Raw genomic sequence first — 144,179 nt, forward strand, 5'->3', positions numbered from 1 at the left:
ATTTAAAGTTCCTCTCCACTCAAAAATGTGATTATTGTTACTGTCCTGTGCAAAGTGATCTATGTATGTATGTATGATGTATCATTTGACACTAGAAGGAGGTTTTAAAGGCCCCACATCGTGCTCATTGTCAGGTTCATACTTGTATTTTGTGTTTCTACTAGAACATGTTTACATGCTGTAATGTTCAAAAAACACTTTATATTCCTCATACTGTCTGTCTGAATATACCTGTATTTACCCTCTGTCTGAAAGGCTCCGTTTTAGTGCATTTCAACGGAATTTCAACGGAATTACGTTGCTAGGCAACAGTTTGGGTCCATGTTTACTTCCTGTCAGCTGATGTCATTCACATACACTGCAACAGGAAATAAACTGGTACACATTTAGAATGTTTACGTTTAAAACCATGTAATGATCTATATATTGTATATTTGTGACATCACAAATGGACAGAAATCCTGACGGCTTGTTTCAAACGCACAATTTCTGAATACGGGCTGTGTGTGTATTTCTCCGTATATTGAGTGTTTTGATAGTTTAACAGTATTTATAAAGCACTTAAACCTGCTTTATAACATAAAAGACATGAAAATCTCATGTTTTACAATATGGGACCTTTAACCAAGTACATTTTTACTTGTACTTTACTTGAGTATTTCCATTTCCTGCTAACTTCTACTACATCTCAGAAAGAAATATTGTACTTTTTACTACATTTATTTGACACTTAAGCTACTAGTTACTTTTGACATAAAAAACATGTTGCTTTTGTGATACGATGCAGCAATGTACGACTAATCTACCCAGTAGTATATAAAATAACTCCAAATTGAAGAACTACAACATTAAAATGTGTGTTAAAGACCAAAACAGAATAATATAATATATAAAAGGATCCGTTCTGCATAATGAGTACTTTTATACTTTAAGTACATTTTGCTGATAATACTTCTGTACTTTTACTTAAGTAACATTCTGAATTCAGGACTTTTACTTGTAATGGAGTATTTCTAGACTTAAGTAAAAGGTCTTCCTCCACCACTGAGTGGGTTGTGGAAACTTCAAACCTCTAGAAATTGACTTAAGAAACATCTCGTCTCCAAAAGTTCAATAAATATTTAACTATTTAAATATTTGCATATTCAATTCTGGATTTTTTTTTCAATGAGTGAAAATTAATATATGTAATTTTAAGGAGTTTTTATGTGGAAAAAACATCAGAAACAAATTATAAGTTAGTATTCACAGTATTTTTATACGTCATAAAACATGTCTGGAGGGGATTTTAAATATATATGGGTCCACCAATGTAGACCGTAAACTCGCTCCATGTTCCTAAAACCCCCAAAAATTCCAAGAAAAAATAGTAAATCTATGTTAGCTATGTTGGTATGTCCACAGAAATAATGGTGAATTTGATCATCAGCGAGGCAGAGAGGTTTTTATGCCCTCTTCTCTCTGAGCCAGTTTGGAACAGATGAGACTGTAAAGCATACAGGTTTGAAATGTGAATTAATGAAGTCAGGGGTCGGTATGTCTGTAAATATTTTAGTAAATTCGCTTGGCTACAAAGCCCCTTCTTTTCCCGTTTGTCTCAGGACGAGGCTAAAAGGCCAGATAAGTCATTACCAGGAATATTGGGCACGCGAAACAAACACCCCCTTTTTTCAGGTTTCAGCCTCATTATTGTGAAAAGCATAAAGCAGCGGCCGTGATTGAGCCTGACATCGGCTGTAAACTCATCAGCTCACGTGGGCCTCTAAGTGGCTTGATTGCCGGGGAATGGTTGGATGGCAGGGTTTTTTTTTCCCTCACCAAAACAGTGATTAGCACCCTGTTACAGTTATTGGGCTAGATTAGTGACTCTGGCGCCAGAGATTATAGTGCAACCCTTCTGGCTTCACAAGTCAACTGGAGAAGATAGTGAGAGCTGCTGGCTGGTTTCACCGTTTATAATCACTGTGTGTGTGTGTGTGTGTGTGTGTGTGTGTGTGTGTGTGTGTACTGTTAAAGCAGCTGCTGCCGAGAAGGACATGCTTCTCACTTTTCATGGATAACACAAAGTAGATATCAACCTAAGGAGGTGTTTGGGTGTCCTGAATCTGTCTCTCCAGCTGCAGGGTTGAAGCTTGAGCTGTGCTGCAGTGACATCTAACGGTGATAGTTGAGAGTTACAGCTACAAGTTTATGAGGGGAGCTTAGTTTTAGATAGATAGATAGATAGATAGACAGATAGATAGATAGATAGATAGATAGATAGATAGATAGATAGATAGACAGACAGACAGACAGACAGATAGATAGACAGACAGACAGACAGACAGACAGACAGACAGACAGACAGACAGATAGATAGATAGATAGACAGACAGATAGATAGATAGATAGATAGATAGATAGATAGATAGATAGATAGTAACTTTATTGATCCCGAGGGAAATTCGAGTTTCCAGCATCACAGTTCCATAGTGCAAGCATATTAGTAAAAACAGCACAAGTAAGTAATACAGAGTATAAAAAAATATACCAGATATAAAAATAACAGGAGATGAAGAAACTGTTAAAAATGAATATAGTGCAGGGTAACAACTGAGATACGGGACTATTCAAAATGTGAATATAATGCAGAAAGTGATATAGTGCTGGATAATAAAATATAGGAGATATAGATATTAAGAAATGTCAAATATGGAAGAATATGATGAATAAAGCTGTACATTATTTGTAGAATACAGTAAAACCAGTCTATAACGGTGCAGAGTAGAGCTGTTTGTAGTGTGCAGAATTAAAAAGTAGCTCAGTCTATTAAAGTGCACTGTGTGCATTAACTGTTCTGCAGTATTTATTTGATATATTGCATTTATATGCTGCATAGGACAATTTGTTTTCTCTACCAGAATTTGGACACAATGCATAAATAATTGGTGGACCAGGACTGTTTTCTACCACATTAAATACATGTTTTTCTTTATGCTTCTTATTCAGTGGTGACTGCATGAAACAAATTCAAGTGAAAGAAGAAAGAAACTGGACAGTAGATCAACCAGTTTCAAAGAAGAAAAGTGGACATGGGTAAGTAAATACCTTTCTTACTATTTTGGATAAGTGAACTTCAGGGTGAAGCAGAGACAACAACAGCAGAGAGGAGCAGATCAGAGGAAATGCCAACGTTGACTGAAGTTGTCAGCTGGAGAAAGAGCAGCTGTGGTGTCGCGGCGGGGCCAGATGCTCAGATGATCTGATTAAGGACGTGTTCTCAATCACGTAGCTCTCACAGTTCACACACACACACACACACACACACACACACAGACAGATTTTTATCTGTTTACATGAGTGTTCCATGTTGTGGAAACTTTAGTTTGACTTAGTTTGCATTCATGATGTTGAGTGAGATATCACTCTCTACACACATACTTAAAGCTGAAGTAGGCGAGATTTGAGCAAATATGATTCAGTTAAGTTATTTTTATAAAACAGTCGCTATATTGTGACAGTAGTACATGAAACAGTGTACTCCGGTGCTCCTAACGGCATCTGCAAGATTTCACAGACCGGAGGAAAACAAGCAGTCAGAGCTGATCTGAGGTCTGCTGTCCAGCTGCCGTCTATGAGAGCCGGCTGTCAATCACTCATACTTTTGGCAAACCCTTATGGCAAACTGCAGTGTGGTTAAGGTTAGTGTAACCTTTATTATGGAGAGTACTGTTTATGAAACACCTCAGGTTGGACTTCCTTCCTGTTAGCAAATACAAGGTGCTGAGCTTTTATTGTGAAGGGAAAGAGGAAGTGTAATGTGTATAACGTGATGCTACTGTGACTATAAGGGGAGTCTGAAGATGGGAACGAGTAAAGACGCCAGCAAGTTCAAGCCTCCGTCTCATCGTGTCCTTATTTCACATAATAAATAAGTATAAACGCACATTAAACACCGCTCGGTTACATTAGGAAAAGGTCGTGGTTATGACAAATAAATTATGGTTGAGGTGTGGTTAGAGAGAGGCAACTACACCACTTGGTTGTGGTTAGGGAAAAAATGGTCTTTACAGTTGATAAAGAGGCACGTGTTAACCACCCTGACCTTTAAACCTCGCTGTCTGTTTTGCTAGATATATCGCACGCCACTTCCTGCATTGGCCTTGAGCGTTAGAAAGCATAGTCGGGTGCAGATTTGTCCATTATGCATGTAATTAGGGACACTGTGCTGCAGGTAGAAGCAGAAATGTGAGAGACAGATATGTCAAAACCTGCATGAAACCACTAGAGGTCAATTAGAAAATATGACTTGTGAATATGAGATAACAATACATCTCATAGTAATGTGGGATAACTGTACCATCCAGTTTTTGTTATGATACTGTTAGTGCATACCACATATAGACTGGTTGTGGTGATATAGGTCCATTCTCTACAGCTCCCTGTCCCTCAGTGACTTATTAGCGAAGCTCTGATTTATCTTCCTCAGTATGACACGAGCAGCTTATATTTTTCAGTCGTGCACTTTCTTGCATAATGTGATGTGGGATCACTGGAGGGGGCTCAGACTGCTGCTGCTACCATCACCGCCACCTCCTGCTCCTCCTCCCCCCGTCTCCTCCAAGCACTCCCAACGCAGTCAATTACCGAGATGGATCCGTGATTGATCTGGTTTCAGGTGTACAAAAGCCCCCTGTTCAATAATGACAAATGTCCTCGGCAATCCTCACTTGATTTTTTTTTTTTCAGGCAGTCTGTCTGTGAGACTCGCTAAGAACACATGTAATCCCTCAAGTCTCTGGCTTATTGATTACAAAAGGGCAGATACATTTCAACAAAGGACCACAATCAATAACCACAGCAGTGCACGGACAATATAAAAGTCTTTAATCATAAATAACTGCATCAGATGATCATGGATGACTTTCACAGAGTTTGTTTTTTTCTCCTCATGTCGGCATCATTGATGATGAATTAGGAGGATTTGACTGAAGTGCGTCGACATTTATGACAAGCAGGTAATTTGTGCACAAATGATGAAGAGTACTTGTGAAGTGAAAGACACACAGAACATGTGAGAGAGAGAAAGAGAGAGAAAATAGCCTGTAAAGTATGATGTTCACCGAATAAACCCGATCACCTCAGTCATTATCATCATAATATCATACAGTCGTCAGCATAAAGAGACACTGGTGGGTTTTAATGACCGCTCCAGGTCTGTTCCAGTGTGTGAACATGTAAATAACTGAAACACTTCACAGCTGCTTCGACCTCAAGTGGTTTCTGTATTTTTCAGCATTAACGTGCCACAAAACCTGAAGGATCTTATATTTCCAAATATAGTAAAAAAGAAAATATATATAGTTTGACATTTTGGAGAAATATTTTCTTTCTTGCTGAGAGTTAGATGAGACGATTGATACCACTCTCATGTCTGTCCAGGCCGGTTGCACCAAAAAATGCTGTGAATGACACGATAGTGCGCAAGGCAAAAGCGTGCAATAAGAACGCTTGCTTTTGTCGTGCCATTTGTACGCCATGTAGTCTGTACTATCCGCAGTGTTTTTTAGTGACGTTTGTGACGTGTTTTCCGTACTTATGTTACGTTGTTTCTAGGGATGCATAGATACCACTTTTTTTCAGACCGAGTACGAGTACAAGTACTTACATTTGGGTACTCGCCGATACCGAGTACCGATACGAGTACTTCTCTGTGCCAAAAGACCCTCGTTAACAGCCAGCTGGAGGGTGTAAGTGACACACGACAGGCTGAGGAGTCCCGCATACGAGGCGGCCGCAGCTTTACAGTGCTCCCCGCCTGGACCTTGCCGCACCTTGACGGGCTTCCCTGCTCCTTTAAGGTGGATCGATTGGTATACATCTGATGATATAGGCTACATCTTCTCATACATCTGTGGAGAAAACAACTTTTCTGTACAAAAATGTGCTCCCTCGTTTCCAGTGTTTGCACTAAGCTACATTAACCGGCTGCTGGCGGTAACCTCATATTTAGCGTACAGGGTCGTGTCTAGAAGGGAGCCCACAAACCACAAAATCTGATCTGAGATCTGATGCCTAACCTTAACCATTTAAGGTCAATATCTAACCTTAACCAATCGATGTCAATGCCTAACCTTAACCATTCAAGGTCAACGCCTAACCTTAACCATTTAAGGTCAATGCCTAACCTCAACCATTCGAGGTCAATGCCTAACCTTGACCATTCGAGATCAATGCCTAACCTTAACCATTCAAGGTCAATGCCTAACCTCAACCATTCGAGGTCAATGCCTAACCTTAACCATTTAAGGTCAATGTCTAACCTTAACCAATCGAGGTCAATGCCTCACCTTAACCATTCGAGGTCAATGCCTAACCTTAACCATTCGAGGTCAACGCCTAACCTTAACCATTCGAGGTCAATGCCTAACCTTAACCATTCGAGGTCAATGCCTAACCATAACCATTCGAGGTCAATGCCTAACCTTAATAACCAATCGAGGTCAATGCCTAACCATAACCATTCGAGGTCAATGTCTAACCTTAACCAATCGAGGTCAATGTCTAACCTTAACCAATCGAGGTCAATGCCTAACCTTAACCATTCGAGGTCAATTCCTAACCTTAACCATTCGAGGTCAATGCCTAACCTTAACCATTCGAGGTCGATGCCTAACCTTAACCATTCGAGATCAATGCCTAACCTTAACTATTCAAGGTCAATGCCTAACCTTAACCATTCAAAGTCAATGCCTAACCTTAATCATTCGAGGTCAATGCCTAACTTTAACCATTCGAGGTCAACGGCTAACCTTAACCATTCAAGGTCAATGCCTAACCTTAACCATTCAAAGTCAATGCCTAACCTTAATCATTCGAGGTCAATGCCTAACTTTAACCATTCGAGGTCAACGGCTAACCTTAACCATTCAAGGTCAATGCCTAACTTTAACCATTCAAGGTCAATGCCTAACCTTAACCATTCGAGGTCAATGCCTAACCTTAACCATTTGAGGTCAATGCCTAACCTTAACCATTCGAGGTCAATGTCTAACCTTAACCATTCAAGGTCAATGCCTAACCTTAACCATTCAAGGTCAATGCCTAACCTTAACAATTTGAGGTCAATGTCTAACCTTAACCATTCAAGGTCAATGCCTAACCTTAACTATTCGAGGTCAATGCCTAACCTTAAACAACCTTATCCCGCTCCCTTCTAGCCACTACCAGCGTACATTGGTATCAATTTTTTCATCTAACTCTTGGTAAGAAAGCAAATAAACATATTTCCCCCCAAATGTCTAACTACACCTTCACAACGTATGTTACTTCTCTAAGCACACCAGCAAACCTCTATAACATTCAAACAACGTGCTGTGCTGCACAGCATTTTACATCTATACCACAATGTGCCACGACGGCATTTTAAACGTCGAGAGGGCTTCGCTTCAGAGTGTGTTATTCATCCACATTCTGCCCCCCACCCCCTTTGTCCCCCTTTGTTAGACTAATTGAATAGGTCAAAGGCAATGACATCCATCATATACAGGAGGAACAACCATAAAGGGCAAAGAGGGGCTGATAAAAGAGGGAGAGACAGGCGGCACGACACGCTGTAAAAGCCAAAGGCCTCTGGTTGGGGACAGACGCAGGGAAACTGAGGGAGGAAATGTAGACATCGAGGAAAAGGGACACCAAAAATATCTTCCTAAATCAAATCGGTGCTGTGGTCACACTGCAGCTCTTTTTATATTACGCTGTAAACTACACAGTACATAAAACAGCTCTTTGTATCTGCAGTATATTCTGCCTCTACCACCGGCGAACAGTGTAAACGCTGCGACAATGCGAGCTGACAAATGGCTCGCAATTAAAAGACACTACATGAAATCCCTTGGTATCGATGTGGCTGATAACCGGCGACACGGCTCGGCAGCTAGTGGGCGTCATTCTGGAGAAAACAGACACGAACAGTAAACAGTGAGCTTGTGTTCAGGCATGGTGAAATGAGTCCCTATTTTTTTATGCGACCGGTCAGTCGAGGCAGTCGAGGCTACACACACACACACACATAGGCGTATAAAGCGTTTTGTGTAATGCGGAAAGAACATCTCTTGAATCTCAAGTGTTTAAAGTTGGCCTATTTCCACCCTCCTCTAGGGTCCATGGTGAGTGGAGGATGTTGTACATTCATTAGAAGAGAGAGCCGTCAAGAGCCTGGCTGACGAATGACCTTGGCCCCTAATGCCCGCCCAGCTGTAATGTGTGTGTGTTTTTTATGGGGACACTGTGCTGGTGATATTCTATATTTTTCTTATTGTCAACAAATCCCATAAGAAAAAAGTAAAAATAAAAATGTATTATTCTAACAAATATATAGCCATAAAATAACCAAATCCAGAGCTTTTTCCTCTTAAATGTTGTTTAAAAACAATTAAAAACATTGTATTGGGTGACATGTTCCTTCATTATGATGAACATGAGCATTATAGATTCTTTTTAGTCCCACGTGCACTGTCCTGCTGCTGTAAATACTCACTAGAGCACCGAATGTGTGTTAATCCGCAGCTAAAAATAGTCCCTCAAAAATGCAATTGTTTAAGTAACATTTTCTAAAAAAAAAAACTACAGTGCCCAGGTGTTTTAGGAAATTACTGAGTCTTATAAACAACTATATATTTAATCTGTTTTTACCTGGATTTACGTCTTCAGTGGGAACAAATGGGGATAACACTTCATTTTACAGCTCTGCAAATGTCATGGTAATTAGGTGATAATTAGCAAGTAACCTATTTCAAATTTTCTTTGGAATTACTGCCAAATTAACCCAATATTTACCTAAAGATTTATGGAAAATTACTTTACTATAAACATTGTTTAATAATTATATGCTAAAATAGCATGTAATCGGCTGTGCGCTGCTCTTCATCGCAGGGGGAAAACTAATAGAAGACTCTTCTGATTACTATTGTGTGACTTATTGTCTACACAAATGTAACCTGGTAGCTACTGTCATGATTCAGGGAGTTTTTTAAGAAATTTGAAAGAAGATATTTGCAAAAAATGTAATGTATTATTATTATTATTATTATTATTATGATTATTATGATTATTATGATTATTATGATTATTATTTCTCATCATATGCAATATTGCTTCCTTTTCTGTTTTTTTTTAATCTTACTTTACCTTTTTTATTTTACTTATCTTATTTACTCATTTTACTAAATGTATCTTACTTAATTGTTATTCTATATTAGGCACTAATGCTAGAAATAGTACTTTTAATTTTATACACTTGAATTTGTTGTAATTTTGAGCAATCTCTGGCACAGGAATTTCCTTCGAGATTGATAAAGTTCTATGTTATCTTATCTTATCTTATTATTAAATGTATTAAATCAATTATCAGTTACTGGGAAATAGTGCAATATAATTATTAAACAATGTTTATAATAAAGTAATTTTTTATACATTTTGAGGTAAATATTGGGGTAATTTGGCAGTAATTCCAAAGAAATTATAGGTTACTTGCTAATTATCATTTAATTACCATGAAATTTGCGGACCTGTAAAGTGAAGTGTTACCCAGATGGGCTTGAGGCTGAGTACCACAGACAAGATCGACAAGTCGGAAAGTATTGAGCGCTGGACTAAAACTTTGTTGAGCTTGAAGATTCATTCGTGACCTTTGAAGTAGCAAACAAACAAAATAGCTGCTGTTATGTGAAGAAAAATGTCATACTCGACAACTCCATCAACTACTGAAAGAAACACAAGATTGGTCGTTTTTCGTCTTTTCATGGGATTTGTTGACAATAAGAAGAATGCAGCATAGCGCCGGCTTTATCCTTCAAGGATTACTGTACATACAGGAGAACAACATTCACAATTAAGTGTGAAACATAATAGTATAAAATAGATTAATCAGTTACAAAGCAAACATCAATAAACTGTAAGAAAAACGAGGGGACGATGAAACAAAATCACCACCTCTGCCTCTCTTTAAATGTTTCACAATTTTTTGCAACTGAACATAATTTAATGATTTAATGTTTTTTTTGTTCTCTTTTGCTGTTACACATTAGATCACATTTTATGATGTGAGATAAGAACAAACTGTGTGACACAATTCTGCTTCTGAGAAAGATTGTAAGAGCTGTGTGAATTACCCAGAAGTACTACAATCAGAGCTCTTCAGGGGGAAAAAAAACAACATGCTGCAGAGAGAGCATGAGATATATATATACAGAGAGAGAGAAAGAGAGAGAGAGAGAGAGAGAGAGAGAGAGATCCTCTTAGTATCATGAGTCATATGCTCTCTACATAATCAGTCAGGGGCACAAGTTAAGTGACGACACCACCTGGTTGACGCAACCAAGACATTCGGTGACGCTGATTAATGCACTCTTTAAGGTGTCGTCATTAGCATTTAGACAGACCATTCAAATCAGTGTCATCTTCAGACTTTTCTTCTGTTGCAGCAGGTCCCTGATAGAAATCAATTATTTTTCAAAAACGCGTTGATGCTCTGTGACGCACTAACAGGAATGTGTAACTCCTGTGTCTCTCTAACTCTCTGTCTCTGCCACACAATGAATCATTGATGGCTTCTTAGAGAAATAACTGAGCAGTGATTATTATTGCAGAGGGCTATTGGGAAGGTTAGTTAGTTAGTAGGCTGGGTCCCCTGTGTAGCCGTCTCCTCCTGAGAACGAAAGAGAACGTTCCAGGGCCGTGACCGAGAAGCCAAGATGGCTGTCACAATGCCCGTCGCCGCCGCCCACAGCCAGTCCCAGGGCGGGCGCTTGTCCGCTCCGATGCCCATCTTTTTTTTTTTTGCAAAGTGAAGGGTGATGATGAATAGCGTATGCAGACCTCTGCTGTGCGTCCCTGCATTACTGTGCCACCCATGACTCCGTGAGGCAGCGTCCTCAGATCCCCGGCAAGCTGTCCACATCCTTAGTGTCGAAGCCTGAGACTTATTCAGTGTGTGGTGAGCCAGAATAGGAGCACTTGCATGCTCTCTGCTTGTAATGTGAGTGTCTCTAGGTGAATGAATATGCAGGATCCTGCCGAAACAAAGAACAGGGTCATTGGCTTCATTTTTAAGAGACGAAATACAGAAGAGCATTTTTTTTTTAAAAGTACCTGTGTTGTGTTCCCTTCAGGAGCTGCTAGTCTGCAAGAAGAAGGGGGGGAGAAACAATCAGTGCCCAGATATTTATAGGACAATAATTTGACAATTCTTTTTGTTCTTGTGTTTCTGTATTTCAATGTCAAGCCTGTGCTCAAAAGACACCCACGCACTCTACTAAGCAGTTTGAACTGGGAGACCTCAGTGGGAAAAAAAAAAAGAGACGGTACTTGTTGTGCCAGAGGACATGAAAACGAATCAATTCATTATCATGTTTAACCTCGATGAGGACAAACATGAGAGGAGACAACACACAAGAGGGAAGCCTTCAGGACTGCAGAATGCAACAGCAAGGTTTACAGTTTGTTTACATACTGGTCAGATGACAATGTCAATGTCATGTTTTATAATGGTTCCATAACTCTGTCAGAGAGAGGCACTTATATAAATGGTGGTCAATTAAGTCAATAACACTGTACACCGTATTGGCAACATGTCCTCATCCCAACTCGTCACATACTGATGCTCTGTCAGACCCCTTGCTGTCACTTTACAGTCACAGTAAACACGTGATTAACGTGGTGAATTCAAACAAAAACACTTGCTTAGGTTTGCCAACTGTTTGTGGGGCCCATCCACCTCTCCACCTACCCGCCCTGGTTGTGTATTTTCGCTCTTTAAACTACAAGTAGATTTAGGTTGAGTACCTTCGGGTTATTTTGCGCTGCACTTTTTAAGCAGTAGCTTTAATTTGAGTGTTTTATTATTGGTTATTGCCATATTTATTTAGTTGTGTACTTACCTCCTGCTTTCTTTTTATCATATTTTTTGTTAATAAATTGTATGATTAATTTTCACACAATCTTGTTGCCAGTACTCTCATTCCCGGGTTTACACATTTATTGTGTTACTCCCTCCAGCCCCTGGACCTTAAACGGAGGGGAACGTAACAAATGGGGGCTCGTCCGGGATATGAACTCGGGACATCTTGCAACACAGCACGGCACGTAACACTCCCAAAGCACTTTCTCTGAACGTTTGATATTGCCACGGATGGGTTTACATTGTAGTTAATGGAAAACCCAGTACTTCTCATACACAGGCTAAAAGGGGCGTTGGCATCACACGCCGAGGGGCGTGATAAAACGTTGGTGTTTTATGCCCTGGGAATGAGAACGGCTGGTATTAGAATGAGAGAACAAACTGTTGTGGATATCAGTAACATGCATCACTTGAGAATAACCCTGATAGTAACAGAGAGGCGCATGTTAAAAATCCTTTATTGTACTTCGCCATTGTCAAAATAAATGCTGTGGACTATATTTATCTTCCCAGCTGCGTACCCAAACTGTAATAGTAAGGGGAATGCTTCTCATTAAGATTCAGGAAAAGTAAAGGTCAAATTAAACCAAAAATGCTGTAGGTAGACAGGCACATGGTTTCATGGGGTGGTGGCTCAGCCACTGGGGAATATTTCTCTCTGAGCTGCTTCACTACAAGAAGCTCCTCAATTTTTACAGAATATGAAAGGTACAGTACAGTGTTACAGATGTTTACCTTTACATGTGGACTTGGACTGACTGGCAGCCACGGTGGTCAGGTCTGCTGGAAGACCGACATATACGCCACCATAGTTCCTGAGAGGAGAGACGAGAGGAAGGCAGCGATTAAAAGATATTGTGGTGTTTCTCAGTTCAGTACAGTTTCTCCTTTCAGTGAAGCATTAGCTCTTTATCGACCATGAAACTCGTGAGCGTTTACAATATGGGAAGTTCAAGTGGTTCGGCGTGAGAACACCGCTGCTAATCAACGGCAAAATGAACGTTATTGTCAGCGTCTAGAAGCCATGGATGTATTAAAAGAACTGGATGCCTCGTTTATTCCTATGAGAGTTGCTCAGTGGCGCATGAAGCCTAAATGGCTCGACTCGGTCTGGGTCTCATTCACATGAACGGAGGAAGGGAAATAACTTATGTACCGAAAAATGTATTTCCACGGTATTCACCATTTCTGACGACTTCAGCAAACGCAAGAACTCAGAAACGCTCAGAAACTTTCCGCTTACGAGGTCGTGAATACGACAAGAGTGGGGGCGGCGTTCATATGGACTCTTCTCGTGAACACGGTAAACACGACCCCATTTGAAGGCTAGGAAATAGTTGCTGGTTTAAATGTGATCTGTGATAGTGGAAGTTTTTGGCTGTTATAGCGATGGACAGAGCAAAGGGCCCTAGGCTACCTACCTACCGTACCAACGCCAGACACCCCAGCACCTATTACATAATTACATTAAGATGCTTGGTATGCAGATACAATTTAATTTGATAAAACTGAAAGTTAAAATAAAACTCAGCCATTATTTATCTTATTATATCAAAATGTCCTCTTTTAAAAAGGCCTATTAATATTCACATTCCATAATATATAAACTATAAAAGAAAGGAACAGCATTTTGCAATTAAACACTGCACTGAAGATGAAAATAATTTGGAGAAAATTAACAAAAATACCTTCTTTTCTCATCGTCTGGCGAGGGTTCTTCTGTCCTGATTGAGAGATGAAGCACAGGTCAGGTCAGCTCTTATTGGAGCACAGAGGACGAACAAACTCAACAACAAACACACTGATGGGAAGCATTAAGAACTGGACTGTGGAAGTGCTTTTGCCAGCATACCAACATTCGAAGTATGCTGCATCATTAGCTCTGAACAACTGATGATCAGACTGAATTGGCAATTTTTGTTTGAGGTCTGGAACCAGGCTGCTGAACAACCAATTTCCTCTGTTTTTAAGAGTTTTTGTTGTTGTTTATTTGTTTTTTTAAAGGGCTGACGTGAAGCTGCATCGCCTAATACACTGTGTGTTACTTTTCAAGCAGTGCGAGCAAAATAACGACATTGATTTCTCTTTTGGGGGTTTGTATTATTATTCCCTTTGTGTTCACGTACCGGTAATCTCTTGTTTGTGTTATTTTATTTAACCTTTATTTAAAGCTGAAGTAGGCGAGATTGGAGCAAATGTGATTAAATAAAGTTGTTTTTTATAAAACGGTCGCTATATCGTGACAATAGTACATGAAACAGGTAACCTGAAAAAATCATGTTCCTCTGTGTCCTTCGGTGCTCCTAACAGCATCTGTAAAATTTCACAGACCGGAGGAAAACAAGCAGTAAGAGCTGATCTGAGGTCTGCTGTCCAGCTGCCGTCTATGAGAGCCGGTTGTCAATCACTGGTGAACTCCAACCAAACGGTCAAACTAGGCAGCGCTGATCAAATATGAATCAATATTCTGTTACGTTAATGCCTATTTCTCTCCTCAGATGTTCTCAGAATCATCTTGTAGTGCACGGTTTAGCTGGAAAATTAGAAAGTTTGTGACGCCGCCGCCATTGTGAAATCTGGTGAAGGGACGCCAAATTCCAGTCACATGACCGGAGCACAGCCAATGGAAACGCTCTCTCAATGAAATGACCTGTAATTGGTCAAAGTCTCCCGTCACGGGCTCGATGTTCTAAAGCCTGAAAACAGAGCCATGAGGAGGAGCAGAAGTCTAGTTTTCTCTCAGAACTAGGGATGCACCGATACCACTTTTTTTCAGACCGAGTACAAGTACGAGTACGAGTACTTCTCTGTGCCAAAAGACCCTCGTTAACAGCCAGCTGGAGGGTGGGAGGGACTACCACAGGCTGGGTAGTCCCACATACGAGGCGGTGCGCTGCGACCGGCTCTAGGTCAGCTTGGAAAGGTTCCGGGCGAAGGTTGCTCGCGGCCGCAGCTTTACAGCGCTCCCAACCCGGACCTCGCCGCACCGTGACGGAGCTCCCTGCTCCCGGTGTGACTGTCGACCGGGGAAAACTGTCTTCAGTGCGCCCACACCCGACCCATCCTGAAACACATACCAAGGAGTCTAATGCACGGTACGAGTCAGAGGGTGCAAGCAAAACCCTGTGGAAAGTGAGGGCCGGCGCGTGCCTGTTGAGGTGGGATCCGGCCCGGCGGGGTCGGGCGCACCATCGGGCCATCGGGCCATCGCGCCCGCACCTTCGGGGAGGTGGAGCGTGAGCGCATGCCATAGGACCTGAAAGATGGTGACGAGAGGTTAACCTCACACTGCCGTAAAGTGGTATCGGTGCCGTTGTATCGGAGCCATTTTGCGAGTGCGATACTGGTATCGGTGCATCCCTACTCAGAGCACTTGAATTACAACATGCTGAAAGGTTATTATGGAATTTTTGCCCAATGATGCCAAAAACATTTTGCCTACTGCGGCTTTAAGCAGGCGAGTCATTAAGAAGAGATTCCTGTTGTGTCATAGAGTCCCAGTGAGCTGTGATTAGCTTCAGTGAGTCGGTGGTGTGCTGCTGTCAGCTCTCATGGGTCCTGTGCTGGCTGCTCAGATGGTTATCAAGGAGCACACACACACACACACACACACACACACACCCATACAGAGAGAGAGAGACATATATGTGCACTACGTACACACACACACACACATACTCACTGATTCCAGGAAATGCTTTGGAAATGCTGCCCCTCCCAAAGCTTTGATAGACGCTAACTGTTGACGGCAAAGGACAACCTGTCCTCCTCCTCCTCATGACACTGAATTTTCTAAAGCCTGAAGAAACTCTTTTTTTTTCTTACCAAGAGAGTGGTTAAACAACAAGAGCCGGTAGGGAACTGCTTTCACGGTCAAGTATCTTTTCATTTCTTTTATTGCCAATCTCTCTCTCTTTTTTTTTTTTTTCACAGCGAAGGCTGTGTTATTCAGTTCTGGTATTTTTTGTGTTTTGTTAAGCAGAGATGACGTTTTTACTGCATTTATCAGACTTGAAGTCTTCATTCTGCCAGCGTACAGTATCTAAACAACACACATTCAAGCTCTCACACAAATATAATTTATTTCCAAAATCAGATTTGTATTGCTCGTTATAAAGAAAAGAACTAAATCATTCAATATCACACATAAAGCAAAATACATAAAATTAAAGCAATGCTTTTAAGATGTTTGCATACACTGTGCCCCCTCTGAGTTTTTGTCAACTGTCTATCTTCAATATACCAACAATATTTAGTCACCGCAGACATCACAAACATTTATATCTCGCAATATATTGTAATAATAATTATACACAATCTTGCAGCAAAATCTCTCCACTTCTCCAAAGAGCTGAAATAATATTACAATATAAACATTAAATGGTATTCTCAATTATATTTATGTTTAAAATGGATCTGAATTAAGATATTAAAGCTTTTCCATCTATGTTAAAATGCAAAAGCCAGTGCACAATTATAAAATGCAAAAAAACAAAAACAAAAAGTGTTGAGTGGCCAACCTTTGTTTTAAAGGTCCCATATCGTGCTCATTTTCAGGTTCATACTTGTATTTTGTGTTTCTACTAGAACATGTTTACATGCTGTAATGTTCAAACAACACATTATTTTTCTCATACTGTCTGTCTGAATATACCTGTATTCATGCTCTGTCTGAAACGCTCCGTATTAGTGCATTTCAACAGAATTGCGTTGCTAGGCAACAGTTTGGGTCCATGTTTACTTCCTGTCAGCTGATGTCATTCACATACACTGCAACAGGAAATAAACTGGGACACATTTAGAATGTTTACGTTTAAAACCGTGTAATGGTCTAAATATTGTATATTTGTGACATCACAAATGGACAGAAATCCTAACGGCTTGTTTCAAACGCGCAATTTCTGTGTATTTCTCCATATATTGAGCGTTTTTGATAGTTTAACAGTATTTATAAAGTACTTAAACCTGCTTTATAATGTAAAAGACCTGAAAATCTCACTTTTTACAATATGGGACCTTTGAAAAATCCTCAAAGGCCCAATCCTCATTTAGTTTACTTATTGTACTATATAAATTATATCTAAATGCATATACATAATAAGGACTTTGTCCTACCGATAAAAAAACATGTTTTTTATTGCTGTGTATAACCAGCAATGATGGTTTAAGTATGGGCACTGAAATACTTATTAATCAGTGTGAACGTGAAAAGACGTTTCCAGCTCTGTGTTTTGAATTTTTATTTTGGATCATAGATTGTTTTGTTTTTTCCCAATGTTTTAATTGAATGCTTTTAGTTTCACTTTAACTGTAAAATACTTTTAGCTTCACATGTATTATTGTATTGGCCTACTTGTATAACATCAGTGTAATGTCAGCGTACCACACATACTTTGCCACAGCGTATACTTCATGAATACTGCAGTACGTGGGTAGATAAACGAAGCTCTTTTATTAAGTGATCTGAATGTACAAAGGCCACGGATGATGAGCTTCATAAATAATTTAAGAAGTTAGAAAATGACTGAAGTACTTACACATCTTTGGAGACTTCTGCTGGCCCTGAAAACAGATACAGAAAAGATCCGATTGAATTCATCTTCATTATGAGAAGTATTAAAGAGTTACCTCACTAATGAAGGCCATCATTCAACAGCCTGAGATGTGAACCATTATGCATAAACAAAGACGACTAACAGCTTCCTTTGTATATATATATATATATATATATATATATATATATAATATATCACACGTATCTAACAGCTCCCTGCTCTCTATTTCAGAACATGTCACTTAAACTGCTCAGAGTGACAACAGTGAAGGTGCGGTCCCTCATCTATAGGAGAGCTCTCCATGAGACCACCTCCCTAGACCTCCTCCTGGTCCTAATCAGGGCAGCAGAGACGGGGACGTGTGGACAATCTACAGCAGACCGCCTGTATTTTTTTCAGGCTGAATGTAACTCATCCAAAAAAATGATCGTATAGTTTGTGTTTTTTCATGTACCTGATGTAGCAAATACTGAATTCACTTACAGGCTTGCAAACTTAAAGGGATTGTTTGTAAGAATCAGAAATTGCTTGTTAACAGCGACACCTGTGGCCGTTAGGTCAACAAAAGTCAGCGTCCTGTTGCTCCCGTTTGTGCTCGCTCTACATAGACATGAACGAGCATCGCTCAACACAGTGAGGAGACACACGTCAGCTAAAAGCACAATATCACTCTATATTTCAGCTGCTTGGCAGTAATGTTAGCTGACCAGACCAAGGTCTCTCCATGAATCAATGCTGATCCTAGTGTTGGCTTTTCCTGCTTCAGCCTCCCGACCGCGGCCGGAGGGAACGGGGGAGACAACGGAGTTTTGGTCGGAGACGATAACGTTTCTCTCTGCGGAGCCCCGTCACTTCACAAGACACGGGAAACCTCTGTTGGTCTGGAGGAGCTGCAGCAGTTATTTCTGCACAAACGTCCACTGAACATTCACTAGATATTCTCAGAGCTAAACTAACTCTTCTGCAGTGTGGAGTGTGCGCGCATGCACGTGAGAGGTGGAGCGAAAGAGCATGAACGAGCGTGGTGTGTGAGTGAAGGCAGGCAGAGGAGCAGAGTACAGCAGAGACTCCGGTCCTGGAGACCAAAGCCACGGTCTCCCCCGCGTCCTCCGACCGCGGCCAACACTGTTTAACAGACGGGCTTCACTAGATACAACCAAGAGGTTTTGGTGTTTCCGTGTAGTTTGTGTTGGAGTCTGAGTCTGAAGGGTAGCCACACGCGAGCGCGCATGGGACACCGACCCGCATTGATTTATACGTGTAAGAAGTAACAAACAGTCCCTTTAGCCAAAGAGTTTTTGTTGCCTAAACTTAACCACACACAGGATTCAAGATGCAAACCCTTTTCTGCGATATCAAAGTTCAGCTTTATATCCCTCCATAATCCACCCTGACAAACTCTATACAACTTCTGTGCAGTATAATAACGTAGTCAGTGAACACACTGACAACTGGATGGGCCAAATTAAGATGCACACCCTGCTGTAGTGACTTGGATGCAGTATTTACACAGTATGTGTAGATTTAAATGTGGGAAATGAGTAAGTACATTAACACAAGCACTCAAATCTACTTTTACCTTTCTTTATAATATTTCAGAGGGAAATATTTTAAATTTTTCTGCACAACATTTATGTTATTTTGCATATTAGATTGCATACAATACAATACAGGGCTACAGTTTAAACCAGTGGGGTCACAATATAGTTTCTGCGGGATGCCAGATAGTGGTGAAGACAAAAATAAATAAAAGAACATATGAAAAATAAATTAACATTTTTAGACCCGGGGAGATGTTTTTTAGATTTTAGTAGATTTTATTGAGTGTTTGTGAGAGTCAAAGTGTGTGTGCGCATGAATTTCTGACGGGGGATTTCCCGCGGGTCAAAAGGGTCAAGGGGCATGGGGGGCGGGGGGGGGAGTCCCGGAACGCATCAAACATTCACAGAGCCTGGAGCACATTGGACAACGCCTATAAGTGCTGTTCAAACCAAACAAAACTCAAAAAGGTTGAGAACCACATACACATCAGTCTGATACTGAAGTTGTTTTTTTTTTAGGTAAAAGATTGACCTGTTTTACCTGAGGAAGACCATATGTGGTCCAAAGGTGTCATGTTTATAGGATAAAAGAAGAACTGGAAATTAAATAACACACTCTAAGAAAAGTCCGTAAAAATACGAGCCAATGTACCGCGTTAATATGAAGGCATTTTCTGTATCGGAGTTTTTCCTGTATTTTTAAATACGCATTGCATTGTGGGAACAAGAACCTCGGCTAGCGCGAAAGTTGGAAGCGGCAGAGACCATCACACACGGCACAGTTTAGATTTGGAGAAACCTTTCTCACACTTCTGTGGTAAAAAAATCAACAATTAATGTCTAACCAAAATGATTTATGTTACGTACTTATAACGTTAGCTCAGTATCGTTTTAGTTGGAAAGCTGTTTTGTTGTTTAGTTCAGTTGTTGTCTACCGTTAACATTACCAGATACGCCAGGAATATTATATTATATAATAAAAGTTTGGTATTGTAATTTACGTTTTACCAATGCTTATATTTTAGACTTCAGTGGACGTCAGGTAGAGTTAGCCCCAGTTTTAGCCTCTGATAGGTAACGTACAAATGCTAGCGTTAGCGTCTGTTCTCCCTCCAGAATGTAAAGGTGGGGCCTGCTATTTGGCTCGATACGAAGGATATACTGTAAATCTACAGAAATTTTCCGTTTTAGGATTAACAGAAGTGTCCGTGAATAGTGCAGTAAATCAACAGAAATTGACGAAAATGTCCGTAAACTTAACGGAAAATGTACTGGTCATTTTCTGCCAGGACATTATCTGTGCAGTGTATAGGTATTTTCTTCTTCTTCTTTTTTATGCAGATTATGGTTATCCATAATACTTCATTTTAATCCAAATATTATTTATTTATATACTATTTAATGTTTATTTCATACCATGAACCGATTCTATATGCCACTGCATCCATAGTTTGCAATGCCCATCCCTAGATTGGCCTTTAAAACTCAACATACTTCAGTGTAATAGTTTAGAGGTTACTGACATTTTTAGTCAATTTCAGTGCTTAAGTTTGCGTTACATCCACAATAGTGGTTTTTAGTATATAGGCAGCTTGTCTCTGCTGGGTAACAGTTGTAAACTGATATAAAATACATTTTATTCCACCCGTTTGTGCTCGTCCCAGCGCTGCTTGACTCTTTTTATGGTCCAACAACAGCTCGTTCTTTGGCTGAACCACCACATGCGGTCCACTAAACTTGATTTGAATCAAAATGAGATCACAGTGCATTCAGTTGGAGGATAATGTAACATCCTGCTTCAACGTACAGTATCACGTCATTGAAAACAGTGAAACAAAAGCCTAATTTCTGCCCTTCAATTGGGTATTCATGCCATTCTCCGTTCCATTAAGGTAGAAATGTACCTTGAAAAAAGAACACTGCATGAATACAATGTAAGAGCAGGAAACTGGAGAATCTACATTACACAATAAAGACAGCGAATTTCATTCTTGTAAAAAGGAATAGAGTGCTCTTTTTCACGGTAAATGTTTGAGTCTGCTGACATGACACAGGGGCCCATTCAGTAGCCGGACAAAAGCTCATTCATACCCGCAAGGGTGCACATCTGGGTGCATAAGTCGAGGGATGAGCAGTGTGAAGTATAAAGCGCATTGAGGCGGTCATTTGAGCTTGAAATTGAAAGATTCTTATATATTTAGCATTGCTATGAATAAACATGTATTAAATGGTTTAGTTGTAAGCACATATAAGAACAAGTATAATTTAATTATACTATAATTTCTCCCATGAAGACATATTATATATTATCACAACAGTTTTTTTAACTGTATTATCATTAAATCTGTTTATACTAGGGGTGTAAAAAATATTGAGTATCCTGATATTATGTTTTTGTGATACTGTATTGATTCTTAAAAACACACACAGTGACTGGGATAAATGCAAATGCAGACCCTTTTGTTCTGATCGCATAAAAAAGTAAACTTTTTGTTATGCATATGGAAGTGTGTTCTTTATACTATGACAGTTTTCTCTAAAAAAAAATTTAAAAATCACAATATATTGCCTTTCTTATCGCAATATATCGCAATTTCAGGCTGTCAAAGTTAACGCGATGATAACGCGTTAATGCAAATTAGTTTTAACGCCACTAATTTCTTTAACGCATTAACGCAATCGATCTTTCAGAGGTTGTAGAAGGCTGTTTCAATGCTAAAGTGAAGATATATGAAACTCAAAAAACCTAATGAATCCATCGGTACCAACCATGTCATACTAGCTTGTCGCAAAGGAGGTTAAGTAACACTCCAAACTTACGCTAAATTTTGGCGAGGAAAAACTGGCATGGCCATTTTCAAAGGGCTCCCTTAACCTCTGACCTCCAGATCAGTGAATGTAAATGGGTTCTATGGGTACCCACGAGTCTCCCCTTTACAGACATGCCCACTTTATGATAATCACATGCAGTTTGGGGCAAGTCATAGTCAAGTCAGCACACTGACACACTGACAGCTGTTGTTGCCTGTTGGGCTGCAGTTTGCTATGTTATGATTTGAGCATATTGTTTTATGCTAAATGCAGTACCTGTGAGGGTTTCTGGATCAATATCTGTCATTGTTTTGTGTTGTTAATTGATTTACAATAATACAAATAACATATATTTGCATAAAGCAGCATATTTGCCCACTCCCATGTTGATAAGAGTATTAAATACTTGACAAATCTCCCTTTAATATACATTTTGAGCAGATAAAAAAAATGTGTGATAACCCTTGTATCATGATACATATCATATCGCCAGATTCTTGCCAATACAAAGCCCAAGTTTAAACATCAGCCTGCACTTATGGGTGCCCATAGGAGGAGTTAATAGACATTTATGTCTGCTTACATCTACATTATGACGTGTTATAATAAGCCATTATTAAATGTGTATATACTGCATATAGAGGATAATAAGGAGGGCTAAAAATACTGTTACCACATAAACATTTAAAAACACAAGTGTGTAGTGACACAATTATACATCCTGGGTTAAAATAATATCATATAGGAGCAGTGGGGTGCTTCTATTTTAATTCTACAGTGACTCTGGCCTGGTGTCAGCTGGCGTGGACAAACAAGTGCGACCATTAGTCGACATTTGTCAAAGTGACAGGCTGTCACGCGTCCTTGACATTGTGCTGAACACTGACCTCTAAGAAGGAGCGGAAAAAAATGGACAAGACCTGCTGCACAGGGATGAAACCAGCTGCTGGTTTTCACAGACGCGCTCACAACAAACTGTTGTTTTACAGACATTGTAACCTCAAAGTAGATCAAATTTAAAGACAACACTGGGTCTTCCCAGTGGCTGTCTGTGGCTCTGTTAACACGCCTGGCAAGCACTGATTAGATACCTGCAAGCACACACACATTTACACAAGCACACACACACACCATACTGCCTTAATGGGCAGCGGTGGTGGTGAGGTAATCCTGCAGATACTTCAATCTAATTAGTAACCTCAATTGTTGGGTATAATTTAAAATTAGGTATTGTATCAGGATAAAACTAACTGAGATGTGTGTGTGTGTGTGTGTGTGTGTGTGTGTGTGTGTGTGTGTGTGTGTTATCTGAGGACAGCCACAAATAAATATCTGTTGGAGTGTTAGTATAACCACGAGATGCAGTGTTTTCACCGCTCCGATGTGTCCTCCGGGGCTTTATGAATGAAACATGCTCATTGATCAAAGGCGGGTGAATGTCACTGCTTGTTTTTCATACTCAATATCCACTGAAACCAGAACAAACACCAACACAAGAGAAAGAAAAACAACAACTGTGAGCTTTTGTGTCAATGTAGAAGTCAAAGTGGTTCATTCCTGAGGCTACTATACTCTCTAGTCTTACATTAGGACATGGGAGACCCTTCATGATCGACCCACCACCCATAGCTTTAGGAGACCACTGCATGCATACACACACTACTGAGTCGGACAAACTGATGAACACTGGGGGGGTAAAACAAATCATTTCTACTGTCATTTTGAGACACAAACATGCATGATATACAGCTAGGCTGTCTATTTATTTATGAATGAAATGCACACACACACATCGGAGGACACACACTGAATGCAAGGGTAACCCCGACTCACTTCATTTACATTCAAAACACCATCTCTCCCTTGGTGCAGATACAGTGACAGCGCTCCCTCATATTCTCATTCATTATCACACACACACACACACACACACACACACACACACACACACACACACACACACACGCACACACACACACTCACACACACACACGCACACATACATATATATTCCTTAAAAACACTCACCCCCTCCTGAGGTGTTGGTGGCTGAGGAATTGCCACAACCCATTTTGCATCGATGCAGCCACCGTCCAAGCAGAGTGGAGACGCTTAAAAAAGAAGAAGATGATGAAGAAGAAGAAGAAGAAGAAGGGCAACCCAGAAGACGTTGGGAGAGGAAGAAGGTCAAAGAAAGAAATGTCTCTCCCACTGTAACGCAGGGATCTCCTTTTGGTTGTGTGTGTGTGTCCCTCCCTTCTCCTCAGTCTCGCGCCTATATCCTCTCTGCAAAGCAACGGGGAGCTGAGAGTGAAGTGAAAGCATGGAAAGAGAGGCTTTTATACACATACACACACACACACACACACACACACACACACTAGGAGAGAAGACGAGAGAGAGAGAAAGAGAGAGGGGGGAGAGAGGGGAGAGAAGGATGCTGTGCCCTCACATGATTTGCTCTTTTCCTCCACCCTGACATGGTTGCCCGGGAAACCAGGGGAAAGGAGGCGGAGGATGAGGTGACACTCAACCAATAGCGAGCTTCCTTTTCATATATATATCTATATATATATAGATATATATATAAAGGTGGGGAGAAAAAAATGAAATACATTTAAGGGGCATCAATATATCAGTGCGTGTTCGTGTTTGTAAAATCCTCAAATAGTCTTTGTGCGCTGAAACAAAGAGGACCTTTATTCATGCTACACACACACACACACTTGTTTGAGCTCTTGACAGTCACTGAGTGAGAAGTTGAAAAGCCTTGTAATGAAACCACGAGGGGTCACGCGTAGGTCAGTGTAAAGACCCCAATAAACCCCGGTTCAATCTCTTCCTCTTCCTCTGTCACGCCATCGTACGCTGTGACGAGATTAGGGCGAGTCATATGAGGAGAGTTTAGATGGCAGGATGACATTCAGACAGTGGTGTAATCTTATGATGTTGTTTTTTGATTTTAAAATTCTTATGAGAAGTTTTCAGTGATACATGGTCCGTCTCTGACAAAACCTCCAAGCAAGTATCTGAATTTCCCCGTCCTTTCCCCTTGCTGTTTACTAATAAATGAAATCATGTTCTGTAGCTAAAATCCTGGAACGACTCGTATACCGACACGTTCTCACTCACAACTCGTCACGCTACTGACGATCGGTCACGACCCCTTTGCATCACTTTTTAACACAACCCTTACGCGTCATTCAACGTGCAGGGTAGTCTGATAGCCTTCAACACGTGGTTAATGTGAATTCAAACAAAACTACTTGGTCAACTTTAGGAAACGATCATGGTTATATGTTTGTTACATAACTTACGAAAGTACATTATGTACATGACGTAAGTATGTTACTTATCTACGTATCTTAAAATAAGTCCACGTTGACTTTTTGTTTATAGGTGAAAGTCCTGTGTTTGTTTGATCCATCCATCTACCACAACCTCCTCCCTACACAGACGATCTCGCTCTCGTCGTCACCTGACTTCCTCCTTTACTCCCGTCATAATAGAGCGCTCCAGGGATGGCGTGTTTTTATAGGCCAACCAGGAAGTTAGCATCGCCCTGGTTCCCTCCACAAAAAGTCGATGGAATATTTCCATTGGGTTTTGGGATTATTGCAGAAAATAAACTCTGGGGCAAACAAACATTTATGATACTTACACGTTTTGTTCAGCAAGATGATCTCCACAAATGAAGCGCAAATGCAATGAGCAGAAGTAAGCTAACGTTAGGTTATAAACGAACTTCACCACGGTTACATGACTTCACATCACCACCAGACGGCAGACTAGTGTTCGGCGTGATGGCGTTTAATAGTATCATTTAGCCACTTGCTAGCAACCGCCCTTTTTAAGATATGTAAAAGCTTCAAAATTCACGAGTGGGACATTTCGGATCCTGGCCTATTTCATGTCGTAGAACAAAACGTTAAAATCTATTAAGCTTGTGTTGGCCACCAGAGGCAGCCCTACACATGCAAAACTGACGCTAGAGGGCATTGTTTGACACGTAGGCCCTGTTGTATAAATTAAATTAAATAAATTGTGAAATCTGATCTGCAAAAACTTGCAAAACTCTCACGAGACACGCTGCCCAACGACCTCAATACTCAATACATGTCAACCCACAGTTGATTAGAATTTGTTTCGGTGCAGTGCTCATTAAAAACAGACAAAAGCACATACATATAAAAAAAACATAGTGTACATAGGAGACAACCACATACATTTATACAATCATTCAAACCTATAAAATCCTAAAATGCTAAAATACTGTGAAGAGCCTTGTGCTATTGCAATTTCCCCTAAAGTGTCTAGTGCAAAGCATTCCTAAAGTGCGTGTTAGCTGGAGCTTAATTACCTCCTGCAAAGAGCCTGTGCATTAGAGTTTAGGTGCCTAATAGCATCAGGGTACGTGCTGTTCCTGAGGCGGGATGTCCTACACCTCAGACTCTTCCATCTCGGCAAACGGCAAATTGATGTCTTCACATTTAGGATAAGTTTTTGTAATATGTCAACTACTTTTTCAGATTCAGATTCAGATTATTTGAAGTTTCTAAAGACATTTATGGACTCTATAGGATGAATCCTACTGACTTTTGAGACTTTTTTGTAGCACCACTATGAGATTCACATTTGTTTTTTTTTGTAAAATGTCTAAACTGTTAGATGGACTGCAGTGAAATTTGAAACTACACATTCACTTTTCATTTGGTGCCATCATCAGGTCAAATTTTTAGTTTGTTTTTACTTTGGTTTATGACTAAATACCTGCAAAACTAATGACATTACCCCCAGCAGCAGCTGTATAGCAGCTTTTCTACAAAGTGCACAATAATTGACTTGTAATGTCGTGTACTTGTAAGATGTCGGCCTATGCTGTCCCACTCACATGAGCTTTTGCACTCTAACAATTCTTCTCCACTTTCTCGTGAAGGTGTGTTTCCTCTGTCAGCTGAATCACTGCTTTGTTAAATCCAGGTTAGTTCCACTGACATCAAGCATCTCTTTTTATAGGCCAGACTTATAGCCGAGCCAGCAAACAAAGCCACGACTGAATTGCCTTATCTAATTTAGAGCCATGAACTTAGCCAATTAAACAACACAAGTCCACTGGGGAGGAAGGAATGTGCTCCTGCTCCGGCTGCCTGGGAGCTTGATGAGGAGGCGCTGCTTGTCACGGCTTGCCTACATTATCAAGACACAACACAAACAAGACGCGCCCGTCTTAACACAACAATTAGATTATTATTGAAACCTAAAATGTCTTGGATAAAGTCAAATAACTGAGACGATTTCAATGTTACATCTTTTAAGTGACATTATGCTGAGATAATAAAGTTATCTCCCTAACAACGAGGTTTTATTGCAGGTCCTCAAAATAGATTAGATTGCCTTGGAAACAGGTGAAGTTACTATAGTTCAGTTCATTGTACACTTGTTTTAAGTAAAAGCTCTTAAAACTTCATATCAGATTAAAGGTTGCGTTAGGATGGAGGCCCCAAACAACTTGAATTTAACTCTTTAATAGAAGTTATGAGGTGATATATAAGTTTACCCAACAAATAGCTGCTGTTCTGGGGTAAAATATACTCTATGTGACTTCAACCATTCTGATACTGGCAAAAAATATTGGTCAAAAATATGACACAACATACTTCTCGTCTAATCCTTGTTTAACTCCAGTGTTATCAACATGTCATCACTATTACAGTTAAACTCCCAATACACTTATTGACTCTATTATATTTTGTTTTAGGTGTCAGCCCTGAAAAAGGTTGCTCTTTTTCAAGGAAAATCCACCCTGAAACATACTTATTTGAAAATATGACCCCCATTTTTAATCCATTTATGAAAATAACTAATTTCCAAAGTTAGAAGATAACTTTACAGTATGTCAACAGACTGTTTTACTTAAAGGCCCCATATTGTAAAAAGTGAGATTTTCAGGTCTTTTATATTATAAAGCAGGTTTAAGTGATATATAAATTCTGTTTATCTATCAAAACGCTCAATATACGGAGAAATACACACAGCCTGTATTCAGAAATTGCACGTTTGAAACATGCCGTTTGGATTTCTGTCCATTTGTGATGTCACAAATATACAATATTTAGACCATTACACGGTTTTAAACGTAAACATTCTAAATGTGTCCCAGTTTATTTCCTGTTGCAGTGTATGTCAATAACATCAGCTGACAGGAAGTAAACATGGGCCCAAACTGTTGCCTAGCAACGCAATTCCATTGCAATTCCGTTGAAATGCACTAAAACGGAGCATTTCAGACAGAGGGTAAATACAGGTATATTCAGGCAGACAGTACGAGGGAAATAAAGTTTTTTTTTTAACATTACAGCATGTAAACATGTTCTAGCACAAACATGAAATACAAGTATGAACCTGAAAATTAGCATAATATGGGACCTTTAAAGAACACAGTCCGTTAGAATTGTCTGACATTTGGAGCACACAACAGCTCAATTTATCATCCAGGATGTGATCAGTCAAGGAAGGTATTTATTTTTTTTTCCCGGATGTGTGCAGCCTCTGTAAGAAGTATGAAGCCATTAGAGAGCCAGTAGCTCCGACAATATTCAGTGCATCACATGCTCTGCTTATAATTAGACAAAACAAGACGAGAGCTGGATGATGACTAACTCCAGGACTTAGTAAATAGATGTGATTTTAAAAGGCTTATAGTACTTCTCGGATATGTATTATATACTGCACGTGGACAGAAATAAATAAAACTACAAAACAAGCATCACATAAGCACAGTATCATATAATTATTGCACAGAGTGATCAGCATGTTATTGCACATATTCGTAACAGTAGATTTACAGTATTTACATTGCAAAAGTGACACAAAAGTGACCAGCGTGTTATTGCACATTTACATGTGCAACTTTTACATAACATTTATAAAGTAGAACTTTTAATTGCAATGGAGTATATTTACTGTTCAACCTTTGGTCAACCTCATATTCTTGATATGTGGTATCTTTTGACCTTGAAATAATATTGTATTGTCATAAAGGGATGAATATCTTATTTTGAAATTAAACTGCAGTTCTACATAATGTCCACATGGGGTCACTGTTGATACTGAAATGATAAACGACCTAGTTTACATCTACTTTAATATAATGCAGCCGCTTACTGCTCATCACAAGCTTTGCTATAAAACAAATCATCAGAAAATAATTTAATTAAATATAAAACCGTACAAATATCTAGTTCATACCATGTTTATTTTTGTTTGTAGCTTATTTTGTATATTGGAAGAATTTCAATTTTTTTATTCTTATTTTATTCTAACGTTTTTAGCTATTCTTTTGTTATTATACTGTTTACTTGCACCAACAAAACCAAAGCAAATTCCTAGTGTATACCTGATACACCTGGCAATAAACACCATTCTGATTCTGATTCTGATTCTGATTTAAAGTGTGTATGCAGCTGTTTTACTATAGTCGCTCTGCTCTCAACAGCTGCTGTGGATGATGACGTCACACTAGCCCCGCCTCCAGCTTCTACGTGTTCCATCTCACCCGCGCAAAGGCCTCTGGGAAACAGAGTCTAAATAATTCAAGCTCCCATTCCTCCTCTTCTTCCTCCTCTTCTCTTCTTCCACCGCTAACAAGATGCCGGCCGTTCACCACAAACTGCTCCTGGAGGACGCCCTGCAGGACAGTCCTCAGGTAGGCCTGTGTTTGGGGGTTTTAATCACATTTAAAGACACAAACTGTCACTAAAATAAGACGTTAGGAGCTCTGAAGTTAGCTTACTAGCAACACAAAACAATATCCTGTTGTTGTTGTAGTCTTAAATTAACACATTGTGATGTGAATGTAGTCATCAGACAGGAGTGGCTGCACCTTCAGGCTATAAACAAAGCTCTAGTTTATACTGCTAATCATAATTATCTGCGTTTATGAGTCTGTGTGTTGTGTTTGTTGTGTCACAGCTGGGCTCCTCCCTCCTCATATACTGCTGCACTGAGCTAGCTGTGATCACTGTGGAAGATGTCTCCACCATAGCTCAACTACAAGCACTCTCATGCAATCTTTATGTTCCAATGTCGTATGAAGTTAGATTTTGGGGGCTTAGACCCGGTCCTGGAGCCGAACTGGGCCTGATTCACATAATGTGGGAGGGTGTTTCCATTATCGGACTTGCAACAGGGCAGCAGCAGCAGTGGGGAGCTGTCAGTAGTGAATACCATATGTTGTTTGATGCTTATAGGTCTGGAGTGCAGCAGTATGATAGTTAGGCCTCATGCATGGATATCAGTGATGGAGAAGTAGAATATAGTCTTTGCTATCATGCATGCACATCTATAATGCAGCCTGTATGTATTAGTCAATAGCTTTGCAACAGGGCAGCAACAGTGGGAAGCTGTCAGCAGTTAATACCATATGTTGTTTGATGCTTATAGGGCTGAGATGCAGCAGTATGAAAGTTAGGCCTCATGCACGGATATGGAGTGATGGAGAAGAATGCATGCACATCTATAATGCAGCCTGTATTTACTTCTGTCTGTTGCATCACTCTTTCCCCCCCAAACAGGGCTAGATAGATAGATAGATAGATAGATAGATGGATAGATGGATAGATATTAACTTTATTGATCCCTAGGGAAATTAAAGTTTCCAGCATCACAGTTCCATAGTGCAAAACATGTTAGTAAAAAGGCAGTAAAAAAGTTAGTAGTGCAAAGTACAAAGTACAAAAAAAATATACCAGATATAAAAATACAAGGAGATGAAAAAAACTGTTAAAACTGAATATAGTGCAGGGTAACAGCTGTGATACAGGACTATTAAAAAAAGTGAATATAGTGCAGAAGAGACTGTTAAAAATGAGTATAATGCATTATTGCATAGTGCTTATTATTACTGCTGACCTCTTTGATGGTTCTGCTTTAAGTGCACCCCATGCTGGAGGGTTATTTCTCTCTTTTACTGCTTCAAAATGCAGTTTCACATAACAAGAAATATGTCTTGCTACAGTGAAATGCAAACACAACCAAGGTTGACAATATTCCAGATGATTTCTTTTTTGGTGTGAAATGGCTCTCAATCCTACTGTGGCAGGCGAAAGTCAACTGGAGTGAAGTGTAAACAGACTTTAAGCTGATGGGTGTGTTCCTCTTCTGCTGTATCTGCCCTGCCTGCCTGCCTTGTTGTTTGATGCTTATAGGTCTGGAGTGCAGCAGTATGAAAGTTAGGCCTCATGCATGGATATCAGCAATGAAGAAGTAGAATACAGTCTTTGCTATCATGCATGAACATCTATAATGCAGCCTGTATTTACTGCTGTTGTCTGTTGCATCACTCTTTCCCCCCCCAAACAGGGCTAGCCACATCACTGTGGAAGATGTCTCGACCATAGCTCAACCACAAGCACTCTCCTGCAATCTATTTTATGTTCCAATGTCGTATGAAGTTAGATTTCTGGGCTCAGACCCAGTCCTGGAGCCGAACTGGGCCTGGTTCACATGATGTGGGAGGGGTTTCCATTATCGGACTATCTGGATGCTGGAATTGCAGTCAATAGCTTTGCAACAGGGCAGCAGCAGCAGTGGGAAGCTGTCAGTAGTGAATACCATATGTTGTTTGATGCTTATAGGTCTGGAGTGCAGCAGTATGAAAGTTAGGCCTCATGCATGGATATCAGTGATGGAGAAGTAGAATACAGTCTTTGCTATCATGCATGCACATCTATTGCAGCATGTATTTACTGCTGTTGTCTGTTGCATCACTCTTTCCCCCCCAAATAGGGCTGACCTCTTTGATGGTTGTGCTTTAAGTGCACCCCATGCTGGAGGGTTATTTCTCCCTTTCTACTGCTTCATAATGCAGTTTCACCTAACAAGAAATATGTCTTGCTACAGTGAAATGTAAACACAACCGAGGTTGACAATATTCCATATTCTGGTGTGAAATGGCTCTCAATCCTACTGTGTGGCGAAAGTCAACTGGAGTGAAGTGTAAACAGACTTTTTAAGCCGATGGGTGTGTGCCTCTTCTGCCGTATCTGCCCTGCCTGCCTTGCTGCACCTGTTTATGGAAATAAAACTACACCCAGACAGGATTTTACCATGTTTGCATAGCCAGCCTGTAGTAAAATCATAATGCCTTTTAGTTTCACTTGAAAGCTCTACTTTCATAATGTGCCTCTGCGTTCTGCAGATACTCTCATTTCTTTCACTCAGTATGTCCTCTTTTCTTTCTTCTTTATAACCAACAAACCTCAGATTGTGTTTGTTTTTTAACTTAGGTACTATAGTATATACATGTAGTGTACAAAAAGGAACATTTGACACAATTACAATATGCCCAGCTCCACCTGAATTGTCGTGATGTAATAAATACACCCATTTGATTATCAATTATGGTTAAAACATAAACTCATTTGAATAATGAGTTGTTGGCCCAAGACTAATACACACCTCAGTATGATTTAGTGATGCAACTAACAGTTATTTTCATTTTTGATTAATCTGCTGATTATTTTTTCCTGATTATTCAGTTAAAGCTGAAGTAGGCAAGATTGGAGCAAATCTGATTTAAAAAAAAGTTATTCTTATAAAACGGTCGCTATATCGTGACAGTAGTACATGAAACAGATAACCTGAAAAAAATCATGTTCCGCGGTGTCCTCCGGTGCTCCTAACGGCATCTGCAAGATTTCACAGACCGGAGGAAAACAAGCAGTCAGAGCTGATCTGAGGTCTGCTGTCCAGCTGCCGTTAATGAGAGCCGGCTGTCAATCACTCACAAACTCTGACCAAATGGTCAAACTAGGCAGCGCTGATCAAATATGAATCAATATTCTGTTACGTTAATGCCTATTTCTGTAAAAGACCTGAAAATCTTTTAACAATATGGGACCTTTAAACAGTAGGAATGATTCCAGCAAGTACAACCTGTTTCAGTGTTCATTGGGGCACCTGACTATTGTTATAAAGTAAGACAGACTGGTCGTCCTGTTGTCATATTCATCAAATGAACGTTTTGTTTCACAGACTCGCTCCTTGCTCAGTGTGTTTGAGGAAGATGCTGGGATGCTTACAGACTACACCAACCAGCTGCTACAATCGATGCAGCGTGTGTTCGGAGCCCAGGTACTAAAAACAAAACTCAAACAGATGCACATACGCAGCACACTCTGTTCCCTTTAGTAGTGTGTGGCTCTGTTAATCAGCCACACGTGTTCTGTTCAAACACAATAAAATGTGGAGGCTTTTTTTTCTTGACATCTGAACAGGATTCATAACTTTATTTGCCTGGTTTGAAGATGATTTGGGGTTAAACATTTGCATTATGGAACTACAGTAGAGCAGTGATTTGGTTTGAACTGAAGAGAAGATGGTGCTTTTGAATAGAGCAGGGGTTAGCAACATGCGGCTCCGGAGCCACATGAGGCTCTTTAGCCCCTCTCCAGTGGCTCCCTTTGGATTTATAAAAATGGAAATGAATAACAATATTTTTATTTATCATTGTTGTAGGTATATGGTACGACGGAGTATTAGGGCCACATTGAGGAAAAAAAATAAATCTGTGATTTCGAGAATAAAGTCATAATACCACGAGAAAAAGGTCATAAGTTTACGAGAAAAAAGTTGTAATATTATGAAAATAAAGTCATAGGTTTACGAGAAGAAAAATCTCAATATTATGAGAATAAAGTCATAATATTATAAAGTAGTAATTTTACGTGTTATTTTCTTTTTTTCTCATAAAGTTATGTCTTTATTCTCGTAATATTACAACTTTTTTTTCTCGTTAAGGTAGGACTTTATTCTCCAAATATTATTACTTTTTTTCTCGTTAAGTTATGACTTTATTCTCATAATATTATGACTTTATTCTGGAAATCTCTGATTTTTCCCCCCCCTCAATGTGGCCAAAATAATGCATTCACTGCAGTAGACTTATATACTATATACTTAGACTATAAACTGTGTTACCTTCATCACAATGATCACATGTTTTGCGGCTCCAGACAGATTATTATTATTTATTTTTTTTTGCCTAATATGGCTCTTTTGTTAGTAAAGGTTGCTGACCCCAGGGATAGACAAATACCAAAGTAGGATATTATATGTGCAACCTCAAAAATGCAAACTGATGAATGAAACATTATGTACTGAAGTCTCTTGTAAGAAGAGCAGAGAAACCTTCAGTTTTGCAGCTCAAGTCGTGTTACATTGTGCCTTACTGTAAAACCATTTTTCTGTACAATTTAGTCAGTAAAGTGTGATGTGCAGTGAGTAGTGTGAAACTCTTCTCGTGCTGTCAGGGTGTAGATAGTTTTGACTTTGCTGTTCTTTGTTCTCTGTAGAAGATGATGCCAAATTGAGCAACGTGCACAATAAATGCTTCATGTTTCTCCCTGAAAACATACACAGCTTATGTAACGTGACGTCAGACCTTTTCTGAACCAATAATTCTTCACCGGTTGAGTTGGCATTTATATAACCCATCACCTTGTGCTTTTTTCAAAGGAATAACAGTTTTTATGTGAACCCTGATTCACCTGTTGTCCATTTATTTTCCTTTTATTCCTTTAAGGGTTAAAAAGAGAATGACAAAATGTAGAAGCTACACGGACAAATCCTGAGTAAGCCAGTCTGTTAATTTGCTTTTTTTCTCCTCTATCTGTCTCCTACAGAGTGAGATGGGATTGGCCACAGAGCAGCTCTCAAAGCAACTTCTGGATTATGAGAAGAAAGTAAGTGTATGGGTAGCTTTTATTGTTTCAGGATTTTCCTACTGCAGCTTCTCTGAACATTTTTCTCTGACTGGCCAGCCACCATAGTCCAGATATGATATCAGTTGTTACCATTTTCTCAAAGCAATTAGCTTAACAAGCAGCAGTGAGTAGTGCGTCAAGTGTTTTGTGGCCTTTTTTTGCAAACTCGTATTACCATAGCTATCGTGGGTGAAATAATTAAAGTAACTCTGCTAATGTGCTACAAAACAAACAAAGAGAGACACATCTATTAGTTAGGGCTGGGCGATATGGCCAAAATCTTCTGTCCCGTTATAGGTCTTTTCATATCTTCATAATGATATATGTATAGCGTGTTTTCTGGTAATTCAATAAATAAATATGAAATAATCACATGGTATAAAGCCTATTTATGTATACTCCTTTTTGAATAATTAAATACTGGACAAATGAAAATTATTTTCTCATTTAATTAAGAACTTTAGTACAAAATTAACACAACAGTTTTAAGTGAAATTATAGAGAAAAATTAATGAAATATGAATATTTCCAGCTATACACTGACTATGTTTACATGCATGCACACAAATACAGAGTAATCAGATTAAGACAGTATTTTGATTTAACTACTTGGATAGTCCCATTAGCAGAATTCTTGGGTGTAGGCACGCAGGAGTTGAACAAGACAGCTGATTGAATGGAGAAAATCCTGCACACTGCTGTTGGAAGACACTACTCACAACTTGGGTTCCAAGTGGACCTTTTACACGTTATTCCCCACCATTATTCTGCAGAGAGAATCTTGTCCTGAGCTGTATTGTATTCTGGGGTAATGGAGTTTAAAGGTTGGAGAAGCTTGTGACTGGAAGGTTGCCAGTTGGAGTCTTGTTTGTTAATCGCATTGGACATGTAAAGTGTGAAGTGAAAACAAAACCGCAATCTTCAAACGATATTCCCTCAAAAAATGTTCACATCAGATTTTCATTTGAACTTTCTTTACATGTGTGAGTTTGCATTGTGTCTGCTTGCCACACCTCGTCTAAGCAGGGGTGTCTTAATGAAATCTCTGTGCATGGAATAACCTTGAAGTAGACAGGCCTCTCTGTTGGGAATCTATCATGGGGTCTTGTTTTATGCAGCCAACAACAACTTAGTTGCTGAAGTCAGTGGATGTTGGGTGGTAAAAAAATGCAATGACCTGTAATGGATGCACTGTTAGCTCCTTTAATCAAGGCTTAAAACTCAGCATCCCAGCATGGAGTTTATTAGCATCTTTGGCCTTATTCCATGAAAGGGATGTGCCAGAAATCCTGGCAGAAAAGGCTATTTTTTTTAGTACAGGCTAGATCTATGCTACATGATGCAGTTTCATGGTTTAAACTCGTTCCCCCTCCCTTCTTCTTCTTCTTCTTCTTCTTCTTCCGTCAAGAATTTTGCCCTTGGAAAAGGTGATGAAGAGGTAATCACTACGCTGCAGAACTTTGCCAAAACTGTAGTGGAGGTGAGTTGCAGTTTAGTTGTTTTGTGTGTGTGTGTGTGTGCACTCACGGCAGAAGCGAGGGGATGATAAACTACTGCACGGTCATTCATTGGTTCTTTATCATGTTACAAAGGAAATTGCACCTGCGCTCCCCGAGCACGCTGCTGAAAATGACCTCAATGAAATGACCTGAGTATTCTCCTCGCTGTAAGACCAGTACTGATTCTATGCCGACGCTAAGAGGGGAAACGGTGAGGTGGATGTGATTACTATCGCCCCGGATGGATGGCTGGAGGGAGGCAGCGTGGGTGAATGGATGGATGGATGAAGGAGGGGTGTGAAGGTATATAGACAAAACAGATGGGCTTCTCTCTGTCAGACATGGCGGGGGTCCACAAGCCTGCCCAGTCAGCACTCAACAGGATTTAGACCACATCAGTCCACACACGCATATGCTCAGAGGACGCAGGTTGATTGTTTGCTTGACCTTTACCTCATGATTTACAGAGGGGGAACTCATTTCACAATGAGAATTAGGCCTAATGCTGCACCTAATCCTGTGAACTTTAGCACCTGCTAAATCGCTCAGATTAACCTGTATGTCATCTTGTTAGCTGCTGGAGTGTGTTGATAAGCAGAGAGAATTATAGCAGGATTTGCTTGTGTGTGTGTGTGTGTGTGTGTGTGTGTGCGATATGTGTGCCCTGTTTTCCCAATATCAGAGTAAACAGAAGGTTTTATTACGCTCTTCAAGAAATGTACTGTTCCCCCCCCAATATGGGATTTTTTATGATGTAGCAGAGGCATTGTCTGCAGTTATGCACCCATTTCACTGAAAATGTTACTTTCCAGCTTGCTGCAAGAATAATGAACAGCAAATGTCACTGTACTGTACGTATAAAAATAAATTGAAATCCCTTCAAGATGTTTGGCGAGGGGTACATCTTCCGTTTGTGTCCTTGTGCAGTGCTTGATTATTTTTGTATAATCTGTTTTGTGTGGTTCAGCTGAACTCGCTCCACTCTGAGCTCGCCAACCAGATGGCCGACAGCATGGTTTTCCCCTTGATCCAGTTCCGAGAGAAAGACCTTACAGGTAGGGACGCACGCACGCACGCACGCACGCACGCACGCACACGCACACACACACACACGCACACACACACACACACACTGAAAATGTATCAGAATACTATCAGAAAGTATTTTATGCCTTTATTACCAAGATAATAGTCGAAACATGACACAAAATGAGGAGAGGGAATGACAAAGGACCCCAGCGACACTCAAACTGGGGATGTTGTGGTTCATGGTCAACGCCTTAACCCCTATAGGTCACTGGATCTAAATCTGTCCCCTATAATAGTGAGATGCGACAGAGAATAAGTTAATGAAGTAGGCGAGATTGGAGCAAAAATAATTAAATAAAGTTATTTTTATAAAACGGTAGCTATATCGTGACAGTAATACATGAAACAGGTAACCTGAAAAAAATCATGTTCCTCTGTGTCCTCCGGTGCTCCTAAGGGCATCTGCAAGATTTCACAGACCGGAGGAAAACAAGCAGTAAGAGCTGATCTGAGGTCTGCTGTCCAGCTGCCGTCTATGAGAGCCGGATGTCAATCACTCGCAAACTCCGACCAAACGGTCAAACTAGGCAGCGCTGATCAAATATGAATCAATATTCTGTTACGTTAATGTCTATTTCTCTCTTCAGATGTTCTCAGAATCATCTTGTAGTGCACGGTTTAGCTGTTAAATGAGAAAGTTTGTGACGCCGCCGCTATTGTGAAATCTGTTGAAGGAATGCCAAGTTCTGGTCACATGACCGGAGCTCCGCCAATAGGAACACTCTCTCTCTCTGATATGACCTGTGATTGGTCAAAGTCTCCCGTCACGGGCTAGATGTTCTAAAGCCTGAAAACAGAGCCATGAGGAGGAGCAGAAGTCTAGTTTTCTCTCAGAACACTTGAATTACAATATGCTGAAAGGTTATTATGGGATTTTTGCCCAATGATGCCAAAAATATACTGACTACTGCAGGTTTAAATATGCTTAACTCGAGAGGCCGCTATGTGGGGATACTAAAATGTGAAAAAAGTCCCCTGAGTGCAGGAAAACAACAATAAGGAATGGGAATCGTGGAACATTCTGGGTTGCGCCGCCATTTCTGGAGGGTAGCGTACGGAACTACGGTAGACTGTCATTATCTGTCACCGGCCTATTCATTTGTCATCTGTCAATCGTTCATTATCAGAAATGTATAAAGTATGTGCACATGTGACAGAGGCAAAATTGAGCCAATAGTTATCTAACTAGCATGCTAACATGCGCGAACATGCTGACACAGGTGGCTGCCCGTCTGTCAATACGGCACGGAGAAGCTGTGATTACAACACACACAGAGAGAGAGAGCGACTTCATTCTCTACTCAGGTAGACATTACTGCTCTATATCTTTAAATATACAAAAGTTGTTTGATGCTATATTAACGCTCACAATATCGCTGGCAAAATAATAAGATTTAAGGAATGGTCCTCCAGGAGGAAATGGCTAACTGGTAACTGCTAGCTTTCAGAGGAGAAGCTGTTTTGCTTCCTGTGTGTGTCATTCGGATTCGGATGCAACTGGCCAGGAAGAAGATCTCAGGATCTCAGGATGTCAAGCATCTTTCTGAGAGGATTACCAAACATTAAAGTAGCAGGACAATGCAGTAAAATTGGGCTAAACATAACTGTGTTACCCAAATTGACTGGACATACAAACGGCGAATTGAGCAGTATAACAACTAGTTGAGGAGCGGGCAGTCAGATTATCACCTCTGTTAAACTGTGTAAGGAAATGTGAGATAGCGCATTAAGATAAAATAAGATATTCCTTTATTAGAAATGTACAGTGTACAGCAGCAAAGGGGATAGTGCAGAAAACAAGATGCATCAGCTAACACAGTAAAAAAAGAAGTGAAACAAAATATGAAATGAAATGAAATATGAATAGAAGGAAGTATAAAAATAGGAGCAGTATATACAGAATTGACAATAAACAGACTATTAACACAATTGCACAAGTGGAAAAATGATATTGCACAGTGAGAATGAAATGAAATTCCACCTGAAAATATTGCACAGTATGAATTACACCTGAGTAGTAATGATATTGCACAGTCAGTATACAGTTTAGTGCAGTTATTGTCAGTTTGTGGTGTGTAAGTGGTCTACTGGGATTACAGTATGTTAGAATATCTAAAATAGATCCACATCTTTAAAACAAAAATTGCTTTAAGGAGATAACTCAAGCTGTGGTTGACAAAATTGTTGTACAATTTATATTTTAGAAATGTTGATGATTAGTGCAACTTCTTTACACAGATGCAAAACCAGAAAATTACACAATATTATTCTAATCTAATTTGACAAAACGTACTATACGTTGTATGTTTCAGAGATAAGCACACTGAAGGAAATATTTGGCATCGCCACTGATGGTAAGTAGAAAACCTAATATATATTTAAGAAAACAATTATAGTTTGCAGTAACTATCTGATCCTCATGTCTTTTCTCTCTCTTCTCCTGCAGAGCATGAAGCAGCGATGGTCAAATACAGCCGATTGCCCAAGAAGAAGGAGAATGAGAAGGTAAGAGTGACTGCGAGGTGCTTCTCATTGATCTCAAGCTGTAAAAGGCCTTACAGGGCAGTAATACTCACTCTGGTAATGCAGTGGGAGTGTTTTATTAGCATTTGAAATACAAATAGACAGAATTGAGTCTTCCTCTTCTGCCAGACTGCACTATTTTAGTAAGACTATAACAACACCATGCACTATAATGGCTGCAAAGATAAGATTCTTCTGGTATTTGCTTCCATTGAATGTGTCGACATGTCTTCTTGGACAAGATAATACGACTGTGTTGTTTATTTGTACGTGTGTGAGAGTAGGACAAGTGTTTGCATATGTGTGTGAGTGTGCAGAGCTTGATAGTGACTTTATGCTGGACATGTTTCTAAATACATATTTGCATATTTAACCCTCTCCTGTCTGGACAGCTGAAGTCAGACTTGGTGAAGGAGGTGGCCTACACCAGAAGGAAGCAGCACCAGGCCTCACTGCAGTATTACTGCGCCCTGAACGCCCTGCAATATCGCAAGAGGGTGGCTATGCTCGAACCTATGCTAGGCTACACACAGGCACAGGTACTGAGCAGCTGTTGACCACATTATCATATCAGTATTCAAAAATGAGAAGCAGTTTCCTCATTGGAACTGATTTAGTTTACAAAGGACAGTTGTTAGTGAGCACTGTGTCCATGCAATTTAGATTACTGGAGGGGGAAAAAACATTTTATCCTTGTAACCAAAGGCCTAACCCTGGGTTCACATAGTTCGCAGAAGCGCTGCAATCTTCAGCGATAGTTTCGACATCTGGTCTATTATCTCTGTGTGCCGTGAGTGAATCTGGCAAGAAAACACACTGAGAATCCACTATAAACAATGTAAATTATATATTATATGTGATATAAATGATCTGATTCTGGTAAAATGATAAAATATACATCCCAGGAACGCTTTTAACCCCCCCTCCCCCCCTCTCTCCCTGCTGTTCTCCCGGAGTTTTGATTCCTCCGATTTACGGTTACAGTCCCTTTTAATCAAGAAAAACAGGGCAGATTAATCGATAATGAAAATAATTGATAGTTGCAGCTCCACATGTCTAACCAAGTGATTCTCTATATACAGATAGCTTTATTTATCCCCGAAGGGCAATTCAGTTTCTGCAGTCCACCAAGACATCTACACATTCATACTGCACAATCGTCAATGACAGAGGGAACACAGTAGGTGGCATATGGGGAGGTGCAAGATCAATAAAAGTACAAGAATAAAAATATTTGAAATAAAAACAATAAATACAAGAACATCTGTTTCTAGAAGTTTCTATTGCATTAAAAGTACAACTCTTTAAAATAGATGAAATACAAGATGAATTGCTCATTATTATCTCTGATCCCTCAGATCTTCTTCTTCAAGAAAGGCATTGAGCTGGTGTCAAAGAAGATGGACAACTTTCTCTCCTCCGTGTCCAACATGACTCAAAGGTAAATACTATCTCATAAACATTCATTTTCATGTGTGCAGTAAATGGGATGAACCATAGCTTTAGTATATAAAGCAGTGATTCCCAAAGACTGGGTGGGGACCCACAGGTGGGTCACAGGAGATTTTATTAGGGTCGCCAAATAAATTTGCAGAATTTCTTCTTCTGTCTGACATTTTTCAGACTTTTTTTTTTTTTTTACATTTTTCAGACTTTTTTTCAGACATTTTTTCAGTGATTTTTCAGAACTTGTTTTTTTTTCAGAATTTGTTTTCTTCAGACTTTTTTTACAGACTTTATTTCTTCCGACATTTTTCAGACTTTTTTTCCCCGACATTTTTCTCACTTTTTTTTCCAAGGACATTTTTTTTCAGACATTATTTCTTCCAACATTTTTCAGACTTTTTTTTTTTTTACATTTTTCAGACATTTTTTCAGTCATTTTTCAGATTTGTTTTCTTCAGACTTTTTTTTTCAGACTTTTTTTTCAGACTTTATTTCTTCCGACATTTTTTAGACTTTTTTCAGATTTTTTTTTTTTTTCACTTTTTCATTACTTTTTTTGGATATTTTTCAAACTTTTCTTTTCAGACATTTTTCTGACTTTTTTTTCCCAACATTTTTTTTCAGACTTTATTTCCTCCGACATTTTTCAGACTTTTTTTTTTTTTTACATTTTTCAGAATTTCTTTTCTGCAGACTTTTTTTTTTTTTTTACATTTTTCAGAATTTTTTTTCTGCAGACTTTATTTCTTCCGACATTTTTCAGACTTTTTTTTCCAGACTTTTTTCAGATTTCTTTTTTTTTTACTTTTTTATTACTTTTTTTCTGATATTTTTCAAACTTTATTACTTCAGACATTTTTCTGACTTTTTTCTCGACATTTTTCTGACTTTTTTTTCTGACATTTTCTTTCAGACTTTATTTCTTCCGACATTTTTCAGACCTTTTTTTCCAGACTTTTTTCAAACTTTTTATATAACATTTATATCTGCAGTACACCATTGAGCCACATGAGGGAGCCTGAATGTTCGTATTGTTCTGATAATTGTAGCCTTCTTCTAACATTGAATCCAATATGAAAGGCTAGCGTACATTCTGCTTGCTTAACTGATGAGAGGAAGAAAAACTAGAGGCTGTTAACGCCGCCTAATTGCATTTATTTGGTTTCATTTATAAAGTATTTAACATATGTTTATGTTTTCAATAACAGTAACACATGCATGAAACTAATTTGTTATTTATCGATCGTATATATCGTCGAAATAGCTGGTTTAGTAATTCAAGATAATATAAGGTGATGCGGAAATGGCAGTAAAAATGGTCAGGAATGTTCATTTACGCACACATCCCCAGGAAATATGTTTGAGAAACACTGATATATAGTACTGTGGTTTGTTGTGTATGAACCTAAACAGAAATAGTTTTACTTTGATGTTCATTCTCCCGGTTCATTCCAGCCTTTTCCGGCAATGCAACTGTGATTTTACAGAATAATACTTAACAATAATAATTTAAAGCATCCATATCTGAAAATCCTGCATTTTAATGCTCAATTTTGTAGCAAAAAATACATTTCTGAATATTACTTTTATATGGATATTGCCTGTATTAAAACTTTTTTTCCTGTGTAGTATCCAGGCCCAGCTGGACACGGAGGCGGAGGCCATGCGTGCGGCCCAGAGGGAGCTTCTGTCTGTGGAGGACACTGTCTATATGCCAGATAAGGACATTGAGCCTGTCAATCGCACGCTTATCCAGAAGGCTGGCTACCTCAACATTAGGAAGTAAGATTAATTGCACTCATTAAGCCCCTATCTTAAATCTAAGGACGTTTCCTATTAACGTGGCGTTCCTTGCTTGTCGATATGTTAAAGGCTGTCTAGGGGGGGGGGGGGAAACAGCTGAGGAACACTCTTTGAATCTGACCTCATTTACAATATGTGACAATTCAATAATTTGCTAAGTCTGGCGCAATAGATGGTGCAATCAGTATACGGCGGTTACAATAAATTGTGAATCTCTAAATAACCAAACACAACAGAATATAGATTTTTGCTTGTCTTGCTAAAGGTGTTGAGAATGAACGCAGTAAACAACACGTCTGTCACAGCAGACAAGGTGGGTCAGTTAACATGTTGACAGTGTGCGCTGTCAGCTTATTGCAGAGTGGATGTATGAGAAGGGAAACTTCCTTAATGGCTTCGGGGGGCAGAACTGCAGCGTAGCCCTGCAATGTGATTTAGTAGAAATGTCAGAGCTGTCAAACTCTCGCTCACATGCATCCAAAGTCTTTGACAAATGTCTGTGACACCAGCGAAAAGGTTTCCACAGAATGCCATTCTGTTTAATGACACACACACCGCCAGCAGCCTCAAATGCTTGTCAAAATGCTGTGAGTCCAGGGAACATTTTGCTATTTCGAATGGTTTCCTCAACATTAAAGGTCCCATACTGTAAAAAGTGAGATTTTCATGGCTTTTATATTCTAAAGCAGGTTTTAAGTGCTATATAAATACTGTGAAAGTATTGAAACGCTCAATCCACAGAGACATGCACTCGTTACAAGTATTCAGAAACTGTGCCTTTTAAAACAAGCTGTCAGGATTTCTGTCCATTTGTGATGTCACAAATCTTTAGACATTACACAGTTTTAAACATTATAAATGTGTCCCAGTTTGTTACCCGTTGCAGTTTATGTGAATGACATCCGTTGACAGGAAGGAAACATGGACCCAAGCTGTTGCCTAGCAACGCAATTCCGTTGAAATCCACTAAAACGGAGTGTTTCAGACAGAGAGTAAATACAGGTATACTCAGACAGACAGTATGAGGAGAATAAAGTTCTTTTATTTTTAACATAACAGCATGTAAACATTCTAGTACAAGGGGTCAGCAAACTTTACTACCTTTACTATTTTTAAAAATCCACAGGGAGCCACTGGAGAGGAGCTGAAGAGCTGCATGTGGCTCCGGAGCCGCAGGTTGCAGACCCCTGCTTTAGTAGAAACATGAAATACAAGTATGAACCCTGAAATTGAGCACAATATGGGACCTTTAAGGGTCTGAGTCACCCATTCACTGACATTAATCAAAGGAAATTTAACTAGGAATATTTTTCAAACAGAATGAGAGGAACAACAAGACGAGCAATTGAAATGAGTCATACACGTGACGCCTTGTTGTGAAACTGAGTGAGTCAGAGTTAGATCACTTTTAGTTTAGTTTTTTTTTATTTATAAGCACAGAAACTAATAGCCAAAGCAAATTCAAAACCAAAACAAAACAGCTGTTCAAGGATAGGACAGAAACAAAGGGAGGCTGAAACAGATTATTTCCAAAGAGCACTTTGAAATCCAATGACGAATTTAAAAAAAGGGATTGACGTGAAACAGAATTTACGTTGTTATGGAAATGCCAGACTTGAAAAATGAAAATATCTGTCTGTTTCTAAGGGTGCTTTCACATCTAACCTGTTTGGTTTAGTTAAAACGAACTCTGTCTGCCCAGTTAGTCCGGTTTGTTTGGGCTGCTGTGAAAGCTGTCAATAGAACCATGGTGTGGACCAAACAGAGAAAAAACAGGATTTTATAATAGCAGATATGTGATTTTAGCATGATTTCACAAGCTTAATTACTAATAAATCCATCTGCTGAATGTGAAATCTGTTCAGGAAGCGATCTGTGTAAGGACATGTATATTTATGTCCTGTTAAAACTGCTGCGCTGCTTTCATCAACTCCATTATTAAGTGTGACAGCGATCCTACAGTACGCCGATCATTTGTGTGATCTCTGCGTTCGCACCAGTCATCTGGGAGTGTTAAGTTCTGCCTAAACTTCTGTCAGTCACCGGGATTTGATTTTCCCCACGTGGGTCCTCCTGATGATGCAGGATGACAATTGCCAAAACTGTCCAATCAACGTGTTTCCTGTCAGTCTGTATAACTTCCTGTTTACTCCTCCGGTTCGTTTGTAAAAAAAGTCAGTGTGAACAGGAACCGTCCAGAACTAAAATGCAACAATGCATGATTTTTTCCCCTTGATCTGGACCAAATGAAACCGAACTACAGGTGTTAAAGCACTCTAAGTCTTTAAATAGAAACACCACTCTATAGAAATATAAGAAGAGCAAACTGTTTTGATTTAAAAGGACTAATGCTAACATCGTAATGACCTGCAGCAGAGGGTTTCAGTGTACGAATAAAAATAATCAGTTTTTTTTAAAATATAAAACGCCTCCTTGAAGAAAGAAACAAATGAATTCAGAAAACATTTCAACAACCATGGTATCATTTATGATGGACAAGATGTGGCAATTTCATCTCAGTTCACAATCCGGTTAATAAATGTACAGTTTTTTCCTTTTCTTTTTTTTTTTTTACATTTTAAATATCTATTCTAATTAACTGTATACTTGTTTATTTTATTTAAAATTGTTTAAAATATTTATTTTATTATTATTTATTTTAAATAATTAATATTTATTTTTATTATAAAAAAACTTGGGAGGAGGACATAAAAGATACTTGTTGCATTTCTTCATTTTGAACTCATTCGTAAGCCAGATGAGAGCCAGGAATGTTCCATCACATCCAGCCTTAAATCCTTTTAATACATTCTTACTCTCGTCACTTATTAAACTTTCTATGATGCCACCATTAGGTTTTTCAAAATCTCCTCTTTTAGTGCTGTCCTTTATTCACTCTTTCTGCCCCTTCTCCTCTGTGCTCCAGTAAAACAGGCCTAGTGACCACAGCCTGGGACCGACTGTACTTCTTCACCCAGGGAGGGAACCTCATGTGCCAGCCGCGCGGGGCGGTGGCGGGCGGCATGGTGCTCGACCTGGACAACAGCTCCGTCATGGCCGTGGAGTGTGAGGACAGACGCTACTGTTTTCAGATAACCTCCCCCTCAGGCAAAACGTGTGTACACTATTCTATCCAACAATGAGAGTAACGCACAAACATGTATGAGATTTTAAATGCATTTTATTTAATTCTCTCTATTGTCATTAATGCCTCCAGGTCAATGATTCTACAAGCTGAGAGCAAAAGAGAATATGAAGAAGTAAGTGTGAAGGGTTTGTTCAAACAGCTGTGTTTTATCGTTTGATGTCTTCATCCCAAAGACATCTGCTGGTGGAAGTATGAGTCATATATAACAGTGGAGGAGCTGTCGAGACTTATTTGTGTGGTTTTCATGTTTGGTTTTTGGTGCTTTGACACATCTGACTGGCCTGTCACAGCTGCTATCAGTCAAGTGATTTCAGGCGGCTCGCGTCTGAGCTAGAACAAGTCCTAATGTGGATCTCTGTGTTTCTTTCTCAGTGGATTTGTACTGTGAACAACATCTCCAGACAGATCTACCTGACTGACAACCCAGAGGTAACGCACACTCCCACACAGCTTCATACCACACACACACACACACACACACACACACACACACACACACACACACACACACACACACACACACACTGCAAGTTAAAGAGACACCAACTAAACCAAATATCTAAGAATCAGACTAATGCCAGTATCAGACTACACAATATTTTTGACGGTTACGATGGTCACTATTAGGGATGTCACCGAGAACCAACTTCGCTACCAAGTCGATGCCAAAATTTAAAAAAAGTGACGGTACTCTTTTTCTACAGTACCGAAGGTACCATACGATGCCTTTAATGGTCATAAGTAGGGATGTGACAGTGAGGACACACTACACGAGATAAAACGACAGATTGTCGTACACGACACTCATTTATTGTTCCCGATCCCCAACGACGGCTGTGTCTGGCTATAATCGGGCTGAACCGGGCATTAGACAACATTTAATTGTTCTTGGTAGTTAAACCATCACCCAAGTTGTTCTGATTTGATCAGGCAGTGAGACATCTATTTGGTGTTTTACAACTTCTTTCTAAAATAGATTTATTTCTAACATGTAACAAATAATAAGAAAACTAGGGCTGTCAGAGTTAATGCGACAATAACCTGTTAACGCAGCATGGTGATGATCTGAAATCTTTGTACATAATTTGTGCAGTCTTTAATCAGTGACACATAATACGGGGAACTTATTCTCTGTTAAAGAGACATAAAATGTTTAATGGCGTTGTTCCAGTGCTGTCTCGTTGACTCATCCTTTTCTCTGAAGTGTCTCACAGCTGTTGTTGCCTTAACTGCTTTTCAATCCCAGAATCTTACATGTTAGCAGGAGATTTGTCTCTATGAAAATGTTTATTCTTCAGAGACAAACAGACTATCGCTGTGTCGGAAATCACTCTTTCACTTATTTATTTCCCCCTACATGATAATCACTTGGTAGTAGAGTGAGTCATAATGAGAGATTTCAGGAAATCATCATGCTGTGTTACCACAGACGGGTGTAGTGTTGGAAATCTACATGGAATCCAGACAAAAGCTGGGAAGCATTTAAGGTGCATCAAGCAGCAAATAGAGAATGATTTCAGATGCAGCTTGTTTAGTTGTTTTGAGAAAAATGCCAATGTGGAAAATTTAGTTTGTGCAAAACACCATGCACTCCTCCTCATTTGTATACAAACAAATATCTAGTTAGTTAGGTGTGTAATGATTCATCTACTACATCGATGTATCGATTTCTATTCCTACGATCCAACTACATCGATAGGTACTCAGCAAGTTGTCCTTCACGGGAGACGTATATCGACATCAAATCGATTTGAAACGCACAAATTGATTACTATAAGCAAAATATTTAAACAGCGTTTGTACAGGAATGATTAGTATTAGCTTTTTGATCTCTGTATTATTGCTCTACTGTTTATATTGAAAATGAGGACAGAAGCAGCAGGTTAAACCACTGTTCATTTAACTTGAATAGAAGTTGGTTTATTATATGTTTTGTGTTAAATATTGCTCTGCCTTGTATCTTGAGAACTGAATCAGCGGGTCCTGAAGTTGCACTTTTTTGTTGTTTTCTAATAAAAGCTGTACGTATTTGCCATTAATCGTTGTTTACTTGTTTATATCCATAATTAACTTATCCCTGAATCGTATCGTATCGCTCTAGATGAGCCATATATCGTCCTTGAATGGTATCGGAACCATTGAAATCGTATCGTATCGTTGTAAAAACGTATCGTGACACCCCTACTAGTTAGTGATCTGTATTCTGTTGTCACGTCATTGTCTCATATCTTCTCTTTGTGACTCAGTGTTTATTGTTTTATTAAAAACATAGAATCAAATAGCCTTTTTGTTGTTGCCACTAATTGGATTAAACCAAGAAGAGAGGAAACTTGCAGTCCAATGATTCCTTGTTTTAACATTTAACATCCTCTATCATGTAGGACAGTTTTTGTTTTGAAATTTAAAGAATGTTTTATAAATCAACTATTGTTTTTCATCAATTTCACAATTAATTTGACGTTTACATAAATGAGTGTATCCAGTGACTACTTTGTCAGTTTTGTTTATCCATAAGTCATAGTATAGTATTTCATAACAATGGCATAAAAAAGTCATAGCGTGCCGTGATGGCTGGTGAATAGATCCTCCTCATGATACACAGAGCAACGACGTGTAATGTAGAGAATTGGTGAGAGATAAGAGGAAAGGTAAAACTTTGTGATGTTTTAGATATTTTAGTCATATTTTACACTCTATTCTCCACTGTTGTTGGTTTTATAAATGACTCACCTGCTGATACAGAGATGCTGCATTGTCTCCGTTTCTTGTTGTTAGGCTGTGGCCATCCGACTGAACCAGACCGCCATCCAGGCAGTCACCCCCATCACCAGCTTTGAGAAGAGACCAGAGGGCTCCCCCAACCCGGACAGGTCAGGCATGCTGCTTGTCATAACACTACATACTGCATCCTCTCCTGAGGTTATTAATTACATGATTTTATAGTGGTAAGTCTTGTGAAAACTGAGGACTAAGCTGCACCGTCCTTTTCATTTGTATGTGATGTGCTTTTTGCATTGTTTTGGTTTTGGCTCATGCTAGTTTTTCTTTCTTACCAAAAGCACAAGAGCAAATGATAAAGGAGTAGATTAAACAGTGTGTTATGTCTGCTCCAACGTAATGTGTGATGCACATGTGGGCATGTCCGGCTAACGAGCTTATTACCCAGCATACACATCATGGTCAATACAACATTACTGCGAAGGTCCATGAACATTTCAGACTGGAGTATTTTGTGGGGTTAAAGATTACAGTAACATTTCTAGATAGCACATCAACTGTGTGTCTAGCTGTGTAGTTTTTGCCTGGGTTGCCTAGTTTAGGTAACGCTAGCTATCAAGTGATACCGATACCAGTATCGGGTAACAGGTCCGATACTGTGCTCATGTACTCGTACTCGCAAAACGGCACCGGTACAACGGCACCGATACCACTTTACGGCAGCGTGACCTTAACCTCTCGTCACCATCTTTCGGGTCCTATCGCACACACTCACGCTCCACCTCCCCGACGGTGCGGACGAGACGGGCCGCTGGTGTGCCTGACCCAGCGACACGACACGGTTGGGGCGCGCTAAGGACAGTCCGCCCCGTTGACACTTTGGCCACGGCCCCGGGAAGCATCTTCACCCCGAGCCTTTCCGAGCCGACCTAGAGCCGGTCGCGCCGCACCGCCTTGTATGCGGGACTCCGCAGCCTGCCGTGTGTCGCTCACACCCTCCAGCTGGCTGTTAATGAGGGTCTTTTGGCACAGAGAAGTACTCGTATCGGTACTCGGTAGAGAGTGGTATCAATAGTCATATCGTGGTATCGGAGCATCCCTAGTTTACTCCTTATAACTCATCTTCATTCTGTCTGTCTCGTTCCTGCAGAGCGAAGCCAGGAGGAGTACATGTTACCAGTGGTGGTTCCCAGAAGACGGGGGCTGCTCCGGAACCAGAAGACCTGATAGCCCCTGGGACACCCATTCAGTTTGACATCATGCTGCCGGCCTCTGAGTTTCAGGATCAGAACAGGGCCGGAGGGAGGTGAGGGAACAACTGCATGTACATGTTTATCAGAGACAGGCAGGAACGACTAGTACTGGTGGGTGAGGATGACGCTGCTAATTTCCTGGAAGTTGGACTCATAGTGGTTATTATATAATTTCCAGGAATCTGGATGCTTCTTAATGGCTCAATGCAGGGGTTTAATTTTTTTTTTTTTCTGTTGTGTGTGTGTGTGTGTGTGTGTGTGTGTGTGTGTGTGTGTGTTCCCTTCCTGGCAGACGCACAAATCCATTTGGAGAAACGGATGATGACTGTTCAACAGAAAGTGACGGTAACCATTTTCCTTCCTCCTTCTAAATGCAACTTAATGGTCCTCTTCCTTTCTGTCGAGCGCTGGTTGAGCTCAGCTTAACCTCACTGTGTGTGTACCTGGAGTTTACTCTCCTACATGAGTGTTCTTGTGCTTCTTTTGTTGACTTGAGTGTTTTTGCTGCTGACGTATTTGCGTTTGTATGTGGGTGATTTTGTTTGTATGTTTCTGCAGACTCCCTCCTGCAGCAAGTATTCGCCGTGCGCTTCCAGGGCTCAATGGCGGTGCGCTGTGGCAACAATCAGGAGGTGATCTATGAGGCCATGAGGCAGGTGCTGGCTGCCCGAGCCATCCACAACATCTTCAGGACCACCGAGTCCCACCTCATGGTCACCAGCAGTAGCCTCAGGTAGAATTATCACATGTTTATGAACTGTTTAAGGAATACCACCTCTGAGGACAGACAGTCAACTGATTGGACATCAGCATGTGGAGATGGTGATGATCTCCCAGTAATATAGATAGAAAATATTTCCTTACACCCCTAACGCCTCGTCATTACTAGCGGGCGCCACTGGAAATGTTGATGTGCTGTATATCACAAGAGAAGACCTTGGAGCAAGAACATTCTGAAGCCGAAACAAATATCTATAGTTATTACAACTCTTTTGTACGCCGCTTGCATTGTCCAACAAAACATGCGATGTCAAGCTGTTGCGTAACCAAAGATTGAATTTAAACATTTGTAAGAAGGTTCGTCTTGTGTAAGCATTGTTCAAGTGGAAGACTGTAGGAAACAAAACAGAAACAGACAAGTCAAGGCTGTAGCACTGCAGTGTTTTCATGTTCTTGTAAGTCTCTATTTTATGTCCACAATAGGTTGATTGACCCTCAGACTCAAGTTACAAGAATAAGCGTAAGTATGAAAAAAGATTCCGTCAGTATTCATCTTTTTCTCTTTTTTTTTATTACAACTCCTACCACATTTTAAAATATTTGTATTCTCTCCCTGTCACTTCTCTCAACACTTCTCATTTCTCAGTTTCAGCTCGGAGAAGTGTGTCAGTTTGCAGCCCACCAAGAGAACGGCAGGCTGATGGGGTTCGTGGTTGAGGGCAGAGACTGGAGTGACGGAGATGAGGAGGGAGATCCCACGTTTAGCGCCTTCGTCTTTGAGAGCAACACCGAGGGAGAAAAGGTTGATGCACCAAACACTGACATTTTTTTTTAAAGGAGGGGAAACATGTACTTAACATAACTGATGAACAAATATATATCAGCGAGTTTTGAAAAGTATTAAAAGTTGATAAAACAATTTAGCAACAATTAAGGCCCTTAAAAAGTCTTAAATGCCAATTTCCAAGCATACAATTTTGTAGTTTGTAGTGGAGTCTACACTTAACGCCTTCCGACACACATAATAACATAATAAACTACACAGAATCCTTCTACGCACCTAAGCAATGATTAAATCATGTAAACTTTAGCATACAATCTATTTTTACTTTTTTCATGTTTACGACATACTATACTGTGACTTTTTTTCGACATACTATGACTTTTTTTATTTTTTCGACACACTATACTATGACCTTTTGTTATGAAAAAAAGTCATTGTATCATGGAATATATATATCTTTCGCATCTTCAGCTGGTATAGTATGTCGAAAAAAGTAATAGTATAGTATGTCGAAAAAAGTCATAATATAGTATTTCGAAAGATTTTATTAAAAAAATTCATAGTATAGTATGTTGAAAAATGTAGTGGAAAAAAAAGTCATAGTATAGTATGTCGTAAAATTTCGTGAAAAAAGGTCATAGTATAGAATGTTGAAAAATGTCATGAAAAAAGTCATAGTATAGCATGTCGAAAAAAATCATAGAATAGACTGTCGGAATATTTCGTGAAAAAAATCATATTATAATATATCAAAAGAATTAAAAAAAAAGTCATAGTATAGTATGTCAAAAAAAATCATAGCATAGTATGTCGGAAAAAATCATGGTATAATATGTCGAAAAACTTTGTGAAAAAAGTCATAGTAAAGTATGTAAAAAAAATCAAAGTATAGTACGTCGGAAAATTTTCATGAAAAAAAGTCATAGTATATTACGTCAAAAAAAATTTAAAAATTCATAGTATAGTACGTCTAAAAATTTCGTGAAAAAATCATAGTATAGTATGTCGAAAAATGTTGTGAAAAAAATCATAGTATAGTATGTCGAAAAAATTCTTGAAAAACAGTCATAGTATAGTATTTCGAAAGATTTCATTAAAAAAAATTCATAGTATAGTATGTTGAAAAATGTAGTGGAAAAAAAGTCATAGTATAGTACGTCTAAAATTTTCGTGAAAAAAAGTCAGTATAGTATGTCAGAACATTTTTTGAAAAAAAAGTCAGTATAGTTTGTCGAAAAAAATCATAGTATAGTATTTCGAAAGATTTCATTAAAAAAATTCATAGTATTGTATGTTGAAAAATGTAGTGAAAAAATAGTCATAGTATAGTATGTCGAAAAGTCATGATATAGTATGTCGGAATTAAATATTTTTTAGTAAGTCAAAAAAATTTCATAGTATAGTATGTGGGGAAAAAAAAAAAAAATCGTATTATAGTATGTTGAAAAATGTAGTGAAAAAAAAGTCATATGGTATGTCGGAATTAAATATTTTATAGTATGTCAAAAAAATGTCATGAAAAAAAGTAATGTATCATGGAATATATATATATCTTTTGCATATTCAGCTCACCAAATACAAGAAACTAAAACATAAAAATTAGACAAGGAATTTGTGAAACAAACACTTTTTTTATTAAAACTTTATTTTATGAGATAAATCCAATTTAGATTTCACAAAATCTCTTTCTGCGGCTGTGGATCTGAGGGGGCGGCTGTGGTGCAGGTCGTCCGCCAATAAGAAGGTTGACGGTTCAATACCCGGCTCCTCCGATGACATGTCGAAGTGTCCTTGAGCAAGATATTCAACCTAAAATTGCTCCCGAAAAAAAGTCATAGTTTAGTATGTCAAAAAAATTAAAAAGTAAAAGTATAGTATGTAGAAAAAATAAAAAAGTCCTAGTATAATATTTAAAAAATAAGTCATAGTATAGTATGCTGAATTTTTTTTAGAAAGTCATACTATAGTATGTCGAAAAAAAAGTCTTAAGAAATTGTAGTATAGTGTGTCGAAAAAAGTCGTACTGTAGTATAGTATGTTGGAAAAAGTATAGTATAAAGTATAATATGTCGGAAAAAAGTCATGAAAAAAAATCAATTGTACAGTATGTCATAAAGTCATAAAACATGTGTGTCGATATTCAATAGTCACATGCCTTTAGGGCGCTATGGAGCCCACTGACCACGCCTGAGCCCAATCACTGCAGAACTTTGCAATTTTGTCCAGTTGTGAAGTTGCTGAGGTAACCGGTTATAACTCAAAGTGGTGATGACGTCTTAAAATACATGTATATAGAAAGGGTCTTAAAAAAGGTATTAAATTGAACTTCAGGATTCCTGCATATAGCCTGTATATTGAAGTTTATCTTTTTGTCTTTATTCACAGATATGTTACACTATAAGCCTGGCGAAGGACATTACAGAAGCCAAGAAGGTATCATTATCATGGCAATGATAATATCTTTCATCTGTCTTTTTATGTGTCATTTAATTTCATTTGAGGTGCTTTATCAACAAAGTTTTATTATATTTAGGGCTGTCAAAGTTAGCGCGATATTGACATGTTAAATCAAGTTTGTTTTAACGCCACTAATTTTTCAAAAAGTATCGTCACAAAAGTAAATTCTTACTAATACCGTTTTATTTATTTTTTTAAAAGGACCCAGAGGCCCTGGCCCAGCTGATGAAGAACATGCCTCTAACTAATGACGGCAAATTCCTGCTGCTGGAGCCGGAGACGGGCGACACGACCAGCGGAGCAGAAGAAGACCTGGAGTCTGAAGCCTAGTTCCAGTCAGGACCAAAAAAACAAATACAACCAAGACCAGGAGAGAGGGGCTTTCCCTGGATGAAGGTGACATCATGAGTCATGACTCTCTAGCCCTAACTCTGGTACTGTAACACCCATATTAGAGTTCACTTCCACTCACCCTGTGTTACTAGATCTCCAGTATTTTTGCTGTTATGAAAGCACATCTCATGGGGGCTCCATTAGATCTGCTTTTCTATGGTCAGACTGTAGCATGGGTCTTTGGATTTGGAGTCGTTTTTACACCACTGTGGGTGGTACTTACATCAAAAAGGGAAACTATATAGATATTGATTGTGTTTCATTGTCATCTAATATTCCCCGCCATCTAGCAGAAGGTGGTGAATCATTTGCTGCATTTTAGGTTTACATTCTTTTTTAGGTTTACATAGTTGTGAGAGTTTATTCCTTTGTTTTAACTTGTACGTACGTAAGGCTCTTATGCAACTACTTTGGCGTTTATTTCTTGTTTATTTGTGTACTAAAATGATTGCACTTCCGAGGTGAATATCCGTTTGATAAGAATGCACTACTTGAGGCATATGAAGGATCTTAGACTTAAGACATTGAAGGACTTTAAATAGGTTAAAATGATGTACGTTCCTTTTATCTGCAGAGCAGCGACTGTTGCATTGCGTCTTATTATTGTTACTCTGTGAGAGCATGTGTGTCCTGAAGTGGTGAACACAACTGGCACAAGTGATTCTTCATCTTAAAGGTGCTCTATACGATATCCAGAACATTAATATAGCATCAAACAGCTATTTGCTGTGTAAAGATAAAGATAAATAATGCCTACCTGAGCAGAGAATTAAGTTGTGCTCCCGCGGTGTGTGTTGTAAACAGAGTTTCTCTGTGCTTTGTTGACATAGCCGGGTCGGCCACGCGTGCTTTTAATTCGTTTGTGCGTGTGAGCGTGCCCCACTGGCTCGCTCACGGCCGCCGCTCTGCACTAATCTCATATGGCGATTACAGCTGATAATACCGTCCTGACCAACAGCGCCGTCGCGGAAGCGTACCACCCATGAGGAGACAATAGAAATGCTCCCAATCTCGTATTTAGCACTTTTAAATAACGGAAACAATGTCATGTTTTACGTTAGCCACCACCACCTGTACAAAACGAGTCTTAAGATGATCTGTATGGAAGGTCCTTCTTGAGCAGCCCAAATATTCCTTAGTAATAATTTGTACGCCGCACCACGTTTCTTGAAAGCCTGTGTAAATATGAACCGTCCGAGTGTCTATATGATGTTTAATCAGAGTTAGCTGCATTAAAAGCTTTCAGAGTCAATATGCTCGGACTGATGCGGTGCATGATTAAATAACGGGATTCTCTCTGTCCCTTCGCAGAAGATTAAAAACTCTACACTGAGCGCCAAGCTATAATACTATAATAATAAAATATGACTAGAATGTTAAAGTAACGCATGCAGGCAGATCACGGTCGGGTATTATGAACTCGTTGAAAAGCAACTCGCTCTTTGCTTATACATTATGAATACTAAACACAACAGAAAAACTGTATTGGAAGCGATTGATCCGTGAAATTCTGCCTTCCCTCTCGATGCCAGAGCAGTTTTATTCCATTTCAGCCAGTTTGAGCTGCAACACTAATCTCAATGGACAGTGGAAGCCCGTGGTGCACTACTGTGCGCGACTATGACTTGTTTCTGTACTGTGTAATACAGACGAGGTCAAAAACCACTGACTTGGCGTTGATCGTGAAAGTTCCATTGCGTTGACCCGTGCGTTCGTTTGCTTGTCTGCTTGCTTTTTCTACTCCACAACATCAGAGCTCTCGCTAGGATCACATGTTAAACGAGGATTAACTGTGGAGATTTCAATGAATGGTGAAATGATTATGTTTGATTGCTCGTGACACCGCTCGTCGTGATCAAAGGGATCGTTTGACATTTTGGGAAATTGCTCTCGTTCTCATTCTCACATCTGATAGCTAGTTAGCTTAGCATAGAGAGTGGAAACAATTAGCCTGGCTCTGTCAAATGGTAAGAAAACCCACCTCTAAATATCACTAATTAACACTTTTTATTACACAGATTCTGATTGGTCCATCACGGCGTTCTACGGTCTGTTATTTCTACTACGGTCTGGCGGGCCGGTTTTGTGTCAAATTATTGATTACTTAATTAAGTAGCCGTGTATTAGTAAGCAGGATAATGTAGAGCTAGAGGGACGTTGTTGTGAAATAAACACCTTCAGAGCGATGCACACGTCGCCGTGTTGGACATTTATCCGTTCAAAAACAACAATTTAACATTTGACAGATGTTTGTGGCGGACTATTTCTTAATTGGTTTGCCTCCGAACAATGAGAGCCACTCAGCAGGCAGAGAGAGACGGTGGGGGAAACAACATGCAGAGAGAGACGGTGGGGGAAACGACATGCAGAGAGAGACAGTGGGGGAAACAACATGCAGAGAGAGACGGTGGGGGAAACGACATGCAGAGAGAGACAGTGGGGGAAACAACATGCAGAGAGAGACAGTGGGGGAAACAACATGCAGAGAGAGACAGTGGGGGAAACAACATGCAGAGAGAGACAGTGGGGGAAACAACATGCAGAGAGAGACAGTGGGGGAAACAACATGCAGAGCCGGGATGTTTTCACATTGTAAACTACAGCGGCTGGAGATGCGCGCATGCACAAATTAATCGGCAATCTGTGTTTTGTTTTGGGCTGATGGTGAAAATGTTAACATCCCAAACCTATTGGCTGTAACTACTAACTTCCTTGAGTCCATCATGTAACCCCTGTAAACATCTGTTTTTACAAACAACATATTAACTAGTAAGCTTTAGGACAGGCTGATTTTGTTACTACTTGACAGAGCCATGCTAGCTGTACTTTGTGCTAAGCTGACCGACTGCCAGCTGTGGCCTTATATTGAACAGACAGATAAAGATAACCATCTTTTCCTCTAACTCTCCACCAGAAAGCAAATAAGCGTATTTCCCTAAATATCTAACTTTTGCTTTAACGGTTAACCTCTCTCTGTTGCCTGATGTAAATGCGTATTGAGAGGTCTTCGGATGCTATAAAGAACATTTTGGGTGCAAGTCGATGCTTCAATCACACCATTAATAAAACTACAGCGATGAATACAAACGTGCTTCAGTCAGTCAACAAGAGTCTGAGATAGTTTCCTGTTTGATGGATCTACATACGAGCTGATGTTGTTCCTCTGATTTAATGGCTCAGTTGGTGAGAAGAGTTTCCAACGTCACCGTCCAGTCCAGAAACTAAATCCTCTCATTGTGTCCTGCTGCAGCTCGTTACACTTCTTACAGCGGCGCTGCATAGTCTTGATATATTTTTGCTTTGCAAGTTAATGCACTGTCAGGAAAAATCTGGGTACTCGTGGTGGAGAAAATAAATTTCAGTAATATAGCAAGGACTGCATTTTCTCTCCTCTCCCTCTGTCTGTTTTGTAAATGGCTGAAGTTGACGGATTCCACCACCCATAATGCTTTACACTTCATTTGTTTTCTAAACCCTGTGCTAACATGCAATCTTCAATAAATGGAAGTATTTTTTTCTTACTCACGTGAATGTGTTTTTCTTTTACATCACAAAAGGACTTTAAACAACAACACTAGAGAATAGAGCATTTATTTAACAAAGCTTTTATATTTACATTTCATTTATATGCACTTATAATCTACACAGCTGGAGGAAGCTCATCTGAGCGTGACTTTACAGCAGACATTAGCTTCATCTCCATCACAAACGTTAGCAGCATTGCATATTTAGAAGTAAAGCACACAGACATGTAGCTCAAATCCTGCACATTGATTGATTAAACTGGTTTATATGTGAAATGCATGCCCCAATATAAAGCACAGGTGGGTTTTTGACTATATTTTAGACACTGAAAAGTCTGATTATCTGTATTCTGTCTTATAAACAAACATCAGGGATTCTAAAAATGTAAACACTCCTGGTACACTATGGTGCGTTGGATAAGTATCCAACAAAGTATGTCTGTCATGTAACACTACGCATGTACAACATGCACGGCAGTACACAGCTCAGGAGTCTTTGTAGTAGTTGTTGAAGTTGATGCGAAGAAGGAAATCTTCCAGATGAGGCTGGTAGCCTCGGTTCACCAGCTTGGTCACCACTGAGAAGAATTAAGAAACATTATGAACCTATAAATACAGTTATTATTAGTTCCAGTGTTTTTAGTATGAAGTTCCCTCTTTGTTTTAATCTCCCTCCGCTGCTGGGAAATTATCTATAGAAATACAAAAGGGGAACTACGTACTTTAAAGACTCAGATACTTCCAGACTACTGAAGTGTGGCTTTAGGAAGGTATCTCTCTCTTAACAACCAGCATTAGCAGGAAGAACTATTAAAGCCAGCAAACCTCAATTAAATTAAGATAACACACAGCGTAACACTCATAATCTAATTACACCAAGGGGGGAATATCCTAACACACACACACACACACACACACACACACACACACACACACACACACACACACACACACACACACACACACACACACACACACACACACACACACACACACACACACACACACACACACACACACACACACACACACACACACACACACACACACACACACACACACAAGTTCAGACAAAGCGAGACACTGTTTAATTTAGTGATGCACTGATACCGGATCGGATATCGGTGACAACGGGGCCGATCCAGAGATTGGTATCGGCCGATACCCAAAACCCCTGTAGCACTATCGGTACTGAAAAAGTCGGATCGGTAAATCCCTAATTTAATTAAATTTAAAATACTACATAGACTCCGATATTCCAAAATAAAACAGGCAGCTTTAAGCTGTGTTTATGGGCAGAGATATGTGTCACTAGAAACTGAATTTGAGTAATTTATATTTGAATATGAATTGCTCAAATTGAATAATTGCAATGACGACCTGAAATTGAATTTATTAGTTTGGAACCAAATTCAAATAAACTGAGTGTAATATTATGAAATTATATTTAGTTGCCCTGAAACTGTATTCGACCCTCACTGAAAAATCAACTCTCTTTACTTCCACATTCAGTTCTCACAATTCAAATCCAGTTTACTGAGACACACTTCCGTTTTTTTAGGAAGAGCAATCGAGCCCAGATTCACACGTCCTCTTGTCTGTGTACGTTTTCATTGGTTTGTTTATTGGATTCAATCCAAAGTGACAGAAACAAGAAAACGACTTGTGTTTCTGTTTTATCCTCCCCGTCGCTAGGAGACCACTTCGCCAGGAGGAGAGCGGGCATAGCTCCGGAGACGGACCTTCAGTTAGTGCCGGGGGTCGGATCCTGGTCTGGCAAACTTTCTGTTGCTGCCGTTACACAAGTTCGACCCAGCAGGGTTTTAGCCACTAACTGAAGGTCCGTCTCCATAGCTGCGCCTGCTCTCCTTCCGGAGAAGTAGTCCTCCAGCAGTGGGGAGGACAAAACAAAAATACGAGTCGTTTCCTCGTTTCTGCCAATTTGGATTTAATCCAATAAACAAACTTATCAAAACGTACACAAACCGGAGTTCTGTGAATCTGCACTCGATTGCTCTTCCTCAACGACCGGACGTTTGTCTCAGTAAACTGAATTGTGAGAACTGAATGTGGAAGTAAAGAGAGTTGCTTTTACAGTTGAGGGTCAAATACAGTACATTCAATTTCATATTATTTTCAATGCAATTATTCAAGTTGAGCGATTCAAATTCAGCTCCTAGTGACACAAATGTCTGCCCTTGATAGTTTTTCTAGAACCAGATGTTTTACTGATCACTCTTGGCTCATGTTAGTTAATCAAAGACGAACCAGACTTCAGCTTGGAAACTACTTCTTTCATATTTCCTCATTACAGCAAACAGGCTAATGCTCACATCTGCTAAGTGCAAAGGAAACTATAAAGACTTAATGAATCCCTTACATTTAGAGATGGTTGGATATCATTTGGCAACCCTTAATTAAACACATTACAGCTTGAAATTAGAAGATAATATACAGTTTATATAATTTTAAGTATCATACAAATTTAATTGAAAGATATTCAAGACATGTGGGTGGGTGTGATTATCTATCTTATTTTATTACCGTTTTTAATTTACTGATTGAATGTCAAGTGGATACTTTTATGACTTTATAATTGGTAATCTGAGCAACAGCTGAACCAAACTGCTTGATGAAAAATGTAGAAACATATTGCGTCGTTACCTTTGAAAAGGAAGTGAGAGTAATACTTGAAGGTGTTGTACGACTGCTGCATGGCAATGAAGCTGGGGTGCACTGCCTCCCCCTGCTGGCTGCCCCACGGCTGTGCGATCAGCTGCGCCCGAAACTTCAGGATGAGGCTGAAGATGCTGTGGATGATGTTCATGACCGGAGCCGCCTTCTCCGTCAGCAAACCCCTGAGGAGATGAGAGAGACAGAGACAGAGACAGAGAGACAGAGAGAGAGACAGACAGACAGACAGACAGACAGAGAGAGAGAGAGAGAGAGAGAGAGAGAGAGAGAGAGAGCAAAGTTTAAGAGACATGACAAGGAACTTTGAGATGACTTTTCAGATGGACACAGAGAAGTGTGATACTGACAACCCTCTCCTAATGAGATTAAATCATTCATTGGGTTCAAAAGTTAGCCTCACATCCAGCTGGAATTTTAATTAACTTGTTACGAGGAAGGTTGAATTAATTTTGTATGAAATGACGGGTGCTGAGAGAGAGACACTCCAGGTTGCTGAGCCTGAAGAAATTATTTCACTCCCCTCAATTTGTCTGCATTTCGTCATGTTGCAGCCTGAAAAGCTGTTGTTGGGTTAAATTACATTTTTGCTTTCTATTATTAAAGCTCACAACACTTTGCAGAACACCTTTAACAACACACAGTATTGACTCCTTCTGTATTTGAAAGTTGAATCCGACTTTATCGACTGATGTAAAGCTGCAATTAAAAGTCGATTTAATTTAGAGCTGCAACGAATAATCAATTAGTCAACTATTAAATTAATAGCCAACTATTTTGATAATCGATTAATCATTTTGAGTATTATTCCAAATTCCTTGATTCCAGCTTCTTAAATGTGAATATTTTCTGGTTTCTTTCCTCCTCTGTGACAGTAAACTGAATATCTTTGAGTTGTGGATAAAACAAAACATTTGAGGACATTTTATAAACCAAACAACTAATCGATTAATCGAGAAAATAAGCGACTGATTAATCGGCAAGGAAAATAATTGTTAGTTGCAACCCTAATTTAATTAGTCGATCAAAAGAAAACACTATCATTAAAGACAAATGGAGAGCATTTCGGTTTTGTTTTTTTCGTTATAGTAAATAAAATATCTTTGGATTTTTGATGACAACAACTTGGGCTTCTCAAGATTAGTTTATAAAACATCAGAAAAGAATGAAATCTCAAACAGTGAAACAATACAGCAGCAGTGATAAATGCCTAATCATAAATAGCCAGGAGCCAAAGCAGAATGAAATATTAATATTGCTCGTGTTTTTTCACCTGTCAAAAAACAAAAGATATTCGATTTAAGGTGGAAAAAAATAAAATCTGAAATATTCACAATGATGAGCCAGATAATCTTTCAGCTTTTTGCCTTTTAAAAAAATACTTAATACAATGAATTAATTATTTGTTGCCGGTTAATTTTCTGTCAATCGACTAATTGAATAATGAACCTTTTTATTCAGCTCTAGTACCCGCCAGAAACTAAACTATGACTATATCATTTATACCATTTAAAACAAAATACAAACCTGAAAGCATCTGGACCTGAGCCTGAATGAGCTCAAAGAAAATGGTTATAATTAAATTAGTTAGTTAATTAATTAGTTATATTTTTTTGGGAATGTTTTCTCTGCCAATTACCAACTCCGATGTCTCGACTCAGGATATGTGCCGATTACCAAATTTTAAATCTCCGTTTAAATACTTTAAGTGATCTATAAAACACCAGAAAACTCCTCATCACAATATCCTAGAGCCCAAGGTGAAGTCATTAAATATCTCATTTTGTTTTACAAACAGTTCAAACTCCCAAAATATTAAATTCACTATAATGTAAGACCAAGAAAGAAGACCAAGTTCTCCCATTTGAGAACCTCGAACCATCAAATATTTGGCATTTTGCATGAAAGCAAAAGATAACACAAGGCAGATGATTGCTGTGGCAACAGTGAATTTTCTAAATGACATTGACAAGGAAACTGTATTTAATGTGAATTGTCATAGTCGATACCCAGACCGCTTAACACGGTTAGTATCACCTCTACTGGATTGTTGCACCCTGACCGATATTTGAGATGAGAAAAGCTCAAATCTGCACCAGTTTGGAGAATCTGTCTCTTTTTGCATGTGTAACAACATTCATTCAACACATTGCTAAATACTTTAATTTCATGTTTTACTGCTTTTAGCTCAAAACATTTCAATCTATTCTTTTATGAAACATTTTGCCAATTTGGGTTATTACATGTAGACACATCGATAAGTCACAAAATTCAAATTTCATGCATTTTAATTCAGGCAGCTACACCGACAAGTTCTATCAACCAAATACAAATCTAATTTTACTAAATTGCGCTAAAAGGCATGTGTGTGTGAAGTGACTTCCTGTAGAGAACCGCCTTCTAACTGTGGCCAAATGCATTTTTAATCAACAGTTAATCAACTCTGTGTACTCAGTCAGGTGTTGTGTTTTGTTGCATTCAGCGTATTCTTGTTTTATGTAGTTTATTCATGCAATCTTTGAGTTTACAAGGTTATCTGTGTCTGCTCTCAGGCTGAAAGCTGATAACACCGAATACTGAAAGCTGTGATCGCTCAAAATGCTGAAAAGTTTAAAATGTGTTGTATTCAAGGGCAGATGAGGACATTTAGTTTTGTTCCAAAAATGTCTTCTCCCATGCAAAGCAATTAAGAATAATATCCTATTTAGTGCATAAAGATAACAGAGAGCATTATATTACAACATGTGCAGCTGCAGCCCTCACCTGAAGATGGCTCTGTTGAGGTAGTCTGCGTGTGTGCGGTGGATGGCGTCCAGATCGCTGGCGGTGGCCAGCTTGGCTGTGAACTCGCTCCAGGACACTTGCAGGATCTGGTTGGCGATGTATCCCTGGATCACCTTCACAAAATGCTGCATCTCATGTCTGTACAGCTGCAGCTGATGAAACTGCACCGAGCGACCGGCACCTTTCACCAGTGCTGGAGGGGAAACATAGATAAGAACAAAGTCATGATCAGCGAGCAATGTGGGGGACGGAAAATAAAACATTTGGACATTTAAAATGTGAAGATCTGCTGCTTCTCTCTGTATCACATCACTGAAAAAGATCAATACCACTGTGGGTTGTTTGTTCCTGTGGGGCAGCAGGTTCAGCTCGATTTGGGCACATGAATTAGTAATGAGGATAACTGATGGTTTAAACTAGATAGTTGCGATACAGACAGACTTTGCTTAATTGTATTAACATACATATTTTTCTTTGAGAGTGGTCATGTTAGTCTTGCTTATGGTCAAAAATTCAAATGAAGTTTACATCCTTCTAATACCTTAATACTACTACTGGTAGTAGTAGTAGTAGTAGTAGTAGTAGTAGAAGTAGAAGTAGAAGTAGTAGTAGTAGTAGCAGTAGCAGTAGTAGAAGTAGCGGTAGCGGTAGAAGTAGAAGTAGTAGTAGTAGTAGTAGTAGTAGTAGCAGTAGCAGTAGTAGAAGTAGCAGTAGCAGTAGTAGTAGCAGCAGTAGCAGTAGCAGAAGTAGTAGCAGCAGTAGCAGTAGTAGTAGTAGCAGTAGCAGTAGTAGAAGTAGCAGTAGCAGTAGTAGTAGCAGCAGTAGCAGTAGCAGAAGTAGTAGCAGCAGTAGCAGTAGCAGAAGTAGCAGTAGCAGTAGTAGTAGCAGCAGTAGCAGTAGCAGAAGTAGTAGCAGCAGTAGCAGTAGTAGTAGTAGCAGTAGCAGTAGTAGAAGTAGCAGTAGCAGTAGTAGTAGCAGCAGTAGCAGTAGTAGTAGCAGCAGTAGCAGTAGCAGAAGTAGTAGCAGCAGTAGCAGTAGCAGAAGTAGCAGTAGTAGTAGCAGCAGTAGCAGTAGCAGAAGTAGCAGTAGCAGTAGCAGTAGTAGTAGCAGCAGCAGAAGTAGCAGTAGTAGTAGCAGCAGTAGCAGTAGCAGAAGTAGCAGTAGCAGTAGCAGTAGTAGTAGCAGCAGCAGTAGTAGTAGTAGTAGTAGTGGTAGTAGCAGTAGTAGTAGTAGTAATAGTAGTAGTAGTAGTAGTAGTAGTAGTAGTAGTAATAGTAGTAGTAATAATAGTAGTAATAGTAATACTAGTAGTAGTAGCAGTAGTAGTAGTAGTACTAGTAGTAGTAGTAGTAGTAGTAGTAGTAGTAGTAGTAATAGTAGTAGTAGTAGTAGTAGTAGTAATAGTAGTAGTAGTAGTAGTAGTAGTAGTAATAGTAGTAATAGTAGTAGTAGAAGTAGTAGCAGCAGTAGCAGTAGTAGTAGCAGCAGTAGTAGAAGTAGCAGTAGCAGTAGCAGTAGTAGCAGTAGTAGTAGTAGTAGTAGAAGCAGTAGTAGCAGTAGTAGTAGTAGTAGTAGAAGTGGTAGTAGGTCATTAAAGTCATAGTATAGCATGTCATAAAATATGAAAAAGTCATAGTATGTCATAATAAGTCATAGTATAGTATATTGAAAAATTCATGGTCATGGTATAGTATGTCATAAGTCATACTGCATTTAAAAAAAAAAAGTCACAAAAAAGTCCTAGTGTAGTACAGAGTGCGGTCATGTTATCATGTTAGTCTTGCTTATGGTCAACAAATGCATTGTGAGTCCTGTAATCATCCAGTTCCCCCTGGTGATCTGCTATAATATTGTTTTAGTGGCTGTAGTTTACATCCCTCTAATACCTTAATACTTGTTGTTTTTTTCCCTTCAGGATATCCATTTAAGTAGTCTGTGCACAGGCTTTCACTGATCAATACCATCCAACCCAATGAAGCGCACGGTTTTACAACAGTCCCACTGCTAGGAGATGTGCTTTGTATAAATAAAACATAAAGGAATCGCAGCATTCCCCCTCAATGAATATTTTATATAAACAGTTGAAGCACAACAGGAAGAATCTTAACTCTTCCTTCTCAGAGGTAAAGTAAAAAAGGAGTCTGAACCGACAGCCTCCTCACTACCACCTCCTCACCTGTTCTCTTGAGGTGGAACCAGACCTCGCGGAGGCTCCACACCATGTGTTTGAGCTGCAGCAGGAACGAGAACAGACGGTTGTACTTGTTCATGCAGCTGTCCGTGATGATGATGTTCAACGGCCAGTCCACCTGGGAGACGACACGAAAAGGAAAAGAGACAGAGGCACCGAGAAAAAAAGCGGTGCGTGAAGGTGTGAGAGTGAGTGAGTGTGAAGGGGGAAAAAAGAACGTGAGTGGGGGGGGAAACAGGTAAAAGGGAGAGTGACGAATGAGGAGAGGGGAGGAGAGGTGTGAGTGCAGAGATGTTGAAAAAGAAGGTGAGAGAATTGTGAAGGGATGACAGAGCAGTGAGAGATGGCGGGGGGGAAGAGGAATGAGAAAAGGATATATGGTGAGAGAGAGAGAGAAGCACAAGCAAGAGATAAAGATACAGAAAGAGAGGAGATTCAGGTAAAAGATGGAGGAGAGGGAACAGTGAGCAAGGTGAAGAACACAGAGGACAACATGAGCAGCATTAGTCTTCCAAAACACTCAACTCCAATCAATCTACAGGGTTCAACCATTTAAGTGCGTGATAAGCTCATTTTCCACACCCGGAGCGGTTTGTCAAAGAACATGACAGGTTGTCACATTCAAGCTGTCACTCATAACCGAGACAAGCGCGCTCATGCAAGCGTTACGCACTCCGTCTCTGACTCCATTAAAACACACCTTGTAACGCAGCTCCAGACAGTTGAGAGAATCGGGGGCGTTCGGGTGGAAGGTCTCCGGGAGGAAGCGCAGGGCGAAGGTGAAGTTAGCGGCTAAGGGGGTGTCCCCGTGTAAGCTGTACTGCAGGGCCTTGCTGAGGATGGAGTTCAGGACCAAGGGGGTCAGCAGCTCGCCGGGAGTCTGGCCGCTGCCCAGCTGTCAAATCAAAAACACAAAGGTCAAACACGGATGACTACCCCGTACACCTCTTCACCGGCCTTTTTCAAACTGTGCCATCGAGGCCCGAGATTTGGCAGCTTTTCATCCCAAACAAACTCTGCGTGCAGCTGATTACACTGATTAGCTGTTTTCCGGTTGAAGGTGTTACTAATCAGCGAGATCAGCTGGTGCAGTGTTTGGCTGGAACAAAAACCTTCTGTCTCTTTCACGGGCCTCGAGAGACAGATGTACATGAATGCTTCTGCAGAGCAGCAGCAGCACCAAGGTGTTATAACAAAAGGCTGTGCTTGTTATTTCTCGCCAGGAAACTTGGGTAGTAAGTCTTGGAATCTAAGCCAGGCACGCATCATGTGCTGCAACACAGGAACAGAGAGAGACGTCAGATAGAAAATATTGTTATATTAAGTTGTGAAAACAACGTGACGAGAAAATGTGTCTCTCACACTGACAATTATCACCTGAAGCTGCAGCTCCCCCACTGCTTTACAGAGTTTCATAGTGAGTTTCAGCTCATTGTGGAGCCGTCCAGGTGCAACTTTACTATTTTCAGTTCACTCTCACCGCTGTCATAGCGTCGTTTTCAGCCGCAGCAGGCAGCCGCTTTCAGTGAAAAAGCAAAATAGCCACAGATGTTTCCCTGAGGAGTTGGTAGTGTGAATATAGGACTCGCCAGGAGGCCAGAAACACAACAACTCTACATGGATGACAATGTCGCTCCATGCTGGATGTGTAAATATGTAAATGTTTGCTAACAAGTTTGCTGCTGTATCAACTTAAAAAGTGATAATATGTCAATGTTTTATTCACAAGCAGCATGGCTGTAAACCAAATATTGACATAAAATATTGACATATTTCCCCCCACAGAGTTGATATGGTGAACATCTTAGCAAACAGTTGCTTCTTTACACACCCAGCAGATAAGGAGCAACACTATTATTCATTTGGAGTCGTGTTTCCGGCCACCCGATGAATGTAAGTCCAATATTCACTCTCCTTTAGAACTCCTGAGGGACATATTTGATCTGTCTACCAAAACAATGAGTTAAAAAAGACACTGAAAAGACCTCTGTGGGTTCATCACAACCAGCACCTAGTTATTCAGTCCATTATTAATCTGGGCTGTCAAAGTAAAGTCCAGTTTTAAAGCTAGAGTGAAGATACTGGCATCATATGAAACTTGTCACAAAGGAGGTTAAATAACGCTCCAAACTAAAAAAAAAAAAAATGTTGGCGAGGAAAAACTGGCATGGCCATTTTTGAAGGGGTCCCTTGACCTCTGACCTCCAGATCAGTGAATGTAAATGGGTTCTATGGGTACCCACGAGTCTCCCCTTTACAGACATGCCCACTTTATGATAATCACATGCAGTTTGGGGCAAGTCATAGTCAAGTCAGCACACTGACACACTGACAGCTGTTGTTGCCTGTTGGGCTGCAGTTTGCCATGTTATGATGTGAGCATATTGTTTTATGCTAAATGCAGTACCTGTGAGGGTTTCTGGACAATATCTGTTATTGTTTTGTGTTGTTCATTGATTTCCAATAATAAATATATACATAAGTTTGCATAAAGCAGCATATTTGTCCACTTCCATGTTGATAAGAGTATTAAATACTTGACAAATCTCCCTTAAAGGTACATTTTGTATAATTTTAATAGATGACAACCCTATTATTAATATAACAATATTGATTAGAGCAGCTTTTACAACGGTCAGGTTTGCAATCCTTTTTGAGAAGCTATGGGTGCCGGTATAAAATACACACACCAGACGGCTCTAGGATTCTTATTTTAGAGGAGAAAATATGAACGCTCACAGAAGGCGTTCCCCGGGGAACGACACAAGGGAGTCGGGTAACTTCCTCCGGGGAACTGCCCTCCACCTGTGGCGTAGCATACATTTTCAAACAACGGCTCACTCTATGTATTCAACCCTTGGTGTACACCGAGGGGTATTATTCAGCTCGTAACTGGCAGTTTTATGCATACAGTCATTTACAAGGTTACCTGAGCCTGCAAACAGATAAATGTAAAACATTCAAGAGGACAGGACATTTGGCCTTGTTCCAAGATGTCCTTTCTTGTCCTCTCCTAAAAACAATACAATACATCACCCTTATTTTCTGCATGCACAGAGATCACAGCAACACTTCTTAAAGATCTTCACCTTTTCAAAGAGCAGATCGCTGAGATACTGAGAGAACTCGCCGTCCTCCATCAGCAGGAAGTGGCGCAGTGCCTCAAAGTGTCTCTCCACCCCCAACTCCACAAAGAAGTAGTCCACCACCGCCTTGTTCACCAAAGACACACTGGGGACGGAAGGTTGGAGGAGACAATGACCGAGATAAGGAGTTTTGACACAAGAATCGGGACTGAAAATAATGCTGAGTTGCACATTTTATACGGGATGATAGACATCAGGGGATATACCGGTGTTTTGGATGACTTCCTCCATCCCATTGCTTTAAATTATTCCTAAGCAATTCACATTTATATAACAGTGGGATTTAGTAGAGGCTCTCTTTAACTGAAAAGTCAGCAGGGAAGATATAAAAATAGAGTTGAAAAATCTCTAGCGAACTTCACTGTGTCGTCTAAGCACGGGACCAAAATGTGTTAATAGAAATTTAGAGCTATGAATTCCGCTGCTAAATATACTGCACCCCCCTCCGTGTACAGAAAGGGATGAGAAAGCCATTTCTTTACACACAAAAGGCTAAACTGCACAGTGTGCAGAAACATTGCAGGTGAAAGACTGACAGGCCCCGTCTGGATCTCTGATGGGATTTCAAACAGAAAAAAAGGATCCTACAAAGATGGAAAGTAATAAGAATTTAAATTATTCCTGCGGTGCAGAATGTGCACTCAACTCCACTTTAAGTGGCCTGAAGTAGCAGGAAAATGACAAGAGATCAGTGAAAGCCTCAAACCTGCAATTTCTCTTAAACATATGATTTTTACCTGGAAGCCAAAATACTGTCTTTCTCAAAAACATTCAAAACTTATAAACAATAACTTGTAATGTGCTTCAGAAATCCCTGAATACCACAAATCAGACACTTTCCCCCTACAGCTTGCTTTCAGTCAGACACTCACTGTGTGATGAGCGGGGTGGTGACGGCCTGTTTTATCAGAACTGGCAGGGAAACCATCTCGCTGAGTTGGACAGCCGTGGTGTCTGTGGCTCTGCGGAGCGTGGGGTCCATGGGAAGCCCCCAGGGGCCCCGAGTTACCTGCTTCACCAGCTGGCACTCAGGGGACGAAGCTGTGTGGAAGGGAGATGACAGAAAAAGCATAAATATCAGTCTCAAAAACTGCAGAAAACTGCGCAGTTTATTAAATAGTGCGAAGAAAATAAAATATGTAGAGTCGAATGAAAAAGAGAAGTCAAATTATTATAAGTTAATGCGTTAATAGCAAATTAACACAAATTAGTTTCAACGCCACTAATTTTGTATCACATTACATCTTTAACACATTAACGCAACTTGCGATTTTTAGGTCGTAGCGGGATCAGTTTTAAAGAGTGAAGATACTGGCATCATATGAAACTAGAAAAACTAAAGGAGCCATTGGCTTGTCTAGAAGGAGGTTAAATAACGCTCCAAACTTTAGCTAAATTTTGGCGAGGAAAAACTGGCATGTCCATTTTCAAAGGTGTCCCTTGACCTCTGACCTCAAGATATGTGAATGAAAATGGGTTCTATGGGTACCCACGAGTCTTTGCTTTACAAGTTTGCTTCTGTATCAACTTCAAAAGTGATAATATGTCAATGTTTTATTCACAAGCAGCATGGCTGTAAACCAAATATTGACATATTTCCCCCCCTACAGAGTTGATATGCTGAACATCTTAGCAATCAGTTGTTTTTACACATCCAGCAGATAAGGAGCAACACTATTATTCATTTTGAGTCCTGTTTCTGGCCACCTGATGAATGTAAGTCCAATATTCACTCTACTTTAGAACTCCTGAGGGACATATTTGGTCAGTTAACCAAAACAACGAGTTAAAAATGACACTGAAAAGACCTCTGTGGGTTCATCACAACGAGCACATAGTTATTCAGTCCGTTATTAATTAGGACATTTTTTCAGATCTTTTTTTCAGATCTTTTTTTTCAGACTTTTTTTTAGATCTTTTTTTCGGACATTTTTTTAGATCTTTTTTTTCGGACATTTTTCAGATCTTTTTTTCAGACTTTTTTTCAGACATTTTTTCAGATATTTTTTTCTGAAGTTTTTTTTAAGATCTTTTTTCAGACATTTTTTCAGACATTTTTTCCAGACAATTTTCAGATATTTTTTTTCGGAAATTTTTTTCGGACATTTTTCAGATATTTTTTTTCAGACTTTTTTTTCGGACATTTTTTCAGACATTTTTTCCAGACAATTTTCAGATATTTTTTTTCGGAAATTTTTTTCAGATATTTTTTTTCAGACTTTTTTTTCGGACATTTTTTCGATCTTTTTTTTTCAGACATTTTTCAGATATTTTTTTTCGGACATTTTTCAGATATTTTTTTCGGAAATTTTTTTAGATCTCTTTTTTCAGACTTTTTTTTCAGACTTTTTTTCAAACTTTTTTTCCGGACATTTTTCAGATATTTTTTTCCGGACATTTTTTCCAGACAATTTTCAGATATTTTTTTTCGGAATTTTTTTCGGACATTTTTCAGATATTTTTTTTCAGACTTTTTTTTCGGACATTTTTTCGATCTTTTTTTTTCAGACATTTTTCAGATATTTTTTTTCAGACATTTTTTCAGATATTTTTTTGGAAATTTTTTTCGGACATTTTTCAGATATTTTTTTTCAGACTTTTTTTTCGGACATTTTTTCAATCTTTTTTTTTCAGACATTTTTCAGATATTTTTTTCGGAAATTTTTTTAGATCTCTTTTTTCAGACTTTTTTTTCGGACATTTTTTCAGACTTTTTTTTTCGGGACATTTTTCAGATATTTTTTTTCGGACATTTTTCAGATATTTTTTTCTGAAGTTTTTTTAGATCTCTTTTTTCAGACATTTTTTCAGACATTTTTTCCAGACAATTTTCAGCTCTTATTTTTCAGACTTTTTTTTAGATCTCTTTTTTCGGACAGTTATCAGACATTTTTTTCAGACATTTTTCAGACTTTTTTTTCAGACATTTTTTAGATTTTTTTTTTCGGACATTTTTTCAGACTTTTTTTTCGGACATTTTTCAGATTTTTTTTCTGAAGTTTTTTTCGATCTCATTTTTCAGATATTTTTTTTTCGGACATTTTTTCGATCTTTTTTTTTCAGACATTTTTCAGATATTTTTTTTCGGACATTTTTCAGATATTTTTTTCGGAAATTTTTTTAGATCTCTTTTTTCAGACTTTTTTTTCAGACTTTTTTTCAAACTTTTTTTCCGGACATTTTTCAGATATTTTTTTCCGGACATTTTTTCCAGACAATTTTCAGATATTTTTTTCGGAATTTTTTTTCGGACATTTTTCAGATATTTTTTTTCAGACTTTTTTTTCGGACATTTTTTCGATCTTTTTTTTTCAGACATTTTTCAGATATTTTTTTCGGAAATTTTTTTAGATCTCTTTTTTCAGACTTTTTTTTCGGACATTTTTTCAGACTTTTTTTTTCGGGACATTTTTCAGATATTTTTTTTCGGACATTTTTCAGATATTTTTTTCTGAAGTTTTTTTAGATCTCTTTTTTCAGACATTTTTTCAGACATTTTTTCCAGACAATTTTCAGCTCTTATTTTTCAGACTTTTTTTTAGATCTCTTTTTTCGGACAGTTATCAGACATTTTTTTCAGACATTTTTCAGACTTTTTTTTCAGACATTTTTCAGATTTTTTTTTTCGGACATTTTTTCAGACTTTTTTTTCGGACATTTTTCAGATTTTTTTTCTGAAGTTTTTTTCGATCTCATTTTTCAGATATTTTTTTTTCGGACATTTTTTCGATCTTTTTTTTTCAGACATTTTTCAGATATTTTTTTTCGGACATTTTTCAGATATTTTTTTCGGAAATTTTTTTAGATCTCTTTTTTCAGACTTTTTTTTCAGACTTTTTTTCAAACTTTTTTTCCGGACATTTTTCAGATATTTTTTTCCGGACATTTTTTCCAGACAATTTTCAGATATTTTTTTTCGGAATTTTTTTTCGGACATTTTTCAGATATTTTTTTTCAGACTTTTTTTTCGGACATTTTTTCGATCTTTTTTTTTCAGACATTTTTCAGATATTTTTTTTCAGACATTTTTTCAGATATTTTTTTTGGAAATTTTTTTCGGACATTTTTCAGATATTTTTTTTCAGACTTTTTTTTCGGACATTTTTTCGATCTTTTTTTTTCAGACATCTTTCAGATATTTTTTTTCGGACATTTTTCAGATATTTTTTTCGGAAATTTTTTTAGATCTCTTTTTTCAGACTTTTTTTTCGGACATTTTTTCAGACTTTTTTTTTCGGGACATTTTTCAGATATTTTTTTCTGAAGTTTTTTTAGATCTCTTTTTTCACACATTTTTTCCAGACAATTTTCAGCTCTTATTTTTCAGACTTTTTTTTAGATCTCTTTTTTCGGACAGTTATCAGACATTTTTTTCAGACATTTTTCAGACTTTTTTTTCAGACATTTTTTAGATTTTTTTTTTCGGACATTTTTTCAGACTTTTTTTTCGGACATTTTTCAGATTTTTTTTTCTGAAGTTTTTTTCGATCTCATTTTTCAGATATTTTTTTTTCGGACATTTTTTCGATCTTTTTTTTTCAGACATTTTTCAGATATTTTTTTTCGGACATTTTTCAGATATTTTTTTCGGAAATTTTTTTAGATCTCTTTTTTCAGACTTTTTATTCGGACATTTTTTCAGACTTTTTTTTTCGGGACATTTTTCAGATATTTTTTTTCGGACATTTTTCAGATATTTTTTTCTGAAGTTTTTTTAGATCTCTTTTTTCAGACATTTTTTCAGACAATTTTCAGCTCTTATTTTTCAGACTTTTTTTTAGATCTCTTTTTTCGGACAGTTATCAGACATTTTTTTCAGACATTTTTCAGATCTTTTTTTTCAGACATTTTTCAGATCTTTTTTTTCAGACATTTTTCAGATTTTTTCTTAAGGACATTTTTTTAGATCTTTTTTTCGGAATTGTTTTTTAGATCTATTTTTTCAGACAGTTATCACACATTTTTTCAGACATTTTTCAGATCTTTTTTTAGATTTATTTTTCCAGACATTTTTCAGATATTTTTTTTCTGACATTTTTTAGATCCTTTTTTCAGACTTTTTTCCGGGCATTTTTTCAGACTTTTTTTTCAGATATTTTTTTCGGAAATTTTTTTAGATCTCTTTTTTCGGAAATGTTTTCAGACTTTTTTTTTCGGGACATTTTTCAGATATTTTTTTCTGAAGTTTATTTAGATCTCTTTTTTCACATATTTTTTAGATATTTTTTTTCGGACATTTTTCAGATATTTTTTTCGGAAATTTTTTTAGATCTCTTTTTTCGGACATTTTTCAGACATTTTTTCCAGACAATTTTCAGCTCTTATTTTTCAGACTTTTTTTTTTATCTCTTTTTTCGGACATTTATCAGACATTTTTTTCAGATATTTTTTTTCAGAAATTTTTCAGATATTTTTTTTCGGACATTTTTTTAGATATTTTTTTTCGGACATTTTTCAGATATTTTTTTTCGGACATTTTTTTAGATATTTTTTTTTCGGACATTTTTCAGATATTTTTTTCGGAAATCTTTTTAGATCTATTTTTTCGGACATTTTTTCAGAAATTTTTTCCAGACAATTTTCAGCTCTTATTTTTCAAACTTTTTTTTAGATCTCTTTTTTCAGACAGTTATCAGACATTTTTTTCGGACATTTATCAGACATTTTTTTCAGACATTTTTCAGATATTTTTTTTCAGACTTTTTCAGATATTTTTTTTCGGACATTTTTTTAGAAAAACAATTTTTTTTTTTAGATATTTTTTTTCCGACATTTTTTCAGACCTTTTGTTTCGGACATTTTTTAGACTTGTTTTCAGACATTTTTCCTATCTTTTTTTTCAGATTTTGTTTTCGGACATTTTTTTAGACTGTTTTTTTTAGACATTTTTCAGGTCTTTTTTTTTCCAGACTTTTTTTGTCCGATATTTTTCAGATCTTTTTTTTCGGACATTTTTTTCAGACATCTTACATATTTTTTTTCAGACATTTTTCACTAAATATCTTCAGGTTTTTGATTTAACAAGACATTTGAATATGTGAACATGGGCTTTTTAATATTTCCTAAAATGGTTAAGAACTTAATGATTAATCGATAATGAATCTAAGGTCTTAAAATGATTCATCTCTTAAAAAGAGATAAAAACAGAAGAGCTGCAGAATGGATAGTCTTTGCTGCAGGGTGATTTCATTAAATAGCACTATACAATATTGTAAGTTGTTGCAGTTATTTTGTCCACCTTCTATATTTATAGTAACTCTCCGTAAATAATTAGGGCATCCTGACTTTGATCAGTAGTGTGGAAGATGCATTCGGCTGACTGATTTCACGGAGACCCTGGAAGGAAGCTGGCATGAATAATAGCAGCATGACACGCAGAGTGAAGAAGACAGGATATTACTTCAACGAGCCATGATGCATCTCACCCGAACATAAACCAGACTTAATACTCTGGTGAAATATCACTGCTTTTTATACAACCTCTGTGGACCCGCTGATGGAGTAAATATTTAACAGCCTCTAGAAATGCATCTCTCCTCAACATGTTAAAAAAAAGAAGCTTGTTTTAATTTACATGAAGTACGCTCCGCCGCTGTAAGGTGCATCATTTTCATTTCTCTGCAATTTTTGACATAAAAGTTTTGCTCCGATTTCACAAGATGTTTAATTTCTCATTAAGTTATTTCAGAGACATCAGGGAGGTAACAAGCTGCACATAATGAACAACTCACCTCAGACCACATAGATACACTCATATTCTACTATCAGAAGATCAGGGGAGCCCATTTCATTTTCTACTAGATTTGTACTGTTGGCTACAACCATATACTGTTAATAAATTAATGGGTTAGAATTTCTTTTAGGTGTCTAGTCTCAACTAAACTACAATTATTGTATTTAATCCCTTACCCCTTTTATGGTCATTTGTTAAAAGCAGAAGCAGGAGCATCAATTTTAAGAGACAAAATTATTTAAATGTATTAAACGGCTGTGTTGAATACTCGATTCTGATTGGTCAATCACGGCGTTCTGCGGTCTGTAATTTCTCTATAACAGACCGTTGCTATTAGGGATGTCAATAATTAATGTTTAACCGTTAACCGACATTAAGCATTTTAACCGATTAAAGGGACTGTTTGTAACTTTCTAAGCGTATAAATGTACCGGGTCGGGACACATGCGCGCTCGCATATGCGTGCTTGCGTTTGGCCGGCGTCCCCGCTCCTCTGCCTGCTTGCCTTCACTCAGACAGCGCGCGCGTTCTCGCGTACTCACTCCACCTCTAGACGTGAACGCGCGCTCACTCCACACTGCAGAAGAGTTAGTTTAGCTCTGAGAATATATAGTGAATGTACAGTGGACGTTTGTGCAGAAATAACTGCTGCAGCTCCTCCAGACCAACAGAGGTTTCCCGTGTCTTGGGAAGTGACGGGGCTCTTCAGAGAGAAACGTTGTTGTCTCGTTACCGACCGCGTGCCGGTGTCTTCCTGCTCACTCCGGCTGCGGGCGGAGGGAGACGAGTTTCTCGCTGCAGAGCCCCGCTGCCTCAGCCTGCGCTGAGGCAGGAGAAGCAAACACAGTATCAGCAGGGATTCATGGAGAAACCTTCGTCTGGTCAGCTAACATTACTGCCAAGCAGCTGAAATATAGAGTGATATTGTGGTTTTAGCTGACGTGTGTTGCCTCACTGTTTTTTAGTGATGCTCATTCATGTCTATTTAGAGCGAGCACAAGCACAAGCCCGACGCTGACTTTCGTTGATTTCACGGCCACAGGTGTCGCTGTTAAGAAGCATTTCTGAAAGTTACAAATAGTCCCTTTAACGGATAAATTTGAAATGTTTCTCACTGTTCTTAACTAACTGAATTTCCTATCTAAATGTTTTCTGTTATTCTACATAACTCCATTTCCTCTCCCAAAGCGTTAAAATGTGGAGTTCCTCAAGGTTCTGTTCTGGATCCCCTTCTGTTTTATATTTCAGATGCTTCGTTGTGGAAATTATTTGTACATTGCGTCGAGAATCGTGGCCTTACTGCCCAAAATGTCATGTATCTCACGTGTTGATCATCACATTTCCCACATTAACTATGTACAAAAGGAACCATTGATATGTTTTGAACTAACCCATTAGGTTGTAGCAGTCTTCGTAGTGTTCCACATCGTACTGAGCACACAAAGCCAAGAGGTAATCGTGCTCAGACTTTTCTCCGGGGGACAGACAGAAGCCGGCTGCCCAGCGCCCCATGAACTCAGCCAGCTGCTCCCCAGGGCTGTCCGACTTAGAGCCTGAAAAGAGACGTAAAACTTTAACATAGAACAGGATTTTAATATTGACATTTGTTAGGCACAATGAACACCAACGAATCATAGCAAAAAAAAAAACGACCATATTTATCTTTCCAAGACTAGATAAATGTTTTCAGACTTTTCAATGCAAAGGCAGTCAGCTGACACAAATTCAATGATACAATAAAATAAAACAGTTATTAGTGTAAATGTAAATATCAAACTATACTTTGAATGAAAATTGAAGCCAGGGTATTATATTGAAGCCTTTTTGTGCTCGTATTCAGGTTCATACTTGTATTTTGTGTTTCTACTAGAACATGTTTACATGCTGTAATGTTCAATAAACACTTTATTCTCCTCATACTGTCTGTCTGAATATACCTGTATTTACCCTCTGTTATTTCAATGGAATTGCGTTGCTAGGCAACAGCTTGGGTCCATGTTTACTTCCTGTCAGCCGATGTTATTCACATCCACTGCAACAGGAAATAAACTGGGACACATTTAGAATGTTTCATTTAAAACCGCGTAATGGTCTAAATATTGTATATTTGTGACATCACAAACGGACAGAAATCCTAACGGCTTGTTTAAAAAATGTGTGTATTTCTCCGTATATTGAGCGTTTTGATAGTTTAACAGTATTTATAAAACACTTAAACCTGCTTTATAATATAAAAGACATGAAAATCTCACTTTTTACAATACTGGACCTTTAAGGTCCTAAACTATTCGGAAAGGATTTGCTTTTAATAGAAAAAAAAAAATCACAGTCTCCTGGACAAAGCCACAAACTCTAAAATATTGCATGTGGAGAGAAAGAATAAATTTAGTTTATGTCGAGGAGAAGATTACAGCAAGTATTTATGAAGGACTAGGTCAGTGAAAGCACTTCTATCTTTTTTTCCCGTCTTCAATTTCATTAATTTCTTTCTTAATTTCTACTTGTCAAGATCATCTCCTCTCCGTATGCGAGTTGTTCTGTTGTGTCTTGAGTTGATGCATTAAAAATAAAGTGAAAATACAAGAGTGAGTTTATTGATCTAGACATCTTATACTACCTCAAGCTTACTAAGTGGCACTTAAGCGTGCCTTACAACTGCAGAAGGTTTATTACTTAAATACAATTCACTACCTACCTTTACCATCTTCGTTGTCTTCTGTCTTCTGCTGATTTAAGATGCCTATGCCCTTCACCACGCACCCAACTGCAAGCGAAGAATCTGATGAGTGGCCGTAAGCGCTGCCGGGTAATGGAGAACGTTTGGGTTCGTCTCCTGTAACGACACATCCGGGAACCATCCCTGAGTCTGAGGAATGACCGTGGGCACTGCCGGGTAGAGGGGAACGTTTGGGTTCGTCTCCCGATACGACACATCCGAGAACCAACCCTGAGTCTGAGGAGTGACCGTGGGCACTGCCGGGTAGAGGAGAACGTTTGGGTTCGTCTCCTGTAACGACACATCCGGGAACCATCCCTGAGTCTGAGGAGTGACCGTGGGCACTGCCGGGTAGAGGAGAACGTTTGGGTTCGTCTCCCGATACGACACATCCGGGAACCAACCCTGAGTCTGAGGAGTGACCATGGGCACTGCCAGGTAGAAGAGAACGTTTGGGTTCGTCTCCCGTAACGACACATCCGGTAACCAACCCCGAGTCTGAGGAGTGACCGTAAGAGCTTCCAGGTAGAGCAGACAAGGTGGGTTCAGCTCCGGACACCACGCAGCCTGATTGAAGCGTGCCGTCTGAGGCGTGCCCGTGTTCGCTCCAACGGGGTCTTGCTTCAGCTATGTTAGACACAAACTCGCCCACTTTTATATTAGCGTCAGAGGAGTGGCCGTGGATGCCGGGAGCAGGAAGCGGCGAGGCAACATCTGAGATATTTTCTCCAACTTTAATGTGGGCATCTGCACTGTGACCGTGGACATTTGGAGCAGGAAGAGGAGCGACGAACTCTGAAACATTTTCCCCGACTTTAATGTGAGCATCGGAAGAGTGGCCGTGAACGCCGGAGGAAGGTAGAGGAGCGTCAACGTCCGAAGCATGCTCTCCAATCTTGATGTGTGAATCTGAGGCATGGCCGTGGACGTTGGGGGATGGAAGAGGAGCAGTTACCTCCGACACAAGCTGTCCGACCTTTATGTGAGCATCAGAGAAATGACCGTGGATGCTGAGCGAAGGCTGCTGGGCAACGGCATCTGAAACCAGCTCTCCGGGTTTTAGTTGAACACTGGAGACATGAATGTTTGGCAAAAAAATATTATCACCAACGTTATCTTGAGTACGTGCATCAGGTGGATCAATGCCACCACAGTCAGAAAGGCTTGTCACTGCTTTGTGATGACGATTATCCCCGGCACTTTGCTCTGGCGTTGTGGACGGGGCATCATTGTCTTTTACACCCTCAACAGATTTACTCTTTGCCTCTACTTTACTTTCTAAATTCCCCATTTCAGTCTTCTGTTCTATCACAGATGCAACTTCTGTCTGCTTGTTTTCCGCCATTGAGCCACTCCCATCTACTAGGAGCACTGAGGATTGAGAAGGATGTCCATAAACGTTTGCTTTAGATGTATTTTGAAACTCCTCTGGGGTGTACTGGCCTAGAGGAAAGCTGGATTTGGAGGCTTGGCTGAAGGGGTTGGCTTTTGGGAGACTTTCCTGGACTTGGGACATGTTCTCTCCTATGGGGATGTGAGAAAAGGAGGGGTGGTTTTGGAGCATGTCAGGCTGGACTGCAGGTCCCCAGCGAGGCCGGGGCTGGACCAAGGTTTGGCCCGTGATACCCTCAAGTGGACTAAAGGGGGCACTGAAGTCATAGTCTACTAGTTGTGCTGTAGGACACGCTTCAGGTAGGTCAGAGCCGATCTCCTGCAGGGCGACGTCCACCTGCTGACTGCCAGGATTCGGTGACTTGGGGAGAAAATCATCGACGTCGATGTGCTCAGAGTTGAGGACGGGGTCTACTGTGAGGTGGGTGAGGCTGGGTGGTGATACAGCATCAGGTTCTTGAGTCTCCGCTGGCTGCTGTGCAGACGGATCCTGAGTGGGAGATTCCTGTTAAGAGAAGATGCTAATGAGCGCACACACACACACACACACACACACACTTCCAAAAGAGAGCATAATTAAATGGGGATTTATGATTGAAAAACCAGTGTGTTGTCATACCGGTGCTGGTTGTGGTGCAGTCTGTTGAGCTGAGGGAACAGGTAGCAACACTTCCATGGGAGGTCTCTCTTGGCCTAAAGGATATTTCTTTAGCATTGCCTGGAATAAAAAAGTCACAAGAGCTTTGGTTAAAATGACTTCCCTTTCCTTAAATAATCTCTTTAATATCTTCTCCTCGTCCTCTTGTGTGCGTTTTCTATGTTGATTCAGTACAAACCTGAGTCTGCTGGCTGTCGTGCATGAAGAACTGAGCCCGGGCGTTGTCAAGTCTCATTCGCTGCACTCGCCACATGGCTCGCCTCTCTCTGCGAGCCGCCTCCTCTGACAGACGGCTGTACTGAGCTATCAGCTCCTTCCTACAATGTGAGAGTAGTAACACAAGTTACAGGTAAATAATGTGGCTGGGGGGTTTCATCCAGAGCAAGTTGAAGTTATCACATGTCTAGGAAAAGGTTTATGTCATGTAGAGTCGCAACCGAGGAAGGTTATAATAAGGGCTGTCAATCGATTTAAATATTTTTTTTTTTTTTTTAAAGTTATTTTTTTGGGGGCATTTTCCATTTTTATGACAGGACAGTGGATAGAGTCTTGAAAGGGGGGAGAGAGAGAGAGTGGATGCGGAAAGGGCCACAGGCCGGATTCGAACCCGGGCCGCCGCGGTCAGGACCAAGCCTTAATACATGGACGCCCGCTCTACCAACTGAGCTAACCCAGGCGCCCCGATTTAAATATTTAATCGCGATTAATCACATGATTGTCCAGAACTAATCGTGGGTACCCATAGAATCCATTTTCATTCACATATCTGAAGGTCTTAGGTCAAGGGACCGCTTTGAAAATGGCCATGCCAGTTTTTCCTCGCCAAATTTTAGCTTAAGTTTGGTGCGTTATTTAGTCTCCTTTCTGACAAGCTAGTAGACATAGCTTGTCAGTTGGTTGATACCAATGGATTCATCAGGTTTTCTAGTTTCACATGATGCCAGTATCTTCACTCTAGCTTTAAAACTGAGCCTGTTACAACCACCGAAATATCGATTGCATTTAAAGAAATTAGTGGTGTTAAAATAAAATTGCATTAACTTTGACAGCCCTAGCTACAATAGTTTTGAATTCTAAATTATTTTTTATTTTATTTTAGTTTTGTAGTTTTAGTTTAGTTTAAATTTTTCAGAAAGGTTTCGTTTTAGTTTTTATATATCTAGTTTTAGTTTGTTTTTCTTAGGGCCAGGTATAATGTTTCAGAAGTATGTAGCTACATAAACACACAAAATACATGGTTGGAGAACTGTGTAAGAATGGCCATAATGTTTAATGTTTAATCTTCGCGTTATTTTAGTGTCCGATGTGAAGCATTTGCAGCATAGCGCCGTCTCCTGTAAGGTCTCGTCCAATTCGTTTTTGTGGTTCAATGTCACAAGAGTTGATCGAAATTCATGCTTTTTTTCTGTAGTGATATATTATATTTAAAAACTAAAACTGAAATGATTTACATTCATTTTTATTGTATTTTCAGGTTTAGTTTTTCTTAAAGGATATCGTTTTTATTTAGTTTCAGTTTACTAAAATATTTTTCACTGCTTATTTTGGATTTATTTAGAATTTTAGTTAACTATAATAACCCTGGTGGCTGCAACAAATTATCATTTTCATTATCAAAATGCCTATTACAATATCCCAGAGTCAACGGGGATGTCTTCAAACTGTTTTGCTATGTTCTGATGTTGTGAAACATGGCTGTTGAAGATCAAACTCTAATTTATGGGATTGTCCTTTTTCTCCACCGGGTCATAGTACTCAACTTAACAGATAAGGATAACAAAATATTAATATTCGCTTCACTTCCTAAACACAGATTGGCTGATTTCTTTTTCTGCAGACAAGTTCTGATATATCCCATCACACTATAAATAATATGTCTTATTTGAATAGTGAGTAATTTATATTCAAATATGAGTGGAAATCATCCAGCAATCAGTGTTCTTTCTACTCTGCGATGATAAGCTTTCGTGTGCATGTGCTCATGAGCGACTCTGATAAGCATATTGGTCTGCAATAAGCCCGTGTGTGAATATGTGCTTTCAGGCTCTGTGATGGCTCTGACTTCAATTATGAGCAATTTCCTGAACCAATTGTCAGCCACTTCAATGACCTATAATTGATTTATCAGTAAAGGCCTGTAAAAGATGAACTATACGATTTATTTTCACAGCTTATATGGAATATTTTCACAGCACATCCCGAATAACAAGATACTTAAATCTTGAATCTTTGCATCAAATACTCGTGCAAGCCAGTGGGAATTGGTTAGGTGAAAAGCTGCAGGGGGACAGGCGCAGGTAAACTCCTCGTCTAACAACTTTTAACCATCTTATGGAAATCCACTTGTCCCGTGCTCGCATTACAGCCTCTGATCACGTTTGCTTATGCTGCGCCATACTGCCATTATCCAAAACTGCATGGGCATTCGGCACAAGCCCAGCTGCTGAAATATCCCGCACAGATGGACTTGATGTCCCCACCATGTTTGCACATAGTCCGTTAATATATTCTAGATCAAATAAAATCTTAATGGAGATTAATCAATCATCAATAAAACATTTAAATGTCTAGTAGCGGCTGTAAAAAGCAGTCAGACCTGGCTCTCTGCTCCAGTTGCTCCTCCAGGGCTTGTAGTCTCTTTTCTCGGTCCCTCAGCTCTCTGGCAAAGCCGAAGTCATCCTCCTCCTGCCTCTTCTTGGCTACACTTCGCCACTGGTGACAAACACACACAAACACATCATTGCTTTCAGCCTCTATAATGGGCATCACAAGCTGTGGGTGGAGTGTAAGAAGCCAAATTTCTTTTCACATTATTCTCTCCCAAGCGTACATTTATGATCTGACAGATGTGTTGATTTTAAAGCGACTATAATCAATATTTTTATAATAACAACGTATCAAATAGAGAGGCGAAGTTCCTCCCCTTTCGGTGGGCCAACACGGGTCCTTATTTTCCAAAATAAGGTCCCGTGGTGGTCCACTGGAAGGGGCGGGACTTCGCCTCTATGACAATGTGAAAGAGCTCCCCCGTAGTGATGAACCTACAGAGAGTTATGACCTGCAGCTCCCCTCTGTTTTACAGAGTTTTATAGTGAGCATCAGCTCATTATTTAGCCACACAGCCTGCAACTTCTACTCTTTTGGTTCACTCTCATGGCATCATTAGTTGGCCACAGCAGACAGCTGTTTTCCGCAAAAAAAAAACACTGTAAAAACACACTGTACAACACATACTCAGCACCAAACGACAGACAGACACTGTTACCGACAAGCTGGTGAACATAGCGGTGAGTTTAGCAGCTAAAGAGTCAAATAGTTCCCCCAGGAGTTGGAAGAGACAACACAACTCCAAAATAATGATGTTGCTCTGTGTCTGCTGGCTGTGTTTGCCAACAACTTCGCGGTAGCAACTTAAAAGGTGATTTTGAGCTCACAACGTGTTTCCGCTGCCTCAAAGTGGCCCAAAAAAAATCTGTTATTGCAGGTTTAACTTATAAAGAAAGAGACTTGTGCAACCTTTATTTAATGAATTTTGCTTCTGTATTTTATTTATCATTTTTGTATTACTTATGTATTTTTATATTCTGTTTTATTTATTCTTTTGTAAACGTGCCTTAAAGACACAGTATGTACTCTGTATCTGTCCTGTGTAACGTGAGGCGGGACCACAGGGATATAAGTAGAATCAGAATTTATTTTCACTTATTTTTAATAATTAATATTTCCTTATTATTATTATTTATCTATTTATTTAAAATGTTTTATTTATTTTAATTTGTTTTTATTTTATTTTTTATTTTAATATTATTATTATCATTTTATTTTACCATTTTTTCTCCATTTGTTTTTCAATTTACAGTGACAGTCTGTTATTGTACGTACATATTATTGTATTTGTTATGGTTTAGGTTGTTATTTTTCTTAAGAAAACAATAAAAAGCATGATTCAAAAAGAAAAGAAATAAGAGACGCTCTCCCTCTAACCCACTTTTCTTACCGTCTTGCAGACACATGCTCACCATCTTACTTTCTCACACATTTCTCAACACATGAACATTTTTAAATCTGTTACTCTTATTCACACACAACATATTTAAGTCTCACACACGCACACACACACACACACACACATTACTACCTCTTGCTCCTGCTCCAGGTCGTGCTTCATCTCCTCAAAACGCTCCCTCTTCTCGGCCTCCTCAGCCAGACGTTGTGACACCTGGCGCCCTACAGGAGCCGAGAGAAATAACAGTGGGCTGCTTACCCCCCCGCATAGAAAAGTACATAACATCTCTGTCTCTCTTTCACACACACACACACACACACACACACACACACACACACACACACACACACACACACACACACACACACACACACACACACACACACACACACACACACACACACACACACACACACACACACACACACACACACACACAAAACAGCATCACCATCTGCCTAGGACTGCACAATTAATCCAAATATTACCGAAATCGCAATATTGCGCCTCCTGCAATTTTCAAATTGCAGGAGGCGCAATATTTGTTAAAGGTGAAATGTGTCAAAACACCATTTTAAATCAAATCAAGTACAGACATTTTGAGGCGACCAAAAAGGTTATAATTACTGATTATAATGAACTGAAAACACACTGTGAAAGGGTTAAAGTTGTAAGACAATAACACGGACAACTCCCAGACCGGACAACACCGTGGTAGCGACCTGTCAATCACAAGGTAGCCCCGCCCTGAAGCTGAGGACACACAAAGCCGACATCAAAGAACTAGCAGCAACAAAAGCCGCCTGTTGCGTCGCCTCACGTCGCCGCCACTCTCACTCACCACTTAGCCTCATTCCAGATGTTCATGTCGTTGTGAAACTATCCGTGTGTTGGAACAATCAGATGAGATGAAGATGTAAAATGAGAAGAGCCTTCTGTGTTTTCCTCTTGACTTTACGCGTTTGCTTGCTTTCCTCACATCCGTTTCTCTTCTCTTGCACTGATTTGTTTAAGCTGAACTAACAGCCAATCAGAGTGATTCCTCTCCGAGCTCTGCCGCTGATTTAAAAACATGCTGAATTGGCTGAAAAAACTCTGACACAGGCAGACTAGATCCGACGGTGCGGGATACACACCGAAAATACTAGAACGACGGACGCTCACCGGCGGCCCCAAACTGTCCGACGGCCGACTGTCGGCTTGGTGTGTCAGGACCTTAAAGGTCCCATATCGTGCTCATTTCCAGGTTCAAACTTGTATTTTGAGTTTCTACTAGAACATGTTTACATGCTGTAATGTTTCTTTAATTATCTTTATTTTCCTCATACTGTCTGCCTGAATATACCTGTATTCACCCTCTGTCTGAAACGCTCCGTTTTAGTGCATTTCAACGGAATTGCGTTGCTAGGCAACAGTTTGGGTCCATGCTTACTTCCTGTCAGCTGATGTTATTTACATACACTGCAACAGGAAATAAACTGGGACACATTTAGAATGTTTACATTTAAAACCGTGTGATGGTCTAAATATTGTATATTTGTGACATCACAAATGGACAGAAATCCTGACGGCTTGTTTCAAACGCACAATTTCTGAATATGGGCTGTTGGCTGCTGTGTATTTCTCCGTATATTGAACGTTTCGATACTTTCACAGTATTTATATAAAGCAATTAAACCTGCTTTATAATATAAAAGACATGAAAATCTCAATTTTTACAATATGGGACCTTTAAAGCATCCCCTACTTTATTGTCCATATGACTCTAAATGGGACCATAATTTACTAACTGAACATCATGCTGTATTGAAAAAGACTTGAAACTAGTGATTGAGACCATAAACTCATGTTTACAATGTTTACAGAGGTAATAAATCAAGTGAGATGTAGAAGCTCATTTTCTCATAGACTTCTATACAATCTGAGTTGTCCACTGAAAATTAAAGAAAATGAGAGTAAAAACGATCATTCCTTCTAATATTGCAAATCATATCGCATTTGCAATAAAGTCGTTCAGTCCTACATCAGCCTCACGCAAACAAACACAAACAGGCCTAAGTGAAGACATGCCCAGTGCTCCCAAACTTCTTCTCCTCCACAAATCTTCTGAAGCAATACATGATGTGAGGAGTTCGCAAAACTGTGCGAGCGATGATTAGATTTCACAGCCCATAGTGCTGAAAGCCATTTGGAGCACTCCTCACTGCTATTGCGCCCCTGTGCATCTCTGCTGCTCTCCTGAGAGGAATGACTGGAGCTGAAGGAAACTCTCACAGTCAAGAGTCAAGAAGTGAGTGTGGGTTATACGGGGGTGTGCATATACATCAAGCAGCATATAAAATTAAACTCGCAGTGTATGTGTGTGTGTGTGTGTGTGTGTGTAACACTGACCGCGGATGCTCTCCAGGGTTTTGGCCGCTGACTCTCTGACCTGATTGATCAGCTCCTGGCGTGCCTGCTCTGTTCGCAGCGCCTTACAATAGAGAGACAAGAAATCATCATTAACAAATATCTATCCGGCTGCCCCGTAGCTCACCTCTCCTCCCCCACACCTCTGCCAGTCAGCACCACCAGCACACATAGACAATATAGGTCACACACACCAGGGTGATACACTAAATCAAGCAGCGTGCAAGCCCCAGACTTCAGCTGCATCATTATAATGACTCGCTGCTGAAACTCTCAGTACTTGAGGGGCAGTGTCACCATCATGGATCATGTTATGTAAAAAAAACCCTCTCTCTGTCTTAAGGGACAATACCTGTGTAATGACTTGTCTAACTGCAGGTTTGCCTTCTCTCCCTGAAGTTGAGGCTTCCCCTTGATTTTTAAGAATCCATTTAAGTCAGCTAGCAGAGACATAAAGGTGTCTTTATGAAGGTAATACACCATGTTGACGAGTAACATGGGGACACATTCTGATATCTTTCTCTCGTCAGACATAACTGATGAGGAGCAATATTAACAAAACCCCAGACTTCAGAAGAAAATGTGTTTAAAAATATTAGGGCTGTCAAAATCAACGTGATAAGAACGCAAATTCGTTTTAACACCACTAATTTCTTTAACACATTAATGCAACTCGCGATTTTTAGGTTGTAACAGGCTCAGTTTAAAGCTAGAGTGAAGATACTGGCATCATATGAAACTAGAAAACCTAATGAATCCATCGGTACCAACTATGTCATACAAACTTGTCGCGAATGAGGTTAAATAATGCTCCAAATTTGCACTCAATTTTGGCGAGGAAAAACTGGCATGTCCATTTTCAAAGGGGTCCCTTGACCTCTGACCTCCAGATATGTGAATGTAAATGTGTTCTATGGGTACCCACGAGTCTCCCCTTTCCAGACATGTCCACTTTATGATAATCACATGCAGTTTGGGGCAAGTCATAGTCAAGTCAGCACACTGACACACTGACAGCTGTTGTTGCCTGTTGGGCTGCAGTTTGCCATGTTATGATTGGAGCATATTGTTTTATGCTTAATGCAGTACCTGTGAGGGTTTATGGACAATATCTGTCATTGTTTTGTGTTGTTAATGGATTTCCAATAATAAATATATATTTACATTTACATAAAGCAACATATTTATCCACTCCCATGTTGATAAGAGTATTAAATACTTGACAAATCTCCCTTTAAGGCACATTTTCGTGTGTTTGATTTGTGATTAATCCCCATTAATTATGGACAATTATGCAATTAATCGCGATTAAATATTTTAATCGATTGACAGCCCTACTACTAACATGGGAACACACATTCTTATATCTTTCTTTATGCTAATTTGACCAAAGCTCTTGTCAGATACATCGGAGGAGGAGCATTATTAACAAAAGCTCAGACTTCAGAAGAATAACTGTAAAACATATACATCACAGGCGAGATGCTACTGCATGGGAACAATATGCATGAGTATCATTACTTGCTCCTCCCTGCTGATGGCACTGTGCTTAGCAACCCGCTCCATGCGTCCGCGATACACAGCGCAGTCCCTCTCGATCTCCTCCACCTCCTGGAGGGAGAAGGTGACGGAGATGCGAGGCACCGGCAGCTCCGACCCGCAGATGTAGTGCTGTGGACACAACAGGTAAGAGAAAATATGTAAACCTCTTATACCAGGGGTCAGCAACCTTTACGATCAAAAGAGCCATTTTAGCTTGTAGTCCAAGTATATAGTATATAAGTCTAATGCAGTGTGGGACAAAGAAATGTACTACGGAGTATTAGGGCCACATTTAGGGATAATAAGAATAAAGTCATAATATTACGAGAAAAAAAGTTGTAATATTACGAGAATAAAGTCATAACTTTACGAGAAAAAAAGTTGTAATATTACGAGAATAAAGTCATAACTTTACGAGAAAAAAAGTCGTAATATTACGAGAATAAAGTCATAACTTATAACGAGAAAAAAAGTCGTAATATTACGAGAATAAAGTCATAACTTTACGAGAAAAAAAGTTGTAATATTACGAGAATAAAGTCATAACTTTACGAGAAAAAAAGTCGTAATATTACGAGAATAAAGTCATAACTTTACGAGAAAAAAAGTAATATTACGAGAATAAAGTCATAACTTTACGAGAAAAAAAGTAATATTACGAGAATAAAGTCATAACTTTACGAGAAAAAAAGTTGTAATATTACGAGAATAAAGTCATAACTTAACGAGAAAAAAAGTCGTAATATTACGAGAATAAAGTCATAACTTTACGAGAAAAAAAGTAATATTACGAGAATAAAGTCATAACTTTACGAGAAAAAAAGTAATATTACGAGAATAAAGTCATAACTTTACGAGAAAAAAAGTTGTAATATTACGAGAATAAAGTCATGACTTAACGAGAAAAAAAGTCGTAATATTACGAGAATAAAGTCATAACTTTACGAGAAAAAAAGTAATATTACGAGAATAAAGTCATAACTTTACGAGAAAAAAAGTTGTAATATTACGAGAATAAAGTCATAACTTTACGAAAAAAAAAGTCGTAATATAACGAGGATAAAGTCATAACTATAGGGGAAAAAAAGTCGTAATATTACAAGAATAAAGTCATAACTTTACGAGAAAAAAAATCATATTACGAGAATAAAGTCATAACTTTACGGAAAAAAAAGTCGTAATATAACGAGGATAAAGTCATAACTTTACGAGAAAAAAGTCATATTACGAGAAAATAACACGTAAAATTACTACTGTATAATACTATGATTTTATTCTTGAAATCTTTTTTCCTCAATGTGGCCCTAATACTCCGTCGTACCATAGAACTACAACAATGATAAATAAAAATGTAAACCAAAAAAACAGTTATTCATTTCCACAAATTTTTTTAAAAAATCCACAGGGAGCCACTGGATGAAGAGCCGCAGGTTGCAGAGCCCTGTCTTATACTGATCACGTCTATCATATATATCATCATCTACATGACATTTGTATATTTATTACATGAATATAAAGTAGTGAAACAGACAGCTTCACTGTTTACTGAATTTTGTTGACTGTTTCCACCACAGGTGTTTTCCCCTTGCACATTCGTTTTCTGCCTCCATCTCTAGCAGCCGTGGCTGTTTCTCGTTGTTTGAGCAGACTACACACGAGGTAGCCTGAGGAGGTTTCGCTGCTGTATCTCGTTTTTGGCAGTTTGTCATACGCTTCGAGGTGACTATGTTTTTCATTTGAGACTAAATGACTTTTTCCCCGTCATGATTTCAATGTGCAGCAGCCTCAGGTAGCGAGCAGGAAGCAGATGGGTTACCGCGAGGCAAAGTATCAAGAGAGTAAAAAAAAAAAAAACATTTACCGTAGTTTATCATGTATGAAAAGACCCAAAATGAACACTGTAAGTGGACTACTCGACTACTATAAGCAAATCATTTAAACAGCATTTGTATAGGAATGATTCTGTCCCACAGTTTTTGATCCAAGCGGTTGATCACTGTACTAAAAAAGAGGCTCATTGTTTTAAGTGTTCATCGTGATGTCTTAGTGAAATCATGTGTTTTCATATCTTCGACCACAAAGTTCCTTTTTGGACTCGCAATTATTTTCACCGTTAATTAATCTGCTTTCTTGATTAATTGATTGGTCTATTAAACCTCAGGAAGGAGTGAAAAGTGTCTTTATTATCATATAAGACAAAGAAACAGTGGAGCAGCTGGAATCAGCAAATGTTGGCTTTTCTGCTTGAAAAATTACAATTAATCAATTAACCAAATAATCCAATTAATTTTCTGTTGATCAACTAATTATAGGGCTGAAACTAACGATTACTTTCATTGTTGACTGCTTTTGTTACAAACAATGTACCATCAGCTGCAGAAGAAAGCAATGTGGCTTGTAGTGTTTTGTCTCTTTGCAATAACTATTATGGTTTATTTGGTCGGAACAGATACAAAATACACAGACAAACTGAAACCAGCTGTCCGATGCAATGTATCAGGGTTTATAGCTAATACTAATTTACAACAGCCGTCCCTAGAGGACTAAGTAATGTCTCCAGCTGAACCCACACAGTAAAAAAACAGCAGTGCATTGGATGTCTCCTTCAAAACATCCGTAGCCATAAAGTACTTTTTTCCTAAAATAATATGTCATCTTTATCCACATCAACCCGACTGGATAGCCGTTAGTTAGACAATCTTTTCACTTGTATTTTCTCGATACACATAATTTCACATGTGTTCCAAAGCCATCCTGTAATTTATTTCCAGAAATAACACTGGTGGAAATTAGCATACAGAGAAACACTGTAGTTACACAATGCCAATTAGTCAGGAGCACGGGCCCTGCGGTTTAGGTCAGGTAGGTCGAGTCATGAAAAAACATTATGAGCTGGGGAATCAGCAGGCGGGTCACAGAGAAGAGAGGAAATTAGATACGATTAGATTACATAAAAACTTCCAATGCTTCGCTGAAGCTTTCCATTCGTCTGACATGCTAAGCTTCCTGTCACCATGCAGAGTGGGGGGTCCATTCATATACAGGGACGAGGCTTTTATAAAGGTGCTCTAAAGGCTGTAGTGCTGAGAACACATAATGATACGTTGACTATATTTAGTGCACAACAGCATCGGTTTCACCGTACAGGCAATTCTGAGATATCTCAGATATATCAAGAATACCATCTGGATTTGAAACAATTTGTGAGATTGAGTCCATTGACAGGAAATGTGTCGACAACTATTAAAACAAAAATGTCAAACATTTCCTGCTTCAAAAATGTGAGGATCGGGGTGTAAAGCCCACTTTAACCATTATAACAAATAGTGTATACTGGAGAACATCGTCAACACTGCTTTTAATATAATTATTTGTTTTGTCTGTAAAATATCAGAAAAGACTGAAACATGCTCATCATAACTTCTTAATGTCCAATGTGACGTCTTCAAATGTCTCGTTTTGCCTGACCAACGGTCCAAACCCCCAAAGATATTCAGTTTACACTGATATAATACAGAGAAACGCAGCAAATGCTCACATTGTAGGAATTGAGATAGGGAATGGTAAGCATTTTAAATAGTAGCCAATTGATGATTGTATAAGTTGCTGAAACTGCAATAAAAACTAAGTAAAAACAAATTAAAAAAATAGTAGCCAATTTATTTTTCCGTAGATCGACTAATGCAGGGTTCAGCATCCTTTACTATCTAAAGAGCCATTTTAGGGAAATAAGAAACATTTGAATACTGTGATGAAGGTAACACAGTTTATAGTCTAAGTATAAATTATATAAGTCTAATGCAGTGAGGGCCAAAGAGAAAATATACTACAGAGTATTAGGGCCACATTGAGAGGCCACGGACATTTCCAGAATGCAGTCATAACTTTACGAGAAAAAAAGTCAGAATATTAGGAGAGTAAAGTCATAACATCACGAGACAAAAAAGTCGGAATATTACGAGAATAAAGTCATAACTTTAAAAGAAAAAAAGAAAATAACACGTAAGATACTACTTTATAATATTATGACTTAATTCTCATAATATTACGACTTTTTTCTCTTAAACTTATGACTTTATTTTCGAAATCTCAGATTTAATTTTTTTCCCCTCAATGTGGCCCTAATACTCCGTCGTACCGTCGTACCATAGACCTACAACAATGATTAATAAAAATGCAAATGTAAACAAAAAACAGTTATTCATTTCCATTTTTATAAATCCACAGGGAGCCACTGGAGAGGAGCTGAAGAGACGCAGGTTGCTGACCCCTAGACTAATGGATTAATCGACTTATCGTTTCACCCTTGGATACATCACGATAGCGCAGCTGACACAAAAGAGGACAGTATATATATCTAAAATGGCAATATTTGGGTTTTTTTATTACAAAAACTGGCAAAAGTCTGCGGTGAGAGACATGAGAGCGTAACAGTTCAGAGTTGATGATGAAAACAGCTCTGCCTCAGTACCACAAGACAATTCATCATACTACTGATGCATGTGTATTGGTACCGCTTTGCAGAAGCCTGTGTCCCCATATGTTGCAGTATTGATTATTTGTCCCATCCCCTTTGGGCAGCATGGATTTCCAAATGGGTAGAAGCATGTTGTGGCAGGTAGATAATTGAGGAGTGCATGTGGATTTTGTGGACGGCAGAGCCGATCTCAGAGCCAATACAATTGAACATCAAGAAGAACAGATCACATAAATACGGTGGGGTAATCTTAACATTTTATACGCCTAATTTATTCACAGCAAACAACAGTCAAAGGTTTTCTTTGTACTGAATAAATTTAAGATTTAATTAGGTTATATGCACTGATATCTTTACACAACATTCATGTGCATGAAATCCCCCCCCGTCTGCATATATGAATGTGTTAAACATGCAAAACAAACCTGCGGGCAGCAGATCTTGAGGAGGTTGATAGTCTTCCCACAGACATACACATCATTGCCGATGTGTCTCAGGAAGACGGGCACGCAATCCTCCACATCCTTTGTGATCAGCGTGTAGCCTTGGACCCAGAAGTGTTTGTCTGCACAAAATGTAAAGACGCCTATTACATGCTGCTCTACTGTTTAGACCAAGTCATTTTCCTGCTCCATTATGCCTCTGATAACAGAACAGCACCCTCACAACTGAAGTCAAAACAGTGGTGGAGTAACACTAGGCCTAAAACTTTTTCCTTATTAGTATGACTTACGGGGCATGGCAAAACTCTGGCCGCTTGAATTAACACTTGGAAATTGTTGGCGCTTAGCTCAGTGATCCTAAGCAAAAAGCATAAGAGAACATGAATGCACTGAGCTTCCAGGACTCTTTACAGAAAGCCCGCGGCTTGCCAAGAAAGCTTAGCCGCTGATTGCTTCCCTGGCCGACGGACTTGGAGGAGAACAATGACATTTGTGTGTCCTCCAAAAAGCAGGAGCGAGAAGTGCAGAGGTTCACTGCAGAAGTTGATGAGGTGTAGCCGATGAGCAAATGAACCTCTTAGCCAGACAAAGACGAGGTGATGGTCTGACCTTGAATGGGGTGTTGCATGACATACAATATTTGGACAGGCTGTAATGATTCATATAAAACCTTATTTATGGAGTACTGTCAAAATGAAGCAATTACAGCGTGTACTCATTTAAGGAACAGGCTTTCATCAAGATTATTATTTGCTTACAAACAATTCCCTAATACAGGGCTGCAACTAACCATTATTTTACGCTATCGATTAATGTGACGAAAGGCGGAAAGTTGAGCATTTTTATTAAAAAAATTACTTTAAATGGTTAATCGATTATCAAAAAATAGTTGCTTCTTATTTTTCTGCCGATTGATAAATCATTTCAGCTCTAGCATAATATGTTCATATCTCGTTTTCACAAAATACACAAAATCTAATCTCTTCTGAGGCAGGAAAAGCCAAAACTAGGATCAGCATTGATTCATGGAGAGACCTTCGTCTGGTCAGCTAACATTACTGCCAAGCAGCTGAAATATAGAGTGATATTGTGCTTTTAGCTGACGTGTGTCTCCTCACTGTTTTGAGTGATGCTCGTTCATGTCTATGTAGAGCGAGCACAAGCGCGAGCACCAGGACGCTGACTTTTGTAGACTTAACGGACACAGGTGTCGCTGTTAACAAGACATTTCTGATTCTTACAAACAGTCCGTTTAAGGCTGCAACCTACGATTATTTATATTGTCGATTAATCTGTTGATTATTTTCTATTATTAATTGATTAGTTGTTTGATCTATAAAATGTCAGAAAATGGTGAAAATTGTCGATTAGTGTTCCCCAAAGCCAAAGATGACGTCCTCAAATGTCTTGTTTTGTCAACAACTCAAAGATATTCAGTTTACTGTCATAGAGGAGGAAAGAAACCAGAAAATATTCACATTTAAGAAGCTGGAATCAGAGAAGCACAGCAGTCCATTGCTTCTGTTCTGTGTCCATACCCCTGTCTGTTTCTCCAAACTAGGGGCGTGCCGACCGTCATCTACTGTAGGTAATACACTGATTATTCAATTCAATTTATTTTTATACAGCGTCAAATCATAACAGAAGTTATCTCGAGACGCTTTTTATATAGAGCAGGTCTAGACCGTACTCCATAGTTTAGAGACCCAACAAGAGATCCCCCGTGAGCATTGCTCTTATTATGTATAAGTACCTCATACAAGCCCCACTTCAAAACACCAGAACTATCCCTTTAAATCTTGAGCCAGCCGGTTCCTGCAGAGTACAGACGGGTCTGTATTTATCTGCCCTGCGAGGATCATCTCCTCCTGTCTCAACTCTACTCTTCTGCTCTCCTAAAGAGCAAAGACATTAATTGGATATAAAAAAAAAAATAAGTCAGCTTGTCCAGATTTGTCAAGGGCAATTAATACAAGAGAAGAAATGTAAGAGAATGTTCCAGCCAGCACGTAGTACCGGCTGAATAGAATAAAAGAAACATTACTTATTTGTCTCCGTCCCTGTGGCTTACAGAGCGGAGACGGCTCTGGTCTCTAAAGCTGTGGGAGCTGATTTTGTTTCCCACTGATTATCATCCAATAACTTCATCCTTTATAGACACAAGGACAAATCCAACTAGGCAATAAAGGCTGTAATGAAATCTATTTTTTTTTTCTGCAAGACAATCTGTCGGGCAGGCTTTTCATTTTCAGAACCTGCTGACTGAAGACGGCAGGAGAGTGCGTGTGTCGTCTCACCTCTGCAGCCGAGATAGTCCTGATTGACCTGGATCATGAATTCTCCATAAACATCCCGAAACACGCCGCTGTACACCCAGTCAGACACAAACCTAAAGTGAAGCACAGTAACAAGAGTCAGACCTGACAATCCCTGGAAAAAAATATCAATATAGGAAGTTCTGCATATCACTGAAATGTCCTTGGGTTCTATTACTATGTGTGTATGAGGAGCACAGTGACTGACCGTGTATACGGTTCACAGCTGCTCTTCAGCAGCGACAGCAGGACCGGATAGTTCTCGTTGCTGCAGTTATTCTGGGCTTCATTGTACAGGTAGGACATCAGTTTAACACCCTGAGGAGAGCCACATGGCACTGAGCTGACACCCCATCTGATAGGCTAAACACAGCCATGATGGATGACACATTGCAGTTTGCAGATAAAAAGAGCACTCACCACAGGGAAGGTAGCCTGGCCTGCACCCAAAGGCCCGTCTACACAGCACAGCTCTGACAGGTACCTCGGATTAAAAGAAAGCAGACATCTTTTTGATCTGATGATATTTACATCAAGGTGCTCTCGGACAAACAAACTGTCGACTGGGTTGAGGTTGAGATTCAAAAGTGTGAAATCAACACCAGACACATGAAAGCAGGTTTGGCCTCACCTTAGCTGGCGGCCCACTTTACGGAAGAGGAAGCCAATAGTCAACAGGCTGAGGGTGGGCGGAGTGCTGAGAACACAAGCTCTGTAGTAATGCAGATACTTCCGCAGACCGCCTGTAAAAGCCTTGGAGGGAAACACAATGTTTTTTTTTTATTTTATTTCATCATCTATGAAGGTGTAGAACCACAGAAATGTCCACTTTACCTTCAGTATAGATTGATAAAAGCACTTGTACTTTTGCACTCTTTGACTTAATGTGCCTTTACAGTGTTAGGGACCGTGTCCAACAAAGCTGAGACGCTTTGGTTGCTATGATACAGAATATCTGCCGAAGTATTCATGTCAGCATGAGATAGAGTGTTTGCTCTGGATGAAGGGAGGCTGAAGCACATAGGGGGAGAGGATGGATCCGTAGGTCATGTTCATTTTTTTTGGGCGAGGAAACATCTTGGCGAGTCGTTTGGTTTGAATTCAGAGCTTTATTATCCCACACGGAGAAATTTGTTTGGTCCAGTGCCTCAGACATGAGGACAACATAAGTCCAAAGTAAAAACAATAAGAAGTAGGGCTGTCGATAATAACGCGTTAACGCCAATTTGTTTTAACGCCACTAATTTCATTAACGCAACTTGCGTTGATTGATTTTTTAGGTTGTAGCGGACTCAGTTTTAATGCTAGAGTGAAGATACTGGTATCATATGAAACTATAAAAACCTTATGAATCCATCGGTACCAACCATGTCATACTAACTTGTCACTAAGGAGGCTAAATAACGCTCCAAAGTTACGCTAAATTTTGACGAGGAAAAACTGACATGTCCATTTTCAAAGGGGTCCCTTGACCTCTGACCTCAAGATGTGTGAATGTAAATGGGTTCTATGGGTACCCACGAGTCTCCCCTTTACAGACATGCCCACTTTATGATAATCACATGCAGTTTGAGGCAAGTCATAGTCAAGTCAGCACACTGACACACTGACAGCTGTTGTTGCCTGTTGGGCTGCAGTTTGCCATGTTATGATTGGAGCATATTGTTTTATGCTAAATGCAGTACATGTGAGGGTTTCTGGACAATATCTGTCATTGTTTTGTGTTGTTAATTGATTTCCAGAAATAAATATATACATACATTTAAATAAAGAAAGCATATTGTCCCACTCCCATGTTGATAAGACTAGTAAATACTTGACAAAACTCCCTTTAAGGTACATTAAAGTGTCAGTGACGAGCGCAGCGTTTTACCCAAAGTTGAACACACATCGGCGACTTGAAAAAAAACGGCAAACGTGCAGCACTCTCTGCAGAAAAGATGCTCAGCGCCTCGTCACGCTGATGGTGTTTTGACCACAGCATAAATACACAGCGCTCCCATTGCAAAGCATTAAAAATATATGCTCAGGAAAAAAACGCTTCGGTGGACACGGCCCCTTAAGATATTGTGGCTACAGATTTCCCACTGCCATTAACCCTCGTTTATTAAAATTATCATTATCATTATGATCATATTTGTGCTTTTAGACTGTTTGTGCGAATGAATTTTTTATGTGTATTTGTGTTTGCAAACTCACTTGTCTCAAATTGCCCCTTGAGGGACGAATAAAACAAACTGAATTGAAGACCACAACAATGGTAACAACAGAAGTCCCATGCAGGGTACGAGTTGAGAAGGGAGGGTAAAATGTGCAGTCTCAACGGCATTAACGATGATTATGCAAACACACCTGGAAGACGAGGCCTTTTTTGTCAGCGCTCTGCAGAGAGAAGCGACTGAGCCTCAGGTAGTGGGTGCCGTACTGGGCCAGCTCCCCCAGGAGACGAGACACGCTCTCTGGAGAGGCTCCCGACACGCACACACCAGGTCTGACGTCAAACTGAACGCTCTGCGAAGGAGAAGATTACATATTTACAGATGGTGGACAAAATACAATGACTAACTGTACAGTCTAATAACATCCAATAAAATAGCCCTGCAGCAAAGACCGGCTTTTTAAAGCTTACAATATCGAATTTTTGTGGAGGCTGTCAGAGAGTCACCTCCATGGTGATTTCTGAAGGCACGGTTTGTGCTGTTATTATATTAGACCGCAATACATAATCAGGTGTTTGTTATGTTGTCCTTCCTGTGGTTGTTTTATGAGAACTGGATACAAATGTCCTAGACAGGATCCTTCTGGGGGGACAGAAATAACACAGACAATAGCACAAAGCACAGCCTCAAAGATTACCTTTGAGTTTAATAAACACCTCTCTGACAGCCAAACTTTTTACATTATAAGCCTCACAGAAGTTGCATCTGATGCAGGACTAGGGACATCCTTTAGGGGGATGGGAATCACCACAGGCCTCATGATACGATATTATCCCGATACTTAAGTCAAGATACGATCTTATTGCGATATGCTGAGTATTGCGATAAGATATATAGCGATTTATTACCTTTTTTCAACTGCAAATTATGCAGTTTGTCAACATCTGTTTTATCTAATACCCCTTTCACACCGAGGACTCAACCAGGGTTGAACCAGGGTTGATTGTGTGTATGAAATGGTTAACCCGCATTGATCAACTCGCCTTTGCGACCCAGGTCGAGAGGTGGGTCAGACCAGGGTCGATTTCAATGTGAATTGTGCACAGACCAGGGTCGCTAACAACGAGGCGGGACAAATCATGTCATTGGTTGGAAATGAGGGCGCACAGTCGTGACGCAATTGTCACAGGTCGCCGTGGCTCATAAACAAACAGAGCGACAGCAGCAGGAATGTTTTCAGCTACGTTACACTGGAAGAGAACAACTAACAGTTTTATTATGGATATGTGGTAAGATTTCGAGGTGCTGGAGCTCCTGGCCGTCCGCGGAGAGGAAGAATCAAGCGGCAGATGATCGGGACAGTGAGGGACAGCGTAGTGTACGCGAATATAGCAAGGCTGCTTAACGAGAGAGGCATCTCTCGTACACAAAAACAGGTCACCAACAAATTGAAGGCACGGAAGAAACATTACACCAAAGTGCATGACAATAAAATACAGTTTCCACTTCAGTCTCACTTCAATCATTTTTATTGCAGCAAAATGGGATTGTCAGACAAGCAAACAGACTGACCAAGATAAATGTTGCATGAAGCACCTGACAAAGTGAACTGTTTGTATTACAGTCTACAATATAGTTCAACTTAAAGGAGCAGTGTGTAGGATCTGGCGGTATTTAGTGGGAGATTGCAACCAACAGAAGTAGGGGTGGGCGATACATCGAATATAGTCGCTGTATCGCGGCTTGTCCCATGCGCGGTGTATAAAATGACTATATCGCGAACATCGACTACAAATTGTCATGTAATGTTTTTAGGCCACCCCGCCGGAATGAGACTCGCTTTGGCATTTCTTTCTCTCCCTCTCTCCTATGGCTGCACACACACACACACACACACACACACACACACACACACACACACACACACATACACATACGTCACAGACGCCGCGCCCATCCAAACCACTCTCCTGGGCAAATGTGTGTGTGACGTATGCGGCCGGCGTGTTTTGGTCTGGAGGGAAGCAGCCGCAGCGGAGAGAGAAGGAGTCGGCCCAGAGAAAGCGAAAGACACGACTAAAGCAACCAGAACCAGCCCAGAAGCAAATGACTCTGGCTTCCTCGCTTTCCAAAGCAATCCCATAAGACAAAAAAAGTGCAAAATGGAAAGAAATCACGGCTGCTGTAAACAGCTACATCGCAACGCCGATTAGCATAGTTGAAAAGCCCGGATTCAAAAGACTCATTCAGACACTTGATCCAAAAATGGGTGAACTGCCTGGTCGCAATGTTTTTGCGGAGAAAGCTCTACCAGAGTTCTACATTTCAGTGACAGAAAAGTTGGCCAACCACCTAATAGAGGTGACCCACTTCTCTACATCTACCGATCCGTGGTCTAGCAGAACGTGTGAGCCATACCTGGCTGAGTATCAGCCAACTGGGAGTTGAAGAGTAATTGCTTTCAAACAAGCTTCTTCTCATTTGATCACACGGGCGAGATAATCGTGCAAGGTTTAAAGGATGCTCTCATGTCATCTCGCGATTGGTGAGTCTTTCCACACTAGTGGGAAAATAATCATTTTTATTATCAGCAATGTTATAACAGCTTCCTGGTAAACATAACAATAAGTTACTTCACACTTAAGAATGTTTTAATGCAGACATATGCTGCAGGGACTACAAGAATCATCATAATGGTGTGATTGTATTGTTGATTGTATGCATCAAAGGGTTAAATCGAGCATTTATGAAGTGCTTAGAGGATATTTGAAACTATCACGATATATGTTGTGTATCGCGATACAGACAAAAAATGTCGCAATATTATTTTTAGGCTGTATCGCCCAGCCCTAAACTGAAGCCTCTCCCCCGTGCCAAGCGTTTTGGGAGAGCTACGGTGGCCGACGCAAAAATGCAAATGGCCCTCTCTAGAGTCATTTGGAGCAAAGCCCGTGCTGAAACATGGCGGTGCTACAAGGCGGACTCCTCGGAGAGACGACCCGCTCCCTATGTAGATATAAACGGCTCATTCTAAGGTAACGAAAACACAACTATTCTTATTTTCAGGTGATTAAACACTAAAGAAAACATAGTTATGAATATTTGATTCCATTTCTGCCAAATAATTTTTAGCAAAATAGGAACACACCGTCATAAAAACATAAATGTTGCATCATGCACCTGACAAACTGAACTGTTTGTATTAGAGTCTACATTGTATTTGCAATATTAATAGTTTATGTAATAAAAGATCGATACTTGATGTCCGTGTGTCGATACATTTATGCAAAATATCGCGATACCATGCTGTGTCAACCGCCCCACCCCTAAGAACTATTAGATTACATTAGATTGTACATCGTGATATAACTGTGTCACCTCTTCTACCAGCCTGCATGTTAATGATAAAGTCTGTTCGGGAGCGAGAACTCAAGGGAGCAAAAAAAAGAGAATAAGGATTCAATTTATGTAGTAAATAACTATAATCGTCTGGAGATATAATAAAAAAAAAATTAATGGGAAACAATAAAGCAACAGAAGAGCTCTCCTGTGGTTTTGTTTTTGGCGTTAGGAATAGTTTCATTTATTCCTTCATCATTTAATGTATCTTGTCAGGCGATTGACTGTGCTTGACACTGTCACTTTATTTCTTTTCTAGTTTTGAGGTAATATGCTTTTATAAGTCCACTGGGTTTGTTGTTTATTTCACACATGCACAGATTGCCCATTGATTTCTCTCATTTCCCCTCCTCGCTGTGTTTTTTAGTAATTGTCTGCTGTCACAGTGCTTTTATCACTTCAGTCTGACAGACCCCTAAAACAGAAACTGCATTTTATTGCATTTAAAGGAACAGTGTGTAACATTTCGGGGGATCTATTAGTAGAGATTTAATATAATATTCATAACTATGTTTTCATTAGTGTATACTCACCTGAAACTAAGAATCATTGTGTATTCGTTAGCTTAGAATGAGCCCTTCATATCTACATATGGAGCGGGCCCTCTTCACGGAGTCCACCATGTTTCTACAGTAGCCCAGAACGGCCAAACCAAACTCTGGCTCTAGCGAAGCTAACGCAGTTCTCCAACGCTTGTGAAACAGCGGTAACGTGAGCTGCAGAGTGTAAAACCATGGTACCGCCAGCCGCCGTCTGACTTCCTTTGCTCCTAAAGTAGTGTTATAATGGTGAGGATGGCCTCTGAGAGAGGAGAACGGTGTTACCACTGTTTTGCACTCGGCAGCTCACGGTACCGCAGTCTTGGAAAGGGAGGAGTGAGCGGAGGGGTACTCAATTGGTTGCAATCTGCAACCACACCACTAGATGCCACCAAATCCTACACACTGTACCTTTAAGAGACTGATAAATAAGGATAATGAAATGCACCTGGTTGAGAGGGAAGGTCGTGGACGCCACTCCGATCAAGACGTTGAGGAGGTCAAATACCAGCTGTGCCTGAGAGTCCAGGGGCAGCGGGATGAGAGGAGAGGGTGTAGCCGTGCTGACCACCCTCATCTCCCCCTCCCAGAGACGGTAGAGCTGGTCAAAGGCCTCCCTGCCTCCCTCCGTTAGATAGAGTGACTCTCTCGTCCCCGGTGGGCTGGCAGGGAAACATTTTGTAAAATTTAGTGTTGTGTTCCAGAGAGGGAGAGCAAAACTGAAAACATACAAGTAATTAGAAGTGGAGCTCTGTAATACATTGTTGACTTTGTAAGTTATGCTCTTCTTTTGCCTTAGTTTTTTCACTATTTTCTGACATTTCTTTAGACCAAACAACTAATTGATTAATTTAGGAATTAATCGGCAGATTAATTAATAATGAAAATAATCATCTAATCATATTTACTACAAAAAAAATTCTCTCCAACAACTTTGATAACTTTTTGATCTCAATCAAACAAAAATGCAATGTTTGCTTTTCTCCATATTAGATTGTTGTAAATTAAATATCTTTGGGTTTTGGACTGTTGGTCTGACAAAACAAACAATTTGAAGACATCACCTTAAACTCTTGGAACATGTGATGGGTATTCACCATTTTCTGACATTTTACAGAATAAATGATTAATCGTTAATCAAAAATAATTGACCAAAAACATCATGAAAATAATTGGGAGTTGTGGCCCCCGTCATGTTAAATAACTTTGTTCTGTAACTGTTTGTTGATTGGATACATCTATGTAAAAGTTTCTCTTATGATCAAACTTTCAACGGTGCAACTGACATGTCACTTACCAGCCAACAGACTCCCAGCAGCGACGTCTTCCAGGCACGAACGTGCGGAGAGCCTCCCATATATCAATGTCTGGAATGGGGCTGGTCTCCGACTGGGAGTCTGGGGTCATGTTGGAAGCTGACTGGAAGCCCTCATCCTCAGACTGATCTAAACACGAGGGAACCTGCACAGACAACAATTAATCCTCATGATGACACTATTGCAACACTAGTGTTTAAACATATATAAAACACTTTTGGAAAATTGACCCACTGGGATAAAATCAATTTGAACTGACCACATGACAAAACAACTCAAACTTAACAACATGCATTAGATAGTAGACTAAAGCATTGTGTCATACCCTTATAGCCAGCCCAGTTACATCAACATTACTGGGAACAGGAGGCAGGTCCAGTCTTATGTCTATGTCTGAGGTGCGAGTGTGTTGCAGTGCGCCAAACAGCGTCATCCTGGTCTCCCTCTCAAATCTTTCTTCCGTTTCCAATTTAGTTCTCAGAGCCAGCAGTCCTGTGCCTGGAGGGGCATCCATCAGCCTCTGAGTTCCACACAGACTCTCTAAAGTCCCCCATTCCTCCCCACACACTAGACCCCATGCCCGGGCCTCCAGCCTCTGAAGCTCCTCGCTCTGGTAGCCCCAGGGCCGAGGCCTCCGCAGCACGGGTCTCTCTCGTCTCATGTAGTCCTGGCTGAAAGAGGTAGGAGGTGGAGGTGCCGAACCAGCGAGATGTACCAAGAGCTCAAGAACTGCGTCTACTTCCTTCAGGCCAGCTGGGGATGCTCCCTCCGGCAGCATCCCCAGCTGCTCCTCCAACCTCTCTGCTTCCTCTCGGCACCCGGCCACCCGCAAGTCAAAACATATCATTAGGACTTTGTTTTTGGCCGGCGTGTTAGCCATGGCACTCGGTCCCGAGGCGGACCCTTTGGTGTCATCTTGAAATAGCTTCGACAGCAGGGCGCCGTAGGCACACTTCTTGAGAGCTCTGCGGAAACCTTCTCTGGAGACTCCACCCAGGGCACGGCGCTTCCACGACACCCCGGACAGGCTGCTGTCACACAGGGCACCCAGCAGCCCAGTGATGCTGCTGTTGTTGTTGTTGTTGCAGCTGGACGTCATTTGGTTGTTGGGGCTCGAGTACATGGTTACCTCAGCCTGTATGAGGGGAACAAAATGGGGTTAAATGGTATAGTTTTCTCTGCTTTATGTTAACAAGAAAATCAGAACAGGGATTCACAGTGCACAGCTGAGAGAATAATATGATAGTAAACGTTTAGGAAGGCCAGCTCTGTCCTGGGATGCCCCCTCGACACAGTGGAGGTGGTGGAGGAGAGGAGGATGATGGCTAAGCTGTCATCCATGATGGAGAAAGACTCCCACCCCATGCAGGACACCATCTCAGCACTGGAGAGCTCCTTCAGCGACAGGCTGCTCCACCCAAAGTGTATGAAGGAGCGCTATCGCAGGTCCTTCCTTCCTGCAGCTGTCAGACTCCACAACCAGCACTGCTCCCAGTAGACCACTTACACTTACACACCAAAAACTGACATAACCTGATATTTTCAGGTGGAATTTCATTCATTCATTTTCACTGAGCAATATCATTTTCCACTTGTGCAATTTTGTTAATAGTCTGTTTATTGTCAATACTGTATATACTGCTCCTATTTTTATATTTTTGTTACACTTTGTTTAGCTCTTTTTTTACTGTTAGCTGATGTGTCTTGTTTTTTGCACTATCCCCTTTGCTGCTGTACACTGCACATTACCCCACTGAGGGACTAATAAAGGAATATCTGATCTTATCTTTAGCTAGATTTAAGGAACCAGACCTGCTTTTCCTGGGTCCAGACCTTTAAATCTGCTCACTCCAGTGTGTTGACTGATGGAAACGGAGTGTAACCAGTTTTACTGATATCAGGCTAAAACATGCTCACATTTCAACCAAAATAAACTAGTAATTTATACCAAAATAAATGAGTAAACTAGACTTTATAGACTGCACATATTACATTTATTCATTGCACATACTACATTTATTTATTGATGGACTGCACACACTATGTTCACCCATTCACTCTGTATCTTTTATATCTCTATTATTGTTTTTATAATGTGTGTATACCTTTACCTCTCCTGTGTTTCACTCTGTTTGCTGATGTTGCTGCTTTGACACCTGAATTTCCCTCTGGGCATTAATAAAGGTTCATCGTATCTTATCTTATCTTAGACAGTAAAGTTAGCTATACACAGTGTTAGATGAAATGCACCAATGCTAGCTAACGTTTACTACCATATATAAGATTCCTCATTCAAATACCATCTAAGAATAAATTACTGAAGCAGCTGATCGATAGTCCAGTGTTGGTCATGTATGGTTTTTCTTTTGTTCCTTGATGATGGGCCTTGAGGCTAAATGAATGAATGAATGTGAAATTTATATATGTTTGGAAAATTTGAATGATATTAGTGTAACACTATATAATGTTGTATATATATATAGGATGTATGTGATCAATTTAATGTACTTGATTTCGGACCCCAGGAAGACTAGCTGCTGCCATTGGTATCAGCTAATGGGGATCCTTTTTAAATAAATAAATAGTGTGTTCAGTGCGTCAATAAATAAATGTGATATGTACATATGTGCAGTCTATAAAGTGGTATATAGGATGTATGGTGTAAAGTGTAGAGTCCAAGATGGTTGCAGATAGTGCATGTTTAAAGTTCTACATATATATCAAGCTGCATGTTGAAATAAACAGCAGGTTTCCATTCAGAGTTAAAACAGTGCTTCTTGACATCACTTACCTTCTCCAGATGTTTCCTGTTGGTTCAGAGTCTCAGGTTCAGAGAGGCTCCTTCCAGCATGCTAATGTTGTTGTTAGCATCAGTTAGCATCAGTTAGCTGTCCTGTTCAGCTTGTGTTCCAACTATCATCTGAACCCCAGCAGTTGGATCCGCTACAGAAGCTCCTAAATGTGTTAATTATTGAGTGTTTTCTTGTTCTGAGCTCATTAAAGCAGTTAATGTTAATGAGCTGTAATGTTGTTGTTAGCTTGTTAGCTAGTCGCTCCATTCATCTTCCTTCAGCTACCGCGGGGCTATTAAGATCCGCCCCCTTGAATGTGATTGGACGAGAGAATGTTCAGACTCCTCTGATTGGCTGTTTCAAAGCCACGCTGATTGGCCAGTAGTGTCAGTCAATCATAGGCTGATGATGTTATTTGCTAATGTGCTATGCTGCATTCAGGTTGCTACAAGAAAAAATGTATATATCCAAGATTCAAGATTCAAGAGTTTTATTTGCCATTTCCACCTTTATAGAAGTGCATGTGAATTCTGAGCAATTTACACCGAGTCAGCTTTAAGAAAAGAAAAAAGGTAGAAAAGGCACAAGGTAATTACAGCACAAAATAAGTAGCACATTCAACTCAACACAATAAATACACTAAACTACCCTCTGCATAGGAACGATACCCCCAGAATAAAAATATACAGTATATATGCTCCATGACCATGTCAAAATACAATAATAATTATATATATATATATTATTATATATATATATATAGTATATTCCATATATATATATAGTATATTCCATATATTTATAGGATATTCCATATATATAGTATATTCCATATATATATATAGTATATTCCATATATTTATCTATAGTATATTCCATATATATATATATAGTATATTCCATAGGAATATGAGTAGCTGTGAGTAGGCAAAACAATCAACAAAAACAACCAACATTGACTGAAGTCAGTCAGTCTGTTAACATATAGAGCGTTGTCGCTCCGGTGGACTTGAATATTGAATAATATAGCAGAAGAGTATTGAGAAACCTATAGACTAGACCTACCTGCTGCTTTCTACTGTAAGGTCATGGGGTTCACACACAAAAACAGACAGATACTGTGTTTTGCGTGGCTCTAAAAGCTAATACACACCTGCTCGTAGAATATGGTCTCTCAATTTCTGTTGATTAAATACCTGTAATTAGTCATCATCAGGCAGGAATGACAGCTCTCCATACAGCATTGGTTTGGCACATTGAATTAAAGGATGGGTTCAACTTTTTTCAAGTTTATCTTACTGCAGTATGTCCATATGCACTTTGAAAGAGTTACTGGTCGCTGTATATGTTCCTCCTGTCCATACTGGCCATGATAGTCTTTGTTCTGTGCAAAAACAGCACCCTATTACAAAGTTCAGGCGAAGCCAAAATGAAAGAGTTTCAAAGTGGATTTCGTCTTTCATGTCTTACATTGGAGTTGCATCAGGTATGGGATCTCCTCCTGGCCAGTAGGTAGGAACAGGAGGAATGATTAAGGCAAACAATAACTCTTCAGTGTAGCTCAGCATGTGAATATTGTTGCAAAACAGACTTAAAGTTAACCTATCCTTATATCTTTCCACAGCACCATTGTCTAACAAACTGTGTACACAACCTGCTGTTTATTTATAGATTGTGTGAAGTTAAAGGCTTTCTCAGTCTCAACCAAAAACTTGTTTTCCCCCTCATACAAACACTATTTCCTCTGGGGTCACTGCAGGATTATTATGGGGAGTATGGTCTCAGTAAATACCAATACATGAATAGTTTATCACATTTTAATTTAACCATACTGCATTTTCAAAACGAGCTTGGAACTGGCCTTAAATACAATTATTTTTAAATATGAACAGTTACAAAAACAGTATTTCTTTTTAATATTTCATACCATTGGGTACTCTCCAGCATTCCGAATTCAACTTGTGATTGTAATTTAATGTAGAACTAATATGTATGTATCAGGGCTGTCAATCGATTAAAATACTTAATCGGGATTAATCGCATAATCGTCCATAGTTAATCGCAATTCATGCAAATTCATTGCACGTTTTTTATCTGTTCAAAATGTTCCTTAAAGGGAGATTTATCAAGTATTTAATACTCTTATCAACCTGGGAGTGGACAAATATGCTGCTTTATGCAAATGTATGTATATATTTATTATTGGAAATCAACAACAGCTGTCAGTGTGTCAGTGTGCTGACTTGACTATGACTTGCCCCAAACTGCATGTGATTATCATAAAGTGGGCATGTCTGTAAAGGGGAGACTCGTGGGTACCCATAGAACCCATTTACATTCACTGATCTGGAGGTCAGAGGTCAAGGGACCCCTTTGAAAATGACCATGACAGTTTTTCCTCACCAATCTTTTTGTGCACAGGTCTCTTTGGAAAAGAGAGACCTTGTGATTCTACCTATTTAAATAAATGATGAACTAAAGGAAACTAAAGGAAACAAGACAGCAGATTAATAGTGGAGACATTTTTTTATTGTACGACAAGTTACTTGGGCTACTTACTATAGCTGTAGCCAAAGCGCACAGATATATTGTTCTTCCAAAGCACAACAATCACAACACATGGACAGAATATTCTATCATTTTAATATTTGGGGTTCTGTGTTTGTAACTCTGAAACCGCCCAGAGAGTTTTTCTTTCGACATGTCTGCCTGCTCTCTCTCCTCCCAGCCCATTATTAAACTCAGCTGATTTAACTGTCTGCTTTGGCTGCTCCGGTTTAAAGAACTTCAAATTCACACCGCTCTCAAATCATGTAGCTCCAAGTCTGTTAAAAAATGCAAGCTAACCTAACTGGGTGTTTCATTTTGCTCCGGGGTTATTACGGAGCTTAGCGAGCCCTAGAATCAGTTGTTGTTAGCTTTTAAATTATTCATCGGAACAACTGTTTAAAAATGACACCACGCCATCATTGTTTTTATTTTCCACCAAGTCCTCCTCCTCCTCCTCCTCCTCCTCCTCCTCCTCGCTTCCTCCCTGAGGCGGAGGAAATCAAAGCCAAATCTCATTAGATGGTATGAAACATGTGAGGGAAACGCAACCTGCTGGTAAACACAAGCATCTCCTGCTGAAGGAGAGGCTGGCTGCTGTGTGCCGAGCATCCCAGGCAGGAGAACAGAAGCCAGCAACATGCAGATTTTAACCCAATTTCTTGTCAGAGACCCCGCAGACTTAAAATCATTATTTCATTGATTTCTAGACATACAAGGGCATTCTGAAATCTTATCACATTAAGTGCAGAGTGCTCGCCAAATAACGTCTGCTCCCAAAATGATGTAAGCTGCGAGTCTTAATAGAAATATAAAGTACAGTATTGCCTTTGATTTTCCACCAGTGATCCAAGGATAGTGTACAAGATGCAGTGCTTGCGATAATCAAGTGTAATCACTCTTGCTTTGGCAGCAGCCCCTTGAAGTTGTTCTATCTGTTGCTGCATCAACGATCTGCTCGGTTAGACGACGGCCTGCGCAGGCCTCTGGTCTGTCTTTGATATCCCCCAACCCTCTGCGTCGGGGTTTGTTAAGCAGTCAGATGAGGCAATTTTGCCTTTCATCTTTCTTTTCTCCAATTTCATTTTTTAGCTGTCAGTACTTAATTAATGTTTTCGCAGCAATTTTTCAACCTTCAATGCCGATGACAGAGATGCCGTGCAGGCTATTTACATTACCGACTCGTTTCATGAAGCCAGACCTTTAGCTTCTAGTCTGTATTCTGACAGGAACCTGATGTGGCATTTGGGAAAAAGGCGTCAGCCATCATCATCATAGGGTACGCTACATACGAGCACTGATGCTATCAAGAAAGCACTTTGAGGTCATAATATGCAGGAATATCTGAAGAAAGCTGTCATGTTCGAGCACTTGGCCCCCTCCTTCTGTAAAGTGATTGGTTGGTTTGAATATGTGATAATATTTCCATAAATCCAGAGATTACTCCTGTAAGATCGTCAGTGAATCTAAGGGGCAACGTAATGAGCTGCATAAATACCAAAGACTTCCAGTTCACTTTAACAAGAAAACCTGTGGAACTCTATCACCCAAGGTGATTGTAACTCATGCAATATGCATGAGAGGTGAGTGTTCAATTGAAGCAAATCAATATTCCAAAAGTGAAAGAAACACAGCAGATATGAAGGGCGTATATGTCTCTGAGTTTATTCACGGAGGAGAGCATGATGAAATCTGTGGGTAACTGCTCCGTCCACACACAACCTTTTGTAAAATTAAGTTCATCCAGTACAACCAGATCAGGTACAAGATGGAGAATCTTCTGAGCTGCCTCGGATGGGAAAGGAGAACGTTGGCTTCCGTTAATGGTCCTGCACTGTCCCGGTTTCTTTTTAATCATTACAGCACATTCACAAGTTTCAAAATGGAAAAAAGTCTCGACAACTGCACAAACAGCTTTTTTTCTCACTTTTGTTTTTTGTTTTTTTGTCCCAGGACTCAATGCATAGGATTATACAGTTAGAATACAGTATTTCAACATGTTTTACAAAGATTTATATGGTATAGGAAACGAGAAATAAAAATAATAACTGCACAGCAGTAAGAAAAGTCATTTGTCGAGTATAGATAGTCATTTATCGTACACACTGTGGAACAGCTTAGAAACACAGGGCAAAAAAAAATAAAAGAAAGAACACCGTTGGAACAATTTTGCGCTATATTCAATCTACATTTTGATTTCAGACTAATTTAGGAATGCCAGACATTTTCAAGGGAAACCCAAATCACATTGGCCACATTGTTTTACATTTATTCATTTTGGCCTTTTGCCTTTTAGCCACCAAAGTCCTACTAAGCACACGCCACAGACACCCAAAAGGAAATGCACACGTCGAAACTGCAACCATAAAAGAAATCATACTGAAATGTCTTCAGCCTATTGGCACGCACACGGCTGCAGCGGGGGCATCTAGCATTTTAGACAGCACACATAATATCACAAGTCCAAATACATTGCTGTGTCTATAGCACTATCGTCATCATAATCACCTAGGTTACCGATAGAATAATTTAGAAACAATATATATGTATCATCCTATTCAATAAGGCACGTTTTTGGTTAAAGAAAGGCTCTGAAAGAAGCGTCTTGCATCAACTCTGTCAGTGAGGGAGGAGTCAGCAGTAAACAACGGCGGAGACGAGGATGGAGTCTGCGGTCGGCATGCAATTAAGATCGAAAGCCTCCCCTGCTGATTCCATTATACAGAGTGCCACTCTGCACTGCGCTGAGTGGGCAGTGCCAAGTGCTGTTGGTCGGGATGCCAGGGTGCCACGCTGAGACAGCAGGCAGGCAGGCAGGCTCGAGGTCTGTGCAAACCTCTCTCTAGCCAAGGCAGGAATCGTTAACATTCTGGGGTCTCTGGAACTCGTTACGCTCCGTCAACTACACACATCCATGATCAGATACGTACGGGGGAGTACAATTAAATCATCTGTCAACAGCAGAACCTACAGTTTAGGGATGAAGCGCGGTGGCGTCTAATGGCCCGAGAAATATCAAACCCTCATTCCTACCCTGTCGACACCTCGGCTCTGACACTGACACATCAACAACTCAATTACTGGAACAATTATGTACATGATTGAATCTGACCTCCCGAAACATCACAAGAAAGGCGAAAAACACTTTAATTTGTTCAAAACATACCATTTAAAGTACCGACTGCATCTCTGGCAGGTAATTAGTCTGTTTCATAGCTTTAGAGGCAGAATGCTTGATGACTATTTGGAACATTACAAGAGTAAGACTTAAAAAAAATTAAAAATACACTAACAATGCATGAATCAATTTGGAAATTCCTCTAACATATTGCTGATCTGCTACTGTATGTGAATACATTTAGTAAGCTAACTGTGGATTTGTGGCTCATGGTATTCTGACGTTATTGCAGAGCTATTATGAGTGACATAAAGTTGCTTCTTGCTTACACAGTTTTTACAGCAAAGAAAAAATATTAACAGAAATGTCTTAAAAAACGTTTGAAATGTCCTTCTGTGCTTTAGTTGAAGTGGAATGTATCATGGCACTGTACAATAAAGGGAGACAAACTGTGCTATTATCGATTTCCACGAGCACAAAATGGCAATCCGGCTTGGAGCGAGTCAAAAAGCAACTAATTCAACTCAAACATCTCTGAAACTACTGGTGACCTATCAATCATGTGAGCCTGTTACAATGCTAGATTAACCGGCGTCCTGGTGAGGACCCTTTGGTCTCGCAGGCTCCAGCGTGTCACTGGGTTTGGGGGGGATTTAAAATGACAGAAAGCAGGCGTCCCTTTCGCCCCTCGCGCCTGACAGTAGGCACCCTGTGTGTGCACACACATATTCCCACACATTCACACAGTTTGTACCTCACGCAGACATCTACGCACACACAGGCTAATAAAAACACTATCCGCACCACAAGGTGATCCATTTAAAAAGATAATTTGTTTTCCTTATAAAGCTTTCCGCATAAAGACTGCACAATAAAAAAAATATATAATACAATTCTTAAAACCTTTTTTTCTACACAGAAAGAAATTGAACATCTGATTATCGCCTGTGCCAGTGCTCCACAGAGGGGGCTTCATTACTCAGAGAGAGAGAGGTCTACCGCACTGCATTGTGGGAGCAATATTCAGTGAAGCATGAATGAGCGCGCAGACCTTTAAGGTTTGGCAAGTGAGCTTTAAGGCGTACCTATGACAGTGTAGCACATAATTTTCTTCCCCCCTTCTGCTCTCTATCTGCATCTCATTAGTTCCCTGTTACTCCACAGCACGGAAACATTGTCCCAGGGCCGAGTTGTATAATATACACGACCACATGAGTCCCCTCTCACCTTTCCTTACTCCCATGTTTTACTCTCTAAAAGAAGAAATAAGCCTCTGTAGTCACTGGCGGTATCCTCTCCTACCATCCCCTCCATCCGTCCCTCCCTCCCTCCCTCCCTCCTTCCCTCCCTCCCTCCACTTGTGGGTTAGAGATCAGTCACTTTGTTTTCCAGGGCGGCTGCTATCTGCTGGAGCCGCAGGGTCAGCTGTTTGCTCTGGGCAGCTGGGTCCTCGTCTAGGGATGCGATGATCTGAAAGGAGAGGTGGAAGGGAGAGAAATAGAGAATGAGGGAGAAGTCAGAATTGATAATCGACAGAGGAAGAGGGGGAAGAAGAAGTGGGCAGAGGAGGGCAGAAGAGGAAATGTCGGAGAAGCGAAGCAACAAGGACGGGTGGGGGGGAGACGGATGGAGAATGAGCGCAGGACAAAGAGGAGGAAAAAAGGGCAGAGAGTGGGAGGAGAGGACGGCGTTATTTGACATCAACGGTCACGTCATATAAGCTGTTATTGTTTGCGAGCCACACTTAGGGGAGACTGACAGCCCCATTTGTTTATCCAACTTGTTCATTAGGTTTTGTTTATCCCCTTTTCGTGACCTCAAGTGGCAATGCACAATGGACGCTTAAAAATCAATTCCCAGAGCAATTTTCCAATTCACATCCCACAGAAATGCTTTCAATTAAAATTTCATACAATCACTCTTCTGGCATATCAAGAGTGGAGAGAGCGGGGAAAAAAAGGGAAAGCAATAATATAGTGGGCAGTAGTGCATTCAGTGGAATAGCCTCCTTTGGGTGCGATAGGAGAGAGAAGGGCCTCTTACCCCGTCGTAGTATTTGCTGGCGTACTGGTAAAGCTGATGGAGAGCCACTTGTGTGTTCAGCTTGTCTGTGTGATTCTGGAGAACATAAATGACAATTAGGGTTAAAGAGGAAATGTAACTAAACCGTGAAACTGCAGAGAGTTGGATGAGCAACTTACGGTACTTCCAGGTTTTAAAAAAAATAACAAGAAATCAAACTGACCTTTGCAAAGAGGCATAATATTATTATTATTAATAACCATCAGACATTAAAGTTATAATCCATAAGATTTTCAAGAAATAAAACCCGTTTTTTGGTGCTATTTATGGTCGACATTTTTTCAGGAATAGCTACTCAATGTATTTATAATCAGAAATGATCTCTCTATATAGCATTCATTGTTAGAGGCGGAGTCTTCTGCATTCCTACAGTATGCACGAGGGATTCACAGGAAACTATCTTGTTCACTCTCCTACATCTGTAGAACAACTGTATGAACTGTTACTGCTCATACAGACTGAACTTCAGAGTACTCAGAATTTCCAGAATTTCTAACTTCAGCGAGTTCCCATTAAAAGCATTCAACAGGAGTTTCCATCCAAATTTAGCACAAATTTTAACCGAATTTCCAGAAAAATCTGCAAAAATGAATCTGCATTTCCATCCACTAGTGTCCATCTACAGAATATTAGGAGATGGTTCATTGAGAGAAACAGTATGTGGAGCGGTCGGGTGCCATTAAAGTCTGGGTAAAGGAACATTTTAATTATTAAAAAAAAGAAATCGTTAAGCATATAAAATTAGGCGTTTAAATTGTGAAAACATTTCAGAGCATTTCAGTTTCAAAATCTGAAAGGCTGGCAGCGGGTCCGCTGAAGGCGCTGAAACCACGGCCAATCGCGGGTGAGAGTTGATTACAGTATATTGATTACAGTATATACGAGACTTCTTGTTGGCCATCACACTGCTGCTTGCAGAATGTTAATGCTCTATGGGCAGAGCATGCACACCAGAGACGTCTAACTTCAGGTTTAGTCCTTGACTAACTTGAATGGGGATAAAATAATTTAATCGTGTGGCTCTTCTAGACTTTCCAAATGTTATCGGACCAAATCGATCAAATTCTGAGTTGGCCAGTAAAAACGTAATGGATTTGTTGATGACCCATCAATGCGGCGGCCCACTGGTATTTGTCCCGGTATGCCAGATGGCCACTATACACCACTGGCTGTGGTTAGTAAGTGTGGGAGAACCACTGATGTTATGTGCTCTAATTCATATAGTGTTAGAGGAGGAGTTATACTGAGTTCGGCTCCAGTGTGTCATCGAGCCATGATTTCAGGCCCGCCCCAAAAAAATCCTAAACACAAAAATAGTCTGACACCTCTTCTTAACAGACAGTGAGCGAGCGAACTCTGGCAAATGGAGCAATAAAATTGTCCAGATATACTAGTCACTCTCTATTACATTGAGAAAGTGATATGGATTTATGTCAGCTTTGATTTTGATCAGTGAATATAGGTTGGAGGTGGAGGAGGTGCGCAAAACTTTGCATAAATAGAGCCGGGGCTCAGCCTGTTCGCTGACACACGGAGCAGGTTAGGACGTCTTCTTTGGGAAAAACTGGATCTGATGTTCGCTCGTTCACATCGCGTCCAGTTAGGAAGAGGTGTAACTCCACAACTCGGTACTACATTCAGTATTTCAGTCTTTTCACATGTTTATATGTATAATGTGTTTAGAAATAAATCCCTGTTTTTGCTTTACCTAGACATTAAACCACTGAAGAAAAGTGTGCAACAAGATGACAAACATGCCAAGCATAAAAACATTTCTGCGATATTTCAAGTTTTTTCTAAATTTGTCTGCGTTTCCACTCAGGTTATTTTAATGCGCAAATTGAAAATGTGCATAAAAACACATGGATACAAACACACATGTTAAGCTGTTAGATGAAGAGTTGCAGGTGCCAAGCAGCACACCTCCTCCTCCTCCTCCTCCTCCTCCTCCTCCTCCTCCTCCTCCTCAGCAAGGTAACAACTCCTGTAACAGTACCCTGTTGTTGTTGTGTGAAACTACTCGCGCAGCATGAAATCAGATCGCAGTTGCTCAGGGGCATGATGGGAAAATTATCGACGGACTTCTCTATTAAAAACAACAGGACTTTGTGTACAGTTGCACTGTAAACAGATGCACCCTCTCTGCTCTTTCTATTGTGTTTCTGACCGAGTAGCTGCTGGAGGGAATGTTTGCTGGAGTGTGTTAAACCTCACTCGCTGTTACCACGGTAACCGCAGCTGTCACCCTGATCAACAAGGACTGAAATCTTTAGGATTATAACTTTAATAGCGCCACAGAGGAAAAATGACAGCAGTGTTTCTCACCCGTGACACCTCTGCCAGATGAGTGTTCATGTCCTGATCGCTGACGGGAACCATCTGCCTGATGCCCTTGTAGTAACTACACACACACACACACACACACACACACACAAACACACACACACACACAGAGAGGAGACAATCATCACATTAATTGTCATCGACAAATCTTTTAAAATAAACTGACGTGAAAACAACAGATGTAAAGAATATGGTGAGGTGCTGATGGGACTTACTCGTCCACCATCTTCTTGTAGGTGGAGATCTCCTTTGCATAGAGTAGTTTGTTACTTGGAGAGTCCTAGAGAGAGAACAATGGCACTTCAGATTGATTGACCTTTGACATTCCTCTTTTTTACTTCTCATGTAACCCACTTTGTTCTCATCTTCTCCGTCTGTTTTCCCATCTTCCCTCTTGCTCTTTCACCTCCCCCCCTCCACTCTTCTCCTTCCCCGTTTCCACTCACCCGGCTGAGTTTGTGCTCGCTCTTGGTGCAGGCATCCATGAATGTCTGGGCTATGACAGAGAGCGAGGCGTCCACCACTTCAGACACGTGGACGTCGAAGGTGAAGTGGGGATTCTTGAGGATGTTCACCCAGAACCGCAGAGGAAGGCTGCGTGGGGGGGAAAAAGGGCAAGAAAACGTCACAATTGTTATCATTATTTTTGCTCCAGAACGGGAGAAAATCTCATCAAACATCTATGAATTCATTTGAGTCAGAGAGGAGATTTCATGTGTGAGAGCACTTGCCTGAGGTGCAATTGAGTGCAGTACAAGATAATAACAGGGTTGGAGAAAAGCCTTTCTTGTAGGTGTCAGTTTATTCAGAACAATACCCTCGATTGTCAGTTTATATTACTATTTAATATGATACTGACCTCTCTGAAAATCATCGCTGTTAAATGAAAATGAAAAAGATAGCCTCGGAAGACTTTTTTCTTAATAACAAAAGGGATCAACAGTCAATGATGCTTATCTTCTCTAACGAACAGTGATTAGAAAAGCTAAAGTAACACCGAAAGTTTGACCTTTCAAGTTTTGCGTGCAGCCTTTACAACCTAAAGCACCCGACTACACAATGTGATGCTCGAGTACGCTCGCTAATTTCCCTTCTGAACAAGGAAATAGCACGCTCCGTACACTTTCTTTCCAACCCTCGTGTCAGCTTGTGAATTCAAAAGAACGCCCAAGATACTGTAGTTTCCAAAAAACTCCCCCCGCCCCCTCGATCGGCGCGAATGCCCCACCATCTGAGACATGAAGCGCGCACACACTGTGCAAAATTCATACTGGTTGGGTAATATCTCCGGGGAAAGCTGCAGTGAGAATACAATAGAAGCACAAAAATAGCAATGTTGCCATAATCACAGAATTAAATTAGCTTGGGACATAATTACCATGTTTGTTTGTTGTTGTGCCTCATACACACATTCATATTTAATACATGGCCCCTCAGTTGATTTGATAAACAGAACGGGTGGATGCAGAATGTGGTGCGGAGTGTAGTAAGTAATTAAATCGCTCATCTCCTGTCCTTGTGTGGGTGCTCTCTTGCCAGCCTTACGTCAATCACTAGCATCTACATGCAACACGTCGTCTTGTATGCTTGAGCCTTAGCCGACGTGACACTAATTTATGCACTTAAATGTCACATGGGAGCAGGGAGATTGCAAATGCAAACTAAGTGAGCCGAAATTGTGCATTTGTATTCAGCTCTTTCTTGGATAAATAAGTTTTATTTCTTGGAGAGTCACTGTATCTCAGGCAGAGGGATGCGTGGCGTTGCTCAGACTTAGACGGCGAGCTAGTGGAGATTTTAGTTTAGCAGGTACTTGTACTTTACTTGAGTATTTCCATTTTATGCTACTTTATAATTCTACTCCACTACATTTCAGAAGGAAATACTGTACATTTAACTCCACTACATTCACTAAAACTGTCAAACTTTTAAAGTTTTCAGTTTCAGTTTTAAAACTAAAGTGAAGATACTCGCTAAATAACGCTCCAAAGTTACGCTAAATTTTGGCGAGGAAAAACTGGCATGGTCATATTCAAAGGGGTACCTTGACCTCTGACCTCCAGATATGTGAATGTAAATGGGTTCTATGGGTACCCACGAGTCTCCCCTTTACAGACATGCCCACTTTATGATAATCACATGCAGTTTGGGGTCAAGTCATAGTCAAGTCAGCACACTGACACACTGACAGCTGTTGTTGCCTGTTGGGCTGCAGTTTGCAATGTTATGATTGGAGCATATTGTTTTATGCTAAATGCAGTACCTGTGAGGGTTTCTGGACAATATCTGTCATTGTTTTGTGTCGTTAATTGATTTACAATAATAAATATATGCATATATCTGCATAAAGCAGCATATTTGTCCACTCCCATGTTGATAAGAGTATTAAATACTTGACTAATCTCCCTTTAAGGTAAATTTTGAACAGATAAAAAAATGTGTGATTAATTTCTGATTAACACGTGACCTGACGTAGGTTTCTGCATGATGATGCTGCTACATGTACAGTATATATACATCCTTATAGTCAGAGTATTAACGTCGCATACAGTAACTTAGATGGCGGTCGGCGTGCTCTCAGTTTAGAGAAGCAGACAGGAGTACCGGCACGGAAGCTCAGCGATGTACTGCTGCTGTGTGGACGCCACGTTAGTTCTGATCTGACAGTCACACAATAACACAAACACACTAATTGATCGATGCAGCGGTAGACCAGCGACTCTCGTGTTCTGCGACGTAAAATTACTGTTTTTGTGAATGGAGTCTGGTCTTATAGCTTTAAAGACGGCAATAAAACAGCTTCAGTTCCCCGTTGCAAAGGGCTGTCTGATGGCAAGTTAAAGCTGTGAATATATTAGAAATATAGCGTACTCTTAAACTCATATTGATTTTTTACGGTGGCTAAAATTCGTTTTTCTGCTGCTCCCGTCCACAGACGTTTTACCTCGCCATCAAACAGCCTTTTTCCGGCGGGAAACTGGAGCCGTTACATCGCTCTTTTCAAAGCCACCAGACTCCATTCACAAAATAGTCATTTTACTTTGCAGAACACTCAGCTAGTGCTAGCGTTCACATTATTCGTAACCTTATTGATTAGCTTCATGATTAGCTTTCTTTGGTAACCTACGTCACTGCTTTTTGAAACGGCTGAGTGGACACAGATGGACCCGTAGTAAAGGATCAGACTACTTGCTCCACCACTAATTACATACAAATGAAACCTTGAGAGTGACCATCAGTGTATGCATAGCTCTTACCTATTAGTCTTCCAGATATGGATGGTCTCTTCATCCACATTGTTGTGTTTCAGCGCCTGCTCATCCAGGAAGTCAAAGAAATATTTGACAGCCGGTGGCACCACTGCCCCCGAGCACAGCACGCTGCGGAAGAAGTCATCCACAAACTGCTGCAGTGTTCCCTGAAAGGGACCACAAATAATGTGAGACAGGGCAGAGAACGGAGAGCCGAGCCAGAAATATCATAGCCCTGAGACACAGCTATTTGCTCGCAATGTGAGTGTAGATATTCAGGCTTCTCTCTGAGAGTATTTTAGCATTTTCTCTGCCCTATCTGAACCCAGAAGACATCAATTTAAGTTGGCTTTTTAACTGAAGAATAGCATTCCCGGAAAAGCGATAACTGCTATTTGCCAGGGTCAGAGAATTACGTTACTACTTAACAAATGATTGAGTAAATGAGTCAGTCTTTGTACCTTGACTGAAAGGAGTCGTGTTAAATAGATCTCTGTAATGGCTTTGGTCATCGACTTGTCCTTTATGCTTCCTCGTTTAGATTTGATCTCATCCAGTTCGTCCGCCGGCCTCACCAAGTGAAACACCTTGTCATCTTCCAGCAGAGCGTTCCCTATCGTGGGGCGGATAAACAACACTTTAAACTTTCCTCTAATAATCCTGCTCCTTATTTATTCATGCACACTCTCACAGAACATTTTCAGATGATAAAAAGGGAGGGCGTTTGTCAACCGGAGGATGCAGAGAGAATATCCGAGTAGAAATGCAAAACAATAAACTATTCTGGAACGCACATTAAAAAAGGCAGAAGATGAAAGTGCGTTTTTATTTCAGCATAATCTCAAAGTGCGCCGTACATGAAACAACATTTATTAGCATGTTAAATGAGAGCGGGGATGTTGACAGAAGCCCCGGGGAGAAGAAACAAAGGCAAGCATTGTATTCTCAAGTTCACACCTGCTTGTTTTCAACAAGTGTTTGAGTGTATTTAGAGACACGTACGCTCTTCATGGTTTTCCTGGTTCTGGTAATAGTTCTGCTGAATGGAGATCACTTTGGACAAGACCAATGTGGCGTTATCTCGCACCTGGAATGCACACAGCAGTCTTTTGTTAGACACAAAAACACACTTACTTCACACACTTTCAATTTACTAAGGTACTGTGACTGAGGTCAGCAGTCTCTTTTAGTGCCCCAGAACTAATTCATAATCGATGCGATTGAGTGGACGGCAACAGTTGGTCTTTACTGGGGTATTTACAGGCCATTTTCTTTGGCGTCAACCCATTATTGAACCCACAAATACTGTGATTAGCACTTCTCTGACACATCCACTGAATCTATGGCAGCAAGGCTGTCCTTTAAGAAGAAACTGCGGAGATATCAGCGGGTAGGATGAAAAGGGAACCTTTGAAAGAGGAGAGAAAAGCAGGACAAGTAAGGGGATATTTGCGAGTGACCTTTATTTTCCGAGGATCAATAGAGTGCCAAGAAGATTTAGTGGCCTTCTGTCGCCGTTGAGAGCTGACAAGAGCAAACGAAGTCCAGGCACTCTCGACTGGCAGGTGGTGATGAATTAAAAACTGTAGGTATGTTGCTAAACTGAGTGAAGGAAAATGGCTATAAAGTGTTTTTCTTCTATGTTTGATTTATGGACACAAAACAGGTTTAACGCTTAACTTAGCACAAAGACTGGAAGCGGGATAACAGCTAGTCTGGTTCAGCACTGTTTCCAGTCTTTATGCTAATAAATAAGAGTAATTTCCAAAATATTAAAGGGCGGGTTCATCTGCTTTTTGTTAAATTTTTACAAATGAAAACACCTACTCAGCGGTTGCAAAAAGCAGTGACGTAGGTTACCAAAGTAATCTAATCTAAGCTAATCAATAAGGTTATGAATGATGTGAACGCTAGCACTAGCTGAGTCAAAGTTAGCTGTGAAAGGGTTAATTCGGATGTTTTGAAGTGGGGTTTTATGTAATACTCCAGCATTCTGCGAGGTACAATTGCTGCTTTTGTGAATGGAGTCTGGTGGTTTTGAAGAGATTGAAAAATCAATATCTGTTTTAATGATATCTAGAATATTTTCACCGCTTTACCTCACCATCAGACAGCCCTTTCCATTATATCGCTATCTTCACAGCCACAGGACCAGACACCATTCACAAAAACAGTAATTCAGTAGTTCCTCACAGAACACGAGAGTTGCTGGTCTAACGCCGCATCGATCGGTTAGTTTGTTTGTGTTATTGTGTGACTTTCGGATCTGAACTAACGTGGCGTCCACACAGCAGCAGTACATTGCTGAGCTACCGTGCCGGTACTCCTTTCTGCTTCTCCAAACTAGGGGCGTGCCGACCGCCATCTGAGTTACTGTATGAAACGTTAATACTCTAACTATACAGAGAGGATGTATAAATACTGTGCATAGAGCAGCGTCGTCATACAGAAACCTACGTGGGAAAAAGGGGGGGTGATGTGCAATAAAAGTCTCCAGCTGGACTCGAACCAGGGACGTTACGATAAGTCAGCACCTTAAACCCCAACGTACGTCACCACGGCACCCTGGGAATTTATGTTTGCCAAAAAGCCAACTGCATATTATACGTCTGCCAGATTGTTTTAATGAACGTTGGCATGTTGTTATCACCGTGATAAAAACATATTTTTACACATTTATAAATTGATTTGACTGCTGATAAATATAGTATAGGCATTAAACATTTAGCAATTTTTTCAGTAATTAGCCCACAAGAGTAATAATCAAATAATAATCATGATGTCTGCTGATGTAAATGTGCAGCAGACACAAGATGCACAGCTCAGCCTCTGACTTAAATGGCATGAAAACAGGCAACCCCATTCACATCCACACGCCCACATACAGCTATTTCCTTCCCTCTGCCTCCTCACATCCTTTTCATTTATTTTCAGTCTTTATTTTTTTTAAATATGTTTCATCATGATACTAAAATATTTGTCAGTACTCACGTTGTAGTGTGCCAGAGTGTTGTAGCGTTTCCACCTGCCCTCTTTCTGGGAAGTCAAATCCAGATCCGACAAAATCTGCCCCGTTGAGCCCGGGCGCCACTCTGTGGTGAAGGCAGGAAGTAGAGAGTCAATCAATCAGCGAGAGCTGCAACGATCAGTTGATCGACAAAAAAATAATGTGCAACTATTTTGATAATTGATTAATCGTTAAAGTAATTTTTCATGCTAAAAAAAGGCAGAACATGCTGTTTTCAGCCTCCTCTTGAATATATTGCTGTTTTATATCATAGTAAACTGAATATCTTTGAGCTTTAGACTGAAAAAACAAGACATTTAAAAGACGTCACCTTGGACTTTGAGAAACTGGGATGGACATTTTTCACTATTTTCTGAAATTTTATTGACCAAATGATTAATAGATTAATCTAGAAAATAATCTGCAACTATTTTGATAAGCAATTAATTAATTAATGATTAATTTGTCATGCACAAATGGCAGAAAATTATGTTTTCATGCCTGTTAAATATGGAGATTTCCCGCTTTTCTGTTTTATATCATATTAAACTGAATATCTTTGAGCTTTAGACTAACAAAACAAGACATTTAAAGACATCATCTTGTACTTTGGAAACTGGGATGGACAATTTTCACTATTTATCTGACATTTTAGATATTTTAATGACCAAACGATTAATAGATTAATCTAGAAAATAATCAGCAACTATTTTTTATAATAAATTAATCTTTAAAGTAATTTTTCATGCAAAAATGGCAGAAAATTCTGTTTTCATGCCTCTTAAATATGGAGTTTTCCTGCATTTCTCTGTTTTATATCATAATAAACTGAATATCTTTGAGCTTTAGACTGAAAAAACAAGACATTTAAAGACATCAACTTGGACCTTTTAGAAACTGGGACATTTTTCACTATTTTCTAACATTTTATTGACCAAACAATAGATTAATCTAGCAAATAATCAACAGATTAATGGATAATGAAAATCATTATTTGTGGCTATATATATTTATAATCATCTGTGCTAGGTGGATGTGAACTGCAATATTTGGCAGATTGTCATCATACTTCAACGTTTTTTTTTTGTTCTTTCTTTTAATAAGGATTGCATTTATTTCATCATGGGTCATTGTCACCCCGAGGTTATTCTGTAATAATGTGGTCTGAAATAATCCTACTGTCTGCACGTCTCTCTCTCTCTCTCTCTCCTGAGATTTACTGACACACTTGAGTTAATTTTGTCTGAAGAAGTGACAGATCAGGATTTTCTGAATAATTTAAATCTAATTCCAAACTGGGATTTTGCACCTTAAACAAACATTTTCAATTTAGAAACAACACCGCTGCAGACCTGAGCTCAAACACCATCTGTGACATTCGACTCATTTACTGCTGGTACCACCAAATATAAAGGGGGGGTTATCTTTCTGATTCGCCATGAAAGAAGACGGATCTCTGCTTATCTAAAATGTTTAAAGGAATGAGATCTACTGCCTGCGTGGGAATAAGAAAACGGCTTTGATGTTGGAAAATGTCTACAGAGCTTTTGCCTTTCAAGTCAGTCCCCAAGGTCTCCGACTACAGTAGCAAAGCAAAACTTTGTTTAGGGATGAAGGCTTTCTTCGTCTTGCTGACACTGAATAACTTCTCAACCTCGGCGAAGCTTTTCTTATTCCACAAACAGACACAGAAAGAAAGAAAGAGAGAGAGAGAGATCGTCTTCAAAATAATCTATTATATGCAATTAAATAATCAATTATCTATTTAGACAAATGCATTCTGATTTAATTAAAAAAGCATTTCAGTTAGGACTGAAATAGCTTCTCCATTTTGACATCCTCGCCACGCCCCTGTAAACCGTTACATAATTCATCATTATTAGAGCGCTTTCAGCTCTTCGTCCTCCTCTCACGTTCCCTCATTTACTCACCCAGCGTCACACTGTCGACCTTGGGCCGCTGGGAGTACGGCAGGTTCCTGTACACCTGCTCTATGATCTTCTCTTTCACCTGCGAGATGGTGTCACAGCTCAGCACCTTGACGGGTGTCACGTCCGGACCTTCGCCTTGCACCAGCACTTGCAGCGTCTGGCAAACACACACACACACACACACGCACACATTGTGGTGATATAGCAATACACGTGCACCTACGCACACAAATACGCAGAAATATTCAAACATGGCCAGAGCACCCAGCCGCCCACACACACACACATAGAGGATGTTGTCGTCATGGCAACCAGGCTTCTGTAAGCACACACACACTCTGTAGTGACACCTGAAAGGTCTCCTGTCACCTTGGCCAGCTAATGACCAAGGCTCAGCGGGAGCAAACTCTGACCCACCTCGCCTCCCACACTCTCCGTCTACTCTGTCAGAAATAACTAACTGACCACTCGACAGCTTCAAACAGCAACCTCATAAGCCCGTCTGCGTCTTCGAGGTGAATGGGAAGAGCACGCTGTGAATTAAAGCCTGGTAGGAAACACGCTGTCTGCCTCTGAAATCTAGCCCCATTGCGTTTTTTTCCTCTTTCTGTAATTCAATCACAGAAGGCGATCCATCACGGCAGGAGACGTGTAATTCAGGCTAATTTGGTAATTGTCCTCGACAACGCCATTACCCGTGGGCCTTTTTATTTGTGCTGACTTTAACAGAAAACAGCTGTGTTCACATTAGCTTCCATTTATTGAAACACGATACCGAAGCGAGACACACAGGGCTTTTTTCCCCTCACTTCCGTTAAGCCGCCCCGGAGTGGATACAGAGCATGTGCAGGTGCAGGTTGGAAGGTCGAGGAGAGGTCGCGCAGGTGGCTTGTACTCTATACTTGTAGCGACAAGTGGGGTGCTTTCAACTAAGCCCGTGCGTTTTCGCCGCAATATTGGAATGTGTTGCCATGTGTCGTTTGTCGAGCCGAGAACATTGACACTGAAAATGGATGTCACACAAAAGCGGGCAGTCGCCTTGGGGGTTTTTGGTGGTTACCATGGCAACTGCACTGTGTGTGTGTGTGTGTGTGTGTGTGTGTGTGTGTGTGTGTGTGCGTGTGTGTGTGTGTGTTTGTGTTGCTCACCAGGCACAAAACACCATGCAATCTCAAAAGCAGTGTGTGCAGTTTTTCTGACACTGAGTTCATGAGTTGGTGTGTGTGTGTGTGTGTGTGTGTGTGTGTGAGTGTTTGTGTGGGGTCTTTTTGTGTGCGTGTGTGTGTGTGTGTGTGTGTGTGTGTGCGTCCGTCTTACCAGGACAGAGTACTCTATATCGTCGCCCATCAGGCCCGTGTCGTTGAGGGTGTACTTGGCTTTCTTCACTCTGACGTCCACGGGCCCTTTCTCGATCTGGTGCTTGATGGCTCGGAACAGTTTGTACAAGGGCTCTCCTGCAGAGTCCTAATACACACACAACACAAAACACACACACACACAAAACACACACACAAAGCCATTTAGACGTCGTCGTCTCAGATGTTGTCGAGGAGCTAATTGTTGTGATTAGCAGTTTAGAAGACAGATACATGCACATTATCAATACAGAGCACTAATGAAAGGAAAGGAGTAATCCATGCACTGAGGCCACAGTTTAATGCTGCAGCACGTCATTATACACATCTTCTATATCAGTGATTAAGTATTTTAAACATCAAATCACCACTGAAGAAATCAGCCAATTTAAATATATATATATACTCCGATATATACATATACATATACATATACATATATATATATATACTCCGATCAGCCATAACATTATGACCACCTGCCTAATATTTAGTAGGTCCCCCTTTTTGCTGCCAAAACAGCCCTGACATGTCGAGGCGTGGACTCTGTGTTATCTGGTACCAAGCCGTCAGTAGCAGATCCTTTAAGTCCTGTATAAGTTGCGAGGTGGGGGGGCCTCCGTGGATCAGACTTGTTTGTCCAGCACAGGGGTCAGCAACCTTTACCATCAAAAGAGCCATTTTAGGCATTAAAAAAAAAAAAAGAAGTCTGTCTGGAGCCGCAAAACATTTGATCATTATGATGAAGGTAACACAGCGTATAGTCTAAGTATATAGTATATAAGTCTAATGCAGTGAGGGCCAAAGAGACAATGTACTACGGAGTATTAGGGTCACATTGAGGGAAAAAATAGCAGATTTCCAGAATAAAATAATAATATTACGAGAATAAAGTCATAACTTAACGAGAAAACATGTAAAATTACTACTTTATAATATTATGACTTTATTCTCGAAATCTCAGATTTATTTTTTTTCTCAATGTGGCCCTAATACTCCGTCGTACCGTCGTACCATAGACCTACAACAATGATAAATAAAAATGAAAATGTAAACAAAAAGCAGTTATTCATTTCCATTTTTAATAATCCACAGGGAGCCGCTGGAGAGGAGCTGAAGAGCCGCATGTTGCTGACCGCTGGTCCAGCACATCCGTCAGATGCTCGATCGGATTGAGATCTGGAGAATTTAGAGGACGAGTCAACACCTCCAACTTGTCACAATCCACATGATGAAAGAGAAACCGTGATTCATCAGACCGGGCCACCTTCTTCCATCGCTCCGTGGTCCAGTTCTGATGCTCACGATGTGCCCCATTGTAGGCGCTTTTGGTCGGTGGATGGGTCAGCATGGGGCACCCTGACTGGTCTGCGGCTACACAACAAACTGCTCCTCACTGTGTGTTCTGACACCTTTCTATTGGAACCAGCATTAACGTTTTCAGCAGTTTGAGCTCCAGTAGCTCTTCTATTGGATCGGACAACACGGGCCAGCCTTCGCTCCCCACGTGCATCATCAATGATGCTGGTTCACCGGTTTTCCTTCCTTGGACCACTTTTGGTAGGTCCTGACCACTGCAGACATCCCACAAGAGCTGCAGTTCTGGAGATGCTCTGACCCGGTCGTCTAGCCAGCACTATTTGGCCCTTGTCAAAGTCGCTCACATCCTCACGCTGGCCCATTTTTTCTGCTTCCAACACAAACTTCAAAGTTCAAAATGTTCACTTGCTGTCTAATATATCCCCCCCACTGCCAGGTGCCATTGTAACCAGATAATCAATGTTATTCACTTCACATGTCAGTGGTCTTAATGTTATGGCTGATCAGTGTATACATACAGTATATATGTGTAAAGACTCTCTTTGATTAGAGCTAAGGAAAATGTTAGCTATAATATTACATTTGATGCATTCTGACCATAAACTCATGTTACCTTCAAAAACTGGTAAAGGCAGATAGACATCCAGTTACACAGCATCCTCTCCACCACCGTCTCTGACCTGGAGAAACACATTAGATCCACAGTTTTTAACATCGTTGTAAGAATCATTCTGGTGCATTAATGCTGGATGTTAATACAGGTTCCTACAGCTGAAGGCTAGTTAGTTTTTGGATTTATTAATGCCACTCGGAATTAAATTTAAAGGAACAGTGTGTAGGATCTGGCGGTGAAGTTCTCCCATGTGCCAAGCGTATAGGATTTCTACGTTGGCCAATGCGAAAAAGCAAATGTCCCTCACTAGAGCCAGTTAGAGCAGAGTCAGTGTTTAGAGTTAGTGTACGTGGGAAGTGAGTGGTGAAGCAAGAGAGAGAGAGAGCGGCAGCAATGAGAGCGAGTAAGGTTATAGACTCCAGCCCAAGCAGGAAAAGTTAACAGAGTTTGGTTAGTCCGTTGTACTACTGTAGAAACATGGCGGACTACAAGGAGACAGGACTCGCTCCCTATGTAGATAAAGACGGCTCATTCTAAGGTAACGAAAACACAACAATTCTTATTATCAGGTGATTATACTATATATATTCCATTTCTGCCGCAGGAACCTTGTAATAATTAATGCAGACAGAACATTTAATTCCAAAATAAATAAAAAAATGCAATATCTTAATTAGTATTTTCATATTATGCCATTTAAATTGTGAATTCATTGCTAAGAAACCTTGAGAAATAATCACTACTTGGCTTTAATGGATGTTATTCTGTCATTGTTTTATGTGAGCTCATGTGGAGGAGGTTTAACATTTGTCTTTACATATTTTGTAATATGTTTTATGTATTTATTATGTTTTGTGTCCTGTGTTTTGCATGGCAAAAGTTGAATGACAGGTATTATAGACCATTTTCATTGTACTCTCTTGATAATGCTGACACATTACTTCCTGAAGACATCTACAAAATGTCAACAAGGGAATTTTCTGCACAGCTTGTCAGCATCAGGATATTTTAATTCAAAAATCATGTCAATGGTCACTTAGACGGATCGGCCGTCCTAATGTCACACATCCGCTGGCGGTGCCCGTTTTTACCGTTTTTAGCACGCCTAATTAGATGTCTTGTATATAAGGAGGCTTGTGTTGGCACAATGGCCTAATCAGCATAATGAGCCTCTCCATTGGGGGATAATTAAGATGTGTACTTGCACAACAGCCAGTCACAGCGTGCCGAGGCTCAGCCGACAGTTCAAATCACATAACCCCCCTCCCAGCAGCGATGAGCGACTGTACTGTCAGACCATTGGGTCCTGCTGAGGGGCGCCGTCGGAGGATGATTTGACCTTGACGTGATCATTACAGTGTTTACGGTGAAGAACAAAGAACGCTAAAATTGGAGATTCTTTTCTGGTGGCTATTTCACTTCAATCAAATTAGTCAGCTGAATGTTTACAGACTCTCTCTTTCTCTACACAGGAATTATGAGATGTTGCCAAGGGAGGAAACACTGAGCAAATTAATATTATGCAATATCAGTGAAAAACATTCGCAGGATTTGGCAAGATCCTAAAAATACCAATTAATTTGTTATAATAATAATTTAATGTCATGCCAATCAAAACATTATTTTTTTTATAATTTTAAAATAGCAAATTTTTGTAACATAACTGATCTCTCCTCTCGGTGAAAAGGGCAATTATTAAAATAGAATTTGGATCAGGCTGCAGGTGATTTACAGAGCTTACTCATACAATAAAACGGGCTAAAGTGTTAGAATGATTGTCTTCTTTATTATTAGAAATGTCCATTGAAAAGTCAACTAGGCAAATCAAATTGACTGAAACACAGTACGGACCAAAAGTAATTTGTAGCGTACACCCCATCGGTCGAGAGCTACAGGATAAGAAGATGAAGATGACGATGAAGGGGAACAGCAAAAGAAGAATCACACAGCACTTAGTGCATGGACTTGGAGGAAGGAAACCAGAAGGAGAAACAGAAGGAGTAGGACTGGAATAGATCAAGCAGCAGTCTGGCTCTTGATAGTGGACCACAGTAGTCAACAGACAACATGGCGACAGAATGAAACAGTCCGCTGCCTCTTGAAGTGAATCCCAGTCCTCCTAAAATGGATAATTATATTGCTGCCGGGGTTTAGCTACGGAGTGATTCTGATTATAGAGCTGAGAAATAATAAGGACATCTAATGATCACGACGAACAAGACGGTCTACAGCCGAGCTAGCTGCTCTAAGAGGAGGGACAGCTAACGTCAGCATGCTAACACACGCTAACATGCTGATATTTAGCAGTATAATGTCGATGGACATCTTAGTTATCTCCACCAGGAGATAATGAGATCAGTCGTGTGTGAGTGAGTGTGTGTATCTCTGCGTCTGTCCACGGCTAATCTCGCCTACCGCTGCACCAAACGGCATAACATCTTGGGTGCTCATTTATGCTTGGATGTTCGAGGACCTCTCATGGTTGCAGTGACTCACACTTTCTTAAAACACATTTTATTGCGTTGTTTGATACCGCAATTGATTGACTGTCGACTCTTCACTCACTACTCTTAACCCCCCCCACCCCACTGCTTGGCCACGGCCCTGGGAAGCACCTTCGCCCTGAGCCTTTCCGAGCCGACCTAGAGCCGGTGGCGGCGCACCGCCTCATATGCGGGACTCCCCAGCCTGCCGTGTGTCGCTCACACCCTCCAGCTGGCTGTTAACGAGGGTCTTTTGGCACAGAGAAGTACTCGTATCGGTACTCGGTATCGGAGAGTACCCAAATGTAAGTATTTGTACTTGTACTCGGTCAGAAAAAAAGTGGTATCAGTGCATCCCTAGTTTTTATACCTCACGTTTACTTATCTATTGTCGAAATAAATGCCTTAATATACGCTTCAAGTCGCGGTTACAGCCATGAAGGGGAGCTGAGACGTGTGCTCGCACGGAGCCGGTGCAGACATTACAATGAGAGTGCATCTGTTGTGTGAGACGTGCGAGTGAAAAACACGTCTGATACACTTGCAGTCTAGACGTGGGCGTTAGTCAATAGTAGGTTGCATTCATTCAATTAAACATTACAGCAGTGGTCGTTTCAGACACGGAGATCTGCACATCTACTGAGGGCACCTTTCTAGTTTAACATGTCATCATGCTAAACATTTGCTAATTAGTACTAAACACATGGTATAGATGATATTTGGTCGTAAACCAAAATATCAGGGTGCCAGATGGAAAGTTAAAGAAGGATCACCAAAGTTATCACAATTGATCCTGAGGGTGATTTAATGCCACGACATTTTGTACAGACAACCCATCCAACAGCTGACAAGATATTTTTCTCAGAACCAAAAATGTCGACCAGAAAAAGTCCCTAAAGTCGTGAGGATTTGTCCTCTGAGAGCCATGAATATCTGTACAAGACTGAGTGCCAATCCATCCTGTAGATGTAGATCTTTCAAAGTAAGTAAGCATAAGACTTTGACCTACTGATGGTCTTTAATGAAAAGTCAATGTACAAAATGTCACGGGCAATCGATGTGATAGTTGTTGAGATATTTCAGTCCTGCCATCCACAGAACTACTCTGCTAGCGTGGCTGAGAAGCATCCAAGTTACACAGTTGCCATGATATTTCAGCAGAACAGAACTTCTCAGATATTAAACTTGGCAGTGGCGTTTTGGCAATGTGTCTCCAGTATCTACTGAGCAGCAGCAGCAGCAGCACTGAGCTGTTGCTCCTCACTCACCTGCGTAGCATGAGTTTGGGGTTTTTGCTGTGGACGTATTCCTCCATCAGCTCCAGCAGCAGCGTTCTCATGATGTCCGTGTAGTATTCCAGCTTCCCGTGCAGAGCCACCGTCAGAAGGGAGGCGAAGTACACCTTGGCCCTGGCGTTGAAGTCGTGACTGCGCTCCAGGGTACGGATAAACTACAAACACACAAACATAACAGGCGAAAGACGAGCTAAATTAATCATCCTGATGACGCCCGCGTAAACAAACAAATCCGACATAATATGCCTTTAAATAATCAAAAGACTAATGCTTGTGAAAACAATAATTAACAAGGTAAATTCAGTTCTGCCATGTAAAAATACTGTAGCTAAGAAAAGACACCAATTAGTGCAAGAGGAATCACCCACACATATGCAGTTAACACCTCATAGGCCGCTTCTGTGCCAGCAACAATTGGACTATTAGGATTCTTCACACGTCTCCCTCTGCTATGTCTTCTGCTTCTCATTTCCAATAATGTACTCTGCTAACTAAAACATCAAAAAGTCCTTAAATCAAGGGGATGTGAGCCTCTAGAATAGATATAAAGGAGCTTACAATGTATTACAGACATGTAAATAAAAGTTTATTTAAGTAACTAAGGACGTGTGTAGAAGCCAAAATCCTCATTTCCGCATATGGTGAATTGTATCTTTGTTGTTGCATTAGATATTCGTTTCATTTAATTCTTTGTGCTTTGAGTTTATCATTATATTTAATTCTGAAAATCCAATATGAATCCTGGAGAGGTCAGGGGATCACCAAAGTCTAGGGCTGCCTCCATCTCAGTCCATCAGTCGACTAATCGGTTGTTTTGGTCTTAAGTAAATTAGGATTTTGTTTGGTCAATATTTTTTTTTAATGTTTTTTCAATGCTAAATGACTTATTTCCAAGAAACTTATGAGCATATCTCTGGTAAACACAAGATTTAAAGTGGGGCTTTTGTGTGATTCCTTGTGGAGAATCTTGCAGATGCTGTTAGGAGCACCGGAGGACATCGGAGGACACCGGAGGACACAGAGGCACATGATTTTTTTTCAGGTTACCTGTTTCATGTACTACTGTCACGTTATAGCGACCGTTTTGTAAAAATAACTTTTTTTTAATCATATTTGCTCCAATCTCACCTACTGATGCTTTAAGATACATCATGTGAGAACTGTGAGTGTCTATATTCAGTTTGATGGCAATCCATTCAATAGTTGTTGAGATATTTCAGTTTGGACCACAGTGGTAGGCGGACACCGCTCTAGCCTGGCTGAGAAGAACATTTAAAAAATCTTTTTTCGTTTTAATAGTATCACGCATCAACTGTTTTGTGAAGCTCTAATGTTGAACACCTTAACAACGCTGCTGTGAACTCAGATATCATCAGTCTGTGATCACAGCTGACCATTCAGCGGTTCACTCATGTGCAGTATAATTACATTAATGAGGAAGGTCTTTGAGTTCAGCAGGTTGGAGAACTGGTTGAGTGCCTGAGTCACTATGGCCCGCCGAGCCACCGGGATGTCGAGCTTTCCCGTGATCATCACATCGTTGGCGCCGTCCTTAGAGGGCAGGAAGAAGACGCGGTCTGTGTAGGTTTTGTAGTCCAGGAAGGGGATTCGTCCCTCGCTCAGGTCGTTGGTGTGGTCCTCCATCTCGATCATCAAGTCTGCGAGATGAGAACAAGAAAATAGTACCTCGTTGCTTTTTTTTAATAAGCAGCTTTTCTCATTTGTGTGCCGCTCGTCTGTCTCAATCATTATGTTGCGAGAGGCAGCGAAGGGAGAGAGCTTTGCCAGGAAAATAATTTCAGCTGTGAAAGATTGTTTTCTATTACTGTTACTGCAAAACTGCTCCTCGTAATGATGATAACATGATGTTAAGCAGGAGAATTTATTTAATTCACTGCGGCACAATACATCAAACAAATGTAATCAGAGCTATGAAGCACTTCATTACTTTACAGCTTCCCAGAAACGCGGATCCTTTGAGGGACATTAGCGATATTGCTGAGCTTTTGCACGGATGAACTGTTCAGTACCTGTGAATTCTTTCTTGCAGCGATCCCGGACGCTCTCCTCCAGATTCTCCAGCTGATGTTTCACCTTCTCGTACTCCCTCTCTGCCTGTTGACTCTTTCTCCTGAACACATTAAACAAACACAACACGTGTGTCATCAAAACAAAAAAGGAAAGGATTCAAACTTGAAAAAAAAAGAATAATTTCAGAAGTCTAATTGTTGTTCAAAGGCTCTGGTTTGAGGAAGCACAACTGGCCGATAACTTAGCCGCAGAGTCTCACAAAAATGAGCGCTGCTATTCCTCCGTCACTGTGGGTTTGTTGTTCCTGATGTAGGTGTTTTATGAATATTCAGCAGAACGTTTAACTGATCCATGACAGCCTGTTTTTTATCCTCTTCATTTATACGCAGTATAAATGAGGAGGATAAGCTATGATAGTTATAAAACCATCCCTATAATAACATTATGACGATACAATTTGAGAAAAATACCATAAGCTCAGTCATATCTCCTCACAAGAAGTATTTCTGATTCTGACATTTACAGAACAGAGCAGACCGGAAAGTGCGCGTTATTATGGGTGTAATTTATTCATCCCTAAATAATTCTATTTGTATTCCTGTTATTTGAATTTTATAACAGTTTGTTGTCAAACGGGGAGTTACTGTACACCTCTCTGACATCTAATTGACTCCAAACATAAGCAATGTCCCCTTCATAAAATGTGCAAGCCCAGTTTTTTGGCACTTCAATACTTTTCTACATATTGGGTTTTAACAAGGTCAGAAGAAAAGGGGAACAAAAGTATTTCAAGGAAAATTGGTTTTGCAATTATTGTTATTATTTGTGCACAAGCGTCAGTGAGAAGGAAAGCCAATTTCAACAAAACAAAAGGGTGAAGGGGGTCACGAGGCAAACGGCTGGAGCTGGGAAACACTGGCATAAAAATACTGCAGGTTTGTAGGTTTACTGTTAGATGTGTTATTTTGCTAAAACAAAACACCAAAAATATCCTCTGCTGCAAGAAAAATGTAGTTATCTAAAAACTGTGTAAAAGAATAATAGTTAAAAAAAAAACAGTTAACAGTATCTTAAATAGTTAAAAACTGAGTATTATGTGACATTTAAAGGGACTGTTTGTAGCTTCTTACATGTATATATCATTGCAGGTCGGTGTCCCATGCGCGCTCGCGTGTGGCTACGCTGTTCAGACTCAGACTCCAACACAAACTACACGGAAGCCCCAAAACCTCTCGGTTGTATCTAGTGAAGCCCGTCTGTTAAACAGTGTTGGCCGCGGTCGGAGGACGCGGGGGAGACCGTAGCTTTGGCCTCCAGGACCGGAGTCTCTGCTGTACTCTGCTCCTCTGCTCCTCTGCCTTCTTGCCTTCACTCACACACCGCTCGTTCTCGCTATTTCGCACCACTCTCGCGTGCATGCTGCTCACTCCACACTGCAGAAGAGTAAGTTTAGCTTCGAGAATATCTAGTAAATGTACAGTGGATGTTTGTGCAGAAATAACTGCTGCAGCTCCTCCAGACCAACAGAGGTTTCCCGTGTCTTGTGAAGCCAACACTAGGATCAGCATTGATTCATGGAGAGTCCTTCGTCTGGTCAGCTAACATTACTGCTAAGCAGCTGAAATATGTGATTGTGATATTGTGCTTTTAGCTGACATGTGTCGCCTCACTGTTTTGAGCAATGCTCGTTCATGTCTATGTAGAGCGAGCACAAGCACGAGCAACAGGACGCTGACTTTCGTTGACTTAACGGCCACAGGTGTTAACAAGACATTTCTGATTCTTACAAACAGTCCCTTTAACTGTAGGGTCAAGAAGTTCAGACAATACACGTTTCTACTAATCTAAAAAATGCTATTTGAAGTTGTTAGATTACTTTTTTTAAATTATAGTATAGGTATCCCTTTCCTTTAGTGTGTTATATAGTTTTTTGTGCATGTAAAACGTCTGCAACGTTACAAAGCCCAAAGTCTACTCTAAAGGGAGAAACTCTGCTCCTGAACTGCCTTGCTTGAAGTCCTGCATTTTCTTCCGTAACGTGGTGATGTCACCAAGTAACACATTTGCATAATGGCTTCTTTGGCATGCCCTCAAACAAAGCTAGTTAGAGTGGAGCTGGAGCGGAGTCCGAAGAGTTTGGTTCAGTTGACCAATCAGAGCAGACTGGGCTTTTCGCTCAAACAGAGCGTCTCAGACAGAGGATGAAAAGAGGTGCTGCAGCACAGCCGGTATGAGAAATGTAAAGCGTGTAATCATGTTCTAGTAGAAACCCCTCTTTAACTCACCTGTAGCAGTAGACAGAGATAGCGATGATGAGCAGCATGGGCACAATGACGGCAGGGATGATGATGTAGAGCGACAGATCATTCTTCTTCTCGTATTCCACCGAGCCGACCACCCACTCCCCTTTCCCAAACTTGATCTGTGGATAAACACAGAGAGACAGAGAGAGAGAGAGAGAGAGAGAAAGAGAGAGTGAGAGAGAGAGAGAGAGAGAGAGAGAGAGAGAGAGAGAAACAGAGAGAGAGAGAGAGAGAGAGAGAGTGATAGCGAGAGAGAGAGACAGAGAGAGAGAGAGAGAGAGAGGGAATCTTATTATCTGCACAAGCTCTCGACATTTTAGCCTGAGATTTATTCAGGTAGGTGTCGACGGTGAAGATTCGACAGCGTTGGAGAGGAAACTGGGACAGAAGAGGATCTACATAATTGCCCACAGTTCTGCTAAAGCAGCTGTAGAACCTTTCAGTATTTCTAAAGTGGCTGTGGCTACGTGCAAGTCGGTGGGCCCACATTAACTGAACGAATACATGTGAACTGAGTTTGACACTTTATAATCAAACTTTTTTCTGTGTAGGTATTCTGTAGCTATCGAAGGGCCGTTGGTGTCTCTTCTTTATGCAGCACACAGCCTCAGAAGTGAACCGATAACTCACTTAGAGGGATTACCCAGAGGAGAGGTTACAGTATTCATCACAATTGTGGCTCGGCTATAATTAAATGTAATTATAAAAAAGGGGGCCTGTAGCTACATGAAAACTGTTCAACCAGTAAAAAAAAAAAGGGGTCCCCAGATGAACAGAGGACATGCCTAGAGAAGTACAGTAAAGATTCATGATGCATGCACGCTCTCCTCTGCAAGTCTGTGTCTGTACATTTACTCAAAGCTCTGCACTTAAAGCTAAAAACACAGCTCAGTGTTGCCAACTCTTTTCCAATGAAAGTAGCTAGCAGCTCCTGAGGTCGCTAAATCTAGAGAGAAAGTTGTCAAGTCTGCAACACTGACAGTCCGTCGCTTCAGGCCTCCCTCCAAAGCTTCTCCCCCAAAATGATCATTATGGACGTAAACATAACATAATGAACGTTATGTGACGCGCAATGAGTGCACGGATAGAGTGCATGCAGGTAGACAGGCAGGCAGCCCGTCCAATCATTTCGTTCTGGCCGAATTAAATGATTTAACGCTGTATTACAGTCCTGCAACAGCCACAGATACCAGAATTTCAACTACCGTAATATAACAAAACCATTTTTTGAAGAAGATTACCGACCCTAGCTTTAAAGGTCCGATATCGTGCTCATTGTCAGGTTCATACTTGTATTTTGTGTTTCTACTAGAACATGTTTACATGCTGTAATGTTAAAAAGACCTTTATTTTCCTCATACTGTCTGCCTGAATATACCTGTATTTACCCTCTGTCTGAAACGCTCCGTTTTAGTGCATTTCAATTACGTTGCTAGGCAACAGCTTGGGTCCCTGTTTACTTCCTGTCAGCTGATGTCATTCACATCCACTGCAACAGGAAATAAACTGGGACACATTTAGAATGTTTACATTTAAAACCACGTAATGGTCTAAATATTGTATATTTGTGACATCACAAATGGACAGAAATCCTGACGGCTTGTTTCAAATGCACAATATCTGAATACGGGCTGTGTGTATTTCTCTGTATATTGAGCGTTTCGATAGTTTAACAGTATTTATAAATCACTTAAACCTACTTTCTAATATAAAAAACATGAAAATCTCACTTTTTACAATACTGGACCTTTAAGTATAAATTTGATGTACTTGTACTTGAGTATTTTTCTTTTCATGAGGGAAGTACTGATCTTTTTACTCTGCTACATTTATCAGCTTTAGCTACTTTACATAATGCATACAACACATATGAAGAGCTTATAAAATATGATGCTGTATTATAGATTAAACTATCTAACAGTATAAACAAGTATGTCTCAAATGTGACGATTTGCTGCTTTTCTTCTTAATAATTGTAATATACTTTTAATAATTTTGAGGTTTGGACTAATGGTTGGACAAAACAAGTATTGTGAAGTTGTCACTTTGGGCTCTGGGTTACTCTGTAATTTATACAAACCAAGCAATCAATCGAATAATCAGCCTGATCCATGATGAAAATAATCATTACTTGAGTCCTATATAGAACTGTTAAAGATTAGCTGCGCCTCGACCAGCTACAACCGTAACATGCTGCTTGAAGTAATGATTAACCTACAGTAATGATATAACATATAGTTATATAACACTCACAGAGACATTTTCTGCTTTATTTACATACGTTTTCCTGATTATAGTTACATACTTTTACTTGTAATGGAGTATTTATACAGTGTGGTATTGGTAATGTTACTGAATATTTCCTCCACCACTGTAAGATATGATAAGATATACTTTATTGTCCTCAAGGGTTAAATTTTGCTTGCGTGTCTGCCTGACTTTTTGTGATCTGAATACCGTTAAGTCCAGCAGCTCGGGCCGGGTGTCTCGGCGGTGCCGTCTGGAGCGAGCGCTGGGCGTGGTGGAAGGCGGGTCCAGAAACAGCTTGTCGTCCTGAAGCGTGTTGACCACACAGGGAACGTCGCCCACAAACGCTTGAGCCTCTTTGGCCGTCATGGCTTTGGAGAATCCCTTACCCTGCAGGGGGGGGAACATCGACTTGTAATGCTCAAAAGTGTCTTAACTGAGCGACATGGGAGAGAAATTAATTACTGCATTTAAACAACCATCAAGTAGACCCATCATATGATGAGTATTAAAAACATTTTCATTAGTAATGGATGGAAAGTTTATAAGAGCTCTTTACTGTTCCACTACGAGTGCCAAAAGTAATTATAAAGATTAAGATTATATTCGTTGTAAGCACATTTCTAAGTAATTTCTTGTTAAGACAGCGTAGGCACGGCTCCAGTCAATCCCACAGTTCTGGCATTGCAATATAGACGTTGAGATTCTACAGCACACTTCTGTATCTACAGAAATGCTTTCAATTATTCTAATGCAGTCTGCAATATAAGAAAGGTGAAATTAGCTTAAGTAAACCAGCGTCTGAGTAATTGAAAAGGCCTTTTTTTGCACGTCTTTCCTGACTAATTTACTGCAGTACTTACTGAGTGTCTGCACAAAGACACTATAAAAAGGGAATACTATGGAACCTCGAAACTGACATAAAGAAGTACCCTATAAGAGAAATCTACTGCTGAATCAATCACACAATTAACTGATCAGTCGATAGCCACAGAATTTGATCTGTAACAGGAACTAACGGCCAACATTTCTTTGTTCCAGCTTCTTCCAGCTTCTTCCAGCAAATTGAATATCTTATGATTTTTTGAGTGTTCATCAGACAACACAAGCAATTGGAAGACATCGCCTTGGACTTCAGGATACTGTAATGGACATTTTCCTGTATTTTTTCATAGAGATTTTACAGATCGAATTACTAATTAAACATATAACTTTATACATCTTTAAATCAGATAGTTAAATCATTAAAATGGGGTGTAAAAAGAGATTTAACTTTTCCCTTAAGCTCCAATCAATGGTGAATAAAAATAATAGCTTTTTTTACTTTTCTTTGCCTCCAAGATAGAATGAATTAAAACTTAGAATTTGTTTCTATTCCTACGTTTAAAAATAATAAAACTAGGTCCAACATCGGAAACATGACACGCAGAACCTTGTTTATAAACATATTTAGTTATCAATAATAGAATATTTCATTCCACATATGTTTGAAAGTATACTTAAAGGGAAACTTTGCAGATTTTCAACCAGCTTTGTATCGTTGCATTGTGGGTGGTACAGTATGTGCAAATGAACGATGTTTGGCTCCTGGAATGACGCTTTCGGGTCATTCCGTGTCTTCCGGCGAACAATTGCCGTCAGGCTTAGCGGGGAGCTCCGGGCGCCGGTAACATGCAAGGAAGCCGAACATTGATCATTTTGCACATACTGTACCACCCACATTGCAACGTTTAACACAAAGCTATTTTTTACTTGGTTGCACCAAAACTTTGATTCTTTCTCAGATTGAGGGCATGAGATTGAAGAGTTTTTCGAGTCCGAAAGTCCAGTCATTCACAAAAAGGCAATTTTGCCTCTCAGAAATGTGTATTTTTTCCTGTTACTATCCCATCACCCCCCCAGATTTACCATACCAACCCTTAGGTTGGGAAAGACTGCTTCAGAGTAAGGATGCACCGATACCAGTATTGGGTATGGAGTCCGATACTGTGCTCATGTACTCGTACTCGCAAAACGGCTCCGATACAACGACACAAATACCACTTTACGGTAGTGCACCCGACCCCGCGGGGCGGGGATCCCACCACAGCCGGCGCGCACCGGCCCTCAATTTCATTGCGCCACGGGGTTTTGCTTGCACCCTCTGACTCACGCGTGCGTTAGACTCCTTGGTCTGTGTTTCAAGACGGGTCTGGTGGTTGCCGACATCCCCGCAGACCCTTGGCGTCTTTTACGTGAGCCGAGCCCCGATCTGGTGGCACAACGCGGTTGGGGCGCACTGAGGACAGTCCACCCCGGTCGACAGTCGCACCAGGAGCAGGGGGACGCCCCTGGCGGGGAAAGAGGGACTCCCCAGCCTGCCGTGTGTCGCTCACACCCTCCAGCTGGCTGTTAACCAGGGTCTTTTGGCACAGAGAAGTACTCGTATCGGTACTCAGTATCGGCAAGTACCCAAATGTAAGTACTTGTACTCGTACTCGGTCTGAAAAATGTGTTATCGGTGCATCCCTACTTCAGAGCAACGGATATTTACATTAAGAATATTCCAACATGAATCTGTTATCTGTTTATAAGGGTTAGAATAAATAAATGGAGCTACTAATGTACATTTGCCTCAGCTCATTTGACTTCCAAAACAATCACCCCACTGAGCTAAAATATTAAATATACTGCCATTTGCATAATTCTTTTATGCAATGAAGGCCATCCATAACATAAGCAGCTAAAGAGCAAAAATGTGGTGCAGCGTCTGCAATTCAGCATCTTTTTCCATTTTTATCCTCAAGTCACATAATAACACCATTTGTCTTAATTCCTTCACACAAAGAGGCTGATTCTCAGAAACACTGTGCTGTCACGACACAACTGCAGCATTAAAAAGGGGAAGCTGAAACAGCCGGCACTCACGGTGACGATGATGATGCTGGTCTTGGTGATGACCTTCTTGGACAGGTTGGTGAAGCTGGGGTTAGGGTGGTAGTCGAAGGGCTTCAGATCCCTCTGAAAGTTGTCGAGCATGATGAAGGTTTCAAAGGGCTGGTTCGGGGAGCTGCTGTGTACCGTTGGAGACCGAAACTCCATGACGGTGTCGTTCTTCTCGTGGGAGCCCTGAATGTATCGGAGGGAGAATTGAAATAAATGGACATAAATAAAGTTATATGTTGACACACAATGCAAAACAAGACATGAAGGGAAATATTACAGTATTCAACAAACAGTAGGTGTTTTTCAAAGAGGCAGTGAATTATTGTTTTTGTTGTGTGAGAGAAGAGGAAAAACGCCTGGTTTGGCAAAATGGAAGAGGTAAAATGATGTGTCTCTTCTCAGTCATTCTATTAAAATCCCAATCTGCCGTCGTAGAATAGCAGCCGGTGATGAATCACAACTCACACTGAGTCATTCCTCCTCTTTGATTAACTGGACTGATGGTGATATTTCTGTCACTCTCTGATTGTTTCCGTGCACGGCTGACAATACCGTGTGTGACAGCTAAACCCTTACAGTCCTACACACACTTTAAGTTTATCAAAAGGACAATGCAAAAGGCGTAGGCTACATCAGATAATGCCTTGGAAAAGTCACGCAGACTTACTATAAAGTTTGAGACTGGTTGTAAGGAGTTGTTTCTCATTTAGCTCAAAAGTGAATTTGTCCTATTTAATTGTTTATTGCTCTATGTTTTCAAAAGGAATGGTTCAACATTTTAGGAAATGGCAGAGAAGATAACTGATATCTACCGAACGGTTTTTAGGCTACCAAAAAGGCAATAATTAACTTTCATGAAGTGAAAACACGCTGTGAAAGGGTTAAAGTTGTAAAACAAAAACATGGACAACTCCCAGGCCGGACAACGCCGTGGTAGCGACCTGTCAATCACAAGGTAGCCCCGCCCTAAAGCATCCCCTGCTTTATGGTCTATTTGACTCTAAATGGGACCATAATTTACTAAATGAACATCATGCTGTATTGAAGAAGACTTGAAACTAGCGATTGAGACCATAAACTCATGTTTACAATGTTTACTGAGGTAATAAATCAAGAGAGAAGTAGGCTCATTTTCTCATAGACTTCTATACAATCAGAGGAGTCGCCCCCTGCTGGCTGTTAGAAAGAATGCAGGTTTAAGGCACTTCTACATCGGCTTCACTTCTCAGACCCGGAGGTTGCCCACTGTGCATCACATGCGACTAAAGTATGAGGTCAGATATGTCAACCATATTCCATATTATGTCTAATACGCTAAACAGGTCTTAACAAGCTAGTTAAGTCAGTTGCTTCAGGTAGCAACACGAGAGTTACACCTGGCAGTTTGTGAATATTTAGAAACAGCTTCATAAGAACTACTTTGTGTGGTGTGCGACCCATATTAATTTAGCGATGTGTAAATATACATTTAGTAATCATTTATATTATAACTAGGCTAAGTCTAGAAGTCGAAGAGTTGGAGGGTCTTTACAGCAAAAAATAAAAACATGCCTGCTTTGAGCCGCTGACCTGACCCACAATGTAATCAACATGTTTTCACCACAAGCCAGCAGCCACAAATATTTGGGTCTAGCTCAGTGGATGGACTTAAACCAAGAGAAGCTTATGATGTTGACCAGCCAAGGCCTTTGAGATAACACTTTACATCTGCTGCTAGTCTGCGGCAGCCAGGAGTCTTTTCAAATCTCTGCCGTCCCCCCGGGTAGCAGGGGACCGGGGGACTTGGCCGGGAGTGAAGTGGCGAAGAGCGGCATGTATTCACATAATCTTCTGCAACCTTAATGCTGGCATTAAATTTAGCCCTTTAAATGAAATGAACAAAATTGCTACTGCTTAACGCTGCCCAGTACACTGGAGGGCCGGCGGTGGCGGCACGCTGTGTGCAACTCCTTCAAGTTCCCTGGCAGAGTCGATCCTGCTTGATTAAGCTGGACGAGGAACACAGTTCTGGCTTGGTGAGGGTGAAACAGTGGCGCTGCTATCTGCAATCTTACAGGTTTTAAGGATTTATGGCCTAAGAAGTGAGATGAAGTAATACTGGCTTTATGGACTCTCGCTGATCAGTAGAAGCATGGAGGAGTGGACATGTGTGCTTGCTGGTGTGTGTGTTCATGCTTGACGGAGTTCGAATGAATCACCACTGTAGTCGTGGGCTCTTGAGATCGATGGACAGTGCTGCTACTGTGAGGGGGGGGGACAGATGGAAGAGTAGAAATTCTCTGAGACAGTTGAGAGAAAGAGTGAAATGAGCAAAGTAATGATGACTTGTGGGGGAGGATGATCAACAGGCTGATGGGAAGACGGTCGAGGGAGATGCACACACCTCAAAAGTTGTCCAATTGCCCAATTTGACGTTCAAGACAGCAGTCTGGATCAGGTCAAAGCCGGAGCCGGTCACCACAATGTTCCTCCCTCCACTATAAACACAGACGTACACAACACAGTAAAATAAGATAGGCCATGAGATATAAAAGCAGATATCCCCCCAGCCACACAAAGACAAGCTCATAGGGAGAGTTACGGGAAGACAGACACACTTCTTAAATTGCACCTGGGGGTAATTTTCACCGGAGATGAAAACAAATTAGTTTAGCCTGCGAGCAGCGTATCTGTCGTCTGTTGTTCCAGCATGCGTGCCTAATCACACGCGCACTAGTGCTTTCAGTTGCACAGGAAAGAAAAAAGCAAGGTAACCGTCTAATGCATCCATTTTCAGAGATCATCAAGCCGTTTGGTACAACATCAAAGACTAGCGTTTTGTATCCACCCTTCAGCGAATCAGAAGTAAGTATTCTGCTCACAGACTCAACACAAACAACGGGCACACTCAGCAACTCCTGGAGGACAAATCACACTTTTAAAAAACTAAAAGGTTCTTGGCATTAATAACCTGTACCAAGGTTTCAGACAGATAGAAGCTGGCAGGGCAGAGAACAGGTGCCTTTCTAAGTGTTCAATTTTCCATAACGGTGCTTTTCAATACGGCCTTGTCATCAATGTCAACACAGCTGCTTTTTCTTTTCTTTTTTCGGCGTCTCTACTTTCAAAAGAAATGCACAGTGCGAGGGATTTAAAGGGGCATTAAATTTGTTGTCAACCTGGATGTTATCACCCTATTTTTGACTATTACTCATCATGAAATGTTCTTCTTCATATCTGTGGTAGAGATTTGGAAACAGCAGAGAGAGTTAGCCTTTCCAAACAAAGACTAAAGGCCCCGAAACACCAAGCCGATGGTCGGCCGTCTGCTAGTTTGTGACCGTCGGTGAGCGTCTGTCGCTCTAGTTTTTGCGGTGTGTCCTGCACCGTCGGCTCTAGTCTGCCCGTGTCGGAGGTCTTTTGGACGACTCTGCATGTTGAATCGGCGGCGGTGAGAGAAATCAGTTTACCATATACCATAATTTCCCTTTAACTTTCAATGAACACTATATGTTTCCAGGTAAAATGAAAGCAATATTACAAACTAGGGCTGTCAAAGTTAACGGGATAATAATGCGTTAACGCAAATTTGTTTTAACGCCACACATTTCTTTAAAGCATTAACGTAACTTGCAATTTTTTAGGGTTGTAGCGGGCTCAGTTTTAAAGCTAGAG

At 40.1% G+C, this 144,179-nt stretch overlaps 4 protein-coding genes across 7 annotated transcripts in view; 1 reads left to right on the forward strand and 3 right to left on the reverse strand.

The window, feature by feature from the left end:
* Positions 1–9,291: 9,291 nt before the first annotated feature.
* Positions 9,292–24,316, reverse strand: LOC119486092 (overexpressed in colon carcinoma 1 protein homolog). The gene is made up of 6 exons (XM_037765955.1): positions 23,874–24,316; positions 17,476–17,500; positions 13,627–13,662; positions 12,674–12,753; positions 11,131–11,161; positions 9,292–11,051 (listed from the first exon to the last, which is right to left on the reverse strand). Exons 1-5 carry the CDS (start codon positions 23,914–23,916, stop codon positions 11,157–11,159), a joined length of 189 nt encoding a protein of 62 aa, XP_037621883.1. The 5' UTR covers positions 23,917–24,316; the 3' UTR covers positions 9,292–11,051; positions 11,131–11,156.
* Positions 24,317–29,406: 5,090 nt separating this feature from the next.
* appl2 (adaptor protein, phosphotyrosine interaction, PH domain and leucine zipper containing 2) lies at positions 29,407–57,963 on the forward strand. Its single transcript, XM_037766139.1, has 21 exons — positions 29,407–29,550; positions 32,880–32,978; positions 34,529–34,588; positions 36,018–36,089; positions 37,076–37,163; positions 39,510–39,551; positions 39,644–39,702; positions 40,113–40,259; positions 41,079–41,161; positions 42,796–42,948; positions 45,896–46,084; positions 46,187–46,229; positions 46,490–46,546; positions 48,893–48,987; positions 49,986–50,141; positions 50,381–50,433; positions 50,647–50,821; positions 51,292–51,328; positions 51,455–51,610; positions 53,978–54,025; positions 54,251–57,963. The coding sequence occupies exons 1-21, from the start codon at positions 29,494–29,496 to the stop codon at positions 54,377–54,379; spliced, it is 1,998 nt and encodes a 665-aa protein (XP_037622067.1). The 5' UTR covers positions 29,407–29,493; the 3' UTR covers positions 54,380–57,963.
* A 54-nt stretch (positions 57,964–58,017) lies between these two features.
* tubgcp6 (tubulin, gamma complex associated protein 6) lies at positions 58,018–105,970 on the reverse strand. Its single transcript, XM_037766138.1, has 25 exons — positions 105,674–105,970; positions 103,208–104,017; positions 102,864–103,027; positions 102,015–102,228; positions 97,822–97,980; positions 96,101–96,222; positions 95,890–95,953; positions 95,678–95,787; positions 95,452–95,543; positions 93,137–93,276; positions 88,214–88,363; positions 86,675–86,756; positions 84,416–84,504; positions 82,874–82,989; positions 80,456–80,594; positions 80,239–80,337; positions 78,207–80,124; positions 76,903–77,064; positions 69,651–69,819; positions 68,722–68,863; positions 66,333–66,527; positions 65,618–65,750; positions 63,421–63,634; positions 60,631–60,824; positions 58,018–58,544 (listed from the first exon to the last, which is right to left on the reverse strand). Exons 2-25 carry the CDS (start codon positions 104,003–104,005, stop codon positions 58,453–58,455), a joined length of 5,757 nt encoding a protein of 1,918 aa, XP_037622066.1. The 5' UTR covers positions 104,006–104,017; positions 105,674–105,970; the 3' UTR covers positions 58,018–58,452.
* Positions 105,971–109,859: 3,889 nt separating this feature from the next.
* The window catches only part of plxnb2b (plexin b2b), a 294,038-nt gene continuing 259,718 nt past the window's right edge, over positions 109,860–144,179 (reverse strand). For all 4 annotated transcript variants that reach the window (XM_037767568.1, XM_037767567.1, XM_037767569.1 and 1 more), the window contains 19 exons: positions 142,909–143,002; positions 140,508–140,708; positions 137,811–137,990; positions 135,336–135,472; positions 133,050–133,150; positions 132,448–132,677; positions 130,993–131,174; positions 127,242–127,308; positions 125,271–125,417; positions 123,954–124,110; positions 122,007–122,107; positions 120,018–120,102; positions 119,477–119,628; positions 119,022–119,182; positions 116,211–116,358; positions 115,980–116,044; positions 115,747–115,822; positions 113,383–113,457; positions 109,860–112,809 (listed from right to left, as the gene is read on the reverse strand). In XM_037767568.1, the coding sequence (XP_037623496.1) occupies positions 112,705–112,809; positions 113,383–113,457; positions 115,747–115,822; positions 115,980–116,044; positions 116,211–116,358; positions 119,022–119,182; positions 119,477–119,628; positions 120,018–120,102; positions 122,007–122,107; positions 123,954–124,110; positions 125,271–125,417; positions 127,242–127,308; positions 130,993–131,174; positions 132,448–132,677; positions 133,050–133,150; positions 135,336–135,472; positions 137,811–137,990; positions 140,508–140,708; positions 142,909–143,002 (2,464 nt within the window). In that variant the 3' untranslated portion in view covers positions 109,860–112,704. The remainder of the gene's footprint in view (positions 112,810–113,382; positions 113,458–115,746; positions 115,823–115,979; positions 116,045–116,210; positions 116,359–119,021; positions 119,183–119,476; positions 119,629–120,017; positions 120,103–122,006; positions 122,108–123,953; positions 124,111–125,270; positions 125,418–127,241; positions 127,309–130,992; positions 131,175–132,447; positions 132,678–133,049; positions 133,151–135,335; positions 135,473–137,810; positions 137,991–140,507; positions 140,709–142,908; positions 143,003–144,179) is intronic.

This window comes from Sebastes umbrosus, chromosome 4, assembly GCF_015220745.1.
Source record: "Sebastes umbrosus isolate fSebUmb1 chromosome 4, fSebUmb1.pri, whole genome shotgun sequence".
In the NCBI taxonomy this organism is placed as follows: Eukaryota; Metazoa; Chordata; class Actinopteri; order Perciformes; family Sebastidae; genus Sebastes; species Sebastes umbrosus.

What these genes read in the sequence shown, in the direction of transcription:
- LOC119486092 (XM_037765955.1), bottom strand. Translation starts at nt 23,916, where the DNA reads ATGGGTTGTGGCAATTCCTCAGCCACCAACACCTCAGGAGGGG. An exon ending in GCAGAAGTCTCCAAAGATGT is followed by an intron (nt 13,663 to 17,475) that starts GTAAGTACTTCA and finishes TCTCTCAATCAG; the next exon opens with GACAGAAGAACCCTCGCCAG. An exon ending in CCAGACGATGAGAAAAGAAG is followed by an intron (nt 12,754 to 13,626) that starts GTATTTTTGTTA and finishes CTCTCCTCTCAG; the next exon opens with GAACTATGGTGGCGTATATG.
- appl2 (XM_037766139.1), top strand. Translation starts at nt 29,494, where the DNA reads ATGCCGGCCGTTCACCACAAACTGCTCCTGGAGGACGCCCTGCAGGAC. An exon ending in CCGAGAGAAAGACCTTACAG is followed by an intron (nt 37,164 to 39,509) that starts GTAGGGACGCAC and finishes TGTATGTTTCAG; the next exon opens with AGATAAGCACACTGAAGGAA. An exon ending in CTCAAGTTACAAGAATAAGC is followed by an intron (nt 51,329 to 51,454) that starts GTAAGTATGAAA and finishes CTCATTTCTCAG; the next exon opens with TTTCAGCTCGGAGAAGTGTG.
- tubgcp6 (XM_037766138.1), bottom strand. Translation starts at nt 104,005, where the DNA reads ATGTACTCGAGCCCCAACAACCAAATGACGTCCAGCTGCAACAACAAC. An exon ending in AGCTGTGAACCGTATACACG is followed by an intron (nt 95,544 to 95,677) that starts GTCAGTCACTGT and finishes GCTTCACTTTAG; the next exon opens with GTTTGTGTCTGACTGGGTGT. An exon ending in ACGACAGCCAGCAGACTCAG is followed by an intron (nt 80,338 to 80,455) that starts GTTTGTACTGAA and finishes TTTTTATTCCAG; the next exon opens with GCAATGCTAAAGAAATATCC.